Source organism: Lynx rufus, unplaced genomic scaffold (assembly GCF_022079265.1).
Source record: "Lynx rufus isolate CCGP_SWC_20201006 ecotype Redwood Valley unplaced genomic scaffold, mLynRuf1.p SCAF_1, whole genome shotgun sequence".
Taxonomy (NCBI): domain Eukaryota; kingdom Metazoa; phylum Chordata; class Mammalia; order Carnivora; family Felidae; genus Lynx; species Lynx rufus.
Window position 1 is genome coordinate 18,957,587 of NW_025814823.1, and position 144,179 is coordinate 19,101,765.

Below are 144,179 nucleotides of genomic sequence, written 5' to 3' on the forward strand. Positions count from 1 at the left end.
ATTTTTGAGACAAAGAGAGACAGAGCATGAATGGGGGAGGGTCAGAGAGAGGGAGACACAGAATCCGAAACAGGCTCCAGGCTCTGAGCTGTCAGCACAGAGCCCTACGCGGGGCTCGAACTCACGGACGGTGAGATTGTGACCTGAGCTGAAGCCGGTGCTCAACCGACTGAGCCACCCAGGCGTCCCCCTTTAGGTCATTTTTAAGAGATTCCCTTATCTCTTTAACCAGCAAGGCAGATTTTCCATCAAGCCTTTAAATTTCATATTTATTGATATGTCTTTGCATTTTTAATTAATTTTTTATTTATTTTTTGCATGCATGAGTACTTTATTCATTTTTTTATTTTAATTTACATCCAAATTAGCATATAGTGCAACAATGATTTCAGGAGTATATTCCTTAATGCCCCTGACCCATTTAGCCCATCCCCCCTCCCACAACCCCTCCAGTAACCCTCTGTTTCTTCTCCATATTTAAGAGTCTCTTCTGTTTTGTCCCCCTCCCTGTTTTTATATTATTTTTGCTTCCCTTCCTTATGTTCATCTGTTTTGTGTCTTCATATGAGTGAAGTCATGATGTTTGCTTTTCTCTGACTAATTTCACTTAACATAATATCCTTCAGTTCCATCCACGTAGTTGCAAATGGCAAGATTTTATTCTTTTTGATTGCTGAGTAATACTCCATTGTGTGTGTGTGTGTGTGTGTGTGTGTGTGTGTGTGTATAAAATCACATCTTCTTTATCCATTCATCCATTGATGGACATTTGGGCTCTTTCCATACTTTGGCTATTGTTGATAGTGCTCCTATAAACATTGGGGTACATGTGTCCCTTCGAAACAGCACACCTGTATCCCTTGGATAAATACCTGGTAGTGCAATTGCTGGGTCATAGGGTAGTTCTAGTTTTAGTTTTTTGAGGAACCTCCATACTGTTTTCCAGAGTGGCTGCACCAGCTTGCATTCCCAATTAATTTTTTAAATGTTTTATTTATTTTTGAGAGAAATAGTTTGTGGGTGGGAGGGGGCAGAGAGAGAGAGAGAGGGAGACAAAGAATCCGAAGCAGGCTTCAGGCTCTGAGCTGTCAGCACAGAGCCCAATGCGGGACTCAAACTCATGAACTTCGAGATTGTGACCTGAGCCAAAGTCAGATGCCTAACCAACAGAGCCACCAGGCGCTCCTTCATGTCTTTACATTTTAAATCTAATACCTAAACCATCTCCTGGTCATTTTCATCAACTGAATTCTTTCCCTATAGGTATATTTTCCTATTTCTTTGCAAATCTAGAAATTTATGGCGGTACACAAGACATCGTGGCTATGTTGTCAAAACTGGATAGTTTTATTTTCCTGAAGAGTAATTTTTGTTTTTGCAGTCTTGCTAGACCTTCCCAAACTCAGGAAATTAAAAAATATATATATCATCCAGGGAGGATCATTCACCTGGGAGGAAGTACTCTGCAGAGTAGGATTTGGTCTTCTGTACAGCTGTGTCTTAGTGCCTGGAGAAGGAATCCCACCTGAGGATGCACACATGGACCAAGGGCTTTGTAGTATATCTTGAAATCTGGGATCATGATGCCTCAAGCTTTGTTGTTCTTTTTCAAAACTGGTTTGGTTATTCAGGGATGTCTGTGGTTCCTTACAAATTTTAGGATTATTCTTGTTCTGTGAAAAATGTTGTTGGTATTTTGGTGGAGATTGCTTTGAATCTATTGATTTGCTTTGGGTAGTATTGACCTTTAGTCAATATAGTATTGATAATATTTGTTCTTCCAATCCACGGGCATGGTGTGTCTTTCCCTTTGTGTCATCTTCAATTTCTTTCTCAATGCTTTATAGTTTTTAGGAGTACAGGTCTTTCACCTCCTTGATTTATTTCTAGGTATTTTATTCTTTTTGGAGCGATTATAAATGGGATTGTTTTCTTAATTTTTCTTTTTTTTAATTTTAAAATTAAAAAAAATTCTCTAATACTTTGTTATTAGGGCACAGACACGCAACGGATTTCTGTATGTTAATATTGTATCCTAAAAACTTACTGAATTCATGTATCAGTTAAACTAGTTTTTTGGTGAAGTCTTTAAGGTTTTCTATGTGCAGTATCATGTCATCTGCAAATTAGTGACAGTGTAACTTTTTCCTTACCAGTTTGGATGCCTTTTATTTCTTGTATGATTGCTGTAGCTAGGACTTCTAGTACTATGTTGAGTCAGTAATAAGAGTGTACATCCTTGTCTTGATCATAAAGGAAAAGCTCACAATTTTTCACCATTGAGTATGATATTAGCTGTGGGTTTTTCGTACATGGCCTTTATTATGTTGAGGTGTATTCCCTCTAAACCTACTCTGTTGAGAGTTTTCTTCATGAATGGATGTTGTATTTTGTCATACTTTTTTCTGAATTTATTGAGATGATCATGTGGTTTTTATCCTCTTGTTAATGTGATGTATCCCACTGATTTGAGAATATTGAGCCATCCTTGCATCCCTGGAATAAATCCTACTTGATGGTGCTGAAGGATTTTTTTATTGTTTTGTTGAATGTAATTTGCTAATATTTTGCTGAGGGGGATTTTTGCATCTCTGTTGATCAGAGATATTGGCTTGTAGTTTTTCATAGTGTCTTTTTTTTAGTGTTTATTTTTGAGAGAGAGTATGAGTGGAGGTGGGGCAGAGACAGAGGGAGACACAGAATCTGAATTAGGCTCCAGGTTCTGAGCTGTGAGTACAGAGCCCAATGTGGGGCTTGATCTTGTGAACTGAGAAATCATGACCTGAGCTGAAGTTGGATACTTAATTGACTAAGCCACCCAGGCACCCCTACATGGTGTCTTTCTTTGTTGTTGATATCAGCATAGTGCTGGCCTCATGGAATGAATTTGGAAGTTTTCCTTCCTCTTCTATATTTTAGAATAGTTTGAGAAGAATAGGTATTTCTCTAAATGTTTGGTAGAATTCACCTGTGAATCCATCTGGTCCTAGAATTTTGTTTGTTGGGAATTTTTTGTTTCTGTTTTTTTTTTTAATTCAATGTCATTACCAGTAATTGGTCTGTTGGTCTGTTCAAATTTTTCTGTCTCTGATTCAGATTTATAAGATTACAGGTTTCTAGGAATTTATCCATTTCTTTTAAATTGTCTAATTTGTTGGCATATAATTTTTCATAATCTTATAATCCTTTGTATTTCTCTGGTGTCCATTTAAAAAATTTTTTTTTGGTTTTTAGCCTTTTTAAAAAAATTTTTAACTTTACATCCAAATTAGCATATAGTGCAACAATGATTTCTGGAGTAGATTCCTTAATTCCCCTTACCCATTTAGCCAATCCCCCCCTCACAACCCCTCCAGTAACCCTCTGTTTCTTCTCCATATTTAAGAGTCTCTTTTGTTTTGTCCCCCTCCCTGTTTTTATATTATTTTTGTTTCCCTTCCCTTATATTCATCTGTTCTGTCTCTTAAAGTCCTCATATGAGTGAAGTCATATGATATTTGTCTTTCTCGAATTTTGCTTAGCATAATATCCTCTAGTTCTATCCACGTAGTTGCAAATGGCAAGATTTCATTCTTTTTGAATGCTGAGTAATACTCCATTATGTATGGGTGGTGTGTGTATGTATAGACATGTATATACATACACACACACACACACACACTCACCACATCTTCTTTATCCATTCATCGATGGACATTTGGGCTCTTTCCATACTTTGGCTATTGTTGATAGTGCTGCTATAAACAGTGGGGTGCATGTACCCCTAAATTTTTTTAAAGTAGGCTCCATGTGCAATGTAGGGCTTGAACTCACAACCTTAAGATCAAGAGTCATATGCTTTACAGGCTGAGCCAGCCAGGCATCCTAGTGGTTTTAGTTCTTATTTATTCCTTCTCATTTTTGATTTTGAGTTCTTTTTTTTTCTTTAAAGTTTATTTATTTTGAGGGTGAGAGAGAGTGCAAGCAGGGGAGGGGGGCAGAGAGAGAGGGAGAGCTAGAATCCCAATGTGGGGCTTGAACTCACAAACCAAGAAATCATGACCTGAGCTGAAATCAAGTGTCAGATGCTCAATGGACTGAGCTACCCAGGTGTCCCAGAGGCCTCTTTTTTTGTTTTTGTTTTTAATGAATCTGGCAAAAGGCTTATAAATCTTGTTTATCTTTTCAAAGAATTAGCTCTTCATTTTATGTATCTTTTATTTTTTAGTCTTTCATATTTCTGCTCTGATCTTTCCTTTTACTGTCTTTGGGTTTCATTCTTTTTCTAGCTGTCTTAGGGTGTAAGCTTAGATTGTTTGAGATTTTTCTTGTTTCTTTAGGTAGGCCTGTATTGCTATAAATTTCCCTCTTAGAGTTACTTTTGCTGCATCCCAAAGATTTTGGATCATTTTGTTTTCATTTTCATTTGTCTCCATGCTTTTTTAAATTTCTCCTTTGATTTCTTGGTCAACCCAGTCATTGTTTAGTAGCTTATGTTTAGCTTCCCTGTATTCGTTTCTTCTTTGTCTTGTTTTTGTGATTGGTTTCAAGTTTCATACTGTTGTGGTCAAAAAGATGCTTGATATGATTTCAGTCTTTTTAAATTTTATTTTGAGAGAGCGTGTGCACACACATGAGCGAGTGGGGGAGGGGCAGAGAGAGAGGGAGAGAGAGAATGCCCAAGTAGGCTTCCTGCTCAGTGTGGAGTCAATGTGGGGCTCGATCTCACAACTGCAAGATCATGACCTGAGCTGCTATTTAGAGTTGGACGCTTAACCTACTGAGCCACCCAGGTGCCCTGATTTCAGTCTTCTTAAAATGTATTGAGATTTGTTTTGTGGCCTAACATAAGATCTATTCTGGAGAATGTTCTATGTGTACTTGAAAAGGATGTGTATTCTTCTGTTTTTGGATGGAATGTTCTGTGTGTATAGGTTATGTTCAACTGGTCTAATGTTTTATTCAGAATCACTGTTTCCTTGTTTTCTGCTGGGTGATCTGTTGATGTAATTGGGGTGTTAAAGCCCTCTACTATTATATTACTGTCAGTTTTTCCCTTTATGACAATTGCTTTATGTATTTAGGTGTTCCTGTGTTGGGTGCATAGCTCTTTATAAATGTTATATCCTTTTGTTGGATTGATCCCTTTATCGTGATCTAGTGCCCTTCTTTGTTTCTTGCTACAGTGTTTGTTTTACAGTATTTTGTGTAAGTATTGACACTCCAGCTTTTTTTTTTTGGCCTTATTTTGTATGTTAAATGTTTTTCCACCCCTTTATTTTCAGTGTATGTGTGTTTAGGTCTGAAGTGAGTCTCTTGTAGGCAGCATATAGATGGTGTGTGTGTGTGTGTGTGTGTGTGTGTGTTATTGATTCAGTCACCCAGTGTCTTTTTTTCTTTTTTTAATGTTTATTTATTTTTAAGACCGAGAGAGAGAGCACTAGCAGGGGAATGTCAGAGAAAGAGAGAAGCACAGAATCTGAAGCAGGATCCAGGCTCCGAGCTGTCAGTGCAGAGACTGATGCAGGGCTCAAACTCACGAACTGTGTGATCATGACCTGAGTCGAAGTCGGGACGCTTTACTGATTGAACCACCCAGGCGCCCCCTCTTTTTTTCTTTAAGTAAACTCTGCACCGGGCATGGGAGTTGAACTCACAACCTTGAGATCAAGCATTACATGCTCTACCAACTAAGCCAGCCAAGCCTCCTTACCCTCTGTCTTTTGATTGGAGGATTTAGTCCATCAAGAGCATTTTTCATTAGAATATTTTAAAAATGCTATGCTTCCAGTGCTGTTAAACAGAACATTTATTGAGTGCTTCCACTGAGTTTGAGATTCTCTGTTTTGCATAGGTGGACAGGGTGGTCAAGGGTCTGCTTTTCGGTCTTTACCTCTATCTTCCCTACGTTCACCACTGACACCATCCCTGCCCTGCCAGTCATTGCTGACTCAGTTGTGTAGAGCAGAGAAAACCCACAACACTGACCTTGGTGAAATGTAGAGTGTACCATGGTCTGAGTGCCCGTCTTGCAGAATAAAATGCAGGGCCTGTTGGGATACCTACAAAAAAATGTAGATGCTGTTTCCACTTGTCTCTCAGGGAGAATGAGACGATCAGAGGTCTCTGCTCTAAGTGAGTGGAGAAATATTCCTGTAAATTATTCATAGCTTCGTGGATACTTGATGGGTATCTAAGCACCTACTAGGTCTCAGTGACTGGTGCTGGTGTTCAGAGTAGTCCTCATCCACATGAGTGAGGCTCAGCAGTGCCTCGACAGTGTCATTTGTGGTAAATTACAGGAGAGTCAACTAACCTCCATAGATGAAAGGAGACAATTGTTATAAGCATTTGAAAATGTGCTAGCTTCCTACCTTCTCTCTGTTGGAAATTTAACTGTTACAGATATGCAACAAATGTGTCTATTAGCAACCTGTGATGTGGAACTGTTTGGGATGACTGGGTTAAAATGTGGAAACTTCCAGTTAAAATTGTGATGCTCTGAATTGAATGCTTTATTCAGTGTATCTGCATCTAGGTTACCTAGATTACCTAGATTATGTATCCTCTTTAAACATGCTGACATTCACCTCCTGTTTTCAAATGATTAAATTATTTTTTGATTTAGGGTCTTATTTTATTCTTCTCAATACCTGGCAAAGAATAACCCTAATGGTAGTAACCTCTTATTGAATTATATTCTACTAATTCAGAACTACTAACTCAGTGGGAATGTATCATTACTCTCCTAGAACAAATGAACAGTAGGGAGAGGGTCCCAGAGATCACACTTGTGATTGCTTAAGAGAAGAGTTCAGTTTTCAAACTCCTTGAAAATGTCTTTTTATCTGCCAGTAATTACTTGGGGGGGTTATTTGAGACAGGACCTCTCTTATCTTTGCTTTGCACAGTTTAGTTGGGGTAACTGTGTAATGTCAAATTATGAAGTTGCATTCCTTAAATATTTAATGTAAGACTTCAGTTTTGATGAAGCTTTAAAAACTTCATCCGATGGTTATGTTTCCTGACACAAGCAGGGAATGTCTGAGCTACGGTGGCCTCTTAGGCCCCAGGAAGATGGAAGTCTTGCGGCATTTCACAAATGCTGACCCAGTCCGGGGTCTGGGATATCACAGGGTGGTTATAGTTCGTTATTTCCCTTATGTTCAGAATTTTTATTGAAGTCATCTGATGCAGTTTTGATCTTGCTGTTTTCCAAAGTCTTACAGTATAAAAGTGCAAAAATATGTGATTTGTACTAAGCAGAGTCAAAGTTTAGCTCTTTAGCGATTGGCCAGACTCTTTGTCGTCTTTACCTATTGCTTCTTCCTCTGTTTTTCGGATAATCATCAGTACGGCTGGGCATTAGGCAAAGGGGAGTGATTAGCTCCTGCCAGACTTTCTTTCCCTTCCTTTTATATGGTTGCATGTACACAGAGACTAAGTGCTATTTATTAACCACTTGTGCAGCAGCCGTTACGTTAAGTCTTTTCATCCATTTTTATTTAATCCTCTTGCTGATTGAGGAACCAGGGCTCAGAATTGGTATTGCTTGTCTGGGATGTCACAGCAGAGCCAGGCCTCAAGCCCAGGTCCCTCTAACCCCACTGCTGACACCCGAGAACACACTCCACTCTTTTGCATCCTCTGGTTTTGACTGTTGAACACACATCAGTCTCCTACCGAGGGTGAGCTCTTTCAGGGCTGTAGCTGGGTGCCGGGCACATTGGGGACCCTGTGTTGTTTATTGGACTGGGCTCGAAGGTTTGGGGGAGGAAGAAGTCGAATGAACACAAGTGTAAGTAAGCCCTGGGGTAGGCTGCTCCCCTCTTGTTTCTGTGGGTATTTGAGGCTGCACTCTAACACACGTAGACTCGTGCTGGAGATTTCTGTCCTGGTTGTAGGGGGCACGGCATGTGTACTGACCGGGCAGCCCTTTGACACCGTGAAAGTGAAGATGCAGACGTTCCCCGACCTGTACAGGGGCCTCACCGACTGCTGCCTGAAAACCTACTCCCAAGTGGGCTTCCGCGGCTTCTACAAGGGGACCAGCCCAGCGCTGATTGCCAACATCGCCGAGAACTCTGTCCTCTTCATGTGCTACGGCTTCTGCCAACAGGTGGTGCGGAAAGTGGTTGGATTGGAAAAGCAGGCCAAGCTAAGGTGAGTCGTGGGCACTAATACCGGCTCAGTTTGTTTCAAAAGACAACATTGTTGGGGGCGCCCGTTGGCTCAGTCGGTTGAGTGTCCGACTTCGGCTCAGGTCATGATCTCACAGTTCGTGGGTTCAAGCCCCGCATCGGGCTCTGTGCTGACGGCTCGGAGCCCGGAGCCTGCTTCGGATTCTGTGTCTCCCTCTCTCCCTGCCCCTCCCCTGCTAATGCTCTGTCTCTTTCTCACTCTCTCAAAAATAAAATAAACATTAAAAAGAAATTTAAAAGACAACGTTGTTGTATAGTCAAGATTTTTGTGATACCTTATGGGAAGGATGTTTCCTTTTTTAAAATAACCCACTTTCTCTCTGGTTATGGAGTAATATGTTGTCATCCTATAAAACTTGCAAACCACGAATTCTGCAGGACGAGGATTGCCTGTAATGTACCATGGAGAAGGAGACACCCTTACGTATTGGTGTCCTTCACGAAGATGCTTTTCAGATGCTGCAGGTGGTACTACTTCTCTTGTGGGCACAGGTGCTGGACCAGAGCCACAGATGCAGCCTGGGAGCCACGTTTGGGATTCCACTTCATCGGCAAAATGCGGAGGATTGGAAGAAGCTGCCTGAGCCAGTCTGAGAGACCCTTGGAATTTTAGGAAGAGTCGGCAGCATCTCAGAAGATGGAGATGAACCTGTTTGGCCATGTCTGCCCCAAACGTCAGACTCTGCCATATGCTTGGCCGTCCCTTGGATATTTACGTACACAGCAACTAGGAAGAACTCGGGAAACACTGGGATGTGTAGCCATCCCTTTTCTGAACGTTGAATTTTTAAAAATCACTTAAATTGTATCAGCTGCATGGTTCTTACGGGTTGTATTGGTAGGAATTGGAAACCCTATTGCAACTCGGGTCCCACTTGACTAAAAGTAGGTCCCTTTTGTCCAGAAGTTCCCTGGAGGTGCCTAGTGGTCTTTAAGACGTGCCCTTTTGCAGGCGGGAATTTTGTCTTGATGGATGGAACTTGTTTTTTAAGGGGACTGGATGAAATCACCCAGGGAGATAGCTTCTGTAGGGGCTGCACACCGATTCTAGGACCTTCCAGCACAGGAGGGGTCAGGAAAAAGAGATGAAGTAAAGAAATACGCAAGAAACAAACGAGGAGAAGGTGGGATCTCATGATAGAGACTGATGGGAAGAACACTGTAGTGAGTGTCGCCCTCCCTGCTCAAGGGGGGAGACTTTCTACATGAGGAGACCTGGGGTTTAGGTCCCCTGCAGCATCCCCAGAGGAGAACACCTTGCAGAGAAGACAGCAGCCACATGAGGTCCTGGAGGAAGTCCTGCAACAAAGAAGCCGGCCTATTTCACTTGGCCTAACCCAGCACCCTCCTCTTTTTTTGGTCGTGGCGTGGGAAAGGGCTGCTTTTTCATCATTCAGAACAGTGTGTAGTTATTGCCTGTTGGGAAAACGCTACCTTAGATGCTACCTTAGAGTTGACAGAGCTATGACTCCCACGGCTATCGTGGTTTTTTGGTTCGTTTTTGTTTTTCTTGTGTTTTTTGTTTTTGTTTTTAGCCCTCACTGATGTCCTGCGAGTGCAGCAAAGCCGGTGGATGGTGTTAATTGTGTTACAGATGGGGGGAATTTCATGCAGATCCTGACAGGCTTAGGATCATATTATCTGAGCTCATAACAGAGAGCAGGACTCAAACCCATGCCTTCTGGGCCCCCATCTGGTGTTCTTTCCCTAAGACCAGAGTCGGGGCTCTGGACCGTGGGTCAGGTCTAGAGAAAAGATAAATCAGCAGAAGCAGTAAAAGGAAAGCACTGCTTGGAAGAAACTACTGTGAATTTCAGCAAATTCGTAAATATTTGTCCGCCCATGGTTTAAATTCCACCCTGAGTCATGTTCTCCTTTGACCTTTGGCCGCGTGGGGTCTAAACACAGCAGGCGTGTCCAGGTACTTGTTTGTTGAAGGGGTGACAAACAGCGGATTCTTACAAAACCCCATCCTAGGCCTACTGAAGCTTCAGTTCCAGTTCTGAACGCCTTTACGGCAGGTGCAGCCTTGGGCCGGCCTACCTTATTTAGTGCCCTGGAAGATGAGACTATTTATCGGAGAGCCAAAGTCTACTGCACACCTGATCTGCCTTGTTGTTGCGCTGGAACAGCATGCTCGGTATTCCTTCAGGTGGCTGAGCCATTATTGTGTCTTAGATTGATAGATATCCCCATTTATTGATGCCGCCCCTGTTCCGGCAAACTTGGCAACTCTGGTTAATGACCCTAATTGACTGTCGCCTGTCGCGAGTTGACAGTCCCTGAGGGAGACCAGGTATGGGTCTGCAGGCTGGCTGAAAGACCACAGAAACCCCCTGAAGCTTTGGCGTTGACAACCAGCTAAGCAGGAGTGAAAGGCAGGGAAGGAACAGCGTGAGTGGTGTTGGGCACTTTCCACACACTAGAAGCTGAGAGCAAGGATAGTCGTGTGTCTGGCTCTCACCAGGTGATGGGCTGATGTTTAATTCTCCGAAATGAAGAGCAAGTCTCTACTCAAAGCAGCGTCTTGCTCCTGGAAGAAGCCTCCCTCCAGGCCAGCTATTCTGAGACCTGGGTGTGCAGCCGACCGGCTGGACCCGGGGCACCCTCCTCCTGTCTGCCCGCAGCACCGAGGCCAGGTCACCTGGGGATAGGAGAGGGGGCTGAGATTGGAGGAAGCCCTTGATTTTATACTAGCGTCTGACGTCAGTTTATGTAACTGTTGGACATAACTTGAGGATGAGTGAACATGTTAGGTCTATTAGGCTCTTGCTCATGGTTTGGAGGAAAATTGTTGGGATCTCTACCCAGGGCAGTCACCTGGGGGGCTTACCCCCCAGGGGGGTGTCATCCCAGTTGTCCAGTGACAGTGGTATGCTGGCATTTAACGGGGGAGTGTCAGGGAGCCCACTGTCCTGCTGTGAGCCTCTTGCTGCTTCCTTGCCCAACCCCATGGGCCAGCTGAGCTCCTGTGGCAGAACACTGCCCGGGTTGGAAAGGGTCTTATTTTCTGGCCCCCATGAACACTCACAGATTTCTCAGGCTTTTCCCCATATTTTTGGACTCATCGGACCTCAGTTTCACAGCCCTGCTGGTGACTGTGGCACCAAACCCTTTTGAGGTGAGGTGAATACTTCCGGTTTCTGTGCGTTCCTCCATTTAGATTTCCGACTTAGCCTTTTTGCCTCCAACTGTCGAGTTTGCTGACTGGCACTGGCTTCACCCCCTCCTTCAGTACTATTGCAGCCTCCTGGTGCCCTCTGTTGCTGAGGTCAGGAGGTCAGCGGAACTGGGAAGACACTTTGCAATGAGCAGCTTTATGGTTAAAAATTCATCCCGGGCTTTCATCTGGGCAGTTACGTTACATATCTGGTTGCTCCAGGTTGGATTTTTGGGCATGTGGGGATAGCCTTGGAACCTCGTTTTATAAAGCTTAGTGGCAGATACTCGGAAGTATTAGTAACGGGTGCCTTTGGGGTGGTGGTGGGAGTATGGGTGATGTTTTTCCTCTCTCCTCCCCCCCCCCTTCCTCCCCTTTTGATTTTGTTTTATGTGGCATTGTGTCTTACTTCTGGATGCTGTAACAAAATACCATCAACTGGGTGGTTTATTTTTTTTATACATATATATAATTTATCATCAAATTGGTTTCCATACAACACCCAGTGCTCATCCCAACAGGTGCCCTCCTCAATGCCCATCATCCACTTTTCCCTCTCCCCCACCCCCCATCAACCCTCAGTTTGTTCTCAGTATTTAAGAGTCTCTTATGGTTTGCCTCCTTCCCTCTCTGTAACTTTCCCCGCCCCCCCCATATCCTCCCCCCTGGTCTTCTGTTAAGTTTCTCAGGATCCACATATGAGTGAAAACATGGTTATCTTTTTCTGCCTGACTTATTTCACTTAGCATTACACTCTCCAGTTCCATCCACGTTGCTGCAAATGGCCAGATTTCATTCTTTCTCGTTGTCAAGTAGTATTCCATTATGTATATAAACCACATCTTCTTTATCCATTCATCAGTTGATGGACATTTAGGCTCTTTCCATAATTTGGCTATTGTTGAAAGTGCTGCTATAAACATTGGGGTACAAGTGCCCCTGTGCATCAGCACTCCTGCATCCCTTGGGTAAATTCCTAGCAGTGCTACTGCTGGGTCATAGGGTAGATCTAATTTTAAGTTTTTGAGGAACCTCCACACTGTTTTCCAGAGTGGCTGCAAACTGGGTGGTTTAAACCTTTGTTTCTCACAGTTCTGGAGACTGGAAAGCCCAAGGTCATAGTGCTGGTTGATTCGGTATCTGGTAAGGGTCCACTTCCTGGTTTGTAGAGGGACACCTTCTTGCTGTGTCCTCAGTGGGTGGAGAGAGAGCTAGGTGGTCCCTTATAAGGACACTAATTCCATCCTGGGGGTTCTACCCTTGCGATTTCCTCTCCGTCTAATTACCTCCCAAAGTCCCTCCGGAAATACCAGCATATTTGGGATTAAGGCTTCAGCATAGAAATTTGGGGGTGGGGGATACATTCGGTGCATAGCACTATGACTGATGAAAGGAGCATGGGTTTTGCAGTCAGGCAGACCTGCGTTTGAATCCTAGTATTGCTAACTTGGTAGTAGCATGCGTTCTACGTATTCTGTGTGTTGTGTTGCCACATGACAGTTGGGGTGTTGCTGTCAGCCTCCCAGGGTTGTGAGACCCTTAGATGAAACACCACGTGCAGGTTCCCAAGTGTTCCTCTCTTTGATGGTGGCTGTCCCTCACTGCCCGAGAGCTCTGCATGGTGAATGCTGAATGAATGAATAACTGCTTGTCTCCTTCCAGTGATCTGCAGAACGCGGCCGCTGGTTCCTTCGCCTCTGCCTTTGCTGCTCTCGTGCTTTGCCCCACTGAACTCGTGAAGTGCCGACTACAGACCATGCATGAAATGGAGTCGTCAGGAAAGATAGCCAGAAGCCATAAGTAAGCACTGCTTGGGCACAAGTGTTGGGTCTCTGTTGCCTTGCTGCAGGATTTGTATATTTTATATTGTACTCAAACTAAGTGAGAGAAATGGATTTATCTACTCCAAAATACTGTTTTCAGAACTCTTTCCCCTGCCAGAGGGTAACTTTCTGGACGGACTGCCTGTGATGGCTGCACCCACCCCCGCCCCCACATCAGAGCAGTCAGCAGATATTTAATAGCTGGGAAGTAAGCCAGGAGCTAATACTGCTCTTGGCGTGTTGAGTGCATGAGGCATGATCCTCAGCTGTGTAGGAGGCACATAGCAGACAGCTTTGGAACGTGTCTGAGAGCTGAGCCTTCATAAGTATCAGTTTGGGCTCTGAGATGAATATTTGATGGCCATTCCCAGGTCTCACATGGGTGATCACCCCACATGCCAGGGTAACTTCCTTACTTCCCTCTCTGATCCTTCCCATGTACCCACAGAGGGCCCATGTTCTAAAAAAAAAAAAACTCCTCAGAGCCCTTGTGAGCTACTCTGTGACCATCAACCCACTCTCCTCATCAGTCTTTTTTTTTTTTTTTTAATAAATATTGCCTTATTTATTTATTTATTTATTTGAGAGAGAGAGAGAGAGAATATATCCCAAGCAGGATCCACACTCAGCACTGAGCCTGACACGGGGCTCAATCCCATGACCTGAGCCAAAATCAAGAGTCTGACACTCAACCAAGTGAGCTACCCAGGTGCCCTTCCCCCTCAGTCTTTTAATGAGACCATATATTCATTTATTGAACATAGTATTCTATACATCTATTAGGCCACATTAGTTAATCATGTTTAAGTCTTCTTTATCTTTTTTCTATAAGCAAATTCTTCCAAAAATTTAAAAAATTTTAATTTTAGTTAACATACAGTGCAGTATTGGTTTCAGGAGTGGAATTAGGTGATTCATCACTGACCTATGATGCCCAGTGCTCATCCCAAGTGCCCTCCTTAATGCCCATCACCCATTTAGCCCATCCCCCCACCCATCTCCCTCTGTCAACCCGTAGGTTGTTCTCTGTCATTGTCTCTTGTTTGTTTCCCTCCCTTCTCTTCCCCTGCCTTTCCCACATGTTCATCTGTGTTGTTTCTTAAATTCCACATATGAGTGAAATAATATAGTATTTGTCTTTCTCTGGCTTATTTTGCTTAGCATAATACCTTCTAGCTCCATCCACATCATTGCAAATGGCAATGTGTATATATTTACACACATGCTACATCTTTATCCATCAGTCAGTGGACACTTGGGCTCTCTCCATAGTTTGGCTATTGTTCATTATGCTGTTATAAACATTGGGGTACATGTACCCTTTGAATCTTTTTTTTATCCTTTTCCCCTTCAGTCTTTAAAATAGATTCTAGTTACCTCATGAGAGTGTGTCATATACAGTATGATTTATTTGGATTCTAAAGCAATTTATTGTCTTTGTTAATCTCAACACTTGTTTATTTATCTTAACATCTGGCTGACCAAAGTTCTCGTCAGTGTGGTTTACTCAAAGTCTGTAAATCTGCTGGGAAAAAAACAGATAAATCAGCCATTTACAGAGTTAGTCTCCTCCTAGTGAGGATGGTGTTTGTATAACAGAGCTCTATATCCTGTACCCTTGAGATTCATTACAGCCAGTTTGAATCTAGTCCTAGCTTAGGGGTCCAAAAATGTAAGTCTTTAAAACTCTTTATTGAACTATAATACATATGCAGAAATCATAAGTGTGGGGTTCTATAGTCCTAAAACAAACATAGTTGAAACCAGGGCCCAGATCAAGAGGTAGAACATTAACAACACCCAGAAAGTTGCTCTCATGCCCCTTAGTAAAGGTACTTTTAATAAAGTAAATTTTGGGGCCAAAGACTTAGGAAAATGGATACCTTGCACAAAAGTAAATATTGGTTGACTGTATTTTAGGTGTGGCAGTGCCCACGCAGGGGTATAGTAGCTTAGGGTTAAAACTTGGATTCAAAGGCACTGAGTTGAATTACTTTGTTACATTCCCATTGTAGAATGGGAGCTGAGTTGCAGGAAGGACCTGGCCAATAGGTGATGCCTGAGGAAGCCTTCTGAAGGGCCTTTTATTACCTTCGGTTTGATCCTCCACTGGTCCAAGCCAGGGTCACCTGCTGAGCTAAGTGAGAAGCGAGGGGTTCTCTACACTGCACTGAGCAGGTGTTTCTGGTACTGTTTTTCTGACGGGTAAAGCCTGCCATGGTGCCCACCGTCAGGAAGAGGGGTCTAGCAGAAAGTGTCCTGCATCCCGGCTGCTACAAGGCTCTGAGCAGCTTGAAATAAAAATTATTACATACCTACTTCTTGAAAAACTAAATTCTTGGTGCTTCTTGCCCTACAGGAATTTTTTTGAGAGAGAGGGCACAAGCAGGGAGGGGCAGAGGGAGGAGACAGAGGATCCAAAGCGGGCTCTCTGAGGACAGCAGAGAGCTTGATGTGGGGCTCAAACTCACCAACCGTGAGATCATGACCTGAGGCAAAGTCAGACTGAGCCACCCAGGTGCCCCACCCTCCAGGTATTTCTAAGAATTTCCTTTGTCTTGCCTTCAAGTAACATTTACTCCGTTGTTCATTTCCCTGTACTAGCACAGAGGAAAACAAACCTGAAGCACCTGAACCAAATGCCTCAGTACACATCAGTTCAAAACAAAGGTTGGGGAGGGTAGGACTGGTGGGAGGTAGGGGCCTGGGCAAATACAACACCATTTTATTTTTGCTGAGTTTGTACAGCTCCTTATTGTAATTTCACTCATTTGCTGTTGGAAAAAGATGGGTATTGGCTCTCTTACATCTTTGATAACGACCTCTAGAATGTATGAATGCACTTTTTATTTTCAAATGAAGAACTAAGGAATTTGTTGAGGGCCAGAGGATGCAAGCCATAAAAAAAAAAAAAAAAAAGCTTATCTGGCTTTCACAAACCTCTCTTTCTCTGCTTGCCAAACGGGGTTGGATTTTATTTGCACATCTTCGGAGGGTCCTTTACACGGGGCGGGGGTGGGGGGAGCTGTGGGGCAGATTCCTGAAGAGCCCCTCCAGAGAGGGGTCCTTGGGTGGGAGGGGTGGGAGTGATGCCCGGTGCTGTCTGCGTCTTTCCCTTCTGCTTCGTGTGTGCTACAAAAGTCATTGCATGTGATGTGAGCCCAGCAGTTAGCCAAAAGGAACTCTGTGAGCTCCCTTTGCCATGTCCGTTCTGGTCCGGGTCCATCGCTTGTTTTGTCCACGGCCAGAGCACCTGATTTTCCAAAACTCCAGGGAGCTCCTTTTCCATGAGTACTCTCAGGCCCTCCTTTGCTGAGTAGGCTCGATCCCCAGCCCACTTGGGATGTGTGAACACCATGCTTCCATGTGAGACGGGGTTCTGGCAGTCTGTTGAAATCTTGGCGGGGGGGGGTGCGGCAGGCACACCCAGCTTTGTACAAATGCACTTTAATGAAATGTCTTTGTCATCGGATAGTTTATGAGAACACTGGTCCTAAAAATAACTGCGCTTCTCTGAGATTTCCTCTCAGTAGAAGCCTTCTGTTCTCAGAATCCGGGTCCCTTGGTTTCTAGAATCAGCCGCTGCCTGCCCTAAGTGCGGCTCACTGTCTCCTCACAGCACAGTCTGGTCCGTGGTGAAGAGCGTCCTCAGGAAGGACGGCCCCTTGGGCTTCTACCACGGCCTCTCCAGCACTTTACTCCGAGAGGTGCCAGGCTATTTCTTCTTCTTCGGCGGCTACGAACTGAGCAGGTCGTTTTTTGCATCAGGAAGATCGAAGGATGAACTAGGTAGGTGTGCCCATGTTGACCCAGTCGGCTGGGATGGGCTGCGCCCCAGAGTGGCGTGGTGGCCAGGTGTGCTGTGGGAGTCTGACGGCGTTTCTGGAGGCCGGCAGGGAACTTGGCACCTTCCTGTCAGTGTGGTAATGTCCCCGGGATGGGGATGAAGCCGTGCATCCCAAACTTCTTTACTGGAATAACATGTGTTAGGGGAGAATATCAAAATTACCTTCCCTGTGGGAAATCTCCAATAAATGGGTGAATGGCCCATAAAGGATTTTGCAGTAAGCTTAAAACTTGGTAATAAATCTCAAGAGTGTTTCCAGAGCGCTGAAAAGTGTAGTCCTTTCTAGATAATCCTACTGAGCTGCTTGACTCATGACAAACCATGGCCACGTTTGGCTCCCATGAATGATTCCTTTTTTTTTTTCCTCAAACACCTCCCTTCAGTGTTTTGGACTCACTCTGGGGTTCGGCAGCTCCCAGGCTTAACCGTTGTGCTTAATAAGACAATTTGGGTTTTCATGGTAAAGGAAGAATCAGGGCCGTGAGGCATTAAAATATCGAAACACTTGAGAGTGAGAGAGGTGAAGAGATCGTGGCCTGTGTCTCAGTGGCCACCGTTCTCATTCCTCCCGGCGGGGCGTGCTGCTTCTGTGTGGGCCGGCCCCCTGGAAGACAGGCCATAGGGATCAGCACGGACCTGGCACGATGAGGGGCCGACCCCGAGTGCCACAAGGGACCTTGTGCCCGCAGAGCTTTGGCCGCTCCTTCTGAGGACTGTGCTCTGCGCATTAGCAATTTTATTTGCACCTGCCTGCAGCCGCTGCTACGCTGACCTGTGGAAATGCTGTTCTTGAGGCAAAACGCTGTTTGCTGATTTCCTCGCCTAGGCCCTGTCCCTCTGATGTTAAGCGGTGGAGTTGGTGGAATCTGCCTCTGGCTGGCCGTGTACCCAGTGGATTGCGTCAAATCCAGAATCCAAGTCCTTTCCATGTCTGGAAAACAGGCAGGATTTGTCGGAACCTTGATAAGCATCGTGAAAAATGAAGGTGAGTCCGCTCGTTGCAGAAACAGAGTAGGTGTGTCCAGTGTGGTCGTTTCTCCGCCAACCTTCCCGAGGTCGATCAGGGAGTGTGGTTGCGCTCTCCCCCTGGTGCTGTTTTCACACCCTTTCTTTAGACCCCTTTCATCCTCAGCCATGTTTGAAGTTGTTCTTCTTCACTTCGGGGCCAGGAGTCTTTGTTCTAAGTCACCCGGAGGGAATTTTTAAAATACATCTGTGTCCAAGGGGATGAACGTTTTGAAGCCGCACCATTTGTTTTACATAATACAGATGGGATCAGAAACGACCTCTGACAGAGACACTGAGGGATTTAAAGGAACGCGCAACAAATTCTTAATGCTAAGTCCTCCTGAAGGCAACTTGCTATTCATTTTGAGAGTTATACAGGAATATAAAGACTCTCCAGGTGCTGTTTGTATGAAGCCAGTTTGATGCCACTAGTGAGTCAAGACCTGTTCTTCTTGCATCCACTACACAACTTGGGATGTGAACTTCTCTGTCTTGATTAAAAAAAAATTTTTTTTAAAATGTTTGTTTATTTTTGACAGAGCACATGCAGGGGAGGGGCAGAGAGAGTGGGAGACACAGAATCTGAAGCGGGCTCTGAGCTGTCAGCACAGAGCCCGACGCGGGGCTCGAACTCACGAACCATGAGGTCATGACCCGAGCTGAAGTCAGACGATTAACAGACTGAGCCACCCAGGCGGCCCTTCATTTCTTTTCTTTAATGTTTATTTTGGGGGGTGGGGGGACAGGGGAGGAAGGAGAGAATGAGAACATGAGTGGGGGAGGGGCAGAGAGAGAGAATCCCAAGCAGGCTCTAAACTGTCAGCTCAGAGCCAGACGCAGGGCTCAGTTCCACAAATGATGGGATCATGACCTCAGCCAAAACTGAGTTGGACGCTTAACCGACTGAGCCACCCAGGTGCCCTTCTGTCTTGATTTTGAGCGAAAGCACAGTTACGGTGTGTGGCAACAGTTTGGTTCATGTCCCAAAGCTGCAGAACACTTGATAGTTTCACAGAGTCCTCCCACCTCCCTTACCCACCTGGATCTGCATAGCCACCTTGGGCAGTGCCAGCAGTCGACACGGGACTCGGACTTAAGCGCCCGTGCTCTTTGCCCGATGCCTCATGGTCCTTGCCCTTCCAGGGTCGCCGCAAAGCCGCTGCCCCCCCCGGGGGCCCTGGGCTGCCAGGTGAGGCCTCCGCTCCGCCTGATCCATTTCCTGGGGATGAACCAGGCATGAGATTAGTGTGTGTTACCTGAGCATCCGCCAGCTTTGCTGGGAGGCCTGACGCTTGTCCTTGTTTCCATGAGTCCGTTTCGTTCCTGTTAGTCCAGGGAAACCTGGAAGGAAGTTCTTCCATCACCTGCCGCTTTGTAGCGCGTTGTCTGGATTTGTAGGTACACAGCCCTGTGCTCTGCAGTTTCACGTGATGTCTCAGACTTGGGTCACTTTTTGTCTTCTAGGAATAACGGCCGTATATTCTGGACTGAAACCTACTATGATTCGAGCATTCCCTGCCAATGGGGCGCTATTTTTGGCCTACGAGTACAGCAGGAAGTTGATGATGAGCCAGTTTGAAGCATACTGAAGTGTCCTGGTGAACCTAGATCCAAGTATCGGCGTTTGAGGACGACAGTTCATCTCAGGGTTTCGTGGAGTACAAGACCAATGTAGAATTACTTTGGTTTCATAAGAATTTTATTTTTTGGTCTTCCCTTATCCTACCCTAAATCTTAAACTTTATGGAAGAGCCTCTATTTTATATCCTATAATTTTTGCCTGTAATCAAATAGAAAAGTTGCTGCTCTTGTCCTCGGTGGGGCATTGAGGGTGAGCCGCTGGCCCCTATGTCCAATCTGAAAGGCTAAATATAGTTCTGTCAGGGCTTTTGCATAAACCTGTATGTGTCCATGCAGTTTGGATGGTTGCATGTTGTTAAAAAAGCAAGGCTGGTTCCATGTTTAGTCTCAGATCTCACCAGAAAAACCCAGAGGTAACCATGTTCATGAAATGGCTATAAACGCATACTTGACTCATTGTAGATGTAGGGTCTCTTTTAAAATCTGCTTAGCACATGCACTACACTAAGCGGCTAAAATTTTAAAAAGTTTTCCTGTGGTGCTTGAAAACTAAAATATCAATCTAGAACTGGTAGAGGAGAGCACACTTGCATACTGGAGTGGCTTCCGTGTTACTGATACAAATTTAGAGTAAGCATCTTGGAATTTCCCAAGATGTTCTGTTAAAATAGTGCCATTCATTTTCTAGATGGGGCCACATTCTAGGTGGGATCTAGGCCAAGAGCAGCGTAGCCTTACCTGTGCCGACTTCCCTTCTCCCCTCCCAAAGAACTTCCCCTCCGCTGGGCTTTAGGTTGAGGAAGGGGCTGAGGGGAGGGGCTGTGCTGCTTTGCTTTGTGAAGACCAGTGACTGACAGCAGCCCTTAGCTTCTGTCTCTGGGTCCTGGACTGGGTAGGATTCCAGAGTATTCCTTTGGACCACCTATGGGCTGTTGATCCACTTTTGAACACTCACTTATTGCCTCCACCGATCAGAAACCCTTCCAGGGAGCAGAGTGCCAAAGCCAAGAGAAGCCCTTTTCCCTGGCTGGTGACTGAGTGATGGTGCTCGTGGGCAAAGCCCTCTCTCCGATGGAACTGGACACAACATAGTGCGTGTCCTCCACAGTGAGTGATGTCGGGGCTGGCCCTTTCTGAAGTATATCTTGGGATCCGTAACTGCTTGCCATGTTTCTTACGGAGTTGGAGCCTTTTACATTTGGTACCAGCGGTCAGTGGATCCTCATGATGATTATATATAGGGGGTGACTTTATAAAGCAAGGAAACAAGCCGAGTAATTAAGTTCTGCCATATGTATGCACTAACAACAACCACAGAAGCTCAGGTCACCTGGTCTAAGAGGATCCTTCTTGTCACCACTTAGGCAAGCCCCATCATTCCGTGCTGCTCCAAGACCAGCAAGGACTCTCTCGGTAACAAGTGTTTTTAAGCAGGCTGACCTGTGTCTGTCCCGTGTGCTTCTGTCATTGTTGGCACAATGAAAGCCTTGTGTGAAACCTCCGGTTCCTTAAGCTTTGTGTTCTGCAAAGCTTCTGACATGCCCAAAGCAGGAGGGTCAGGGAAGTGACATGCTGACCCATGGGGGCTGCTGTGGACATTTGGGGAGGGGTGCTCAGTGTTGTGCCTGATGGACTCTGGAGCAATGGCTGGTCAGCCACCTGCGTTTTCTTTGAAAGAGTCATTTTTCTACCTTTTCTCTCCATACCTTAAGTGGTCAGTAGCTACTGAGTGGTGCTTCATCTGAACAGGCCTGGACCGAAGCAAAATAGAAAATGGGGCTGGCTTCCAGCAGGAAGTGAGCTACCTGAGAATCCGTGAGCCCATCTGAGTTAGGCCTGTTGGCAGGGGACCTTCTCATACGTTGTCCTTTTAAGATTCAACTAAACATCTGCAATAGTAGCAGTCCGAGGCAAGGAAAAGAGTAAGGAATGAAACCTAAATCAGGGGAATTTTTTTTCCATTCTATTTGCTTAATTCATGGTTCAGTATTTGAATACAATTTGTACCATTTCAGATCTGTACTCCAAAAATAGTAAGTTGTGTGTTTAAAGCAATTCTGGTGTTCTATCATTAAATTATTTACCTAAAATTTGAGTACATGAGTTGTTTTAAGTATTTTACATGCTAAGAACCAACTGTCAGGACTGCTTAAAAGTATAGTAAGGTTTCAAGGTGGTGGCTTCATTGCAATGAGCATTTTTTTTTTTTTTTTTTTTTGGTCAGCATCATTCCTGATGTAAAATAATTTCACTGTAAGTAAATTGACAAAAATGTGTTCTTTATTACACTGCAGTTGTGAAACTTGGTCCGCTAGCATTAATCTCCCTCTGCCAGGTGGTACCTGTGATGTTTCTGATGGGGCAGGATGCTGTTCTATTTCTAAATAGTGAAACTTGCTATTCAGTTTTGGATAATTCTATTCTGGGTAGTAAATTCTATTTAAGAAAACTGGTATCGTTCTGATGTATTATGATGTAAGTTTTTCAAGTTGTTCAAAGGAAGTATTTACATTGGGTTCTAAGGTGGAAACCTCCCATAAAATCTCTTTATAGGAGCAAAAGCACGACAGTGTGGCACCTCATAAGGGCCAGGAATCTTGATGCACCTTGGAGGGTTAGAGAAGAGAAACCCCGGCTATGATATTTCAAAAAACAAGAGACTTAATGGAGGTTTCCTTCCTCCCTTCTTGCCAGTATTGAGAAGGGCTAGACCTTACTGCTCCTCACTGAGCCAGCTCGGTATTTTCCCACTGACCTAAGCCTGCCACCTGATCTGCCCGCTGTAGCTCACTGCTGCATGGGTTTTAAAGGATACAGTACAGGGGCATCTGAGTGGCTCAGCTGGTTAAGCATCTGACTTCAGCTCAGGTCATAACCTGGCCATTTGTGAGTTTGAGCCCTGTGCTGACATCTCAGAGCCTGGAGCCTGCTTCAGATTCTGTGTCTCCTTTCGCTGCCCCTCCCCCCTTGCACTGTCTGTCTCTCTCTCTCTCTCAAAATTAAACATTAAAAAAATTTAAAGGAAACAGTACCAGCTGTTCTGCTGCAACACATTCCTATCACAAATTACAGGAAGTAATGTAGTCCTAACACGCTGAGAACTTGAAAGACTTTTCCTCCAAAAGGAGCCTTCAGGTAGGTTGCACTGGCAGCTGGGACCCCTTGTGGGCTGACTGGAGGGAAAAAGTGAACCTTTCATGCCATGTTCATAAATAAGGACAGTCAAGGTACAATGACGGGGAAGGTACTTGGAATAAAATAGTAAGAGAAAACGATTCCCTGGGGACACAGGACTAACCGATATTTGCAATGCAAAGATGACCTTCCTTCACAGAGTTCCCTAAACTTAAGTGAACTTGGCTGTGAGCAGGGTTGGTGAAGAAGGAGGTGGACTTTAAAAGAATCTAGATTTCTCTAGGCAAACATTTCCTTTGACTTCACTCGTGAAGGTGCAAAAATAAATAGAATATTCAGTAACCGCTGCTTGTGTTTACCGAGATTCCTGTGCCCTCCCCGAAGTCTGCGTGTGTAATTAGCCCATGCACTGGTGGGTCTGCTTGTGTGCACAGTTTTCTGGGTTGAAAACAAGCAAGTCTTTGTGCCAATCTGATGTTTGTTAAGTAGTTTATAAATCAAGCAGAGGAAGAAAACAGAAGTGACCTTTCTGATCTGAAATTAAAATGTAAAACAAAGCAGGGAATACTTGTATTTTCAGATAAGTAAACTCAGATTATTGGGAGGAATCATAATTCTTAAATATTTTAAGGTTTGTTATTTAAAGGTTCTTCAAAGTGATAATTTGGAACATAGTACATAAGAATGTTAGTTCTCGCAAACATGACCTAACTCCTTCAGAAAGTAAGAAGCACCCTTGAGATTTTACTTTGTATGTATTTAATAGGTTTGGCAAAAACATATGTACATGAATGTAAATATAAGTATACCAGCAAGGAAGGAGGTTTAGAAGCTACAAATATGTGGCAGGGATTGTGAAGAACATGATTCTGTCCGAGAAAGGGAACTAGGCTTAATTAGGTACCAGCTACGACCTCATCAAAAAATACCTCGACTGCAAACTCTGGACGGTAAATTTTCCATGTTTTTGGTTTATGGGGATTATCCAATTCATTTCTTGAAAGATAAAGCCTAGAAAAGCAGAAACATCGTTGCAAGCACAGAAGGGTAAAAAAGGAGACCCACCTGCCATGGTTAGTCTCAGCCTCTGTCCGATCCCCTCTAGCCAGCTCCCCGCACCTCTCCACAGCCAACCAAATCTTAATCATCAGTAATTACACATCACCGATTCTTTTCACATTGCCTTTTATAGGATTAAGGACATTTGACATTAATAAATTGCCATGTGAAATCCTCCAGAGAGACTAGGTGTGTATTAAAACCAAGTAATAAAATACCGAGTCTTTTAAATGAGGACAGAGGCATTTTTGACCAGTTAACCACCTTGCAGCTAATAAAACAGCTATACCAAGCACTAGGGAAAATTAGATCACTTCTCTCCTCACTTTTATAGGTTTCTAACTCATTGCCTCTCTAGTATGATCAATGTGTTTTAAAGGAAAAAATTGTGCCCCATGGCAAGAACCACTTTGGAAGAGTAACACCCAATGAAGTTTCACCCAGATGTCGACTGAGGGGCTTGGCTCATGTTGGGAGTCAAAGTTTATTGTTTGTATACACCCAGGGAAAAATTGGTAAAAATTCCCCATCAAATCCAAAGTTCACTCTATCCATTAAATAGGTGCATCAGAAGGATGTAGACCAGATATTCAACTTACTGTTGCCTTTACTGGACTCGAGGTGTGAGAGGAAGTGGTCAGATTTGAAGAAAAGGGTGGGATTATATGTAATGGGAACTGTCGATTCATGCCACATACAGTCACAGCTACCTCAAAACTCCAGTTCTGGAATATTTTTCCCTTTTTGTATTGGATGATGATTACGGTATGGTGATAACAATCCACCTCAAATTTTCAGCACTGAAGAACAAATACTCCTTAAAGTACTAGAGGAATAGAATTCTAGAGAATGTCTAGACTCAGGAATGAGTTTCCAGACAAGTAGAAGTTTTCTTGGAATAATAATCCTCAGTTAATACTTTTTTAAAAAAACTTTCCTAGGTGCCTGGGTGGCTCAGCAGGTTAAGCCTCTGACTCTTGGTTTCGGCTCAGGTCATGATCTCCTGGGTCCTGGGTCAAGCCCCACTTTGGGGTCCGAGCTGACAGTGCGGATCCTGCTTGGGACTCTGTCTCCCTCTCTCTGTGCCCCTCCCCCACTCAATATACTTTTTAAAAAATAAGCTTAAAAATGATTTTCTAATAACTAAACTGGGAAAGGTTTTTTTTTTTCTTTTCTTTTCTTTTTGAGAGAGAGCATGAACAGGGGAGGGGCAGAGAGAGAATCCCAAGCAGACTCTGTGCTGTCAGCACAGAGCCCAATGCAGGGTTTGAACTCACAAATGTGAGATCATGACCTGAGCCAAAGTCGAGACTTGGAGCCACCCAGTCACGCCAAGAAAGTCATTTTTAAATGGGAGACTATTAAAGTGGTCTTCATTAATGCTTACTGTGTCTTCTAACTTCTGTCCTAGATCTAAGTGTGTCAATCACCTTTAAACTAGCTGCAGCTTCCCTAGAAGATGCCTTCCTTTGGGGCATAGAATTTAGTGGGTGGTCGGTCTAGGTAAATTAACACATTGGGAGGACCTCCCACAGGGTACTGAGCAGACTCCTACTAAACTTGCATGGGAGGGCTTTATTACCATACTCCAGATCTGATCAGAACATGTTTTAACTTCTGTGAAACAGTCCTAGGGCATGGACCTTGAGGATAATGCAACGGTAGTTTCCAAGAATAGCCATATATTTTACATAACCAGATTAAGAGGAGAAAGGCAGTGAAGAATTGGGGCATTTGAGGATTCTTGGTTTCTGGAAATTGAGCATATGGCAATCAGCAAAAGGTTTGCCATCGCACTTTACACAGACCTTGAAGATTAAGCTGTTTCTACTGGATTGTATCCGAGCCATACCTGTTATTTTGTATAAAAGATGTATGGAACCAGAAGAAAAATGGGCAGTTGTCATAGTATTTAGGAAGAACCTAAAATTAAAAAAAAAAGTTATTTTTCATAGTAAAATTGATACCAAAAGCTAATTCCAAAGGGATTAAAATTCCATTCATTTCTATATTTGTCAGTTGTAGCCATTAAGTACATAGCACTCACAGTGTATAACTTTATACTCATGACACAAAGGAGGAGGCTTTAAGAAATGGCTATTTCTATCAAAATGTAAGGAAATGTAATTTTTTCTGTACTTTTAAGCAATAGTCTTCTAATATAGTTTAGTTCTAAACAGAAACCTATACCAGTTTATGCCTGAAGAGATCATCCATTTCTACAAGGAGCAGCTACATTGATAATTGTCATTATTGGTGATAAAAATACCTAAACATTTTGAAAGTGTTTTCATCTCCTGGCCCTTGAAAATCACAAAATGACCAACATTGCTTGGGCCGGTGCCTGTAGCAGTGCTTCTGCTCAGGGACCACCGACTGAGAGAGAGTTCAGACTGGCTTCGTTATTCAAAGCCAGTATGGGTCGCTTGCTTCAACACAGATACTTTTTTCAGTACTGAATAGATTCTCCAACAGAGAGCAAGCAGGGCATGAAGGAGGGCACAGGATATACATTTTAAATTGATCGACATAGTTACTTGTTGGCAGTTCTGCTTGATAATTTTAATAGGAAAATGAAACTACTGACCTTTAGAAATTTGTTACATATAGAATAACACTCGTGCACTTTATGACTGCTCAATATAAATTATACACTCATGATATTCAGAGTAATGACTATGGCAAACATTCTCATTTTATGTAAGGCAAATATCGGATTAAAAACACTTTTTTTTTTAACGTTTATTTTTGAGACACAGAGAGACAGAGCATGAATGGGGGAGGGGCAGAGAGAGAGGGAGACACAGAATCTGAAACAGGCTCCAGGCTCTGAGTTGTCAGCACAGAGCCCGACGTGTGGCTCGAACTCACGGACCGTGAGATCATGACCTGAGCCGAAGTCGGACGCTTAACCGACTGAGCCACCCAGGCGCCCCAAAAACACTTAAAAAAAAAAACTTTCCTAGGTGCCTGGGTGGCTCAGCTGGTTAAGCATCTGACTCTTGGTTTCAGCTCAGGTCATGATCTCATGGTTTCATGGGTTCAAGCCCCCAGGTTCTGTCCGTGCAGAGCCTGCTTGGATTCTCTCTCTCTCTCTTTCTGCCCCTCCCTCACTCATGCTGAATTTGTCAATCTCAAAATAAACTTAAAAAAATACTATTTAAAATGAATTATATGTCAATCCAAAGGAAAGTAAAATCTCCCTTTTACCCCCAAGTTTTTATTTAAATTCCAGTTAGTTAACATATATGGTAAGATAGGTTTCAGCAGAATTTAGTGATTCATCACTTAAATAACACTCAGCGCTCATCCCAACAAGTGCCCTCCTTAATGTTCATCACCCATTTAGCCCATCCCCCCACCCAACTCCCCTCCAGCAACCCTCTGTTCGTTCTCTATTGCAAACACTTCTAATTAATGAAAGAAGATGTTAGTTCAAGGATGCTTTCTACACAGTATAGATTCATAGAGTTAAACATACACATAAATTTACAAACAATGCTACCTTAAGGAAAGAAGGTGTTTGTTGAGAAGGTGTTAGTTTATGGTGTATGCTTTCAACACCATAAACTAAAAATTATGGGGAACGATGTGTTTTAGAGATATAAAAGAAAAATGTGATCACTGCTCTGCAATAAACATACCTTGGTTTTTTTCTTATTTGAAAATATATGCAAACTGTATAGAATTTAGAAAAAATGAGCAAAAACCAGTTTAGGTTCTTTTTAAAATTTTTGTTATGGATCTGACTTGTTTTTCTCCCTCTCCCTGGCCAGGGCTTGACATCTCCTATTTCTTGCTGGGAATTGTAGGCAAGGAAATCCTAAAGCAGAATAATTCAAAAGACCAGACGAGAATAACACTGTTTCTTGATTACTCACTGAGGAAGAGAGAAACCGTACTTTCACATCATCATACAGAGGTGGACAGCTGGATAAATGAATTATTACGTTGTCTGTTTCAATATCGTGAAGTATCTGTGAATGAACACATGGAATTCACAACCTTAAAACCAGCTGGTAAGAGAACAGTGAAGTTCATGGTCACAGATAAAGGCTTCCTGTATTTATCAAGTACGCTTGGTCTCATAGTCCAGTCACTACATGTAAACGTGAATCATTATTTCTATAAAGTTGCAATACTGTTACGTTTTTAAAAGGCCAACATGTTTGGAGGTCATGGTAGGGCAGTGGTAAAGAACAAATCGTTCCCATTTCCATTAGAGTTTAACCAAGTAAACATTACTGTTGAATGTGTGCCACTTGATTTTCATATGCTGGGATATGCTAACATGCTCGGTTTTAAAGCTAGCCTTCACATTCAAAAAGCAATACATAGATCCCATTCACAATTGCACCAAGAAGCATAAAATACCTAGGAATAAATCTAACCAAAGATGTAAAGGATCTATATGCTGAAAACTATAGAAAGCTTATGAAGGTAATTGAAGAAGATTTAAAGAAATGGAAAGACATTCCCTGCTCATGGATTGGAAAAATAAATATTGTCAAAATGTCAATACTACCCAAAGCTATCTACACATTCAATGCAATCCCAATCAAAATTGCACCAGCATTCTTCTCAAAACTAGAACAAGCAATCCTAAAATTCATATGGAATCACAAAAGGCCCCGAATAGCCAAAGGAATTTTGAAGAAGAAGACCAAAGCAGGAGGCATCACAATCCCAGACGTTAGCCTCTACTACAAAGCTGTCATCATCAAGACAGCATGGTATTGGCACAAAAACAGACACACAGACCAATGGAATAGAATAGAAACCCCAGAACTAGACCCACAAACGTATGGCCAACTCATCTTTGACAAAGCAGGAAAGAACATCCAATGGAAAAAAGACAGCCTCTTTAACAAATGGTGCTGGGAGAACTGGACAGCAACATGCAGAAGGTTGAAACTAGACCACTTTCTCACACCATTTACAAAAATAAACTCAAAATGGATAAAGGACCTAAATGTGAGACAGGAAACCATCAAAACCTTAGAGGAGAAAGCAGGAAAAGACCTCTCTGACCTTAGCCGTAGCAATCTCTTACTCGACACATCCCCAAAGGCAAGGGAATTAAAAGCAAAAGTGAGTTACTGGGACCTTATGAAGATAAAAAGCTTCTGCACAGCAAAGGAAACAACCAACAAAACTAAAAGGCAACCAACGGAATGGGAAAAGATATTTGCAAATGACATATCGGACAAAGGGCTAGTATCCAAAATCTATAAAGAGCTCACCAAACTCCACACCCGAAAAACAAATAACCCAGTGAAGAAATGGGCAGAAAACATGAATAGACACTTCTCTAAAGAAGACATCCAGATGGCCAACAGGCACATGAAAAGATGTTCAGCGTTGCTCCTTATCAGGGAAATACAAATCAAAACCACACTCAGATATCACCTCACGCCAGTCAGAGTGGCCAAAATGAACAAATCAGGAGACTATAGATGCTGGAGAGGATGTGGAGAAACGGGAACCCTCTTGCACTGTTGGTGGGAATGCAAATTGGTGCAGCCGCTCTGGAAAGCAGTGTGGAGGTTCCTCAGAAAATTAAAAATAGACCTACCCTATGACCCAGCAATAGCACTGCTAGGAATTTACCCAAGGGATACAGGAGTACTGATGCATAGGGGCACTTGTACCCCAATGTTCATAGCAGCACTCTCAACAATAGCCAAATTATGGAAAGAGCCTAAATGTCCATCAACTGATGAATGGATAAAGAAATTGTGGTTTATATACACAATGGAATACTACGTAGCAATGAGAAAAAAAATGAAATATGGCCTTTTGTAGCAACGTGGATGGAACTGGAGAGTGTAATGTTAAGTGAAATAAGCCATACAGAGAAAGACAGATACCATATGGTTTCACTCTTATGTGGATCCTGAGAAACTCAACAGGAACCCATGGAGGAGGGGAAGGAAAAAAAAAAAAAAAGACGTTAGAGTGGGAGAGAGCCAAAGCATAAGAGACTGTTAAAAACTGAGAACAAACTGAGGGTTGATGGGGGGTGGGAGGGAGGGGAGGGTGGGTGATGGGTATTGAGGAGGGCACCTTTTGGGATGAGCACTGGGTGTTGTATGGAAACCAATTTGTCAATAAATTTCATATATATAAAAAAAACAAAAACAAAAACAAAAAGCAATACATAATTGGTCATGTTTTATCAAAAAGGGGTCAGCTGATGGGATCATGGACCTTGTCCATGGCTGACTGCTGGATGGAGTGACCAAGAATTGGCCAAGCTTCTGGAATGAAGGACTTTCTTGAAGCTATACTAAGTATTTCTTTGTTATTGATTACCCTTGTGTAATAGTGGCCCCCACAATAAGAAAAGCCTGTGTACCTGTGCAAAATAGAAAAGAAGGTGCAGACTCAAGGCATGCTTCAGGGAGCTACACGCACAAAAAGTAACAGAATGGCATAAATTACATGTCAAGCTAGATGATGAAGACTTTGGAGAGGTTAACAAGAAGCATAGAATGAGAAAGGTTCACAGAGAAGGTAGAAACAGAGTTGGGCATGGAAGCATTTGTATAAATGAGGAGCACTGAAAAGAGAATCCAGTGGAGGCAGGGTGGTGTGGGAGAGGGGGAGGAAAGACCAGCAAAAACATGAAGCAGAAGTTAAAGAGTGTTGTGTTCCAAGGGCCAGAGGACACCCACTCTACTTGGAATGGAGTCTGCAGGTCAAGTACCTGATGGAAGTAAGCTCAGGTCTCAGGTATGTTATGGCTAAGGTTCAAGAGCCAGGGAAATAAGAATGAAGTTGAAGAATATGGAGAGGGGGGCATTTCCTATGTGACAAAGTGGCCTGATGATGATCACATATAACACTTAGCAATTTATCGGTCACAAAGAAACTTCACATATATTATCTAATCCTCAAAACACTTGATATGTGATCTTTACAGATAATGCTGAGCCAAAGATATTAACTGGCTTTGACTACAGGCATGCCGTGTGTCTTCTCTACTTACAGCTTTTCACTGTTGGAGCAATGAAATACCTGCATATTGCAGGACTCTATATACTGTATTGTATGAGGGGAAGGAAGAGGTAGGGAGACCGTTGTGGAAATCTGGGCATGAACAAACGAGGTGTTGGCAACAGGAACAGAAAGGAACGGAGAGAGTGAAGAGAGATTCCAAGGGTACAATCAACAGGAATTAGTGACTGACTGGATGTGCAGGCACAGCAAAGAGAGAATCAAAGATACTGCTAAATTTTAAGGCCTGAGTGAGAGAACTCTGATGTCAGTTGCACAAGCAGAGGAAAAGCTCATTTGACAAACGTGGACTGACAACATGGTTGGATTGTTGGGGCAGAGACCGTCCATGTTGTGGGTCCCGGTAGGTGCTCATAAACATGTGCGGAGTGGAAGAAAGAAAAAAATATATAAGGCAGGGGAATGGACGAGCAGAACCAAGAGTAGGGTATGTACAGAGGTAAGAACAGAAAGCCAAGGATCAGGACTGGGTGAGGGCCTTCTGTGGAGGAGAGGCGAAGAAGTGGTGCTGGAGAAGTGATAGAATAGAGGCAAGCCTGCGAGAGAATTCTAAGAGTTTATATTTCTTAGATCTAGGAAGGTTTCTTATTGCTTCAGAAAAGGTTGATGATCTTAGGCATACCAGGTCCCATTGCTTTTGGGCAGAGAGCTACATCCAGCCAGCCACTTGGGTTACTCTTGAAGGTACAGACCCACAGGACATGTGAGATAGAATCACTTGGGACATTGCTAACTCAAGAGATTCCTGAGCCCCATTCCAGATTCCCTGAATCATATTTTTGAGGTACAGTCTTGATGTCTCCATCTTTTTAGTGTGCATGCCAATCACCTATAAGCTTATAATTTCAGAATCAGTACCATGTTATAAAATGACAAGAAGAAGACTATTTAGCTAAAAATGACCAGATACATGAATCGAAAACTCTGATAAATTCCTGGGAACATGCTGGGCATTTGTGTAAAAGGGAAAGGAAAAGGAACACACTGAACTGAAAAGATAGTTTGGAAAATGCCCTGAAAAGACTATTTTGAATAAGGAGTTTGTGCTCTGACTTGTATCTGAACACAGGGATGCCAAGTTGGATGGTAACCAGAAAACAGCATGGTCTTTCTTTGTGGTGAGTGACGGTCTGGGAGGTCAACATGCTGATTGACATGGAGAACTAAAACAAATGCCAGCATTTTCAGTTTACGTGCTCTTACCCAACAATTTTTGGAAGCAGAACTTAAAAAGACGATTTTGCGGTGCAATATTATTTGTACTTTTAGATCATTTCCATTGCCCTTTCCAACACCTGCATGAAATAAAATTAGGCCAGTTAGAGCAAAGATCAAAATGTCTTACCAATTAACAATATGGTTTAGAAAGAAAATTATTCCAGCTCACAATGTGTCAATACTGAATCATTTGGGTCTTGCGTGAATTCTGTCTTTAAAAGACAAAGCTTCAAGCCCAACTTTGTCTCCCAAAGCCCAATTTATAAGGCTGGAGGGGGGGGGGAGGGGAAAGAAATATAGTTCAGCTTCTCAGAATTTATCTCTTTCATTTCACCTTTCTAGAAAAAAAAAATCAGGGAATGGGACTTGTACCCTTTCCTGCTGATGGGTTGCATTTTTCAGATACCCAATACTGTTTCTTAATAATAAATAACCTAAATTCCTCTTGCCGTCCTTTAACCCCAGTTCCCAGGGCAGTCTCCATGAAAATACTGGATGGCTATACCTAAACATTCCTGTGATGTTCAGTATACATATACAGACAAATGGTTTCTCTCCCTGTATTCAATTCAAAGGACCTTCTTTTAGTAGTTCCTAAAAGGACTGGTTTCTCAAGCCTTCAATTTTTAGTGCTTTCCTTTTATCCATGCAGGTCACAAATATGCACAGAGGCAAAGGTACAGAACTCAAAAAAATATTCTAACAAAGTCATATACATATATAGATATATAGATAGATCATTCTTGATGGTCATATTATGATTGCTTTGTTTCCACCAAACCCACATTATTAATTTGTAGTAGACCATCATCATTTCTTTGCCTGTCTTCCCCTGGCCCCATTCCAGCTGGAGAATCTCTTCCCACTGATGCCAACTGGAGATCAGTGAAATTAACAACTAAACGAATTGAAATACTTGCTTTCTAAGCTTACATTACCACACATTTAAAACTTTTAAAATGAAGCATATTTACACAATATAACTTTTAAAGTTTATTTTGAAGGAGAGAGAGCAAGCATGAGTTGGGAAGGGGCAGAGACAGAGGGAGAGAGGTAATCTCAAGTAGGCTTTATGCTGTCAGTGCAGAGCATGATGGGCTCAATCCCATGCACCGTGAGATCATGACCTGAGTCGAAATCAAGAGTCAGATGCTTGACCTACTGAGCCACCCAGGCACCCCTATTTACACAATATAAAAGGTAGAAAAAGACATGAAGTGAAGAGTCTGTCTCATCCATCCCCCCCATTTATTTCTCCAACTCCAAATAGATGTTTTTTATGCATATATAATCAAATATGAATATATACTCTCCCAGAAGTTTTTATGTATGTATATATATGCAAACATGAATACATGTTATTCCCCACTTTTGTTTTACAGAAATCGTTGCATATCGTAACACTGTCCTGTACGCATACCATAGCACTGTCTTCTACCTTGCATTTTTTTTAATTCTTTTTTTAAATGTTTATTTATTATTGAGAGACAGACACAGAGCATGAGCAGGGGAGGGGCAGAGAGAGAGGGAGACACAGAATCCGAAGCAGGCTCCAGGCTCCGAGCTGTCAGCACAGAGCCTGACGTGGGGCTCCAACTCACGAACCGTGAGATCATGACCTGAGCTGAAGTCGGACACTTAACTGACTGAGCCACCCAGGCACCCCATCTACCTTGCATTTTTTTAACACGTCAAAAATTTTATTTTACTCAATAAGAAACCAGTAAAATGTTACAGCTCATTCAAAGTACTGCACAAGCCACTGGGAAAAACGGAATGGAATTTCCTCACAAAATGAAATATCAAATTACCATATGGTCCAGTAATTTCACTCTAGGTATTTACCCAAAGAATATAAAAATGCTAATTTAAAAAGATATGTACATTCCTATGTTTATTGCAGCATTATTTACAATAGCCAATAGATGGAGGCAACCCAAGTGTCTATTGACAGATGCATGGATAACGAAGATGTGTACGTATACCATGGAATGTTGCTCAGCCATAAAAAGGAATGAAATCTTGCCATTTGCAGCAATGTGGATGTACCTAGAGAGTAGAATGCGAAGTGAAATAGGTCAGAAAGACAAATACCATATGAATCCCCTCATATGTGAAATTTAAGAAAATAAATGAAAGAAAAAAAGAGACAAAAGACCAGACTCTTGAATACAAATTGGTGGTTAGCAGAAGGGAGGTGAAATAAAGGGGATTAAGAGTACGCTTACCTTGATGAGCCCTGAGTAATGTATAAAATTGTTAAATCATTATATTGTACACCAGAAACAAATATAAGCTAATGTACGTTATACTTAAATTTAAAAAAGTACCGCATTGGGGCACCTGGTAGCTCAGTCAGTTGAAGGTCCAACTTCGGCTCAGGTCATGATCTCAGGGTTCATGAGTTTGAGCCCCACATCGGGTTCTGTGTCTCCCTCTCTCTCTCTGCCCCTACCCCACGCGCACTTGGTCTCTCTCTCAAAAATGAATAAACATTAAAAAAATAAATAAAAAATAGGGGTGCCTGGGTGGCTCAGCCGGTTAGGCGTCCGACTTCGGCTCAGGTGATGATCTCACAGTTTGTGGGTTCGGCCCCGCGTCGGGCTCTGTGCTGACAGCTCGGAGCCTGGAGCCTGCTTCGGATTCTGGGTCTCCCTCTCTTTCTGCTCCTCCCCCACTCATGCTGTCTCTGTCTCTCAAAAATAAAAATAAAAAGCATTAAAAATGTTTAAAAAATAATAAAGTACTGTACATTTATAGGCGGATAAGGGCTGATGACATGAATTTACAAATAAAACAAAATGGCTCAATAATCCATTGCATTCCACCGGACACAACTAATTTGCATTTTTAAGTACAAAAATTATTTGCAGCATTACCAGTTTTCTACAACTTACAGTTATAAAATAGCTTAAAGACCATGAGAGGTGGAGATAATCCCAGAAGGGTCCACTAGACAATTTACTCTCATTTCAAATTCTTTCACCCTTTCTTCTGACAGTCTCCCCATCCCCCTTCTGGTTTGATAACAATCTCAAAGGAAGGTTATTCTTATTCCAAAAGAAAGCTGGTGTTTCCAACACTGAGTCAGGAAAAAATAGGAAATCTGAACAGACCAATTACTAGTAATGAAGCTGAATCAGTAATCAAACAACTCTTAACAAACTAAAGCCCGGGACCAGATTCACAGGTAAATTCTAAACATTTAAAGAAGAGTTAATACCTATTCTCTGCAAACTCTCCCCAAAAATAGAAGAGGAAGGAAAACCTCCAAATATATTCTACGAGGCCAGCATTACTTACACCAAAACCAGACAAAAGTCACTATGAAAAAAAAACTACAGGCCAACCTTCCTGATGAACATACATCTAAAACTCAACAAAATATGAGCAAACCACATTCAACAATACATGAAAAGGATTATCTACCACAGTCAGTGGGATTTATTCTGGGGACGCAAGGTTGGTTGCATGTTTTCAACTCAGTCAACATGGTACACCGCTTTAGCAAAAGGAGGATAAAAATCATATGATGATTGTTTTTTGTTGCCGGAAAAATGGCAGAGTAGGAGGATCCTGAGTTAAGCTCGTCCGCAAACACACTGAGATAACAGCCACATCAGTGCAACTATGAAAATGACCCCAACACTGGCAGGACAGACTTGCCACAGTAGAGAAGAGGCCACGTCGAAAAGGTTACAAGGGGAGACAGTTGAGAACTGTCCCGGCAAGGCTAACCATAAACAGGAGGGAACCACGAGCTTAGGCAAGAAAATCAGACCCCACGGCAGGCACAGAGGGCCCGCACAATGGGAAGATGAGTCCCTGTGACGTTTGGCTTTGAAAACCAGCTGGCTTAACAAGTTTTTATGACCAGAGGGCTTAACTCTGGGCACTTTAGTCAAGTATAATTAATATACAGTATTATATGTGTTTTGGGTGTACAATATAATGATTAAGGGTTCTATACGTTACTTAGTGCTCATCAAGGTCGGGGTTCTATTAATATTCTTTACCCCACCCCTTTTCCCCTCTGGCAACCACCAGTTTATTCTTTGTATTTAAGAGTCTGGTTCTTTTTGTTGTTGTTCTGTTTCTTAAATTGCATTTATGAATGAGATCATATGGTATTTGTCTTTCTCCGATTGGATTACTGCACTTAACAATATACCCTCTAGGTCCATTCATGCTCAAATGGCAAGATTTCATTTTTTTATGGCTTAATATTCCATATATATATATATATATATATATATATATATACTACCTTTATCCATTCATCAGTTGATGGACACTTTAGTTGCTTCCGTATAATGGCCATAGTAAATAATGCTGCAATAAATATAAGGATGTGTGTGTGTGTATACATATGTGTGTATGTATATACATAAAAGATGTATATACACACATATATACACATGTGTGTGTGTATATACATATACATAAAAGATGTGTGTATATATACATAAAAGATATGTGTATGTATATACATAAAAAAGTATATGTACATGTATATAAATATGTATATGTGTATATATGTATATAAGATATGTATATATATAAATAAGTTTACTTATTTATAAATGTAAGTATACATATGTATACATATATACATAAAAGACTTGTATATATACATAAGATACATATATACGTAAAAGATGTGTATATACACACATAAGTGTATATATATATACACACATAAGTGTATATATATACACACATAAGTGTATATATAAGTGTGTGTATATATATGTGTGTGTGTGTATATATATACATATATGTAAACATAAGTTTACTTATTTGAGAGGGAGAGAGAGGGAGAGAATCCCAAGCAGGCTCCATGCTGTCAGCATGAAGACTGACATGGGGCTCGATCCCGTGAACTGTGAGATCATGACCTGAGTTGAAATCAAGAGTTGGATGCTTAACTGACTAAGCCACCCAGGTGCCGCCTATATCTTTTCAAATTAGGGTTTTAATATTCTTTGGGTAAATACCCAGTAGTAGAATTACTGGATCATATGATAATTCTATTTTTAATTAATAGTTTCCACAGTGCACCAATTTGCGTTCCCACCAATAATGTACGAAGGCTCTTCCTTCTCCAATTCCTCAACAGTACTTGTTATTTCTTGTGTTCTTGATTCTAGCCATTTTGATATGTGTGAAGGTATAGGTCATTGTGGTTCTAATTCATATTTCCTTGATGACTAGTGATGTTGAACATCTTTTCATGTGTCTGTTGGCCATGTGTAGTAGGTCTTTTTTGGAAAAATGTCTATTCAGGTCCTCTGCCCATTTTTTAGTCTGATACTTTATTTTTTGGTGTTGAGTTGTAGATGTTCTTTTTAAAAAATGTTTTCATGTTTATTTATTTTGAAAGAGAGAGAGAGAGGGAGAGAGCGCACACACACAAGTGAGCAGGGGAGAGGCGGAGAGGGAGAGAGAGAATCCCAAGCAGGCTCCATACTGTCAGTGCAGAGCTGGATGTCAGGCTCAGTCTCATGAATCATGAGATCATGACCTGAGCTAAGATCAAGAGTCAGATGCTTAACCAACTGAGTCACCCAGGTGCCCCTAGTTGTGTATGTTCTTTATATATTCTGGGTATTAGCCCCTTATCAGATCTTTTACAAATATCCTCTCCTATTCAGTAGGTTGTCTTTTCATTTGGTTAATGGATTTCTTCATTGTGCAAAAAAGCTTTTCCTTTTCGTGTAGTACCATAGTTTAATTTTGCTTTTATTTCCCTTACCTTAGGAGACGTATCTAGAAAAATGTTGCTATGGCTATGTTAAAGAAATTACTGCCTATACTCTCTTCTATGAATTTTATGGTTTCAGGTCTCACATTTAGGTCTTTAATCATCTGTGAGTTTGTGTGTATGGTGTAAGAAAGTGGTAGAGTTTCCCTCCTTTGTATGTAGCTGTCCAGTTTTCCCAATATCATTTGTTAAAGAGACTGTCTTTTTCCTATTGTATATTCTTCCCTCGTTTGTCCTAGATTAATTGACCATAAAAGGGTGGGTTTATTTTGGGGCTAATTATTCTGTTCCATTGATGTTTCTATTTTGGTGACAGCACCATACTGTTAAGATTACTACAACTTAGTATATCTTGAAATCTGGGATTGTGATACTCCCAGCTTCATTGTTCTTTGTCAAGATTGCTTTGGCTATTTGGGGTCTTTTGTGGTCCCATGTGAATTTTAAGATTATTCGTTCTATTTCTGTGAAAAATGTTGTTGGTATTTTGATAGGGTTTGCGTTAAATCTGTGGATTGCTTTAGGTAGTATGGACATTTTAACAATTTAAAATTTTAACAATGGGGTTGTTTTTCTTAATTTCTTTTTCTGCTACTTCATTATTAGTGTATAGAAATGCAACACATTTCTCTATGTTAATTTGGTATCCTGTGACTTTATTGAATTATCAGTTCTGGAAGTTTTTGCTGAAGGACTTTATATAGTATCATGACATCTGCCAATAGGGACAGCTTTACTTCTTTCTTACCAATTTGAATGCCTTTTATTTATTTTTCTTGTCCGACTGCTGTGGCCAGGACTTCCAATAGTATGATGAATAAAAGTAGTGATAGTAGTAGACATCTTTGTCTTGTTACTGATCTTTGAGGAAAAGCTTTGGTTTTTAACATTGAGGATGATGTTAGCTGTGCGTTTTTTATGTATGACCTTTATTATGTTGAGGTATGTTCCCTCTAACCCTTGAGAATTTTTATCACAAAAGGATGTTGTATTTTGTCAAGTGGTTTTCTGCATCTATTGAAATGATCATATGGTTTTTATACTTTCTCTTGTTAATGTGATGTGTCACTGTTGATTCATTTGAAAATACTGAACCACCCTTGTATCCCTGGAATGGATGATGATGAATGTTTTTTTTTAATGTATTGTTGGATTCAGTCTGCTAATATTTTTTGAGGATTTTTACATCTATGTTCATCAGAGATATTGGCCTGCAGTTTTCTTTCTTTCTTTCTTTCTTTCTTTCTTTCTTTCTTTCTTTCTTTCTTTCTTTCTTTCTTTCTCCCTCCTCTTCTTCTTCTTCTTTGGTAATATCTTTATCTCATTTTGGTATCAGGATAATACTGGACTCTTAGAATGATTTTGGAAACTTTCCCTCTTCTACTTTTTGGAATACTTTGAGGAGAATAGGTAGTAGCTCTTCTTTAAATGTTTGGTAGAATTCACCTGTGATGTCATCTGGTCCTGGACTTTTGTTTGTTGGAAGTTTTTTGATTACTGATTCAATTTCATTGCTAGTAACTGGTCTGTTCAAATCTTCAGTTTGTTCCTGATTCAATTTTAGAAGAATGTATGTTTCTATGAATGTATCCATTTCTTCTAGGTTGTCCAATTTGTCAGCATTTTTCATAATATTCTCTTATAATCTTTTGTATTTCTGTGGTGTCTGTTATTTCTCTTTCATTTATGATTTTGAGTCCTCTCTCCTTTGTTTGAAATGTGTGGCTAAAAATTTGTAATTTTTTTTGTCTTTTCAAAGAGCCAGCTCCTGGTTTCAATGATCTGTTCTATTGTGTTTTTAGTTTATGTATCATTTATTTTTGTTGTAATCTTTATTATATCTTTCCTTCTACTAGCTTTGGGCTTTATTCCTCTTCTTCCAACTCATTTAGTTATAAGGTTAGGTTTCTTGAGATTTTTTTAAATTAATTTTTTAATTTACATACATGTAAATTTACATCCATGTTGCATGTAGCGCAACAATCATTTCTGGAGTAGATTCCTTAATGCTCCTTACCCATTTAGCCTATCCCCCCCTCCCATAACCCCTCCAGCAACCTTCTGTTTGTTCTCTGTATTTAAGAGTCTCTTATGTTTTGTCCCCCTCCCTGTTTTGGTATTATTTTTGCTTCCTTTCCCCTATGTACATCTGTATCTTAAAGTCCTCATATGAGTGAAGTCATTGGGTATTTGTCTTTCTCTGACTAATTTCGCTTAGCATAATACCCTCTAGTTCCATCCACTTAGTTGCAAATGGCAAGATTTCATTCTTTTTGAATGCCAAGTAATACTCCATTGTATATATATATACCACATCTTCTTTATCCATTCATCCATCGATGGACATTTGGGCTCTTTCCATACTTTGGCTGTGCATATGCATTGGCTGTACATTGGGGTGCATGTGCCCCTTCGAAACAGCATACCTGTATCCCTTGGATAAATACCTAATAGTGCAATTGCTGGGTCGTAGTGTAGTTCTATTTTTATCTCGAGATTTTTCTTGCTCTTGAGGTGACTTGTATTGCCACAATCTTCCCTCTTAGAACAGCTTTTGCTGTAAGAGTTTGGACTGTTGTGTTTTCATTTTCATTTGTCTCCATTTTTTGATTTCCTCTTTCATTTCTTGGTTGACCCATTTATTGATAGTAGCATATTATTTAGCCTCCATGTATTTGTGTTAAGTTTTTTCTTGTGATTGATTTCTAGTTTCATACCATTGTGGTCATAAAAGATGTATGATAGGATTCCAGTCTTTTTGAATTTATTGAGCTTTGTTTTATAGCCTAACATGTGATCTATTCTGGAGAATGTTCCATGTACACTCGAAAATAATGTGTATTCTGCTGTTTGGGGATGGAATGTCCTGTTATATATTAGGTCCATCTGGTCCTATTTCCTTGTTGATTTTCTGCCTGGATGATCTATCCATTGATGTAAATGGGCTGTAAAATCCCCTACTATTTTTGTGTTACTGTCAGTTTCTTTCTTTAGATCTGTTAGTAGCTGCTTTTTGTATTTAGATGCTTCCATGTTGGGTGCATATTTACAGTTATATCCTCTTGTTGGATTGTTCCTTTATCATTTAATGTCCTTGTCTCTAGTTACCATCTTTGTTTTAAAATTTATTTTGTCTAAGTATTGTGACCCCAGATTTCTTTCTTCTATTTGCATGGTAAGTGTTTTTCCATCTATTTACTTTCTTTTTTTTAAATTTATATCCAAGTTAGCATATAGTGCGATAATGATTTCAGGAGTAGATTTGCATCTATTTACTTTCAGTCTGCATGTGTCTTAGGTCTGAAGTGAGTCTCTTGTAGGCAGCATATAGATGGGTCTTGCTTTCTTAACCATTCAATCGCCCCATGTCTTTTGATTGGAGCATTTAGTCCATTTAAAGTAATTATCATTAGGTATGTACTTATTGCCATTGTGTTACTTGTTTTATGGTTGTGTTTTTATAGTTTTTCCCTGTTCTTATCTTCTCTTGCTCTCTTCCCTTGTGGTTTTATGGTTTTCTTTAGTGTTATGCTTGGATTTGTTTCTATTTTTTGCATTTCTATTGCAAGTTTTTGATTTATGAGTACCATTAAGCTCATATATACACATGTTATACACAGAGCAGTCTATATTAAGTTTATGGTTGCTTAAGTTTGAACACATTCTAAAAGCAATAAATTTTTACTTTGTACCAACCATGTTTTATGCACATGATGTCATACTTTATATCCTTTTATTTCACAAATCCCTTGGCTGATTTTTGTAGACATAATTGATTTTAGTGTGTTTATGCTTTAACCTCTATACTGGTTTTATGATTTATCTACTGCTTTTATTATATGTTTGCATTTACCTGTGAATTTTTTTCCTGTCATAATTTTCTTACTTCTGATTATGGTCTTTTCTTTCCAAAGAATTCCTTTTAACATGTCTTGTAAGCCTGGTTTAGTGGTAATGAACTCCTTTAACTTTTGTTTGGGAAATTTTTTATCTCTCCTTATGAATGATGGACTTGCTGAGTAGAGTATTCTTGATTGCAGGTTTTTTCCTTTCAGGTTGATATCAGCCTTAGCACCATTTTTCTAGATTTGTCTCCTCCAGTATGGGAAACAAAAGGAATGATAAGCTATTGGGACTTCTCTAAAGTAAGCTTTTTCACAGTCAAGGAAACCACCAACAAATTGAAAAGGCAACCTCCTGAGTGGGAGGAAATATTTTCAAATGGTATATCTTATAAGGAGTTAATATCCAAATATAAAGAACTTATAAAACTCAACACCAAAAAATAAATCCAATTTAAAGGTGGGCAGAGGACCTGAATAGACATTTTCCAAAGAGGACACACACACGAAAAGATACCCAACGTCACTAACCATGACAGAAATGTAAATCAAAACCATAATGAGATATCACTTAACACCTGTCAGGATGGCTACAATAAAAAAGATAAGAAATAACAAGTGTTGGCAACGATGTGGTGAATGAGGAACACTTGTGCACTGCTAGTTGGAACGTAAATTGGTGCAGCCACTGCAGAAAACCGTACTGACTGTCCTCAAGAAATGAAAAATGCAAATACCATATGATCCGGTAATTGCACTACCAGGAATCTATCCAAAGAAAACAAAAACAGTAATTTGAAAAGATATCTGTACCTCTATGTTTATTGCAGCATTATTTATAATAGCCAAGATATGGTAGCTACTCAAGTGTCCACTGATGAATGAATAAAGAAGTGGTATATAAATACAATGGAATATTACCCATAAAAAGAAGGAGATTTTGCCATTTGTGAGAACATGGATGGACTTAGAGGGTATTATGCTAAATGAAAGAAGTCAGACAAAAAAGGACAAATACCATTTGGTTTTACTTATACGTGGAATCTAAAAAGTGAAACAAACAAATGCACAAACAAAAAAAAGCAGAACCAGACCCGTAAAAATAGAGAACTGATGGTTGCCAAAGGGGAAGCAAGTGGCGAGGTGAAGGAGAGTGGGAGAGAAAGGCTTCCAGCTATGTAATGAATAGGTCACGGGGATAAAAGGTACAGCATTAGGAAATACAGTGAGTGATATTGTATGTGTATGATGTTGGACAGTTGCTACACTTGTGAACATAACATACAGACTCGTCAAATCACTAGGTCATATGTCTAAAACTAACATTTTGTGTCAAATATACTTCAATAAAAAAAGTTTGTTTTAAAAAAAGATTTTATTTTTGGGGCGCCTGGGTGGCTCGGTCCGTTGGGCGACTGACTTCACTCAGGTCATGATCTCACTGATTGTGAGTTCGAGCCCCATGTCAGGCTCTGTGCTGATAGCTCAGAGCCTGGAGCCTGCTTCGGATTCTGTGTCTTCCTCTCTCTCTGCCCCTCTCTCTCCTTCAAAAATAAACATTAAAAAATTTTTTAAATATTTTATTTTTAAGTAATCTCCATACCCAATGTGGGGCTTGAATTTACAACCCCAAGATCAAACGTCACATGCTCTACTGACTGAACCAACCAGGAGCCCCAAGAAAAAGTTTATAAAAATAAGGAGAGACAACATGTAGAAGTCCAAGAATTGTTACTATAAAAGAATGGCAACAACAACAAAAAAATGAAAGCCAATGTTGCTGGAGCTAATTTATGGAGGGACAGAGAGGAAGGGATAAAATCAGAGAAGTGGATGGTGAGGGATAGAGATGGTGTAGTGAGACATGCCAGAGACATCCTAGTTCAAGACAACAGAGATTTACCAAGCTTCACCTATGTGTCACAGCCTGGGCGATTCAAAGATGAATGGATAATGGTCTCTGTCCTTACGCAGTTTGCAATATAGGCTATATCCCCCGACTTAGACTATAGTGTTATAAATACACCTTAATAAGAAGCAAATGGCCACCCATAGTTTGAGTTCTCCTAGAAGCAGACCCTGAGCCAACCATTAAGGTGCTGGTGATTTACAAAGGAAGTGTTCCTAGGAGGAACTCATAAGAGCCAAGGAAGGGTGGGATTTCAAGCAACAGATTCAGCTTGATCCATTAATTCTTTAGTGTAAACTGTACTGCCGAATTTGTCACACTTTGAAGCAATAGAGTTAGGTTTTTGTACACCTGCTAAATGGCTATGGGCTGCCCAACAGCGTGGTGTCACTCTCAGGCATTTTGGGTTCCATATAGGTGAATTGGCTCCAGTGGTAATTCTCTGAAGATTATAGCAAAGGGAGTGGAAGCTGGGGGTGGGAGCACAGAGATGTTAGAGGGGATCCAAGGGGATGCTGATAGGGCACCAAGAGTCTCCACCCCCAAGGGCTAACAGAACTTCTTAGCCTAGAAGATAGGGCTTGAAGGACAGGTGGAGGATAATAAGTGAAATAAAACAGAAAAACAACAAAAGAAGGCTGGTGTCTTTAGCTGTGGCCTGATTATTTACATGGGTGCAGAAAGAATGTTAACTTACCATGTGGGCCTTCTTAAGTCAGCTCTGCAAGCCTGGGCCCACGTTGTACTAAACAACTGCTAAGGTTGCAACTTTGTCTGGAAGTCTACATGAGGAATCTCAAACTGGACATTTATAATCCATTTCATGTTAGCCCAAGACGAGCAAACCAAACCCATGAAATTCTCTACCACTTTTCCCCTGCAGAGCTCCTACATTTGGGTCAGTTCCTTTGTTCTCCACATCTGTGCCTTACAGTTTTAACTACACAACGTTTCCACAGATCTTATCTAAAATTTAAAATATGAACAGAGAAATCACAGTCTTAGGATATCATATCAGACTGAGAAACATGAAATTGTAGAACTTCTTTAAAACCTTTATAATTTTTAAAAATATTTACTTAGAGAGAGGGAGTGCACATGGGGGAGGGACAGAGAGAGAGAGGAAGAGACAGAATCCCAGGCAGGCTCTCAGTTGTCAGTGCAGACAGAGCCCGAGGTGGGGCTTGAACTCACAAACCATGAGATCATGACCTGAGCCAAAATCAAGAGTCAGACACTTTGAGCCACCCAGGAGCCCCTAAAACATTTTTAAGCTTAGAATTTTGAGGAACTATTCCCACTCTCACTATTCATATTAGAAAAATATATTAAAACTCCACTGGACTGAATGCCCATTTGCCTGTTTAATACGGAGGTTTGTATAGATACTATTGGTCTCCTTAACAAAGAAGAAACTGAAGCAGAATATACACGCAGATACAATCCTGGCTCTCATGCCACTGAGTCGGTTTTATCATTGGGTTTATATTTCTCAGTGGAAGAAACTGCTCCTATGGCCGGCTGTGTTGCTTCTCCGGCTGTAGAATAAAGCAGTTTACTCTTTCTCCAGGACCCCACGGAATGTGGAAAGGGAACGGAGCAAAGCGCTGCTGTCCCCCACCTTCTAACACCTGTTGCATAAGCCTGGTTCTACCCTGGGGAGGTCTCACAGCCGTGGAGTTCTGAGATCAGCCATTAGGATCCGCCGTAACCCCGTCCCTCCTAATTCACACACAGCCCCTGAAACAGTCCTGATGGACTCCGCAGGGGACTTTGCAGTCTGCAAAACCTTTTCACAAACAGTTGCTCATTTATATACATAGGCAGCCTTCTGCTAGAACAGGCTGCGTTTCAAGGGTCCGCCTGCACAATGCTTGTTTGGAAACCTAGACTCAAATTTCCCACAGAAACAAATGCTACTGGGTTGACACTTGTTTTCGCAAGCCAGAAACCTGTGCGATCTGTTTGGGGTGATCCGTTAAAATTCCTCACCACCACCTCTATGTGTGTGGTGCGGAGGAAGGGACACATAAATAATTGGAAAAGAGCATTTTGTACTTTAATGAACTGTAATTTTTTGACTCTGCAGTTTTTAAAATATATTTTAAAGGATTCTTTTATTTCTGAATAATTGGATGAAATGTTAAAAAAAAAAAGTCTAGACCTTATTTTGTGTGACTCCCCAGAGGCTAAAAATACTAGGCTGTCTGGATGGTTACCAACGCCCTGACACTGTACCAACCGTGAGAGACCCAGCGCCTCCACATGGCCCACAATCTGACTTTGGGGAGCCAGAGCATTGCCCCCTGCTGCACCAATGGCAGCGAGAATGAGGCCCCATCCCCGTCCCCACCGAGGGGGCCCTGCTCTGTCCCCTCCCCTGTGAGCAGTGCAGGAAGTGAGGTGGGTCATGTAGAAAGAGAGCCATGAGGACAATTCCTCCCTGCTCCTCTTCTCCCTTTCTCAAGCCCCAGAGATGGACAGTCTGACCAATTCTCCTTCCTCCCTGGGGTGATGGTGGATCCCAGTCTCTCCTGACATTCTTGAAGAAGGCGAAGAGTCAGTTTTTAAAAAATTTATAAGGATTTTTACTTCCAGTAATAACTGATAAGACACCCCCATAGCGCCCAGGGTTCTCCCAACTCTTTCTGTGTTCATGTAGATTCAGGTAGACCTGGGTGCTGCTCCCTAGGAACCTTTCTTGACAGCCAGGGCCCAGTCTCTGTGTGCCCGCAACACTGTGGCCAGCTTTTTATCTACATGTACTCATTCCTCTCCTTCTTAAGGGCAAGGAAACACTAGCATGGGACCTGGCCCAAAGCAGGCACTCGGTAGTTATTCATAAAAAAGAATTTGTGGCAACAAAATTCATTTGTTGTTTGGGCATTTCAGATGTCTTTGGGTATTTAAGACACATGAAGACATCTTGAGTTGCTGGGGGGAGAGGGCTATGGATGGAGGAAGGAGGGGAGAGGGAGAAACCACTGTGATGAGACGAGGGTTTCTGAAAGGAACATGTGAGAAAATGATACAAGGGTGCCTCTGCCAAGGTGCACCCTGAGCTAAAGGTGGGTATGAGGACGAGGTGGTCTCCAGGGCTCATGGGCCCTTCCTGTCTTCTCCATCAGAGATCCTATTCTGAAAAGTCTGCCCCCAGCTGAGGCCAAAGGAGCAATGAGAACAGGAGAAAAGGGAAGGGGAGGGGGCCCCCTAGTTGGTGGTGGGAAAGGAAAAGAGAGGACATGAAAGGGCTCTTGGGCTCTTCCTGGGGGAGGGGTGCCTATGTAAGGATGCATGAGAGGACAGCCATGAGTTAGGATTTTCGGTACAGATAGCTAGGAGCAACCCTCCTGCACTTGAAAACGAAGAACATTGCCCCCTCCTGCCCAATTCTCCAATTGTATGTAAAGCACTTACCGTGAATTGAATAAATAACGATTTTTTTAATCTTGAGTGTTTTTCTGGCAGGGAGATTCAAGTTGTAGATATTTTTCACATCCGCAAAATATCCAACATATCTGCTCTGCAAAACAACAGAAGCCTCAATTTAAGTGGAGATGAAAAACTCCGCATTCCCGATTTTTCTTTTTCTTTTTTTTTTTTTTTTAACACAGACTTAAGGCCAATCATTCACTAAAGAAACATTTGTTGGGTGTCATTATAGAACTAAGCATTTTCATGGTCGCTGCCTTACGACTCAATATCTACCCTAAAAAAAAAATACCGAACTCAGTGCTGTGGGGAAGTAACAAGAAAGGAGCCAGGTGTTGCTTTTAGGCTGCTCATATCTGAGAGGGCATCTAACCAGAACCAACCGAGAGCTATGACATGACACCAAGATGTACCTGATGCAACTGTGAAAAAGGTCAATCTGAGGGTGGAGCCTTCGCGGTGACTGAGTTAAAGGAAGCTCTGTGGTTTGGTGAGGAGTAGCCTCCCAGTCATGAAAGAACTCAAGAAGACCTCCACAGGCCAATAACAGCCCCATATGCTCTTATCCCTGTGGCCAGCTTGAGTTTACTCACTTTCCATTTCCCCAATTCTATTTTTGTAAGGAAGCCTTGGATTCTCTTTGCCGAGTCCTTCTGTGGCAAGCTGCTCACGGGGCCTCTCCTTGACTCCTTTTTTAAGATTTATTTTATTTTATTTTTTAGTTTTTAAGTAATCTCTATACCCAACACAGGGCTCGAACTTACAACCCTGAGGTCAAGAGTTGCAGGCTCCGCTGACCGAGCCAGCCAGGCGCCCCTCTCCCCGACTCCTTCTTCAAGAAGTGAAAGAGTTCTGACATTGAATCAAACGGACTTCAAAGCTCACAGATTCTTTCCCACCCAATGGGAAGGGTTCATAAGATTAACGGCCACACTTTCCATTGGAAAGTGCCAGTCAAGAGAAACGCTCGAGCAAGTTCGTAGCCTAGGGATGGATGAAGTGTAGTCCACAGAACGGGCCACATGCACAGCCAAGATGTGATGGTATCTGAAATTTGCCACCCCCTAGGGAGGGAACGCTGTCTTGGGGCCCTGAGGACACAGCGCTCAAACCTGAGGCCGAGTGCTTGTTATGCCAGTGAATCAGAAGACAGTCCGTGGCAGCCTCTGGTGTGCCGGTTCGGGAGTGAGAGGGACCGCACGGCACAGAAGCGGTGGGGAAGGGAAAATGTACAGGGAGAGTCCTTGAAGGAGTCGCATCTAACATCCCCTTGCTCCTGCCACCAGATTCTCTACTCTCCGCGGAAGGCTTGTCACGCAGCAGGGCCCTCAGGCTGCTTTTGTCCCCCATCCTTCCTTCTCCTGGAGCTTAAAACAACAGGAGTTAATACAACGAACAGTGTGTTTAGTAAGCGTTCCCTACAAACAGCACTTTGGGATGCAAAAGGTGCTAAGATGGGTAAGGCAGGGGCCTTGCCTGCCCAAGAGGTAGAGAAGTCAAACAGCTAGAGAACAATGTGAAATAACTTCGTCCCCCACCGAACACAAAAATAAGAGCCTACTTTGGCTCTTATAATTGGCTTTGGAGTCTGACAGAGCTGGATTTGAGCTCTTGATTCAAAAAGTTAGTTTCCCTGAACCTCCATTTCCCAATCTGTAAAATGGGCACCATTTTACGTTCAGAGTTTTTGAGAATATTACAGGAGGTAATGAACATGCATGCTTTTTACAACAAAGTCTAGAATGTCGTAAGCTCTATAGGATAAATATCCTGGCTTCTGCAATAAACACATTTTAAGCTATAAAAGAGACAGGTGGGAAACCTATAAACTACAAGAGACTGAAGAGATATAGCAACCAAATGAAATGTGTGACCCTTGTTTGGATCCTGATTGAAGCAAACTACATTTTAGAAACATTTTGAGATGATTATGACAATTTAAACATGCACTCGCCACTTGTTATTATCAAGGCATTATTAAGGTCTAACATTTTTAGATTTGATAAATGGTTTTAAGGTGCTTTTTCCCCTCAAGAATCTATGTTGGATGTCATATTAAAATACTCGTGGGATAGTATGATCCGATGGCTGGGATTTCCTTCACAGTAATCCAGATTCAGAGAAAAAGTGGAGAAGAGGAGTGTGTGTGGGGAGATTGGGGAGGGAATGAATGATGGGTGACAAAATGATTGTTGAAGTGCTGTGAGGGCTATAAGGGGACTTATCATAAGACTGTCTTGACTTTTTAAAAATTAATTAATTTATTTTGTAAGAGAGTGAGTGTGAGTGAGCACAGGGAGGGGCAGAGACAGAGGGAGAGAATCCCAAGCAGGGTCCATGGTGACAGCATGGAGCCTGACACGGGGTTCGAACCCCAGGCACCCCTGTTTTGATGTTTTATGTTTGAAATTGTCCATCATAAAACATTTTTAAAAGGACGAAATAGGGCAACTGCATATATTTCACATGGGTTTTCTGAGTATTAAATGAGATAATGTATGTCAAAGTGCAATTGTGTCTAGTATATAATACGTTTCTGAAAGATATTCATTTCCCCTCTTCTTTCGCTTTCAAAATACAGCAGCCTCTCCTCTGTCTCTTTCTCTCTCACACACACACAGACGTGATGTTCTGCAAGAGTTGAATTGCCCCAGTAGGGGTTTGTGAAAGACGGAGTTCCTCTTTAAAGGAAAATCAATTTGGGTCATCTCCCTTTTCTTTTTGAGAAGCCTGGCTAGAGGTTTATCAATTTTGTTTTTTTTCAAAAAACCAACTCTTGGTTTCATTGATCTGCTCTACAGTTTTTTTTAGATTCTATATTGTTTATTTCTGCTCTGATCTTTATTATTTCTCTTCTTCTGCTGGATTTAGGCTGTCTTTGCTGTTCTGCTTCTATTTCCTTTAGGTGTGCTGTTAAATTTTGTATTTGGGATTTTTCTCGTTTCTTGAAATAAGCCTGGATTGCAATGTATTTTCCTCTCAGGACTGCCTTTGCTTCATCCCAAAGCATTTGGATTGTTGTATTTTCATTTTCATTTGTTTCCATATATTTTTTAATTTCTTCTCTAATTGCCTGGTTGACCCACTCATTCGTTAGTAGGGTGTTCTTTAACCTCCATGCTTTTGGAGGTTTTCCAGACTTTTTCCTGTGGTCGATTTCAAGCTTCATAGCATTGTGGTCTGAAAGTGTGCATGGTATGGTCTCAATTATTTTATACTTATGAAGGGCTGTTTTGTGAGCCAGTATGTGATCTATCTTGGAGAATGTTCCATGTGCACTCAGAAGAAAGTATATTGTGGAGTATTAAAGTATGTAAAGTAAGTGGAGTATTAAAGTCCCCTGCAATTACCATTCTTATCAATAAGGTTGCTTAGATAAAATCATATATGAAAATGGAATTATTACAACCAATCCCTCAGAAATACAAGCGATTATCAGGGAATACTATGAAAAATTATATGCCAACAAACTGGACAACCTGGAAGAAATGGACAAATTCCTAAGCACCCACACACTTCCAAAACTCAAACCAGGAGAAATAGAAAACTTGAACAGACCCATAACCAGCAAAGAAATGGAATCAGTTATCAAATATCTCCCAACAAATAAGAGTCCAGGACCAGATGGCTTCCCAGGGGAATTCTACCACACATTTAAAGCAGAGATAATATGTATCCTTCTCAAGCTGTTCCAAAAAACAAAAACGGAAGGAAAACTTCCAGACTCATTCTATGAAGGCAGCATTACTTTGATTCCTAAACCAGAGACCCAGCAAAAAAGAGAACTACAGGCCAATATCCCTGATGAATATGAATGCAAAAATTCTCAATAAGATTCTAGCAAATCAAATTCAATAGCATATAAAAAGAATTATTCACCATGATCAAGTGGGATTCATTCCTGGGCTGCAGGGCTGGCTCAACATTCACAAATCAATCAACGTGATACATCACATTAATAAAAGAAGAGATAAGAACCATATGATCCTGTCAATCAATGCAGAAAAAAGCATTTGACAAAATTCAGCATCCTTTCTTAATAAAAACCCTCCAGAAAGTCGGGATAGAAGGAACATACTTAAACATCATAAAAGCCATTTATGAAAAGCCCACAGCTAATATCATCCTCAATGGGGAAAAACTGAGAGCTTTCCCCCTGAGGTCAGGAACATGACAGGGATGTCCACTCTCACTGCTGTTGTTTAACATAGTGTTGGAAGTTCTAGCATCAGCAATCAGACAACAAAAGGAAATCACAGGTATCAAAATTGGCAAAGATGAAGTCAAGCTTTCACTTTTTGCAGATAACATGATATTATACATGGAAAACCCGATAGACTCCACCAAAAGTCTGCTAGAACTGATACATGAATTTAGCAAAGTGGCAGGATACAAAATCAATGTACAGAAATCAGTTGCAATCTTATACACTAATAATGAAGCAACACAAAGACAAATAAAGAAACTGATCCCATTCACAATGGCACCAAGAAGTATAAAATACCTAGAAATAAACCTAACCAAAGACGTAAAAGATCTGTATGCTGAAAGCTATAGAAAGCTTATGAAGGAAATTAAAGAAGATATAAAGAAATGGAAAAACATTCCATGTTCATGGATTGGAAGAATAAATATTGTTAAAAAGTCAATACTACACAAAGCAATCTATTCATTCATCGCAATCCCAATCAAAATTGCACCAGCATTCTTCTCGAAGCTAGAACAAACAATCCTAAAATTTGTATGGAACCACAAAAGACCCCAAATAGCCAAAGTAATTTTGAAGAAGATGACCAAAGCGGGAGGCATCATAATCCCAGACTTTAGCCTCTACTACAAAGCTGTAATCATCAAGACAGCATGGTACTGGCACAAAAACAGACACATAGACCAATGGAATAGAATAGAAACCCCAGAACTAGACCCACAAAAGTATGGCCAACTCATCTTTGACAAAGCAGGAAAGAATATCCAGTGGAAAAAAGACAGTCTCTTTAACAAATGGTGCTGGGAGAACTGGACAGCAACATGCAGAAGAATGAAACTAGACCACTTTCTTACACCATTCACAAAAACAAACTCAAAATGGATAAAGGACCTGAATGTGAGACAGGAAACCATCAAAACCCTAGAGGAGAAAGCAGGAAAAAACCTCACGGACCTCAGCCACAGCAATTTCTTACTTCACATCCCCAAAGGCAAGAGAATTAAAAGCAAAAATGAACTATTGGGACCTCATGAAGATAAAAAGCTTCTGCACAGCTAAGGAAACAATCAACAAAACTAAAAGGCAAATGACGGAATGGGAAAAGATATTTGCAAATGATATATCAAAGGGCTAGTATCCAAAATCTATAAAGAGCTCACCAAACTCCACACCCGAAAAACAAATAACCCAGTGAAGAAATGGGCAGAAAACATGAATAGACACTTCTCTAAAGAAGACATCCAGATGGCCAACAGGCACATGAAAAGATGCTCAACGTCGCTCCTCATCAGGGAAATACAGATCAAAACCACACTCAGATATCACCTCACACCAGTCAGAGTGGCTAAAATGAACAAAACAGGAGACTATAGATGCTGGAGAGGATGTGGAGAAACGGGAGCCCTCTTGCACTGTTGGTGGGAATGCAAACTGGTGCAGCCACTCTGGAAAACAGTGTGGAGGTTCCTCAAAAAATTAAAAATAGACCTACCCTATGACCCAGCAATAGCACTGCTAGGAAGTTACCCAAGGGATACAGGAGTGCTGATGCATAGGGGCACTTGTACCCCAATGTTTATAGCAGCACTTTCAACAATAGCCAAATTATGGAAAGAGCCTAAATGTCCATCAACTGACGAATGGATAAAGAAATTGTGGTTTATATACACAATGGAATACTACGTGGCAATGAGAAAGAAGGAAATCTGGCCTTTTGTAGCAACATGGATGGAACTGGAGAGTATTATGCTAAGTTAAATAAGTCATACAGAGAAAGACAGATACCATATGTTTTCACTCTTAGCGGAGCTGAGAAACTTAACAGAAGACCATGGGGGAGGGGAAGGAGAAAAAAAAAAAGGTTAGAGAGGCAGGGAGCCAAAGCATAAGAGACTCTTAAAAACTGAGAACAAACTGAGGGTTGGATGGGGGGTGGGAGGGCGGGGAGGGTGGGTGATGGGCATTGAGGAGGGCACCTGTTGGAATGAGCACTGGGTGTTGTATGGAAACCAATTTGACAATAAATTTCATATTCAAAAAAAATAAGGAAAATCAAAGGCTAGTGACTTACAATAATCTTCAAGGGTCTGGAATCTTAGAAATCAGACCTTCCTACTTTGGGAAGGGAATCAACTCTTGAACTCTGTGAGCAATGACCAATATAAAATGGACCACGGATGCCCTGGGAGAACTTTGTGTTTGCAGAGCACCAGGAGGGCCCCAGCTGTGGCTCTCGGGCCCTGGGAGGGATCAAGGCCTATCACAGGCACCAGAGTCAGGCTGCCTGATCACCAGAGGAAAAGAATCTAAAACGAAACCAAATAATAGCTGCCAATCTTAACCAACTTCCCGAAGAATCCCCTTGTAAAAAACACAACTTACCTGAGAAGGAGTCTCAACTCCCTGATATTTAGTGCTGGTGCTTTTATCTGTTCGCCGTTCTCCAAAATAATAAAGGCTGTCCTACAGAAAAGGGGGCCACACAATCAAGGTTCGTCTGCATGTTCTTTTCCTTGTAAGGCATCCTTAAAAGTTCTGAGGGCACATTATTTCCTTAAGTCAGCAGCCTCTGAGCAGAGGCTGCCCCAAATAAAGTTAACAACAACAAAAAGCCACATGCAGGCTTGTTACACACACACACACACACACACACACACACACACACTCACACACGACTGAAACCAAAGTTTCACAAAACAATACTTACCTGTTGCTATTTTCCATCCTAATCGATTCCATTTTGTTATTAAAAATGCCAGTCACAACCCAATGCAGTTGAGTTTACAGCTCACGGATCGATTGGATCCAGTTTGAAAAACACTGTCCAATACCCATTTTCCTAACCTGTGTGTCTCAAATTAGGAACAAAGCAGAAGGTGGCGCTAGAGGGCGGGCCACATGGACAATGTGAAGGCCCCTTCTCATACTGTGGGCCAAGTGGGGAGCAGAACTGCTGGGCGCCCCTGTTCAGTGGGAGCTTCTCAGCAGGATCATGGTGGAACTAAGACTGAGAACCCCACTTTAAGAAATAGAAATTTCTTCGCAGAAATTTCCAGAGGGCACAGACCCCACAGACAGTGATTATGAGAAGTTAATAACTCACAGGAGAGACTTTGTTCTGCATGGCAAAATGTACCTTTTATCTACCTAGAACCTCTTTATTTTTCTTAAGTTTATTTATTTTTTGAGAGAGAGAGAGAGAGAGAATGTGTGTGTGAGCAGGGGAGGAGCAGAGAGAGAGGGAGAGGGAGAATCCTAAGCAGGCTCCACACCGTCAGCATGGAGTCTGATACGGGACTCGAACTCACAAACGGTGAGATCATGACCTGAGCTGACACCAAGAGTCGGGCACTTAACCAACTGAGCCACCCAGGCACTCCTACCTACTACTTCTAAGGATGTCTGAAGTCCTTTAGAGGACTTATCAAACCAGTCTTGATATTATTCTTGTGAGGAAGGAGGAAGTCCCCTAACTGGGGGCATAAGAGCGGGGCAGGGATGAGGTGAAGTGAAGGAAGCATTACGATTGTAGAGTTTTTTTTTTTTTTTTTTTTTGCACTTGGACTGCTTGACCCTACCTCATCTTAGTTCTGTCCCTATTTGTCCCTGTCTTTATTTACATATTTTATTAGTTTTAAAAAATTTATTTATTTATTTTCAGAGAGACAGCAAGTGCAAGCAGGAAGGGGTGGAGAGAGGGGGGAGAGAGAATCCCAAGCAGGGTTCGTGCTGTCAGCACAGAGCCCGACTTGGGGCTCAACCCCACAAACCGTGAGATCATGCACGACCTGAGCCGAAATCAAGAGTCGAACACTTAACCAAAGGAGCCACCCAGGTGCGCCTGAGCCGTCTTTGTTTAAAATGTTAGAATTATTGGCGTGCCTGGGTGGCTCGTAGGTTGAGTGTCTGACTCTTGGCTTCAGCTCAAGTCATGATCTCAAGGTCACAGCATTGAGCCTCACGTGGAGCCTGCTTGAGATTCTTTCCCTCTGCCCCCCTCCCCTGCTCTCTCACTCACTCTCTAAAATAAAAAATATTTAAATAAAATAAAATGTTGGGTATTACCATGGATTTTTTTTGCATTAGTTTTGATCGTTAAAAATAATGCATTAGATTATTTATCTTAATAACTGAAAATTTTGGCATTCCCTTCAATTTTGTGCCTGAAGTGAGTGTTTCACTGACCTCACTCTAGTCCTGGCTCAGAGTTAAGAAGCACCTAGGTCAGTTACTAACCAGTGCGAGTTAAACAAGGAAGTATCAAAACCAGGATTTCTAATAACTGCTTCCCCAATTACAACTTTGTTAAGCGCCACAACTCAAAGAATCATCTTAACGTCCTAGCAGTGAGGTTTCAGAACTATCGAACTCAATCAGCATAAGACAGAGACTGCGGTCACATCTTTCGTACCTCTGCAGTTGTAAATATTTCACTGGCAATAAGGCAGGCACAAGCCATCGTTCCAGTTCTTCCTGGAAAAGAAAAGAAGTCCATGAACCATTGTTCGTGGCAGTACTTGGTATAAAAATGCTGTCATGAATATTCAGAGAGCTCAGTTTGGATTGATTTTCTTTCGCTCTGAAAGTGCTTGTTGAAAATGTTTCAATTCAGGAATAGGCAAAGCTGTTTCGTGGGTCTGGAGCTGTCCCTGGAATTCTGTCCTGTGCGCAGGGACACACATGTGCACGCATGTACGGTTCTTGAGTCGCTACGGCTGGGGATCACAGCTGCAGGCAGAGGCAGTGAGGTCTATTCTGGGACTCGGAAGCTAAAGAGCTACTTACCAATTAAGAGCTAATTATACACTCTGTTTTTCTAACTAACCTAAGTGAAAGTACCTATAAAAGATAAAACGTGGGGCGCCTGGGTGGCGCAGTCGGTTAAGCGTCCGACTTCAGCCAGGTCACGATCTCGCGGTCCGTGAGTTCGAGCCCCGCGTCAGGCTCTGGGCTGATGGCTCGGAGCCTGGAGCCTGTTTCCGATTCTGTGTCTCCCTCTCTCTCTGCCCCTCCCCCGTTCATGCTCTGTCTCTCTCTGTCCCAAAAATAAATAAAAACGTTGAAAAAAAAATTTTTTTTAAAAAAAGATAAAACGTGATCAGAACCCAAAACATGACGAAGCATTTACAACATCCATTTTTCCTTCTATTATTTGAGTTGTTTTTTTTTTAATGTTTATTTATTTTGAGAGAGAGAGAGAGAGAGAGAGCGAGCGAGCATGAGCAGGGAAGGGGGAGGGGCAGAGAGAGAGGGAGACACAGAATCCAAAGCAGACTCTGGGCTCTGAGCTGTCAGCACAGCTCATGAACCACAAGATCATGAACTGAACTGAAGTCAGACGCTCAACCAACTGAGCCACCCAGGCACCCCTATTTTTAAGTGTGTTACCAAACATGTAAGAAAGTAAAGAGAATAGTATAATGAACCCCCATATATCTGTTCCCCAGAGTATATCATATTGTGTACTTTTCTCTCTCCTCTTCCCTCCCTTCTTCCATCTCCCCGTTTTTCTTCCTTTTTTCTATAGCATTTAATTTTTAATTTTTTTTTTAACGTTCATTCACTTTTGAGACAGAGAGAGACAGAGCATGAACGGGGTAGGGGCAGAGAGAGAGGGAGACACAGAATTGGAAGCAGGCTCCAGGCTCTGAGCCATCAGCCCAGAGCCTGACGCGGGGCTCGAACTCACAGACCGCGAGATCGTGACCTGAGCCGAAGTCGGATGCTCAACCGACTGAGCCACCCAGGTGCCCCTATAGCATTTTATTTTTTAAAAAACTTTTAAATGTTTATTCATTTTTGACAGAGAGAGAGCGAGAGAGGCAGACACAGAATCGGAAGCAGGCTCCAGGCTCTGAGCTGTCAGCACAGAGCCCGATGTGGGGCTTGAACTCACCACGAGATCATGACCTGAGCGGAAGTCAGATGTTTAGTGGACTGAGTCACCCAGGCGCCCCTCTTCTATAGCATTTTAAAGCAAACCCTTGACTTCAGTCATTTCATCCTCAAAGTTTCTTATGTTTTATTCTAATTTATATTTTTGTCCTGCTATACAAAATTTGTTTTAAAAAATATGTTGCTTCTTTTATTTCCACAGTTACTTCTAGCTTTTGTCTTAGCCAGTGCGTGCTGAACTTACTTTATGTAATTTCAAACTTACCTTTTTAACTTGAGATACATTCTATTTTCTATTCGATTCCTTTTTTTTAATGACCCAAACTCATTTTGCAACTCATAGTTTGAAAAACATTCTAAGCCAAGTACTTCTAAAAAAAAGACTATAATTTTTTTTTAAAGTTTAGAGACAGAGTGCAAGTTGGGGAGGGGGCAGAGGGAGGGAAAGAGAGAGAGAGAGAGAGAGAGAGAGAATCTTAAGTAGGCTGCATGCTACAACCCTGGGATCTACCATGCTACAACACTTGGTACCACCCAATGCTATGATACATAAAGGCTTCTTGCTAAAGGAAATCCTGACTATTAACACCCCAGCTCTCACTGGTATAGACTGTTAACATTTCAATTCTGGAAGACATCTCTGGATGTCTATACTGGTATCTTCCCATCTGAAAAACATTTTTGCAGATTTCATGCCCTTGTGGTTGTGTACAACCAAAGACACAGTAGATCCCCTCTCATCCAGTCAAGTCAGGTAGAGCAGGGAATCATGAAAATGATTGTCTGAAAAGTATTACCTTTAATACTTAATTTTAACTTCAAACATAAATATACACTTATTCACTAACCTTCCGATACCGGACAGAGGTTTCAACTTTTTAAATATGTGTCTCCCCAGTTGGAATTCTTTCTTGGAAAGGCCAGGCCTGTGGTAGAAACCACTGCATCATCTATAATTTCTAGTTTCAGATTCTTTAAAGCAATCTAGGTAGAGAAGCCTCTTAGATTCTGGGGTTTTTCTCCCCATGTTTTATATGAGTCTCACTTGCACTTTTTTAAGCCTATTTATTTATTTTGAGAGAGAGGGAGGGGCAGGGGAGGAGCAGAGAGGGAGAGAGCGAATCCCAAGCAGGTTCCACACTGTCAGCACAGAGCCTGATGCAGGGCTCGATCCCACAACCATGAGACCATGGCCTGGGCTGAAACCAAGGATCGGATGCTTAACAGACTGAGCCACCCAGGTGCCCCTAGTCTTACTTGCATTTAATTCAGCTGCAATTTTTATTGTAGCCGCTCAACTTCATTGAACCTTCTTGAAACTTTCAACCAAGGGCTCATAAAATTATAGCTTTCTGTTCACTCTGCCATTTTACAGATCTATATAATATTTAATTCTTTGGCAGAAGCATAGTAACAAGTAGAAGTGACAGACACTGGTGGAAGAAGAAACACACAGGCACGCTAAATTGAAGCTTACTAGTTGCAAGTTTTCAAGATGCCAGGGAACACCACAGGTGTGTTTATAAAGGGAATGGAGAATATTCACCAAGTTGGTTAGAGGGAGTCTGCGAGAGAGCCTTCGTTATCCTGAAGTCGGCAGAAGCATCTTGCATCTCTAAATGCAATACAGTAATGGCTTCCATAATGATGACTAACACTTGGGTAATACTTTACAGATCTCATATAATCTTTACAATTTTGTGGGTAAATACCCTGCATAAGGAGGGAGAAACTGAGGTTCTACACATTGAAGCAACTTTCACATGGTCAAAGACTTCTTAATACCAGTTTATATGATCTCTTACAACAGTCCTTGAACTTTATTCTTTCTCAGCTGCATCCATTACCCTCCCTACAATGTACAATTTATACTCTATATTCTGGAATTTGTAAGCAGAGACTGAGGCAATGTTCCTGACCCCAGCTGTGTGTGTGTATGTGTGTGTGTGTGCGCGCGTGCGCGTGTCCCTTAGAGCTGCTTAAAGCACCTAACATGTAGCTAAAAGAGGAGAGTTCCAGTCCAAGATGGTGTCATAGGAAGATCCTGAACTCACCTCGTATTTGGACACAACAAATCTGCACCTGTTTAAGCACAGTTCCACCTGCAGAAGAACCAAGGGCTGAATGAACAGCTTCCGCTGCTCACAAGATAGAGAGACCACACAGAGAACAGCAAGAGAGAGGGAGACGTGGTAATGAAGGGACTCCCCACGCCCAACACTGCAAACTGTGGTGGGGAGGGATGGTACTGAGGGACCGAGCAGATTCATCTGCCCCAGGGCAGAGAAAAAGTCTAGAAGAGAAACCAGTAGGGCATCTGGGTGGCCGTTGACAGTCTGACTCTCGTTTTTAGCTCAGATCATGCATCCCAGCGTCATAGGATCCAGCCCTGCATTGGGCTCTATGCTGAGCATGGAGCCTACTTGAGATTCTCTGTCTGTCTGTCTGTCTGTCTCTCTCTCCTTCCCTCCCTCCCTCTGCCCTACTCTCTCTCTTCCCCTGCCCTACTCTCTCTCTTTCTCCCTCTGCCCTACTCACTCACTTTCTCTCTCTCTCTCTCCCTCTGCCCTACTCTCTCTCTCTTCCTCTGCCCTACTCTCTCTTTCTCCCTCTGCCCTACTCACTCACTTTCTCTCTCTCTCCCTCCCTCTCTCCCTCTGCCCTACTCTCTCTCTCTCCCTCCCTCTCCCCTACTCTCTCTCTCTCCCTCTGCCCTACTCTTTCTCCCTCTGCCCTACTCACTCACTTTCTCTCTCTCTCTCCCTCTGCCCTACTCTCTCCCTCTGCCCTACTCTCTCTCTCTCCCTCTGCCCTACTTTCTCCCTCTGCCCTACTTTCTCCCTCTGCCCTACTCACTCACTTTCTCTCTCTCTCTCTCTCTCTCCCTCTGCCCTACTCTCTCTCTCCCTCTGCCCTACTCTTTCTCCCTCTGCCCTACTCACTCACTTTCTCTCTCTCTCTCTCTCTCTCTCTCTCTCTTTCCCTCTGCCCTACTCTCTCTCTCTCCCTCTGCCCTACTCTTTCTCCCTCTGCCCTACTCACTCTCTCTCTTTCCTCTCTCTCAAAACAATTAAAAAAAAGAGAGAAAAACTAGTATACAAAAGATCCAGTCCCACAACTTCTCCCAAACAATGGGAGGCCTGCTGGAACTCTCTCCGGGTCAGAGAAGCTGGTAAGCGACACAGTTTCTGCTTCCCCTCCACCTTGATACTGGGAATAGTAGCAGTGTACGGGTGCCCTAGATGTCCTGCCACCTCAATGAGCCCCAGGCCACTAATCCACTCCAGCCCCAGCTGTCCCACCAAGGCAGCCCCAGTGTTATATGCACCGGGACACCCCTGGTTGGCGCTCACTACAAGTCTGGCTGTTGTGCCAAGGTGATACAGATGCAAAGCACCGCAGAACACAGGCTTGCCCCATTGCAGCTTCAGGCAGCTTGTTAAAGCTCTGTTAATGCAGAGCACTCGGGGATCTCCCAATTCATACCTGCTCAGCTCCAGCCACCCTGCCAGAGCACCCCTCCATGGGGGCACCCTGGATACTGACTTGCACCCACTTCAGTTTCAACTGTCCTCCCAGGACACCCTCTGCATGGAGAGCCCCAGGACTGCCCTGGCGTGCACACTCAGTTCAGCTACAGCTGTCCTGTTAGGGCATCTCCTGGGAAGAGTACCACTGGCCTGCATGCCACCTTGACTCAGCCACTCCAGTCCCCTACATGGAGTGTCCTGGGACCCCCAGCTTGTGCCTCAGCTCCAGGACCTAGAGTGAAGGGCACCTTCTACACAGACAGCCCCAGGATCCCTCCGGTTGTACCTATGGCTGCACCAATGGCTCCAGCCATTCTGCCAAGGGCCCTGTGCGTGGAGAGCCCAGCGACTCCCTGGATCACACTCACTTCAGCCTCGCCATTCTGTCAGGATGCCCTCTGCGCAGGGAGCCCAGGGTCTGCCCTGGCCAAGGCCTATTATAGCTCTGGCCATGCTGCCAGGACAGTCCAGCATGGAGTGTTCTGGGACCCACAGCCCAGGCCCTTCACAGCTCCAGTCAGCCAAAGTCACCAGGCACACACAGTCTACGCAGGAACGACCATGCACAAGACCATCCCTTCAAAATTTAGAAGTAGCTGTGCTGCCTAATTCATGGGAACAAATGCAGAAAGTCAAGTAAAATGAGGAGACAGAGGAGCATCCTGTAAACAAAAGGGTAAGACAAAGCCTTGGGAAAAGAACTAAATGAGACAGATATAAGCAATAGGCCTGATAAAGAGTTTAAAGTCATAATCATAAAGATGCTTATTGTACTGGAGAGAAGGGCGAAAGAACTCCTTGATAACTTCAACAAAGAGAAAGAAAACAAAAAAGCCCAAACTAGGGTTGAAAACACAATAATTGAAATGAAAAATTCACTAATGGGAATCACCAGATCAGCAGACGCAGAAGAACAAATCAGTGACCTGGGAGACATGGTAATGGAAAACGCACAGGCTGAACGCAATTAGGAAAGTTTTTAAAAAATGAGTAGGTTAAGGGATCCCCCGGATGACATCAAGAAAACAAACATTCACATTTTGGGGTCCCAGAAAGAGAAAACAAAGGGGCAGAAAACTTATTTGAAGAAATAATAGCTGAAAACCTCCTTAATCTGAGGAAGGAACCAGACATCTAGGTCCAGGAAGCAGATAGTTCCAAACAAGATGCACCCAAGGAGGTCCACATAATTACAATGCTGAATGTTAAAGATACAGAGAATTTTAGGGGCGCCTGGATGGCTTCAGTTGGCTGAGCTCCTGATTTCGGCTCAGGTCATGATCTCGTGGTTTGTGAGTTTGAACCCTGAGTCAGGCTCTCTGCTGTCAGCATGGAGCCCACTTTGGATCCTCTGTCCCTTTCTCTCTGCCCCTCCCCTGCTCATGCTCTCTCTCTCTCTCTCTCTCTCTCAAAAATAAACTTAAAAAAGATAATTTTAAAAGTAGCAAGTAAGAAGCAAAAAATTATGTACAAGGGAAACCCCATAAGACTATCAGCTGATTTTTTGGCAGAAATTTTGCAGCCCAGAAGGGAATGACATGATATTTTCAAAGAGCTGAGAGGGAAAAAAACCTACAACGAAGAATATTCTACCCAGAAAGGTTATCATTCAGAATTGAATGAGAAATAGAGAGTTTCTCAGGTAAGCCAAAGTTAAAGGAGTTCATCACCACTAAACTGGCCTTATAAGAAATATTAAAGGGACTTAAGTGGAAGAGAAAAAGGCAATAATTAGAAGTAAGAATATTATGAATAAAAAGTTGTAAATATGATAACATATACATAAAACATGGAGTGAGGAGTAAAAAAGTTATTTTAGAATGTGTTTGAACTTAAGTGGCCATCAGTTCAATACAGACTGTTACACCCTTGGGATGTTATATGTGAACCTCGTGGTAAATACAACCCCAAACCTATAATAGACACACAAAAAATAAAGAGAAAGAAAGCTAGGGGCACCTGGGTGGCTCAGTCAGTTAAGTGTCTGACCTGGGCTCAGGTCATGATCTCATAGCTCATGGCTTCGAGTCCTGTGTCAGGCTCTGTGCTGACAGCTCCGGGCCTGAAGCTTGCTTCGGATTCTGTGTCTCCCTCTCTCTCTGCCCCTCCCTCCCACAAGTACTCTGTCTCTCTCTCTCTCTCTCTCAAAAAAGTAAACATTAAAAAAATTTTTTTAAAAAGAGAAAGTTAAGCATAACACTAAAAAGTTATAATCACAGGAAAGAGAAAAAGGGAAGAATAAAGGAACAGAGAAATACTATAAAAACAATTTAAAAAATTTAAAAATAGTAATAAGTACATGCCTATCAATAATTACTGTAAATATAAATGACCTAAATGCTCCAATCAAAAGTCATAGGGTGACAGAATGGAAAAACCAGACGCATCTATATGCTTCCTACAAGGGACTCGGTTCAGACCTAAAGTCACATACAGACTGGCAGTCAAAAGATGGAAAAAGATATTCGGTGCAAATGGAAACAAACAAAAAGCTGGGGTAGCAGTACTCATACCAGACAAAACAGACATTAAAATAAACACTGTAATAAGACACAGAAAAAGGGCATTACATAATGATAAATGGGTCAATCCAACAAGAGGATATAACGATTGTAAATATCCACACACCCAACATTGGAGCACTTAAATAGATAAATATTAACAGACATAAAGGGATAAACTGATAATTATACATTAATAGGAGACTGTAACACCTACATTGATGGAGTGATTAACCAAGCAGAAAATGCATACAAAAACAGTATCTTCAAATGACATCGTTAGACCAAATGGACTTAACAGATATATAAACCATTCCGTCCAAGATCAACAGAATACACATTCTTTTCAAATACACATGAAAAATTCTCCAGAAAAGATCCCATATTAGACCACACACACACACACACACACACACTCACACGCACACACACACACACACACGTGCACACACACTTACTAAATTTAAGAAGACTGAAATTACATCATGCATCCTTTGGAATACATCAGTATGAAACTAGAAGCCAGTCACAAGAAATAAAGTGGAAAAACACAAACATATGGAGGCAAAATAACACGGTACTAAACATCCAATGGGTCAATGAAGAAATCAGAGAAGAAATAAAATGCATGGAAACAAATAACAATGAAAACACAACAGTCCCAAGTCTTTGGGATGTAGCAAAAGCAGTTCTAAGAGACAAGTCCTATAGCAATACAAACAAACCTCCAGAAATAAGGAAAGTCTAAAACAACCCAACCTTGTGCCTAAAAGAGTTAGAAAAAGAACAATAAGGAAAATCTAAAACAAACAACCCAACCTTGTGCCTAAAAGGGTTAGAAAAAGAACAAGCCCAAAGCTAGTAGAAGGAAGAACATAATAAAGATTTGAGCAAAAATAAACAAAATAGACACTAAAAAAGAAATAGAAAAGATCAATGAAATGGAGAGCTGGTTCCCTAAAAAGATAAAAAAAAAATTGACAAAACTTTAGCTAGACTTTTCAAGAAAGAAAGAGATAGGACCCAAATGAATAAAGTCAGAAACAAAAGAGTAGTTAAGAACTGATACCACAGAGATATAAAGGATTGTAAGAGTATTACAAAAAAATTATATGTCAACAAATAATCTAGAAGAAGTGAAAAAAATTCATAGAATCATACAATCTTCTAAAACTGAATGAGGAAGAAAAAGAAAATCTAAACAGACCAATTATAAGTAACTAAATTGAATTGGTAATAAAAAAAAAAAAACTACCAACAAACTAAAGTCTAGAACCAGAGGGATTCACAGGTAAATTCCACTAATCATTTACAGAAGCATTAATATCTATTTTCCTCATCCTATTCCAAAAAATAGTAGAGGAAGGAAACTTTCCAAATATATACTACAAGGTTGGCATTACCCTGATACCAAAACCAAACAAAAAAAAGAAGAAGAAAAGGAAAAGAAAACAAAACTACAGGCCAATATCCCTGATGAATATAGTTGCAGAGACCCTCAACAAAATATTAGCAAACTATATTCAACAACACATTAAAAGGATCATTCACCACAATCAAGTGGGATTTATTCTGGGGATGCGAAGATGGTTCAATATCTGCAAATTAGTCAACATGATACACCACATCAACAAAACGAAGAATAAAAATCGAGATCATCTCAATAGATGGAGAAAAAGCATTTGACAAAATTTAATATTCATTCATAATAAAAACTCTCAACAAAGTGGGTTGAGAGGAAACATGCACAAACATAATAAAGGCCACATATGAACAACCCACAGCTAACCTTCTACTCAATGGTAAAAAACTGAGAGTTTTTCCTCTATCAGGAACAAGACAAGGATGTCCACTTTTGCCACTTTTATTCAACACAGTACTGGAAGCCCTAGGTACAGCAATCAGGCAGAATAGAAATAAAAGGCATCCAAATTGGTAAGGAAGAAGTAAAACTGTCATTATTTGCAAATGACACGATACTATATACAGAAAATCCTAAAGATCCCATCAAAAACTATTAGAATCGATAAATGAATTCAGTAAGGTTGCAGGATACACAATTAATACACAGAAATTGGTTGTTCTTATATACCCTAATAACAAAGTAGCAAAAAGAGTCATTAAGAAAAAAACTTTATTTATAATTGCATCAAAAATCATTTAAAAAGCCCTGGGAATAGACTTAACCCTTAAGGAAGCGAAAGATCTGCACTCTGAAAACTATAAAATGTTGATGAAAGAAATTGAAGACACCACAAACAAATGGAAAGATATTCTATACTCATAGATTGGAAGAATTAATATTGTTAAAATGCCCGTAGTACCCAAAGCAGTCTACAGATTTAATGCAATCCCTATCAAAATACCAACAACGTTTTTCACAGAACTGGAACAAATAATCCTAAAATTTGTATGGAACCACAGAAGACCTTGAATAGCTAAAGCAATCTTGAGAAAGAACAAAGCTGGAGGTATCACAATCCCAGATTTCAGGATATACTATAAAGCTGTACTAATTAAGACAGTGTGGTACTGGCACGAAAATAGACGCATAAACCAATAGAACAGAAAAAAAGAACCCAGAAATAAACCCATGCTCACAGGGTCAGTTAATTAATGACAAATGAGGCAAAAATATACGATGGGGAAAAGAGAGTCTAGTCTCTTCAACAAATGCTGTTGGGAAAACTGCACGGCTACATGAAAAATAATGAAACTGGACCACTTTCTTACACCATACACAAAACTAAACTCAAAATGGATTAAAGACCGAAATGTGAGGCCTGAAACCATAAAACTCCTGGAAGAAAATGTAGGCAGTAAACCCTCTGACATTGGCCTTAGCAACATTTTTCTACATATGTCTCCTAGGCAAGGGAAACAAAAGCAATCACTAAATACTACTCCTGAAACCAATACTACATTATATGTTAACTAACTTGAATTTAAATAAAATCTTAGAAGTCAAAAAAAACAAAAAAACAACCCTAAAACCAAAAAACAAACACAACTATTGGAGTTAAACCAAAATGAAAAGAATTTCCATAGTGAAGGAAATCATCAACAAATTGAAAAGCCAACCTACTGAATGGGAGAAGATATTTGCAAATGATATATCTGATAAGGGGTTAATACCCAAAATATATAAAGAACCTATACAACTCAACAACAACAACAACCACAATCTGATTAAACAATGGGTAGAGAACCTGAATAGATATTTTTCCAAAAAGACCTACAGATGGCCAATAGACACATGAAAAGATGTTCAACATCATTCATCATCAGGGAGATGCAAATCAAAATCACAGTGACATACCACCTTATACCTGTCAGGGTGGCTAGAATCAAAAAGAGAAAAAATAAAAAGTGTTGGTAAGAATGTGGAAAAAAAGGAATCCTTAGGCACTGTTGGTGAGAATGTAAGTTGGTGCAGCCACTGTGAAAAACAGGATGGAGATTCCTCAAAAAATTAAAAATAGAATTACCATATGACCCAATAATTCTACTTCTGGGTATTTCCTCAAAGAACACAAAAACACTAATTTGAAAATATATCTGCACCCCTATATTTATTTATTTTTCACTTATTTATTTAAATTCAAGTCAGTTAACATACCATGCAGTATTGGTTTCAGGAGTAGAACCCAGTGATTCATCACTTGCATGTAACACCCAGGGCTAATTCCAACAAGTGCCCTCCTTAATGCCCATCATCCATTTAGCCCATCCCTCCACCCATTTCCCCCCCCCCCCGCAGCAACCCTCAGTTTGTTCTCTGTACTTGAGAGTCTCTTATGGTTTGCCTCCTTCTCTGTTTTTATCTTATTTTTCCTTCCCTTCCCCTATGTTTATCTGTTTTGTTGATCAAATTCCACATATGAGTGAAATCATAGGAGATTTGTCTTTCCCTGACTTATTTCACTTAGCATAATACAGTCTAGTTCCAACCATGTTATTGCAAATAACAAGATTTCATTCTTTTTGATCACTGAGGAATATTCACACATCTTCTTAATCCATTTATCAGTCTATGGATATTTGGGCTCTTTCCATAATTTGGTTATTGTTGATAGCACTATTATAAACATTGATGCACCCCTATGTATATTGCAGCATTATTTACGATAGCCAAGATATGGAAGCAGCTCAAGTATCCATCCATAATAAATGGATTCAGAGGTGGTATAAACATACAATGGAATATTATCTGGTCATAAAAGGAAGATCTGGCCATTTGCAACAATATGGTTGGACTTAGAGTGTATCATGCTTAGTGAAATAAGTCATGCAGAGAAAGACAAATTCCACATAATTTCATTTATGAGTGGAATCTAAAAAACAAAACATAAATGGATGAATGTAAAGCAGAAACAGACTCATAAATACAGAGAACAAAATGATGGTTCCCAGAAAAGAGGGGGTAAAGGGATAGCAAAGGTATCCTGTAGGAGGTACAGGTTGCCACTTATGAAATGAACAAGTCACAGGATAAAGGGTACAGCATAGGGAAAATAGCCAACAGTATTGTAATAGCATTGTATTTTGACAGATGGTAGCTAGCTCCACTTGTGATAAACACAGCATAATGTATACACTTGCCAAAATCAGTATGTTGCATACTTGAAGCTAATGTAACATTGTGTGTCAACTATACTTCAATAAAAGAAAAAAAATGTAACTAAAAGAATGTCCTCTTCAAGATATTCAAGTCAAAATAGACTTTTGCCAGTTTGATACGGTGCCTCACTTGATATAATTAATATCTCGAAGAAAGATGTACCTTGTAGCATCCATTCAACCACTTTGAAAGAGCTAGAGAAGCTTAGACATTCACCTCGATAAATAAAAACCTGCTGATTGCATATTTACTAGAAAAAGACTAAAGAAAGATAAGTCTGCTGTTAAAAGTTGACAAGTGTAGGTCTGAGGGATAATAATAATGGCCAATATTATTGAGCTGTTGCCACCTCCTGTCTGGTACTTTCCACATTTCATTTAATCTCCACAATAGGACTAGGAGGTCTGTATTTCAGCATCACATTTTAGAAATATTAGAAAACAAAGGCAGGGAGATTTTAAGTAATTCATGCAATGCCACACAATTATTTAATGGCATAGTTGAGATGTGAACCCAGATATTTTATTTCAAAGCCTGTGCTTTTACATATATATATATATATATATATATATATATATATATATATATTATTTATTTATTGAGTGTTTATTTATTTTTGAGAGGGGGGGAGGGAGAATACAAGTGGGGGACAGGCAGAGGGAGAGAGAGACACACAGAATCTGAAGCAGGCTCCAGGCTCTGAGCTGTCTGTCAGCACAGAGCCCGACTTAGGCTCAGACTCATGAATCGCGAGATCCTAACCTGAGCCCAAGTCAGACGCTTAACCAATTGAGCCACCCAGGCACCCCTACTTATTTATTTTTAATGTACATGGCAGTTAGTTAGCATGTAGTGCAATCTTTTCAGGAGTAGAATCCAGTGATTTATCCCCCACATATAACACCCAGTGCTCATCCCAACAAGAGAATCATTATGTTTTGATAATTGGAACTTTTCAACCTTTTTTTTTCCCTCAGTCTTTCAAACAGGAAAAAAAAAATCTAATTGAAAAGACTAAACATCGGTGAAACACGTCTGTAAAAGACAGCTAAGGAATCTGTGAAAATTCTCGGTTAAATTCCCATGCACTTACATTCTAGAAAACTTAAAATTCCTGAATGAATAAATTTACACAAGAGATTGCTCACCATCACTGGATATTCTTCACGGTGAAGAACATGAGAAGTGCTGTCACTTAGAGCTGACTTCATTTCCTACTTTGAAAATCAGGAGGTGGTACATTTCCCAAACCGTAAGCCATTAGCTTTGGTGTTAATTCAGGCAAAAATACTAAGGCAGATATACTTAAAAGGATTGGTTGTATACACATAGATGAAGAAAAGCCATGGTTACTCAGGCCAAATATGACTTTTCTAAGTTCTGGTAGATTTCATTTATTTCTTTGATAGTCTCATGATACACTTCAAACTTTCTTGTATTCTCAGGGTACTCCTTGTATGGAATCTGCTCAAATGTCATTTTATTGGTGAGACTTCTTGATCATCTATTTATATGTCAAATTAGCAACCTCTTCCCCACTTCATATTCTTCTTATCCTCTTATTTGTTTCTATTACACAAATCGCCATTTAATACATATTTTCTTTGTAAACATGTGGTCTCCATGGGAGCAGTGCACGTGTGTGCTTCATACACTTTCACATACCCTGCACTTCATAGTATCTGGTGTTAAATGCATAAATGAATGACTATCTGGTCTTTCAATTTATCATGACATCCAGTCCCATGACCACTCCCTCATCCACCTAGATGCATGGTAGACAATTTCACTATTGGTTTTGTCAACACTGAAAAATCACTGCCTTTCTTGTTTCTGGGTTCTGTACCCACACTCTGTAAAAGTCTAACCCTGGGTCGGTTCGGGCACCTACTTCCCCTGTTCCTACACCAGAAATGTAGAGACACCAGAGTACAGAGAACCGCTGGAGAAAAATCATACAACTTTTCACACTGGTAATATAAAGGAACAGTTTAACACTCAAGCTGGACCCTCAATGCAGCCAAGACATTTCTATTTGTTGCCAGTCAGTTCCTTTTCCCGGTTCCCTCAGAATCTGGTTGAAAATTTCAATACAACATTGGGCTCGATCCCACCGCCCTGGAATCATGACCCAGGCTGATCACGAGTCAGACATTCAACTGACTGAGCCACCCAGGTGCTCTAACACTAGGGAATTTAAAATAAGTAATTTTTAAATAATCCAGATGTTTAAAAATCACTTCTAGATAATCTCTGTGTTTAAAAATCAGATGGGGGCACCTGGGTGGCACAGTCGGTTAAGCGTCCGACTTCAGCCAGGTCACGATCTCGCGGTCCGTGGGTTCGAGCCCCGCGTCAGGCTCTGGGCTGATGGCTCAGAGCCTGGAGCCTGTTTCCGATTCTGTGTCTCCCTCTCTCTCTGCCCCTCCCCCGTTCATGCTCTGTCTCTCTCTGTCCCAAAAATAAATAAACGTTGAAAAAAAAATTAAAAATCAGATGATTTTCAGGAGAATGATTTTTAGGAGAATTAGTAGAATCATGAATTTAAAAAAACTAAAAAACAACAAAAGTAGTCACTATAAAACAACTGAAAGTCAGCTAAAGCAGTATTAACAAAAAAACAAAAAACCCATAAACTTTAAATAAGTCATACAGCTAAAAAATTAAAATTTAATTAGCTAAGTTTTCAATTCAAGAGAGTAGTAAAAGAAAATGAATCTACTAAAGTCAAAAAATGAAATAAGCATTAAAGAATAACTTAATGAAACAGAAAACAAAATAGTTTTTTTCCTCAAAAAATGAGTACACAAGTCTCTTATAAAACTGATTTTTAGAAAAGGAGAGGAGGCATAAATATTAGAAATAAAAGGGCAAAGTACTGTACAGTAGAAATTCAAAAACATTGTAAGAATAACTTTAAGTCAATCATTTTCAAGACAGTATCAGTTTAAAAAACTGACTCATGGGGTGCCTGGGTGGCTCAGTTGGTTAAGCGTCTGACTTTGGCTCAGGTCATGATCTCATGGTCCGTGAGTTCAAGCCCCGCGTCGGGCTCTGTGCTGATGGCTCAGAGCCTGGAGCCTGCTTCGGATTCTGTGTCTCCCTCTCTCTCTGACCCTCCCCCATTCATGCTTTATCTCTCTCTGTCTCAAAAACAAATAAACATTAAAAAAATTTTTTAAGGTGACTCAAAAAGGGAAAATCTGAATAAAACAATAACACTGTGTTGAAAATATTTATAGTTTTTCTTACTACCTCCCTCCAAGAGGACAAGATGAGATTGCTACCAAATCTATAAGGAAGAAATAATTCCTGTCTTTTATAAAATCTTTTAGATCATAGTAGAGAAGAGAAAAAATTTTAGCTTATTTACTAACACCAGTATAACAAATGCCAATACTACAAAAATACAACAGAAGATAATTTTATACCAATGTCACTGAGGAACATAGATGTTAAAACTTAAAGTATTTGTCAAGTGAATCCAGCAATAGAAAAAATATATAACAATACCAAGTGCCATTTATCTCAGAAATGCAAGAATCCTCAGTTTTTAAAAATTTTGTAGGGTTTATTTATTTTTGAGAGAGAGAGAGCGAGCATGAGTGGGAGAAGGGCAGAGGAGCGTGGGAGGGAGACACAGAATCTGAGACAGATCATGACCTGACGCTCAACTGACTGAGCCACCCAGACACCCCAAGAATCCTCTTATATCAGACACCTATATTAATGTAATTTATCATACTTACAGAGTAAGGGAGACATACCTTGCAATCATCTCAATGAACATAGAGAAGACCATTTACTAAAATTCAGCATATATTCATAATTTTAAGAGCTAAGAAAAACTAGGAAACTTCTTTAGCTTGATGAAGGGAATCTACCAAGATACCTTCCCAGGTATAGGGAACCCCCATTTTACACAAGTTTGCATGATGCCACATAGCTTTTATGAAAAATCTACATTAGTACCTATTTTGCTACCCAAAAAAAATCCAAAAAGGATTTTCACTTTTATTAAAAAAAAAAAAGGGAAAAAGCAAAAATACTGTTCCACTTTTGTTTTGCAGGGACTGTTTACAGAGGCAGCACACACTCTGAGCAGTGAGAGTGACATCACCCAGGTCCTTCCCTGGGAACTACACTTGGCATCAAGCCACCAGAGCTTTGAACTGTGTCTGTGAGCATCTGTGCTTTATCGTGATTTATTTTGTGCCTCCATTATCAAGATGTGCCCTAAGGTACCAGAAAAGTCTAAGACAGGTTATTTTTTCAGGTCTTGGAATGCTGCAAAAATTTTCCATATAAATTAATGGCAATTGCTTCTTCGTTTTACACCATTTTGGCTTACAAAAGTTTTCATGGAAATGTTCTACTATCGGATAGCAGGAAATCTGTACATCATATTAATGATGAAATGTTGCTAGCGCTCCCTTTAAATCCAAGAACTAAATAAATGTCCATTATTCACTGCTCCTACTTAACATTATAGTACAGGGCTTAGTGCACTAAGAAAAAGAAACAAAACATATAGGGATAAAAATAGAAGAAACAAACTTTCATTACTTGCAGATTAGAAAAAAAAAAAGTAAACCTACAAGCTAACTCCTAAAATTAATGAGAGTTCAGGTAGATTGCTACAAGGTCAACATAAAAAAAAATCAATAGCTAAATGGAGGATATAGGTTGAAATCTTTAATACAATTACTATAGGAATATCAAAAAGGAATATCAAAATAATATATGACTTCCAAGCTAATGGTGGGGTCAGGGGAGAAAGGTATTATATTGTAAAATTTCAATCAAACCAAAATAAAATGTCAGTAAGATTTGAATAAAGAATAAACAGAAGATTTGAATAAAACAATTAACAAATGACCTATTGGATACAGAAAACTGTTCATACCAAAGCATAATACACTTTCAAGTGCACAGAAAACATTTGATAAAATTGACCAAATTGTGGCAAGTATAAACAAATTTCAAAGAACTAAAAAAAATATGTAATATGCTCTCTGACCACAATGCAATACAACCAGAAATCAGTTGCTAAAAGAGAATTACAAATACATCTGTGTTTAAAAATAAGAAAGTGTACTTCTATGTAATACATGGGTCAAAGAAAGAAGTACAATGGAAATTAGAAAATATTTTGAATACTGATCAAAAATACTACATATAAACGTTTGTGGGATGAAACTAAAGAAATTTTTAGAGGAAATTTATAGCGTGAAATACTAAACAGAAAACAAAAAGCCGAAAATCTGTGAGTTCATCATCCCTCTAAAGAAGTTAAAAAACAAGAACAAATTAAACCAAAGAAAATGGAAGAAAGGAAACACTAAACAATTGTAATTAATGAAGTAGAAGACAAACAAGAGAATCAATAAAGTAAAAAAACTTGGTACTTTGAAAGGACTAATAAAATCAATATATCGCTGATGAGACTAATCAAAGGAAAAAAAGAGAAGGCACCAAGAAAGTAATATAAGGAATGAAAAAGGGAGCACTATAGTAGACATTAGAATACACTGATATTTTGAACCAACTGATGCCGGGACATTTGAAAATTTAGATAAAATAGACATGTGCTTGGAAAAATATACCCTACCAAAATGTGCAGAATAAATACAATTATAAATAATTCTGTATCTAATAAAGAAATTAAACCACAATTTTACAACTTCCTCACAAAGAAAATGAGGCCAAACCCCCACACGGAGGCCAATGTGGCTTCACTAGAGAATGCCACATTAAAGAAAAAAAATGTCAATTTATACAAACTCACCCAGGGAATTAAAAAAAAAAAGAGGAAACACAACCCAATTCTGGTTTATGAAGCCAAAATTTGAAAAGAATATTATGAGAAAAGAAAAGCATAGCCAATCATACTTATGGCCTGGATACAAAAATTCTTAAGATTAAATTTTAATTAAAATTAAATATCCACCAATTTATGCAAAATAATAGAGCACAACAAAATTGTGTCTCTTCTAGGAATACAAAGATGGTCAACCAATGCGATCAATCAGATTAGTAGAATAAGGTAAAACTTATATCATCTTCAGGACTCAGAAAAACTGTCTGATAAAAATCTACTCATGATAAAAACTTAGCAAATTAAAGGAATTTCTTAATCTGATAAAGAGTATCTAAAACACACACACACACACACACACACACACACACACACACACACACACACACATATACCCTAAATTCATTGGTGAGAGACCTGGCAACTTTTCTGCTGAGAGCAGGAACAGAACAAGGATGAGTGCTATCACCACTTCTAATTCAACAGAGGATCAAAGATTCTAGCCAGTGCTAGAAAAAAAAAAAATTGAAGAGGAAAAATTACAATTCATTATTTTCACACAATATTATCATGTACCATAAAATCCAAAAGCATTTATGGATAAATTAGAATAAGAAAGTTTGGTGAAGGAAAGAGCCTAACTGTCCACCAACTGATGAATGGATAAAGAAGATGTGGTTCATATACACGATGGGATACTACCTGGCAATGAGAAAGAATGAAATCCTGCCATTTGCAGCAACATGGGTGGAACTGGAGGGTATTATGCTGAAAGAAATAAGTCAGCCAGAGAAGGACATCATATGTTTTCACTCATATGTGGATCTTGAGAAACTAAACAGAAGACCATGGGAGAAGGGAAGGGGGAAAAATAGTTACAAATCGAGAGAGAGGAAGACAAACCATAAGAGACTCTTAAAAACAGAGAACTGAGAGTTGATGGGGGGATGGGGGAGCGGGGAAAATGGGTGGTGCGCACTGAGGAAGGCACCTGTTGGGATCAGCACTGGGTGTTGTATGTAAGCCAATTTGACAATAAATTATATTCAAAGAAAAAAAGAAAGTTTGGCGAGGTTGTTAATTGAAGGTTAATAAGATCAATTGCATTCCAGAGCAACAATAAACATTTAGAAAATAAAAATTTTTAAGGGATATCATTTATAATAGTATCAAAGATATCTAGAAATAAATCTAACCAAAAATATACAAGCTTTCTTTAAAAAAAAAAGTTTATTTAGTTTTTAGTAATCTCTGCACCCAACGTGAGGCTCAAACTCACAACCCTAAGATGGAGAATTCCTTGCTCTTTCGACTGAGCCCGCCAGGTCCCCTCCCCCAAATATACAAGGTATTTGTACAGAAAATGAAAAAGCATTATGAAGACAGATTGAAGAAGTCCTAATTAAATGAGGAGAAATTCCATTCATGGGTTGGAAGATTCGGTATTGTAAAGATTTCAATTCCTTTTTATCTACAGATTCAACATAATTTCAAACAAAATAACATCAGGGGTGTGTATGTAACTCAACTAGATGATTTAAAAATTTATATGGAAATACAGATGGCCTAAAAAACCCCAAACAGTTGTGAGAAAGGACAAGATGGGTGGACTCCTTTGACTGGAAATCAGGACTTAGTAGAAAACTATGATAAGTAGGATGGTTGTGTGACAGGTACACGGATAGATGAAAAACAATGAACAGAACAGAAACTACAGAAACTGAACCATGACCCTCAGAGCAGTAAAGAAATAAGTCTTTCCAATCAGTGTGCCAAAACAGCCATAGGGAAATAATGAAACTTGACCCGTCTTATACCGCACATAAAAATCAATTCCAAATAGAACAAACTGTCTATAAGATATCATAGGAGAATGTCTTTTTAAACTGAGGGAAAGATTTCTTAATCAGGACACAAAACCACTAACCTTATAAAGAGAAAGAATGATATAGACTATGTTAGAACAAAGAACGTCTGTTAACCGAAGGATACTCCTAAGATACAGAAAAGTCAAAATACAGAGTGGAAAATGATTCTTGCAGTACATAAAACAAATAACAGGGTTGAAATCCGGAATACATAAAGAACTCCTAAAGTCAATTGGAAAAAAAACAGAAATTCAGGAGAAAAGTGGGTCAGGAGAAAAAAAAGGGCAAGGATATTAGAGTTACTTCATAACAAAGGATATTCAAGTGCCTATGAGCCTGTGAAAACTTTCTTAATTTGGTTAGTAATAAAAGAAATGCAAATTAAACCCATAATGAGATTCAACTACACACCCAGTCAGTGGCTAAAAATAATAAGACTAAGATTCCAATTGTTGGGTAAAGAGATGGAACATGGAACCTTCATACACTGCCAGTGGAGTAGAAATTGGTACAACTGTTTTTGGACATCGGCTATTTAAGTCTGTGATTCGTTACCCTAAATACAAAACTTACAGTCCAAGTTACATAACCAACAGAAATGGGGGTACATGTGCAACAAGGAACATACATTTATAATGGCAACATCATCCATAATAGTAAAAAGTGGAAATGATCCAAATGTAACATGAAAAACCAGCTTCCATTTGCAGGAGCAGTATGTCTAGGAATGAATTTAACAAAGATATACAAGGCCATAATGTAACATTGTGTGTCTACTAAAAAAATATTCAAGACCACCATGAAGTAGAAATTATTATTGAAAAACAACCAAACACTTCCGAGAAAGATGGCTGAGTAGAAAGATCCTAGGCTCAATTTGTCCCATAGATACACCTAGATAACACCCACAACAGTGTAAGTAAACCAGAAAATGACCTGAAGACCGGCAGAACGGGCTCTCCACAGCCAAATGTAGAGAAGAGGCCACATCGAAGAGGGTAGGAAGGGCAGAGAAGTGACTGGGAGCCCAAACCCTCAGGACTGTCTGTAGGAGGGAAGGACACCAGTGGCGTGGAGAGGGGAGAAGGGCAGATCCCCCACCAGGCACCCCAGGCACGGGAGGCCTGCACTGGGAAAACGAATCTCCCTAACATTTGGCTTTGAAAACCAGAGGAGCCTAACTTCACTAGCTCTTACAATCAGTGTGGCTTAACAGCTAGAACTTTAAAAGCCAACTGGATAGGCTCAGGGAAATCTTGAGGGCTGTAGGAAACGGAGTCCCCTTCCTTAAAGGGACAGCACAACAAACAGCTCAGCTGAGATACAGCGTAGAAACAGTAGTTTGAAAAACGGATGTGTGGGAGGGAGATTTGTTTACTCATCTCAGAGCCTATGCTGGAGGGGGGAGGGATCTTCAGTAGACTTTTCCAAGAACAAAAGAGCTTGACAGGTACTGCTTCCCTCCCCAGCCCCCCAGCCTAGATACACATCTGGGGAATCAGTGTAGCAGGAACACTTTCCACGCTGCTTTTGCTAACGGTGCACCTCATCCCAGGCTCTTCTGCAGACCCACCAGAAGGAGGTTTCAGTGGGCTGCAGGTCCCCTCCAGCAGAGAGCTAGCATGGGCCTTGCTGGCACCACACGATCCACCCTGCTTCTTCCGTGGGCCCACCTCATCCAACACGCCCTTGTTGGATGTCCATCCAACGTGGTGCCAGTGTACAAGCAGCCCTGACAGGGCCAGCACCACTCCAGATGGACTCCTGCCCAGGGAGAGGGAGAGAAAACCACACACAAACAGTTCGACTGTGGCCCCCAGCAGTGGGCTGGGGGCAGATATCGGGTCTGACTTTTAGTACCGCCCACCAATAAAAGCTTCTCCAGGGACAATACAGAGAAAGTGCCCTGCAGTTTGGTGCTACTGCATCTCTGGCAAATGCCTGGTCTGACTGAACTCAAGCCCAAGAAGGCTCCAGACTGGCCCACTAACACCACAGGAAATGCTGCCCACAATAGGCAAAGAGAGCCATTGTAGATAACTGGACTGAAGGCAAATTGGCCAAGACACGACAGTAGGGCACACGCGACACATATAGGAGATACCCCTGAGGTACCAGGTTCTGGTGAATAGGGGACATTGCACTCAGGGCACTACAGGATCTCTTCTTCATAGGGCCACTACTTTCAAAAGTAGGGGACATAACTGACTTTCCTAGCACAGGAACAGACTAGACAGACAAAAAGAGGAGACAAAATAATATGTTGCAAATGAAAAAATGGGACAAAATCACAGCAAGCGAGCTAGATGAAACAGAGGGAATATGCATAATAGAAAAATTAAATGGTCATAAAGATACTCACTAGATTTGAGAAAAAAGTGGAGGACCTCAGTGAGACCCTCAGTAAGGAGACAGAAAACATAAAAAAGAACCGGGCAGAGATGAAGAACTCAATAACTGACATCAAAAGTACACTACAGGGAATAAGCAGCACACTGAAGGAAGCAGAAGAATGGATCAGTGACCTGGAGGACAGAGTAATGGAAACCAACCAAGCTGAACAGGATAAAGAAAAAAGACTAATAAAAAATGAGAATATATTAAGGGAAATCAATGATACCATCAAGCATAATAATATTCACATTGTAGGGATCCTAGAAGGAGAAGAGAGAGACAAGGGGGCAGAAAATGTATTTGAAGAAGTAATAGCTGAAACTTCCCAAATCTTGGAAAGGACACAGATATCCAGATCCAGAAGGCACAGAGTGTCCCCAACAAAATCAACCCAAGGAGGTCCACACCAAGACACATAGTAATTAAAGTGGCAAAAAGTAGTGAGTAAGAGAATTTTAAAAGCAGCAAGTCGGGCGCCTGGGTGGCTCAGTTTTAAGCATCCGACTTCAGCTCAGATCATGATCTCCTGGTCAGTGAGTTCAAGCCTCACATTGGGCTCTGGGCTGACAGCTTAGAGCCTGGAGCCCGCCTCAGATTCTGTGTTCTCCCTCTCTCTCTGCCCCTCGCCCACTCATGCTCTGTCTCTTTCTGTCTCTGAAAAATGAATAAATATTCAAAAAAAAAATAAAGCAAAAGAGGGGCACTTGGGTAGCTCAGTCAGTTAAGCATCTGACTCTTGATCTCAGCTCAGGTCATGATCTCACTGTTCATGAGTTTGAGCCCCGTATCGAGCTTTCTGCTGACAGCATGGAGCCTGCTTGAGATTCTCTCCCTCTCCTTCTCTCTCTATTCCTCCCCAACGTGTCCTCTCTCTCTCAAAATAAATAAACTTTAAAAAATAAAAAATAAATAAAAGCTTGCTGCTTTTATTCAGCTGATTTTTCAGCAGAAACTTTGCAGGCCAGAAGGGAGTGGCTCAATATATTCAGTGCTGGAAAAGAAAAACCCACAGCTAAGAATACTCTATCCAGCAAGGCTATCATTCAGAATACAAGGAGAGAGAGTTTCCCAGACAAGTAGAAGATAAAGGAGTTTATAACCAGCAAACCATCCCTACAAGAAATGCTGAAGGGTACTTTTTGAGTGGAAAGGAAAGACCATAAGCAGGAGTAAGAAAAGTCGGATGCACAAAAGCAGTGAAATTAAGTGTGTCTATACAAATCACTCAAAGGATTCACAACATAAAAGAATGTAGAGTATGGCACAGTGTACCTAAAACATGGGAGGGGGAGAGGAGCACAAATTTAGTGCTGTTAGAATGACAAACTTAAGTGACCATAAACTTAACATAGATGGCTCTATACATAAAATGTTATGTATAAACCTAATGGTAGCCACAAATAAAAAACCAGTAACAGGTATGCAAAAAATAAAGAGAAAGGAATCCAAGTATGTCACTAAAGAAAGCAAACTAACTGTGTGAGAAGAGAGCAAGAGAAGAAAGGAACAGAGAAGAACTACCAAAACAACAACAACAAACAAGTAACAAAATAGCAGTAAGTACATACTTGTCAATAATTACGTTGAATTTAAATGGACTAAATGCTTCAATAAAAAGACATGGGGTGACAAAATGGATAAAAAGCAAGACCCAGCTGTATTCTGCTTATAAGAGATTTACATCAGAACTAAAAATATGTGGAAATAAGGTTGATGGAAAAGAACGTTTCTAAGAAATTAAATAAATAAAAAAGAACGAAAAACACATGCAGATTGAAAGTGAAGGGATGGAGGCAAATGGAAGTGAAAAGAAAGCCGGGGTAGCAATACTCACATTGGACAAAATAGATTTTAAAAACAAACACTATAACAAGAGACAAATAAGGGCACTATATCATCATAAAGGGAACAATCCAACAAGATATAATAATTGTAAATATTTATACACCCAGCATGGAAGCACCCAAATACATAAAGCAGTTAATAACAAAGAAAGTAATCTATAGTAATACAATAACAGTAGGGGACTTTACCATGCCACTTACACTGATGGACATATGATCCAAACAGAAGATCAGGAAGGGATGGATGGCTTTGGACACATTGGACCTAACATATATTCAGAATGTTCCACCCTCAAACAGTGGAATACACATTCTTTTCAGGTGCACATGGAACATTTTCCAGGATAGATCATATATTAGGCTACAAAACAATCTCAATAAATTCGAAAAGACTGATGTTGTAGCATCCATCTTTTCTGACCAACACACTATGAAACTAGAATCAACCACAAGAAGGAATCTGTAAAGAGCACAAATACATGGAGGTTAAATAACACACTATTAAACCATAAATGGGTCAACCAAAAATCAAAGAGGAAATCAAGAAATGCATGGAGACAAATAAAAATAAAAACGCAATGGTCCAAAATCTTTGGGTTGCAGCAAAAGCTGTCCTAAGAGGGAAGTGTATAGCAATAGAGGTCTACCTGAAGAAGCAAGAAAAATCTCAAATGAATAACCTAAACTTCCACCGAAAGGACCTAGAAAAAGAAGAGCAAGCAAAACCCCAAACCAGTAGAAGGAAGGAAATAATAAATATTAGAGCAGAAATAAACAAAATAGGAACTAAAAAAACAATAGAACAGATCAATGAAACCAGGACCTGTTTATTTGAAAAACATCAACAAAATTGATAAACCTTTAGCCAGACTCATCAAAGAGAGACAGACAGACAGAAAAAGAGAGACAGAGAACTCAAATAAATAAAATCACAAATGAAAGAGGAGAAATAATCACCAATACTCTAGAAATACAAAGGGTTATAAGAGATTATGAAAAATTGTATGTGAATAAATTGGACAACTTAGATGAAATGCATAAATTCTTAGAAATATATACTTCCCAAATCTGAATCAGGAAGAAACACAATATGTTTACCTGATTACCAGTAATGAAGTTGAATCAGTATCCAAAAACTTCCAACAAAGTCCAGGACCAGATGGCACCACAGGTGAATTCTACTAAACATTTAAAGAAGAGCATGCCTATTCTTCTCAAACTATTCCAAAAATAAGAAGAGGAAGGAAATTAGGAAATTTATTTATTCTATGAGGCCAATATTACCCTGATACCAAAACCAGACAAAGGTGCTACAAAAAAAAAAAAAAAAAAAAGATAACTATGGGCTAATATCTCTGATGAACACAGATGCAAAAATCCTCAACAACATGTCAGCAAACTGAATCCAATACATCAAAAAAAGTCATTCACTATGATCAAGTGGAATTTATACTTGGGATGCAAGTGTGGATCGATATTCACAAATCAATTGACATGATACATCACATCAATAAAGAAAAGATAAAAACCATATGATCATTTCAACAGATGTAGAAAAAGCATTTGACCAAGTACAATATCCACGCATGATAAAAACCCTCAACAAAGTAGGCTTAGAGGGAACATACCTCAACATATTAAAGGCCATATATGAAAAACACATAGCTAACATACACAATGGTAAAAAACTGAGAGCTTTTCCCCTAAGGTCAGGAACAAGACAAGCATGTCTACTCATCACTCTTATTCAACATAGTACTGGAAGTCCTAGCTACAGCAGACAAGAAATAAAAGGCATCCAAACTGGTAAGGAAGAAGTAAAACTCTTTGCAGGTGACATGATACTATATATAGAAAACCCTAAAGACTTCACCAAAAAACTACTAGAACTGATAAATTCAGTAAGATTGCAGGATACAAAATCAACATACAGAAATTCATTGCATTTCTATACATTACTAATGAAGTAGCAGAAAGAGAAATTAAGAAGAGAGTGCCATTTATAATTGTACTAGAAATAATAATATACCTTGAAATAAACTTAATCAAGGAGGGGAAAGACCTGTACTCAGAAAACTATAAAACACTGATGAAAGAAATTGGAGACGACACAAACAAATGTAAAGGCAGACCATGCTCATGAAGACTAAATATTGTTAAAATGTCCGTATTACCCAAAAGCAATTTATAGATTAAATGTAATCCCTGTCAACATATATACCATTTTTCACACAACTAGGAAAAAACAGTTCTAAAATTTGTATGAAACCACAAAAAAACCCTAAATAGCCTAAGCAATCTTGAAAAAGAATGTGTCACAATCCTAGATTTCAAGATATACTACAAAGGTGTAGTAATCAAACAGTATGGTACTGGCACAAAAGGACAAACTAGACCAATAGAACAGAATAGAGGGCCCAGAAATAAACTCACAGTTATAGGGCCAATTAATCTAGGATGAAGGAAACAAGACTGTGCAATGGGAAAAAGTGTTTTCAATAGATGGTTTTGGGAAAACTGGACAGATACATGTGAAAGAATGAAACTGGACCACTTTCTTATACCATACACAAAAATAAACTAAAAATGAATTAAAGATCCAAATATGAGACCTGAAACCATGAAACTGCTTGAAGAAAACATTGGCAGAAAGCTCTTTGACATCAGCCATAGCAACATCTTCCTAGATATGTGTTCTCAAGCAAGGGAAACAAAAACAAAAATAAACCTTTGGGACTACACCAAAATAAACTTTTGCACAACGAAGGAAACCATCAACAAAATGAAAAGCCAACCCACTGAATGGGAGAAGATATTTGCAAATGTCACATCTGATAAGGTGTTAATATCCAAAATATGTAAATAACTTACACAACTCAATACCAACCACCACCCCCCCAAATAATTTGATTTAAAAAGAGGCAGAGAATCTGAATAAACACTTTTCCAAAGACATACAGATAAATTTCACTACATGCAAAATTATAAATATTTATTTTTTTAATTGTATTTAAATCCAAGCTAATTAACATAGTGTAGAATGGTTTCTGTGACAAAATAAATCATAATCAAGTTAAAAGACACAGTGGGAGGAGATATTTATAATATAAACTACTAATAAAAAACAGCATCCATTTTTTACGGCTGAGTAATATTCCATTGCATGTGTATGTATACACACACATACACCCCCCCCCCCCCACACACACATCTCCTTTGTCCATTCACCAATAGATGAATATCTATTGATGGACATTTGGCTTGCTTCTAGATCTTGGCTATTGTACATAATGCTGCAATGTATATAGGGGTGCATAGGTCTTTTCAAACTAGTGTTTTTATTTTAACATTGTGTGTCAACTATACTAAAAAATTAGCATCCGCTTTATTTAAAGTAGTCTCATAAATCAATAGTAAAATATTCTGACTATCATGATACTACTGGTAATGTATAGGCACCAACCACCAAGAAGAGAGCAAAATCAATATGAATGAAAACTTGAAAAAAAGAGGCTACTCTGGTGCCTACCACCTGAATGCCAGCCCCCAAGCAATCCTAAAGGAAAGTCAATGAAAGACATGTGAACACAGAACAGTTTTAAGTCCCCTCTCAGAAAAAATTTAAAAATGAAATTTGAAATGAATGTTTATCCTTCAAGCAGGGAATTAGCTTTAATTAAAAGAAAACAGAAGTCAGTTGTATGCATGAGAGATAATATTTTAGGTTGAGCTACGTGAAATGACCATTTTTGTAAATAAAAGATGGTCAAAAACTGGCAATTCCGTATGGTTCCACCTATGGTCTTCATTTCTCTGTGGTATTAAATTACATATCCAGAACATTTCAACCTATGGAACTAAAGACAGAATCTACCTACTAATTAATGGGCTTGAAATAAGTTTTCAGGTAAGACTAAAACTTGATTCTACTCAATTACATAAGGCAGTTTTATTTTACTTTATTTTATTATTTTTTACCTTTTAAGGCAGTTTTAAAGTATTGTGTTTTCCTGGAATACAATAAAAAACTGTTTTGTAGCCTACTAAAAATGTACTTCTTTGTCAAAAATTATAAAATATGCTTAGATGATTATTAAAGCCTAAAGCTGAATGAGAGAAAAATCTAACTCAACTTAAATTGATTAAATTTACAAAACTTTTTTTCCATTTTACCTCACCAAAATCAACTTCTTTGTATCTCTATGCTATAAAAATTCCACTGATTTTTGGTTTCTGAAATAGCATCACTGTTGGCTCCTTAACTTTAAAAGGTTCTCACAAAATTTAAGAACAATCTTCAATAAAAGTGTTCTGAGTTTCTAAAATTAAACATGTTTTTATTTTCATAGATATTTTGGCAAATCAAAAATGAAGAAACACAAGCAGTCAGAAACAAGAAAAAAATATGCTCAATCTTCCTTACTTCTGTTATTCCTATTTTCTTCCCTTCCTTAGTCTTTACCGTCCATCCTCCCTCCTTCCTCTTTCCTTTGCTTCCTTCAGTCTTGAAGCTAACATCAACAAATGTTAATAACTGGGATGCCTATGGGGCGCCTGGGTGGCTCAGTAGGTTAATCCTCCGACTTCGGCTCAGGTCATGACCTCCTGGTTTACGGGTTCGAACCCCACGTCAGGCTCTCTGCTGACAGCTCAGAGCCTGGAGCCTGCTTCGGATTCTGTGTCTCCCTCTCTCTCTGCCCCTCCCCCTTCATGCTCTGTCTCTCTCTCTCCTTCAAAAATAAATAAACATCAAAAAAATAAAGTTAAAAAAAATAACTGGGGTGCCTGGGTGGCTCAGTCAATTAAGCATCTGACTTCAGCTCAGGTCATGATCCCACAGTTCATGAGTTTGAGCCCCGCATTGGCCTCTGTGCTGACAGCTCAGAGCTTGGAGCCTGCTTCGGATTCTGTGTCTCCCTCTCCCTCTCTCTCTGCCTCTCCCCCACTCACACTCTGTCTCTCTTTCTCTCTCAAAAAATAAATAATAAATATTTTTAAAAATTATTAAATATGTTAATAACTATTAATACTAATTAACAGCAGTATATATCTTGTTCTTGTACTTTAATGTATTAACATTTAGAAAAAGAGAAATTTTAGAAATTTAGAAAAAAGAGAGTTTTTACCTTTGCCTCCCTTACAGTGAATCGCTATGATGTTTTCGTCATCTTGAGCCATCCACTCATCTACTTCTTTGGTGAATGCCAACATCTCACTGATTTCAAATGCAAAATTTTTAGTTGAATTAAAATACACCCACAAATCAAGGCCAGGGTATTTAGCTTTCTTTTGACAGCCAACTTGGCATAAAACTTACCTTAGTGTGGGGACATTGTGATCATCAATCATGATTCGCCGGACCCTGTAATGGAAGTACTTAGGATCATAGGCTCTTTCACCTACAAGAAATGATTCATGGGTCATGTTTCTATGCCTAATAACACAGTAAAGGGTCAAGTTATGAATAAGTCATACTTTTGTATTATAAATTCCTTATCCACCTTTAAAAGGTTTCTGACCGGCTCTTGCTGCTGTAAGAATATTAAGAGTCTGAAAAACAGAGATAGTAGAGGTTTGTCCACCTTGAGTAACCTAAGCACAACTTATTTGGGTCTAACAGACCTTACTTTTAATTTTCTATCAGGCTATTCATCATGTTATCATAGGGTAGAGAGACACCACAGAGCAGAAGCAAAAGTGGCCAACCCGAGAGCTTGCCTCCTGGAAATGTCTATTTAATATACAGGAAAAGTCAAGAGAGGCAGAGTAGTAAACTGGGATATAATCTGCTTTCTACAGGGTTTTGCTCTTTGAGCATATTTCCCCTTGTTTATTAGTCAATAAAAAATAAACTTGCATTTTTTTAAAATTTGGGCTTTGCTGTCCTCGTACCCCACTCCTAGTGAATTAGAAATGTATTCGTTGAATTGCCTGTCTTCAAAACACGAGCTGGCAGGAAAAATAGAAGTATTTTCCTAAACCTAATACCATTAGGGCAGATTCTACCTCCCATGGCCCTGCCTCCACTTAAGCCTCCTGCCTCCCTCACCAGGGCATGTATGCCGTTGATCGGTCTTTTCCTACCAAATAGAGCCAGTGCAACACAGAGATTTTCAAACTCACTTTCCACCGCCACCAAATACTTATGATTAAATGACATGTAAAAGCAGAATCATCTTCTTTTATGCAGTGATCTGCTTTCCGTTGATGGTAGCAAACTATCTGACTATGTACATACTGCATAGATTATAGACTTGATAGTGGTCTTGATGTTTGGTATCCAGGAACCGCACAACTTCCTAGAAAAAATAGGCACACATGTTACATAAATGCACATGGCACCAACATAAACCACTCCTTAGGAGGAAGCTGAAATGGTCATAACCTTTTTTTTCTTTTGAAGTTTATTTATTTATTTTGAGAGAGAGAGAGAGCACAAGAGGGGGGTAGGAGCAGAGAAGAGAGAGAGAGAGAGAGAGAGAGAGAGAGAGAGAGAGAGAGAGAGAATCCCAAGCAGGCTCTGCACTAAGAGTGCACAAGGGGCTAAAACTCATGAACTGTGAGATCATGACCTGAGCCAAAAAAAGCAGTTGGATGCTTAACCGACTGAGGCACCCAGATGCCCTTGGTCATTACCTTTTATTCACTTGTCCCTCACTTGGCAGCTTTTAGGGGAGATTTAGGGAATATAAGAGTATGTAAATTCCAAGTCCCATCTCATCCACTGATGGTTTTCAAATAGCCTACAAAGTTGTGCTTGACTACTCTGATTAACCTCTACTATAAATACACACTGTTTAAAGCTACCAGAGAAAGTAAACTGGCTTTAAGTAAATTTGTTCTGAATTATAAATTCACAGTAATATATGGTTCTTATTTTCTGAATAGGTTTTTTTTAGATTATGAGTTGGATATTATAATCTATGTATGCACTGTTTAAATGAATAAATAAATGCAAAAATGTACAGTATGATTGTGTGTGATATGCATGACACTGGACATGTGTGATATACATGATGTGATATTGTATGATTATGGTATTATATGCATGATAGAAAAATAAATATTTTTATTATATTAAATTATTAATTATATTAAATTTTAGTTAAGTGGTGGCAATATGGAGATTTTTGGGGGGTCAACTGTGTTTTCATATTTTCTAAAATGAATACACATGTGTGCATATGTGCATATATGTATATAGACACAAATTTGTGCATATATGTGTAACTTTTCAAATAGACATTATTTAAAATGGGTCCTATCACCATACTAATACAATATTTCCAGCAAATTTATCCATCTGAAATACACACATGTGCATGTCTCTGTACAACAAAAGGACTATAAAAAAGCTCAAAAATTGAGGACTATAGTACCCTGAGCAATGTTTACTGGCTTCGTATTGGGGAAAAGACAAATTAAGATATCAAACTGATCAATTGGTTAAATTGTCAGGAGGAAATAGTAAGTCAAAAAGATAAACGCTTCAAGTCTGCATAATACTGGGACGGGGGGGCTAAATAGACTCATACACATCAAAAATTCATGAGCTCCTTTACACCAAAATAAAATCCAGATTGACTGAGGGATATAAAGAAAATTTAAGCGAATATTAACCAGTTCTTTGGATAAGAAAAAGCACTGTTAAATCAGTGGAAGATCAACAGACAACAGATTTAGGTTTGACTTTATAAAAATTTGAAATTTCTATTTTAAAAAAATGTTACAGTACAACAAACATTAATAGGGGAGAATATTTTTCAGATAAAAAATTGAGTGAAGGGGGACTATGCCTAGTATTATCTATACATTAGTTATACTAGTATAAACTAGTAACTTATAATAACAATTTAAATAGTATTCTGTCAACCTATAGACAAGTGGATCTAGGGCATAAATAAAATCATAAAAGAGAAAATCTAGGGGCGCCTGGGTGGCACAGTCGGTTAAGCGTCCGACTTCAGCCAGGTCACGATCTCACGGTCCGTGAGTTCGAGCCCCGCGTCGGGCTCTGGGCTGATGGCTCAGAGCCTGGAGCCTGTTTCCGATTCTGTGTCTCCCTCTCTCTCTGCCCCTCTCCCGTTCATGCTCTGTCTCTCTCTGTCCCAAAAATAAATAAACGTTGAAAAAAAAAATTAAAAAAAAAAAAAAAGAGAAAATCTAACTGTGTAACAACCTACCTAGATAAATATTCAGCCTCACCAATAAAGAAGTCTAAAACAACAATAAAATCCCATTTTCACCCATGAAATTAGCCTTTTCCTTTTTAATGACAAAATCCAATGCTGGCAAAGATGGTATGAAAATAAAACATTTGATTCATTGTTAACACAATCCCTTGGATTTGGGAATATATTTTGAGAACCCTAAAAGTACTCAATACTCCATAACCAGGTCACTTTACTCCTAGGAATCTATCCAGAAAAGGTTTTATGTCTTTGTGTCTTTATGCCTCTGTTGTGGCATTAGTAATATTGGTGACACCTAAATACCCAACATTCGAGGTTGATTACAGCACTAATGAAATATAATGCAACCATTAGAATACCGTCTTGCCCTTCATTCCTTCAACAAGTAAATATGTCACAGTGGTTACTTTATGTGCAACCTTCTTTAGTATACCCACACTTAACGATAGTATTTGATTTTTTATAAAAAAGTTAATATGCCTGGATGGCTAAGCCTTGGGATTTAAAAAAATCACCTTCATAGTTCTCTATATGTCTAAAAAAACTCAAGAATTTGAGTTTTTTCCAAGAGTCCATTCTTGACTCAATACATAGACAATTTACTACTGTGTTTTCTGACTTAAATAGTTTATCTGAAGACTCCAAATACCTCTTAAACTAATTAGCTGAATAGAGACAAAAAGCATATAAAAGAAAGTTCAACTCTGCCAAGAAGCACATTTTTTTAAAATTTCAAGTTTTTAAATTCTAGTTAACATATATGGTAAAATTGGTTGCAGATGTAGAATTTAGTGATTTACCACTGACATATAACACTCAGTGTTCATCACAAGTACACTCCTTAATACTCATCAACTATTTAGCCCATCCCCCCCCATCCCTCCATCAACCCTCGGTTTGTTCTCTGTGTTAAGTCTCTCTTATGGTTGGTTTGCTTCTCTTTTTTCCCCTTCCCTCTGCTCATCTCTTTTGTTTCTTAAATTCCACCTATGAGTGAAATCACATGGTATTTGTCTTTCTCTAAATTATTTTTGCTTAGAATACACTCTAGTGTCATTCGTGTCATTGCAAATATCAAGATTTCATTCTTTTTGATGGTTGAGTAATATCACAGTGTGTGTGTGTGTGTGTGTGTGTGTGTGTGTACACATGTATATCTTCTTTATCCATTCACTGGCCAGTGGATTTTTTGGTTCTTTCCACAATTTGGCTATTGTTGACAATGATGCTATAAACATCGGGGTGCCTGTGACCTTTCCAACCAGTATTTTTGTATCCTTTGGGTAAATATGTGGTAGCACAACTGCTGTGTCATAGGGTAGCTCTGGTTTTAACTTTTTGAGGAAGAAACTACATTTTTGAGGATAGATGGATAGTTTCCATCCTCAAACAGAATAAAGAATATCCAACTGAACCCCCGTCAAAAACTAAAAGATAACTAAGATTTTTAGGACTGTAGGTAAGGTAGATCTCCTTTTTCTCAATAGCTCAGCCTTTGCATGGGTTTACTAAATTTACAATTCCTGAAACTCTTCCTTGGGGATGTGAAAGCGAAAAACACTGTCTACTCTTTGAAAGCCTTTTTGTAACAAAAAGGCTTTGGGTATCCTGAATATGCCAAACCCTTCTCTCTGGTGTGTTCACACAATATTAACTTAAATATTACCTAAACAGAACACCTTAGACCAGAAGCCTATTGTCTACCTTAGCATTTTCCTTGATTTGGAGATGAAGGTACACCCTCATTGCTAGAATGTGGTGGCAACAGTGGCCAGGCTATTGACACTCCCACGAGAATGCTTGCTTCTTCATTCCCACATATGTACAATCCTTGCTACTTCTAGGCAACACTTGACATTTCTGTTAGCAAATTTACCACTTATGAATTTCCACTGTTTGCTCTGCATATTACTATTCACTGTTGTTAACAATATAATTCTGCAAATGTATTCTCTCTTAACAGTGAAGGGGAACCACATGATTGCTTAGCATTCTGTCGGGAGTTAATTATGCCAAGATCTGAATCTTGCACTCTTTAGTCAGACTTGGGTTAGATTAGTTTGCAGATGGCTTTTATCTTAAAAATGACAAAGGCATCCTCTGTGCAGGATTTGTGTTGTTATCATTGAACACGCAAGCACTGAAGCTGTTCCATTGCTGAATTCTCAGTCTGCCGAGGTAGCTGAACTAATAGCTCAGACATGAGCCTGCATTCTGGCAAAAGAGGGGGCCAAATATTCATATGCAGTCAAATGCTCTACCCCTGAGCCATATCCCATAAATATTCATATGGGTAGTAGATATGCTTTTGGGGTGGTTCATGATTTATGGATTTTATGAAAACTGATTATTTATTACCTCTTCTTCACATATGTTGATTGAAAATGATAAAAAGATCATGACTTATTAGAATGTCATCAATATCCTATGGAGATAACACTGTAATAATGGGAAAAAAAATCAATAGTCTAGAGACCACCCTAGAAACCAAGAGTAATGTCTTTGCTTTGACTTACAAGCTAATGAAGTTTGTGGCTTTTTAACACCCTAGCGAATATTAAGTGTTGCTAAATTTATATTTATCACCATCAAATCGACAAAAGAAAAGTGAACCAATTTAGATGAGTTATAATTAATTCACAGTCATTAGCTCAACTTACTGAAAAGCAATATTGGCAAAGAATGCTTTATTCCTAGACATAGATTCTGGAAATTTGAGGATGACTGTCTTGAAGTGACATGATCCATCCAATGGGTACTGGTCAAATAACTCCAAAACTATTCCCATATGGGAAGAATAAAGTAGTTTATCCTTTCATTCAACAGAGGTTTAGAAAATTTTTCAAAATTGGCAAAGTAGTAGAATCATGTCTTATTCATAAACAGCATAACATAGATAAGATACAGTTCACACTCTCAAGACCTTTTTGAACATTTACAAATGGATTTTATTCGACTGCCCCAATCTCAAGACTATAAATATGTACTAGTTATTGTTTGAAAAATTTTTGCATGTATAGAAGAGTTTCCATGCCTTAGGATAAGTAGAATGATTTCATTTATTGTCCAAATACTTTGTCCTTCCCTGCATCTACCTTGTACTGCCCTTGCTCTCCAACATTGTGCTCTATCACATGAGTTGGTTTAGTCAGTGGAATGCCACAATGCAGGAACTTGCAAAAGCCTTTTGCAAGATTCCACTCCACCTCTTACCTTTTGTCATCACATAAGAACACACCCAGGCTAGCCTAATGGAGGATGAAAATATGTGGAGCAGATATGAGGTACCCCAGGTAAGGTCATTGTAGACCAGCTGATAAGGAAAATTGAGATTCCATTCCAAGGTGGTGATATAAGAAGACTCTGAACTCATCTTCTCCATGAACCATATTTATACATACTAATAAAATAATTCCTCTTGCAGAACTGAGGGCTGACTGAACAGCTTCCGCACAACAAAAGGTAGACAAATCACACAGAGAACAGCAAGAAAGAGGGAGACACAGTAATGATGCTGTAAACTGTGGGTCCAAGAAGAGATTCATCTGCCCTGGGGCACAGAAAAAAGCCATAGTTTAAAAGGGCAACTAGAATATAAAACATCTAGCCCTAGAATTCTGCCAAATGATGGGGGAATTCCTAGAAATCTCTCTGGATTGGACAGGCTGTTCCATGTCATGGTTTATGTCCCCCCTTCACCTTGGTAGTGTGGATAGGAGCGGGGTCTGGATACACAAGCCGGTATATAACCCCAGTGAGCCCTGGGCCCCTAGCCCACATGAGCCCTAGTCATCCCACCGAGGTGGCCCCAGTAAGGCACACACCAGGACACTCCTGGTAGGCACCCACTACACTTCTAGCCATTGCATCAAAGTTACATGGGTGCAAAGCATTCGGGAATACTGCAGGCCCACACTACATTGACCTCAGATGGCTTGCTAAGGCACCTGTAGCACAGTGTGCTCTGGGACCTCCTGGCTCATAACTGTTTTGGCTCCAGCCAACTTGTCAGAGCACCCTCTGCACTGCAGTGAGCACCCTGGGACACCCTGACCTACACCCACCTCAGCTTCAGCAGTCCTGCCAGGGCACCCTCTGTGTGGAGACCCTAGGACACCCTGGCTGGCACCCACTTCAGTAACAGCTGCCCTGCCAGGGTGCCACTTGTGTGGAGTGTCCCAAGACCTCCCAGTTTGTGCCCCACCTCAACCTAGCCACCCTGCCAGGGCACTTTCTGCATGGAGAGCCATGGGCACACTGGCTGGCACTGACTTCAGCTATCCTGTCAGGGTGCTCTGTGCACGTAGCACCCTGGGACCCTCTGTTTGCACCCATTTCAACTTCAGCTGTCCTGCCAGGGCACCGTGTGTGGACATCCCCAGGAATGACCTAGCTCAGATTCACTTCACCTGTGGCCACCCCCTAGGGCAGCCCCAACATGGAGTGCCCTACCCACTGAACATACAAACCACAACTCTAGCCAGCCCCTCAAAGTCACTAGACACACACAGTGTGCACAGGGGTTGACCATACACAAGACCATTCCTTCAAGTTTAGAAGTAGCTGTTCTGCCTAACTCATAGTAACAAATCCAGAAAATCAAGCAAGATGGGGAGACAATATGCTTCAAAATACTGAACAAGACAAAACCTTGAAAAAGAATTCAATGAAACAGAGGTAAGAAATATGCCAGATAAAGAGTTTAAAGATATGATCATAAAGATGCTCATTGGACTGTGGATAAAAGTAGAAGACCTTGAAGAGAACTTCAAAAGAGAGAAAACAAGAAGGAACCAATCAGAGTTTAAGAATACAATCTTAAAAAATCAACAGTTGGCTAGCTAAAGCTGAACAGATCAGTGATCTAGAAGATAGAGAAATGGAAAGCACACAAGTCAAACAGCATAAAGAAAAAAGAATTTTTTAAAATGAGGATACATTAAGGGATCTCGTGGTCAACATCAAGCAAGCAAACATTTGCTCTACAGGGGTCCCAGAAGAAGAAGAGAGAGAAAGTAGAAGACATATTTGAAGAAATAATAGCTGAAAACTTCCCTAACCTGGGAAAGAAAGTAACATCCACATTCAGGAAGCACAGAGAATTCCAAACAAGATGAACGCAAGGAGGTCCACACCATAACACAGAATAATTAAAATGTCAAATGTTATAGATAAAGAGAATTTTAAAGGCAGCAAGAGAGAAGCAAAAAGTTAAATACAAAGAAAACTCCAGTAAGGCTATCAGCTGATTTTTCAGCAGGAAGTTTGCAGCCCAGAAGGGAGTGGCATGATATATTCAAAGTGCTGAAAGGAAAAAACCTGCAACTAAGAATACTCCACCAGCAAGGCTTTCATTCAGAACTGAAGAAGAGATAGAATTTCTCAGTCAAAGCAAAAGGAGTTCATCAACACTAAACCAGCTCTATAAGAAATGTTAAAGGGACTTTTAAAAAAATTTTTTTTAACTTTTTTTAAAATTTATTTTTGAGACAGGGAGAGACAGAGCATGAACAGGGGAGGGTCAGAGAGAGGGAGATACAGAATCTGAAACAGGCTCCAGGCTCTGAGCTGTCAGCACAGAGCCCGACGCGGGGCTCGAACTCACGGACCGCGAGATCATGACCTGAGCCGAAGTTGGCCGCTTAACCGACTGAGCCACCCAGGTGCCCCATAAAGGGACTTTTTAAAGTGGAAACAAAAAGGCCATAATTAAAAGAAAATTATAAATAAAAAGATATAAAATATGACAACATATACATAAAACATGGAGAAAGGAGTAAAAAAATTCCTTTAGAATATGTTAGAACTTAAATAATCATCAACTTAATATAGACGGTTATATACTTAGAATGTTATATACAAACTTCATGGTAAACACAAACCTAAAACCTATAATAGATACACAAGAAAAGAGAGCCAAGCATAACACTACAGAAAGTCATAAACTGAAGGAAAGAGAGGAAGATGAAATAACAGAGAAGAACTATAAAAACAACCAGAAAACAATAAAAATGCCAATAAGTTCACACTGAAAATAATTACTTTCACTGTAAATGGTCTAGGGGTGTCTGGGTGGCATAGTTAGTTAAGTGTCCAACTCTTGATCTCCACTGAGATCATGATCTCACAGTTTGTGAGTTCAAGCCTGGCATCTGGCTGTGCGCTGACGGCATGGAGCCTGCATGGGATTCTGTCTCTCCTCTCTGCCCCTGCCTCACTTGTGCTTTCTCTCTCTCTCTAAATAAATAAATAAACTTAAAAACAATTTTTTTAAAATGTAAATTGTCTAAATGCTCCAATCAAGAGGCATAGGGTGGCAGAATGGATGAAAAACAAGACTCATATATATTTTGCCTACAAGATACTCAATTCAGATATAAGGATACACTCAAACTGAAAGTGAATGGATGGAAACGATATTTCATGCAAAAGGAAGTGGGAGAAAAATCCACAGTAGCAACATTTATATCACAAAGTAGACCTTAAAGACTAACAAGAGACAAAGAAGGGCATTGCATAATGATAAAGGAGTCAGTTGAACAAGATGACGTAACAATTATAAATATCTATGTACCCAATAATGGAGAACCTAAATATGTAAAGCAATTTTTAACACATAGAGTAAGAAAGAGTAATAAAATTATAGTAGGAGACTTTAACACAGCACTTACATCACTCTGGTAGATTATATAGGCAGAAAATCAATAAGAAAGAAGTATTTTTGAACAACACATTAGGTCACATGGACTTAAAAGATAAATACAGAACAAGCCATACAAATACAACACAACACACATTCTTTTTATATGCACACAGAACATTCTCCAGGATAGATCACATAGTAGGCTACAAAACAAGTCTCAATAAATTTAAAAAGATTGAACCAGGGGCGCCTGGGTGGCGCAGTCGGTTAAGCGTCCGACTTCAGCCAGGTCACGATCTCGCGGTCGTGAGTTCGAGCCCCGCGTCCGGCTCTGGGCTGATGGCTCGGAGCCTGGAGCCTGTTTCCGATTCTGTGTCTCCCTCTCTCTCTGCCCCTCCCCCGTTCATGCTCTGTCTCTCTCTGTCCCAAAAATAAATAAACGTTGAAAAAAAAAAATTTAAAAAGATTGAACCATATCATATATCTTTTCCAATCACAATGGGATGAAATAGATATCAATCATAAGAAAAAAATTGGAAAACCAAATAGGTGGAAGCTAAGCAACATGCCACTAAACAACAAATGAGTCGACAAGAAAAACAAAGACCAAAGTTAAACATACATGGAAACAAATGAAAATGAAAATACAATGGTCTAAAATCTTTGAAGGGCACCTGGGTGGCTCATTCAGTTAAGCATCTGACTTCAGCTCAGGTCATGATCTCACAGTTCATGGGTACAAGCCCACACATCGGGCTCAGTGATGACAGCTCAGAGTTTGGAGCCTGCTTCTGATTCTGTGTCTCCCTCTCTCTCTGCCCCTCCCTTTCTTGCACTCTCTCTGTCTCTCTCTCAAAAAAAAAAAAAAACAAACATTAAAAAATGTTTTTAATAAAAAAATAAAAGTTTTGAGACCTAGAGAAAATAGTCCTAATGGGGAATATTTATAGAGATACCAGCTGACCTGAAGAAATAAGAAAAACTTCAGTTTAAACTTACCTAAACTTACCTACTAGAAAAAGAAAAATAAAGCCCAATACTAGTAGATGGAAGGATTTAATAAAAATCAGAACAGAGGGGCACCTGGGTAGATGAGTCAGTTAAGTGTCTAACTCTTCATTTCAGCTCAGGTCATGACCTCACATTTGTGAGATCAAGCCCCATCTCTGCTTCCACACTGGATGTGGAATGTACTTGAGATCTTGAGATTCTCTCTTCCTCTCCCTGTGCCCCTTCCCTACTAGTGCCTTTTTTGTTTTTTTGTTTTTTTTGTTTGTTTTTTTTTTTTAGAGAAAATCATAGCAGAAATAAATGAAATGGTCTTAAAGAATAGAAAAGGTCAATGAAATGAAGAGCTGATTCTTTCAAAATGTAAAAAAAAAAATCAATAAATCTGTAGTCAGACTGATCAAGAAAAAAAAGGAACCAAATGAAACTAGAAACAAAAGAGGTAACAAAAAACTCTACAGAGATACAAAGGATTATAAGCAAGTACTACAAAAAAATTATATGCTAACAAATTGGATAACCTAGAAAAAATAAATGAATTCCTAGAAACATACAATTTTCCTAAACTGAATCAGGAAGAAATGTGAATTTGAAAACCAAATTACTACTAACAAAATTGAACTGTTAATCAAAAAACTACCAACAAACAAAATTCCAGGACCGGATAGATTCACAGGTGAATTTACCAAATATTTAAAGAAAAGTTAATACCAATTCTCTTTAATCTATTACAAAAAATATCAAAGGAAGGAGAGCTTTGAACTACATTCTATGAGGCCGGCATTACCCTGATACCAAAACCAGACACATTACAAGAAAGAAAGGAAGGAAGGAAAGAAAACTACAGAACAGTATCACATAGAACATAGAAGCAAAAATTCTCAACAAAATATTATCAAACCACGTTCAATAATACGGTAAAAGGATCATCTACCATGATCAAGTGGGATATATTCTGGAGTTGCAAGGATGGCTCAATATTTGCAGATCAATCACTGTGATATACCAAGTCAACAAAATGAAGTATAAAAATTATATGATCATCTTGGTAGGTACAGAAAAATCATGTGACAAAATTCAACTTTCATTCATGATAAAACTAAAAAAAAATGGGGTTGGAGAGCACATAACTCAACATAATAAAGGTCATATATGACAAACATACATAGTGGTGAAAAACTGGGAATTTTTCTTCTAAGATCAGAAACATGACAGGGATGTCTACTCTCACCACTTTTATTCAACATACTAGTTACTGAAAGCTCTAGCCACAGCAATAAGACAAAGAAAAAAAAAGCATCCAAATTGGTAAGGAAGAAGTTACTGTCACTGTTTGCAGATGATATGATACTACACATAGAAAATCCTAAATACCCTACCAAAAAGCTATTAGTATGTATGAATTCAGTGAAGTTGCAAGATGCAAAATTAATACATAGAAAGCCATTATGTTTTTGTACACTAATAATGAAATAGCAGAAAAAGAAAACAATTCTATTTATAATTGCACCAAAAAGAATACCTAAAAATATCCTTAACAAAGGAGGTGAAGGATCTGTTTTCTGAAAACTATAAAACGCTGATGAGGGCGCCTGGGTGGCTCAGTCAGTTAAGCAGCTGACTTCGGCTCAGATCATGATCTCACGGTTTGTGGGTTCAAGCCCCATGTTGGGCTGTCTGCTGTCAGCACAGAACCTGTTTCAGATCCTCTGTCTCCCTCTCTCTCTGTCCCTCCCCTGCTAGAGCTCTCAATCTCTATCAAAAATAAGTAAACATTTTTTAAAAAACACTGATGAAAGAAATTGAAGAAAAAAGGAGTAAATGAAAAGATATTCCAGGAATAATTAATCTTGTTAAAATGTCCATACTCCCCAAAGCAGTCTAAGATTCAATGCAATACCTATCAAAACACCACCAGCATCATTCACAGAACTAGAACAAATAATCCTAAAATCTGTATGGAACCATGAAGATCTCAAAAAGCCAAAGCAATCTTGAGAAAAAAGAACAAATCTGGAGGTATCACAATCCTGTATTTCAAGATACACTACAAAGCTGTTGTAATCAAAATAGTATTGTACTAGCACAAAAATAGACACATAGACAAACAGAACAGAATAGAGAGCCCAGAAATAAATCCACACTTATAGGGATAATTAATCAAGGAAAAAGGAGGCAAGAATATACACTGAGGAAAAGACAGTCTCTTCAATAGGTGGTACTGACAAAATTGGACAGCTACAAGCAAAAGAATGCAATGACCACTTTCTTACACCATACACAAAAATCAACACACTGGATTAAAGACCTAAATGTGAGACCTGAAACCATAAAACCCCTTGTAGAAAACATAGGCAATATGCTCTTTGACATCAACTATAACAATATCTTTCTAGATATGTGTCCTCAGGCAAGGGAAACACAAGCAAATATAAACCATTGGGATTACTCCCAAATAAGAAGTGTTTGCATGGTGAAGGAAATCAGCAACAAAACAAAAAAGCAAGCTACTGAATAGAAGAAGACACTTGCAAATGAAATATCTGATAAGGGGTTAATATAAAAAATACATTAAGAACTTACACAACTCAACACCAAAAAATAAATGATTCAATTGAAAATGGGAAGAAAACATGAATAGACATTTTTCTTTTTTTTTTTTTTTTTTTTACATTTTAATGTTTGTGGTTTTATTTTTTTTTTATTTTTTTTTATATGAAGTTTATTGACAAATTGGTTTCCATACAACACCCAGTGCTCATCCCAAAAGGTGCCCTCCTCAATACCCATCACCCACCCGCCCCTCCCTCCCACCCCCCATCAACCCTCAGTTTGTTCTCAGTTTTTAACAGTCTCTTATGCTTTGGCTCTCTCCCACTCTAACGTCCTTTTTTTTTTTTTTTACCTTCCCCTCCCCCATGGGTTCCTGTTAAGTTTCTCAGGATCCACATAAGAGTGAAACCATATGGTATCTGTCTTTCTCTGTATGGCTTATTTCACTTAGCATCACACTCTCCAGTTCCATCCACGTTGCTACAAAAGGCCATATTTCATTTTTTCTCATTGCCACGTAGTATTCCATTGCTATGACCCAGCAATAGCACTGCTAGGAATCTACCCAAGGGATACAGGAGTACTGATGCATAGGGGCACTTGTACCCCAATGTTCATAGCAGCACTCTCAACAATAGCCAAATTATGGAAAGAGCCTAAATGTCCATCAACTGAATAGACATTTTTCAAAGACCAACAGATGACCATTCAGATGGCCAACAGACACATGAAAGATGCTGAACATCACTTATCATCAGGGAAATCAAAACCACAATGAGATATTTACACCTGTCAGAATAGCTAAAATCAAAATGACAAGAAATAACAAGTATTGATGAGGATGTAGAGAAAAAGGAACCCTTGTGCACTGGCGATAGGAATGCAAATTGGTACAGCCACTGTGGAAAAAAGTATGGAGGTTCCTCAAAAAATTAAAAACAAAATTACTGTATGATCCAGTAATTTCACTACTGGGTTACCTAAAGAAAACAAAAACACTAATTCAAAAAGATTATCTGTACCTCTATGTTTATTTCAGCATTATTTATAATAGCTAAGATGTGGAAGAAACCCAAGTGTCCATCAACAGATGAATGAATAAACAAGAGGTGGTACACACACACACACACACACACACACACACACACACACACACACAATACTACTGAGCCATAAAAAAGAATGAGATCTTACCATTTGCAACAACATGGATGAACCTAGAGGGTATTTTGCTTAGTGAAAGTCAGACTGAGAAAAACAAACACCATATGATTTTACTTGTGTTTTGAATCTAAAAACAAAACAAACAAACAAAAAGCAGAGCCAGACCCATAAATACAGAGAACAAATTGATGTTTCCCAGAGGAGAGAGGAGTGCGGGGATGGACAAAATACATGAAGGCAAGTGGGAGATACAGGCCTCTAGTTATGGAATGAGTAAGACATATGGATAAAAGGTACAGCATAGGGAATATAGTCAATGGTATAATAGTGTTTTATGGTGACAGATGGTAACTACACTTGTGGTGAGCACAGCATAACATACAGACTTTTCAAATCACTATGCTGTATACCTGAAACTAATGTGACATCGTATGTCAACTACACATCAGTAAAAAAAGAAAGAGGTGCCTGGGTAGGTCAGTCAGTTGAGCACCCAACTCTTATTTTCAGCTCAGTCATGATCTCATGGTTGTGATATTGAGACCCGCAATGCGCTCTGCGCAGGATATGGAGCCTGCTTAAGATTCTCTCTCTCCCTCTCCCTCTGTTCCCAGCTGACCCCACTTGCTTGCTTGCTCTCTCTCTCAAAACAAAACAAAACAAAACAAAACAAAACAAAACAAAAGAATGGGAAATTGAAGGTCAATATCTCTCATTAACATATACAAAAAGTTGTACATAAAATATTAGCCAATAGAAAGTAGTGATAAGTAAATAATATATTAAGACTAAAGGAGAGCTTATTCTAGGAATAAAAAAGTTTGGCTTTACATTTGAAAATAACAGAATAACAGAGAAAAACCTTTCATTATCTCCATACACATAGAAAAAGTATCTGACACGTTCACCAATTCATGATTCAACTCCTAGCAGAGTAGAAATAAATAAAACTTTCTTAATCTGGTAAAGAACATGTACAAAAAACTTCTGTAAAACATCATTTTAATAGCAGAATTTCTAATTCTTTCCATTTAAGTTTGGGAACAAGGAATGGTATCTGCTCTTAGTACTAGTCAACATTACAAGTGGAGGTCCTAGACAATTCAACAAAGAAAAAAACTAAAAGTATACTAAGTAATTTGATATGATTATATGCATAAAAAGTTCAAGGAATATACAAATTACTAAAATGAATCCATGAATTAACATTTTGTGATCTTTTGTTTATTTCTATTTTTAAATTTTAATTCCATTGTAATTAACAAAGTGTTATATTGGTTGCAGGTGTATAAATAGTAATTCAACAGTTCCATAATTCTCAGTGTTCATCAGGATAAGAATACTCTTAATCTTCCTTACCTATTTTACCCATCTCCCCACTTGCCTCCCCTCTGGTAACAACCTGTATTCTCTGTACTAGCTCCATCCATGTTGTTGCAAATGGTGAGATTTCATTCTTTTTTATGGCTGTATAACATTCCATTACATACCCATATATATCCATATCTATCCATTCATCTACTGATGGTCATGAGTTGCTTCCATAGTTTGGCTATTGTAAATAATGCTGCAATAAACATACGGGTGCACATATGATTTCAAATTAGTATTTTTGTATTCTTTGAGTAAATACCCAGTAGTGTGATTCCTGGATCATAGAATATGTTTACTTTTCATTTTTTGAGGAATCTCCATACTGTTTTTCAGAGTGGCTGTCCCAGTTTGCATTCCCACCAACAATGCAAAAGGGTTCCCCTTTCTCTGCATCCTTGCCAACATCTGTAGTTGTTACTTTTAGCCATTCTGACAGGTGTGAGGTATTATCTCATTATGGTTTGGATTTGTATTTCTCTGATGAGTGATGTTGAGCATTTTTTCACGTGTCTGTAAGCCATCTGGATGTCTTCTTTGAAAAAATGTCTATTCATGTCTTCTTCCCATTTCATCACTGGATTATTTGTTTTTTGGGTGTTGAGTTTGGTAAGTTCTTTATACATTTTGGATACTAGCCCTTTATCAGATGTGTCATCTCCAAATATCTTCTCCCATTCCCATAGGCTGCCTTTTAGTTTTGTTGATTGTTTTGTTCATTGTGCAGAAGACTTTATCTTGATGAAGTCTTAGTTTGTTTTTGCTTTTGTTTCCCTTGCCTCCAGAGACATGTCTAGTAAGAAGATGCTGCAGCTGAGGTCAAAGAGGTTGCTGCCTGTTATCTCCTCTTGGATTTTGATGGTTTCCTGTCTTAAATTTAGGTCTTTCATCCATTTTGAATTTATTTTGTGTATGGTGTAAAAAAGTGGTCCATTTTCATTCTTCTTTGTGTTGCTGTCCAGTTTTCTCAACACCATTTATTGAAGAGATTTTCTTCCCATTGGATATTCTTTCCTACTTTGTTGAAGATTAATTGATCATATAGTTGTGGGCCCATTTCTGGGTATTCTGTCCTGTTCCATTGATCATTTTGTGCCAGTATACTGTTTTGATGACCACAGCTTTGCAATATAGCTTAAAATCCAGAATCATGATACCTCCAGCTTTGCTTTTCTTCTTCAGGTCTGTTTTGGCTATCTGGGGTCTTTTGTGGTGCCATACAAATTTTAGGATTGTTTGTTCTAGATCGACGAAAAATACTGGTAGTATTTTGATAGGTATTGCATTAAATGTGTAGATTGTTTGGGGTAGTATAAACATTTTCACAATGTTTGTTCTTCTAATCCATGAGCATGAAATGTTTTTCCATTTCTTTGTGTCCTCTTTCAATTTCTTTCATAAGAGTTCTATAGTTCTCAGAGTACAGCTCTTTTACCTCTTTGGTTAGGTTTATTTGTAAGTGTCTTATTGTTTTTGGTGCACTTGTAAATGGGATTGATTCCTTGATTTCTTCTTCTGTTGCTTCATTATTGGTGTATAGAAATGCAACAGATTTCTGTACATTGATTTTATATCCTGTGACTTTGCTGAATTCATGTATTAGTTCTAGCAATTTTTTGGCGGAGTCTTTCAGATTTTCCATGTAGAGTATCATGTCATCTGCGAAGAGTGAAAGTCTGTCTTCCTTGCCAACTTGAATGCCTTTTATTTCTTTTTGTTGTCTGATTGCTGAGGCTAAGACTTCCAGTACTATGTTAAATTGTAATGGTGAGAATGGATATCCCTGTCTTGTTTCTGACCTTAGAGGAAAAGCTCTCACAGTTTTTCCCCACTGAGGATATTAGCTGTGGGTCTTTTGTATATGGCCTTTATGATGAGGTATGGTCCATCTATACCTATTTTGTTGTGGTGTTTTTTTTTTTTTTATCAAGAATGGATATTGTATTTGTCAAATGTTTTTTCTGCATCTATTGAGAGGATCATATGGTACTTATCATTTCTTTTATTAATGTGGTATATCATGTTGATTGATTTGCAAATGTTGAACTACTCTGCAGCCTAGGAATATATCCCACTCGATCATGGTGAATAATTCTTTTAATGTACTGTTTGTTTTTTTTTTTGTTTTTTTTTTTTTAAATTTTTTTTTTCAACGTTTATTTATTTTTGGGACAGAGAGAGACAGAGCATGAACGGGGGAGGGGCAGAGAGAGAGGGAGACACAGAATCGGAAACAGGCTCCAGGCTCTGAGCCATCAGCCCAGAGCCTGACGCGGGGCTCGAACTCCCGGACCGCGAGATCGTGACCTGGCTGAAGTCGGACGCTTAACTGACTGCGCCACCCAGGCGCCCCACTAGTATTTATTTCTGTTCTAATCTTTATTATTTCCCCTGATGGCTTTGGGCTTTATTTGCTGTTCCTTTCCTAGCTGCTTAGGTGTAAGGTTAGATTGTGTATTTCAGAGTTTTCTTGCTTCTCGAGGTAGACCTGTATGGTAATAGACTTCCCTCTTAGGACCACCTTTGCTGCATCCCAAAGGTTTTGGATTGCTATGTTTTCATTTTCATTTTCTTGCATGTATTTTTTTTTCTTCTTTAATTTCCTGGTTAACACATTAATTCTTTAGTAGGTCATTCTTTAACTTCCAAGTATTTGTGATCTTCCCAAATTTTTTCTTGTGGTTGACTTCAAGTGTCATACAGCATTGTACTCTGGAAATATGCATGGTATGATCTCAATCTTTTTGTACAAAAAGGGTTGATTTGTGACCCAGTATGTGATCTATTCTGGAGAATGTTCCACGTTCACTCAAAAAGAATGTGTATTCCGCTGCTTTAAGATGAAATATTCCAATTACATCTGTTAAATCCACCTGGTCATTGTGTCACTCAAAGCCATGGTTTCCTTATTGATTTTCTGCTTAGATGAGCTGTCCATGCTGTATTAATGGGGTATTAATGTTCCCTACTTGTATTATTATCAAGGGGTTTATGTTATTAATTGATTTATATATTTGGGTGTTGCAAGTTGGGGGCACCAATATTTACAACTGTCAGATCTTCTTGATAGACCTCTTAATTGTGATATAATACCCTTCTTTATCTCTAATTACAGTCTTTGGTTTAAAATCTAATTTGATATAAGTATAACTACTCCAGCTTTCTTTTGATGTCTATTAGTATAACACATGGTTCTCCATTCCCTCACTTTCAATCTCCAAATGTTTTTAGGTCTAAAATGAGTCTCTTGTAGGCAGCATATAGATGGGTCTTGTTTTTTTAGTCATTCTGATACTCTATGTCTTTTGATTGGGGAATTTAGTCAATTTATATTTAGAGTGACTATTGAAAGATATGAATTTAGGGCCACTGTGTTGCCTATAGAGTTGGTGTTTCTGATGGTATTCTCTGTTTTTTTCTGGTCTTTGTTGTTTTTGGTCTTTTTTTTCTCTAAAGAGTCCCTTTAATATTTCTTGCAGGGCTGGTTTAGTGCTTACAAACTGCTTTAGTTTTTGTCTGGGAAACTCTACCTTTCCTTCTATTCTAAATGACAGCCTTGCTGGATGAAGTATTCTTGGCTGCAGAGTTTTCCCATTCAGCATACTGAATATATCATGCCACTCCATTCTGGCCTGTCAAGTTTCTATGAACATATCTGCTGTGAACCTGATCTGTTTTCCCTTATAGGTTAAGGACTTTTTTCCCCTCGCTGCTTTCAGGATTCTTTCCTTTTCTGTGTATTTTGTGAACTTGACTATGATATATCTTGGTGATGGCTGGCTTTTGTTGAATTTAATGGGAGTTCCCTGTGCTTCTTGGATTTCAATGTTTGTTTCCTTCCCTAGATAAGGGAAGTTTTCAGCTATAAATTGCTCAAATAAACCTTCAAGAAAACCTTCCTTTTTCTTTCTCTTCTTCTGGGACTCCTATGACAAAATTTTATTACACTTTAAGGAGTTGCTGAGTTCCCTAAGTCTACATTCATGATCCAATACCTTTCTTTCACTCTTTTTTTCAGCTTCATTATTTTCCATAATTTTATCTTCTATATCAGTGATTCATTTCTCTGCTTCGCCCATCGTCAATGTCATTGCACCATTCAGTTTTGCATCTCAGTTATAGCATTGTTTTATTCCAACTTGACTCATTTTTTAGTTCTTTTATCTCTGCAGTAAGGGAGTCTCTAGTGTCTTCTATGCTTTTCTCAGGCCTAGCTAGTACCCTTATAATTATTCTTTTAAATTCTGGTTCAGACATCTTACTTGTATCTGTACTGATTAAACCCCTGCTGTGACTTCTTCCTGTTCTTTCCTTTGGGGTGAATTTTCTGTCTTGTCATTTGTCTGGCTCACTGTGTGTGTGTGTCTGTGAGAGAGAGAGAGAGAGAGAGAGAGAGAGAGAGAGAGAGAGACTGCTAGGAAAGCCTGTTGTATTCCTGCTCCTGACAGTAATGGCTATATTAATAAGTGCCCCCCCCAAAAAAAAACCAAAAAAACAAAAACATGGAAGCTAGATACTAGTTGTGCTTTGGTCTGCTTGCTAAAAGAAGCTAGATCTCAAAAAAAAAAAAAAAAAAGCTAGATTCTATTTCCCCTAGAGTTGAAGTTTGCAGCAGCACTCTGTGATTAGTAGACTTGGTGCATGCAAGGGGTTTATGCGGGTCTTCTGGGGGTGGGGCCTGCTGCACCCATTCTCAGGCCGACTTGCCCTAGTGGAGATGCACCTACAGGGTGCAGGGTGGTTGGGTTTGGTGTAAACAGCTTCAGCGTCCATTGAGAGGCGCTGTTTTGCTCACTGATTTGGTCAGTGCTGATGGGGGGAGGAGAAAAATTACATGACCCCACTCTCTCCTCCCTGGAGCATGGAGTTTATGCCTGCTACTCTTCTGAGAGCCACACAGAAGAGCCAATCACTCTCTTGTGTCCCTGACTTCTGCCAGATCCCTGCACCCAAGTTGTCTGTCTGCCAGGTAGCAGAAGTCTGTGTTTTATCTCAGGCATGTAGCCGGGTTCCAAAACTCCAGATTTTAGATGCCTATGTGGGGTAGACCCATACTGATTCTCTGAGGGAGGGTCTCGCTGAGTTGTGGCCAGTGCTGGTTTGTTCAGAAATCAGTTGTGTGACCGTGCAGCAGTTTGGAGTTTATGGTAAAGTGCAACGGAAAGCCAGCACCAAGGTTTGCTGCCCTCAGCTGATATTCTTTGTTCCTACACTAGGGAATAGGGCAGCACTTTGGTGGTGCCAGCTCTTTTTTCCCTGGAAAGGCCATGCCACCTCTCCCAAATGCACTCTAATCAGGGCAACTGTTTATCCCTGTGTGATGCAGGGGATCCTCGGACCACACTATCCACTCACAGGTCTCTGCCCTCCTTCCTCACCAGAGCAACTCCAAGCCCACCAGGCATGATGACCCTGGTGCTGGCACGGACTCCAAAACTTCAGACTTTGCACTCCATTGCTTATAAAAACTTGCAGTAGTCAGTCCCTCTTCCTTTTCCAGTCAATGGTTTTGGGGAAGAGTTTTTCTTGAGCATTCCTCTGCGTGCACTTTCATTCTTTCTCTCACTCTGTTTCTCACTCACTCTTCTCTCCATGATCAGGGCTCCTTCACCTTCATGGCCCCTGTAGTTCTTTTCTCCCCCAAATCAACTCTCCGCAGGCTCCTACCTTCCACGATGTGGCTATTTTTCCATCTCTAATTGTGCAGTTTTGCTCTCTAAGTCCTTAGATCAATTTCTTGGGTGATCAAAATGATTAGATATTTATCTGGCTGTGCTCAAGGGTCAAGGCAAGCGTAGGGTCCCCCTAGGGTCCTCTGCCATCTTAACTCCTCCCCCTAAATGCAGTATTTTCAATTCACACGTTTAAAGTCATGCAAGCTGTACGACGTCCCTGTCAAAATTACTGGTTGCCAAATTTATGCTGGTTTCTTTAGCTGTATCTTTTTTGAGTTTTATATTTTCTGTTATGTAGATGTTATAGAATATAACACCATTGCTGTCTTTGTGACGTGGTGTATGATTGTATGATTTCTGTATGTAAACTGAATGCTTAAGCTTTTGATACAGGATTCTAGAAAGCAGTAAATTTTAGTGTTATAGTGAATAAGTATAATATATAAATGTTGTAAGAGCTGTACAAAAATATCGAATGTATCTCAGATTTGGGGCATAAAAAGCCAGTCAAAAAAGAAGTATTTTATGATTCCACTTATGTGAAATTCAGCAATAAGTAAATCTAATCTGTGGTAACAGAAGTTAGAATAGCAATTACCTCCAGTGTGTTGGGATATTGACTGAAAAAGAGCAAGAAATGTTCTATATATTGTTAGGGGTGTTGGTTACATGCATATAGACCTATATATAATCTCATCAAAATCCGCTTAAGGTAAGTGCAATTGACAGTATTTGTTATGCCTTGACAAAAGTATAATTATACATGCATGTATATATGCAGACTTATGTGTAGATGTATACATATATGTACGTAATTACACCATATTAATATATAACAAAAATATAAATTACGCTAATGAATACACAGCCACACACATATGCAAACTCCTTAAACAATAGCTTTTAACTGGAGTTTCATATTACATATCATTTTATGTTTGAAATTATTTAATACACAGACTCTAAAGCAGTATGCCTCCACTATAATTTAGGATCTCAACCTAAGAACACACATAAAGAATTCCCATCCTTTTCCCCATGATAGACTATGAAAAATGGCCATAATTTGTTGCAATTCCTGCCAGCAAGAGATGCGGTCTATTCTACGCCTTGAATCTGGACTGAGTTGTAATTTGCTTCGTACCATAGAGTGAGGTAGAAGCCATATAATACTAGTTTTGAACCTGGGCCGTTAGGGGCTCTGCATTCTTCTGCTTGCTACTTGTGGGATCTTTGCCACTGCCACCATGTGAACAAGCCTCCAACTAGTCTGCTGGAGAGTGAGACATCACGTGGAGCCATCCAACCAGGTCATTTTAGACCAGCCAATCCTCCGATTCCAAGTAGCTGCCCACAGATGGATACATTAGCCCAGCTGTGATTAGTTACACCTGGCCCTGATCAGCAGACCCACTCAGTTAAGCCCAACCCAAATTCAAATTCGGAAACCCCATTATTATGAACTAAGTAAATGGTTAATGCCAGAAGCCATTAAGTTTTTGCACGCTTCATTACATAGAAAAAGCTAATTGCTATCGATCCTTTATAATTTTTTACCTGGGAGAGCAAATTGTTACAACACTGCCATCTCTGAGCCAGTGGTACCCTTACGACTCTGTAGTCTATGTTTAGTGAGAAATATGAACATTTGTTGTGTAAATATCCTCACCTTAATGGGATTCCTATAGAAAGACTGCTGTCCAGAAGATGGGAATGACATGGCAATAATACGCTCTGGAAGTCAAAAGAGTCATTATTATGAATGTCATTATAGATGTGAAACAATGTATGAGAGCTTATTATATATGTAATCAGACTTCTTTTTCATAGAAAGGAACTTTCAGGATTGAGAATGACAGAACTACCTTTCAGATAACCAAGACAACGTATTAAATTATCCAATATAATGACCATTAAACTCACATTGTGTTCCTAGGACTCAACTGGTTCCAGCCATATGTGACAAATTTGTGTTGACCTATAGTGGGAATTTATTTCTTATTTAAACACCAAAGAAAAATGAGAGATCTGGGCTCCAGGAATGGTGGCATTGGTGCTTTCCAGTGCTTCTGACTCAGAAACCTTGAGACCCCCTATTCTCTAGGGTTTGAGGAAGAGAAGAGGACTCTCTGAAATCCTTGCAACACAGGAAAACAACTAGGACTCAAATTCCAAACCAAACAAAGGGAGCCAGCTGGAAATCCATTCAATTTCCTGTAACTAAGCAGCCCGGATTTGAGAGATCAAAGCAGATTTTCCATTGTCAGGAGGAGTAAACTACAAATATGTTGCACTACCACAGTGGCTCATATCTTCATGGGTAAAGAATGCTTTGAAATAACATGGCTCCTCAAAATAAATAAATAAACTTTAAAAAGGTCGGGAGGACACCTGGGTGGCTCAGTCAGTTAAGCGCCTGACTCTTGATTTTGGCTTAGGTAATGATCTCACGGTGAGATTGAGCCCCACATCAGGCTCTGTGCAGACAGCATGGTGTCTGCTTGGGATTCTCTCCCTCCTTCTCTCTCCGTCCCTCCCCCACTCACACATGAACACGCTCTCTCAAAATGAATAAATAAACTTTGAAAGAACATGGCTCAGACAAAACAAGAACAAAATGAACATAATTACACACAAGAAAGATTCGAAGTTAATATAAATGAACAGTTGAACTTTACAAACCAGTAACATAAGTGAGGTCTAAGTCAAATCCATCCTTCTTGTATCGCCGTTTGTTTTCTGAAACCTAAGAGTTTAAAACAATCATTAACTTGCAAAACAAAAATCAATGTAAAATAAAGAATGTTATATAGATATCTACAACCCTTGCCAGTATTTCCTGAAACAAACATTTTCTGAATCATAAGTATGTTTTGGCCACTTACCAGCCTTCTGGTCAGCATTTCAAGATGTTTCTTTTGATGAGCCAGATGGAAAACTCTTATCAGAATAATAAGTCGTAGGGATTGAAATAAAATTGCCAATCTAACAGTAAAAAGATCGATTTTTGCTTTAGAAACAGGATTTTGTCAATATGGACCAAGTCCAGAGGACTTGTTCTTAATCAGGGTGATTTTGCACATACACAACCCCCCACCAAGTCTCCTACCCACCCACCTAGGGAATACTTGGCAATGTCTGGGGATATTTTTCATTATCATACTGTGTGTGAAGGTATGCTACTTGTGTCTAGTGGGCAGAAGCCAGGAATGTTGCTAAACACCAATCAATGCACAGGACAGCCCCTATAACAAAGAACTATCTGGTCTAAACTCTCAATAGTGCTGAGGTTGAGAAACTCTGGTAGAGAGAGAAATAGTTATAAGATAGACTTAGAATTTGTGTACTGAACTTTTGTGGCTTAAGACAAGCATTTGTCAGTCATTTTCCCATCAAAAGAAACTGAGCGTTCTTGTTCACCTTTGTTATTCCCATCCGTAACAGAGGCTCACTACAGCTGCTAACATACATCGGGCAGGCAGCAGACTGAGATACTTCCCAAGTGTACTAGTTCATGTCTCTCCTACCATCAGAAAAAAACATGGCAGAGCGCTGATGATTTGAACATGTGCTTCTCTAGCTTGAGTGTGCACATAATTCAGTAGGCCTGGCATGGGGCTGGAGATGTTTTTCCTGTTGCATTTCTGGCAAGTTCTTAGGTGATACTGAAGTTGCCAGAGGACCATACTGGATCCACTTATTTCAAAACAATTCCAAAAGCCTGTCATGTGATATGAAGTTTTGTTGGGACCTGAATTAAAGTCCTGGGTTACTGGAGTGCAGAAAGAAGGTGCTGGACTAATGAGCGAGTCATCCAACATCTATATCCCAATACACATCTCCTTCCTTTTCCTCATTGCCACAGTAGCGAGAGGAAGAAAGGAGGGAAAGCCATCAGTCACGTATACACATTTTAGTTTCCTGATAGCTAAGCAGTTCTAACTTTGCTTCAGTTTTCTTCATTTCAACTATACTGTAAGATTCCACCTCCATGGTGCTACCTATATGACCTTGTTTTCTGTTCTACTTGCTCCTTTTTAGGAGAATCATGATGGGAGTCTCTCAAATTTTGCATATGATCAAACCAATACTCTGGATTACAGGAAAAACCCAGGAATTTCAGGTAAGGAACTTGTGATTGAAACTCAATGGGAATTTCAAAACGTAGAAAAGTTAAATTAGGTACAAGAGGCCAAGTTCCCAGTTTGTTCTTTCAGTGTTCCATGTTCTTTATTCAGCTAAAGGTGCTTAATGTGTACACCCTTCACACTTCCCAGTAAACAACCATGCTTTAGTGTCCAAGTAGGTGGAAATTTTTCTAAATATTTCAGTTTTGGCAACTTAATTGGCTCATATTCAACACATTCAGACTTAGAAGGATTATACAAATGGAAAGCCACAGAAAGGCACCCCCCCCCAGAAAAAAACAAAAGGGAAAAAATGAAAACTTTAAGAGAAATGATTATATGTTTCTTACCTGGGGATATCTTTAAGAACCTTAAGGTCATAAAACATATAAATTATATCAACCAGTAGAGTCACTACAATGATGACAGCATCTAAGCTGTTAAGTATATCAGAAAAATACAGTCGTATCCTGTAGTACAAAACAAAAAACATTAGTTTATGCTCCTTCAAAGAGGAGATAGGGATATTTTAAGAGCACAAATTATTTGACTCATCCCATTAAGAATTTTACTTAATGGATTCTTTAAAATGCATTTACTAGACTGGACTAAGAGGGAAGACATCCAAATTCTATCCTACTTTATACATACAAATGACAAAAGCATCAATGTAGCAATTCAAGTATAGTAAGAGATATGACCAAACCACTGAACAAGAGGCAAGCATTGCTTTCACGTATTGGACAAGAAAAGTGGGATATTTGGCAGTCCTGCTGAGCAATAGAAGCCAAATTTGTCACGGCCTTAGAGCCACTTGGCTGTGATGAGTGTAAAAGAGGAGTTTGTGAGAGATGGGCCCCCTAATTTGGCCTGTAAACTCATCATCTGGCTTTACATCCACAGTAGAATCCCAATGGGCTAGTGGCCTCCACTGTACAAAGCTGAATTTCCATCCACTTTGCCTTCCTCCCCAATACTGGCTCCCTTCAGGCAAGGACACGATGTCCCAGGGAAACCTCCTTCCAATTCTGAGGTAACCCCTCTCAGGCTCTGAGTAATCTGGAGGTAAAAAGTCCTCCCCTAAAGTGTGAGTATAGCAGTTCAGCAGGAGAGGAGACAAGCAGGCTTCTAAAATGCTCTGGATGAAATGAGGCTGGGGAATTAGTCCCTGCCTCCCACAGCTGACATGATCCAGGGCTTGGCTCACTTGATCCACCTTTTCATAAAGCCAGCAAGTAGAGAAAAACAGCTGCTGCCTCGCCACCAAGCCTTGTTGATGGGATGAACATGCTTCAGAGCTCTTGTGTAACTTTTTGGGTGGGGGGAAACTTTATAACTTATCTTTTTCTTTATTTTGATTCAAGTTAGTTAGCATATAGTGTGGTATTGGTTTCTAGAGTAGAATCCAGGGATTCATCACTTACACATAACATCCGGTGCTCATCCCAACAAGTGCCCTCCTTAATGCTCATCGCCCATTTAGCCCATCCCCCCACCCACCTCCCCTCCAACAAACCCTCAGTTTGTTCTCTCTAGTTAAGAGTCTCTCGTGGTTCGCCTCCCTCTGTTTTTATCTTATTTTATTTTTCCTTCCTTTCCCCCATGTTCATCCGGCTTGTTTCTTAAATTTTACATATGAGTGAAATCATGTATTTGTCTTTCTGATTGACTTCTTTCACTTAGCATAATACAGTGTAGTTCCATTCACGATTTTGCAAATGGCAAGATTTCGTTCTTTGTCATGGCTGAGTAATATGCCATCGTGTATATATCTATACCACATCTTTGTCCATTTGTCAGTCAATGGACATTTGGGCTCTTTCCATACTTTGGTTATTGTTGATAGCACTGCTATAAACACTGAGGTGCATGTGTTTTGAATCAGCATCTTTGTGTCTTTGGGATAAATACCTGGTAGTGCAATTGCTGAGTCATAGGGTGGTTCTATTTTTAACTTTTTGAGGAAACTCCATACATACTGTTTTCTGGAATGGCTGCACCAGTTTGCCTTTCCAGCAACAGTGCAAAAGTGTTCCTTCTTCTGCATTCTTGCCAACATCTGTTGTTTCCTGAGTTGTCACTTTTAGCCATTCTGACAGGTGTGAGGTGGTATCTCATTGGAGTTTTGATTTGCATTTCCCTGATGATGAGTGATGTGGAGCATCTTTTCATGTGTCTGTTAGCCACCTGGATGTCTTTTTTGGAAAATTGCCTATTCATGTCCTCTGCCCATTTCGTCACTGGATTATTTGGTTTTCGGGTGTTGAGTTTGATTCTCACATACCTTAACATAAATTTTTATTTTAACTGAGGTAGGGTTGTTCAGACCTATTATTTAGTATTTAATACACTGTCAGCTTTTATTTAGATTCAACTCTCAGGGAGAGTTTACATTTGTACTTCACACACATATTCCTTTTAATAATGTGCATGTAGGGGCGCCTGGGTGGCTCAGTTGGTTGAGTGACCGACTTCAACTCAGGTCATGATCTCACGGTTTGTAAGTTCGAGCCCCACATTGGACTCTGTGCTGACAGCTCAGAGCCTGGAACCTGCTTCGGATTCTGTGTCTCCCTCTCTCTCTCTGCCCCTCCCCCATTCATGCTCTGTCTCTGTCTCAGAAATAAATAAACATTAAAAAAAATAATTAAAAAAATAATGTACATGTAGACACATCAGCTGCCTGGCTCTACTTTGCAAACCCTTTAAGCTTTACCAGTTGAAGGAACTATCCATAATAAGTTGCTGGAAACTAGAGTATCAGTTGCAACAATAAAATTAAAGCCCACTCTAGTAGAAATTGGGATTTGATTGTTTTCTCGTGGACCATGTGGACCATGCCTCCTCTTTAACAAAGAGGAACACATTCACATTTGGTTGGGTTGACTTGGTAATTATTTTGGGATGCTTCTCAGAGCAGTACAAAACAGCTTTATAATAGGTAAAAAAAATCAGTGAAACTTACCCTTCTACATATACTCGAAGAAGAACATCCAAGACAAAAAATAAAGAAATAGCTAAAGAAATTAAATGAATTTCCACAGGAATATATATTGCGTTTTTAGTGACAAGCAGGTCTGTAATGACGAGGGACATATCCACAAAGATAAGCAAAATTCCAAATATTCTACAACAGATAAACAGAATAAAGATAAAATGGTTTTCACTCCTCAAGTTAGACCATATTTAGGTCAATGATCTGATAACAAAATGTAATTTAGGATTAAATTATCCACTGGTAGGGAATACTGTGTTGCCTTAAAATATCAAAAAAAATTACTAACTTTTCACCCAATGGAAGCAGTTATTAGAGAATTAAAATCTCCCCCACCATTTCATGTTATCATGTCCTTTTATAAAAGACATATCAGACTAACCCTCCAAGATAGCACAGGCAACCTGAATTAAAATTACACGTCCCCACTTGTCAACTCTTCTTAAAATCTGAGAATTTTTTAAGGGGTTTCTACCAATTTCTCATAAAAAATAAAACCACATTCATACTGATTAACTTTTACAAATTTAGCAATAAAAACCAAGTGAAAGCATGACTAACATAACCTTAAAAAACCTCTTTGACCACTACGATGTTTTATCAGTGAGATTTTCAATAAGTATATGATTATATATTAATAGATGCTTCTAGCACAGTGCTAGGCACATGAGAAGGAATCATACTATATACATGATTAAACTCTAAAGTACCTCCTAAGCCTTCCTCTCATATATTCTAAACACATTCTTCATAAACTGAGTACACTACTTGTATAATCTATGAAGATACATTCATTAGCCTTCAAAATACTTTTTAAAAATTACAATGCAAATTAAAATATTATAAATTTAAAAGGAAGCAAGTATATTGTGTGACTCTGTATCATAGCATGAAATAAATCTTACTATCATGTAGAGACGAAGCCTGAGTAAAATGGTCCCAGAATTAAGGAGTATTTCTAGACAAATAAAGTGTCTAATAAAAACACTTAAAGAATTTTTAAAAGCATGCTTCATTATTTTTACTTTTACAGGTAGAAAAAACATACTAATATGTTACTATTAGGCTTAGGTAAATATCATTTCTTTGAATTTCTCAATGTTCAGCTGAAACTAAAATTTCAATACAAATTATGTTACATAAAATGGGGCACAAGAGCTATTTAGCAACATACTGACAGTGAAAATGTGTTTCCCCCTCCCAGGTCCTTTATCATTAAAAATATTAAATATTATGCATATTTAATTTCCTCCCTTTCTAGGGTCTCACATACCTGAATGTGAGTGATGATACAAGTGAGTACACAATTCTCTTAATCATGCTGCAACAAAAAGAAGTAAAAATTAAATTCCAGAGTCTTCAAATTTATCACAGATTTCTTCTAATATGGAATATGAATTTAGCCAATAAAAAAGGATTCTAGAAGCATAGTTTTAAAAGAAAGTTCTTCAGAAGTTGCATAACAAAATGCTGTTTACTAGGATTTTCATTGTTCTGCTTCATGATTTTTAAGTTTTCATATGTGGAATAAATTCAAATAAAACTCTAAACAAGTATTTCCCTTGCCTGCAAAGCCCCAATCCCAATTTTATGGTAATATTAAGTTGGGGTCACCAACTAAAGCAAGATAATGTAGAGACAGAAAGGCATGGTAGAGAGATAGGCATTCCAGCTCTCCCATAGATGAGCTGAGGGATCCTGTGCAAGTTATCAAACCTTGGCCAGGTCTGTTTCCACAGCAGCCAAATAAAGGACTTCAGGGATAGGTAGGGAATAAATGATACTCTTGTCCTATAATGTTCATCTCTTGAAAAAAGATATCCCATAACACAACAGTTAATCATTAATGAGAATCACATTGGGGGTGCAAGTGCACTTTGGAGATAAAGAATTTTAGTAAGATATATTCCAAAGGAGAAACTCCCTAGAGATTGGGCTCCTTCCATTAATAGGAGGAGGAGAAGCCTGTTTGATGGGGCCTTCAAGTTATGCTTCATTTTACTCTATGGCTGGAGACAAGGTAGCCACTGGGGAGCAATTTATTGCCCTGCAGATGCCTACAATGTGGGACCCAAACTCCACTCCGGTGGCATCAATGTCAAAGCAGTGTTCATAGCCTGTACCAAGACTGAACTAAACAATGGAGTGAACATATGCTGAATAGAACTGGGCACTCCCAAAATTGGCCACAGATGAATGGCAAAGCAGAGATATAAGAGCTTCCTCCTTTCTGCAAATTCTCCCTCCTCCACCTGCATCCACCACCTCTGCCCAGGCTTAGGAAGCTCAGGATAATGTGGATGTGTGCCTGATTGGCCAAAAGAGGTGAATTGCATAGAGGTTGCCATTTTCTTAAAACATGCCCTTCTGATCCCACACAGACCGGATCTCTGGGTAGTGAAGAAATATTATGATAAACTGGAACTTGCTTGACAAAGTGACTACAGAAAACCATGCAGAGAATCATGAGGCACAAAGGGGGTGCTTTAATTCCCCTACCTCTTTCAGGGCTTCCCCAAACTACTTCAAGTAAATATACAATTGAGATTTTTAAAAAAGAGCATGTTAAGTGTATAGCTTTAAACAACGGTGTGGAGTTTGCAGGGAAAGAACTGTAACTCAGGAATTCTATAGGAGAACTGTTCACATTTGAAGGAGAAGCACTGTTCATATTTGAAAGGAACAGAAAAACACCCCCCAACATGCCACAGTTCAAAACATAGCAGGCATGCGTCTCTCCTAAAAACAATTACTCAAAGAAGTGCTCAACTGAGCGATGAATCAAAATGAAGAACTCAGAGGAAGAATGAAGAATAAGGAAGATACCTCACAGGGAAAACGTGTTAAGAAATCATAAAAATTCAGAACTAAGTCTAAATAATCATTGTTAGTGTTGCATGTGGCAATGTAAAGAAATGATTCTAAAACCAAGGATAAATAACATGAAATTCTCCATAATAGCATGGCTTTAATATTGTAGGTTATCTAGAGACTTCTAGGAAGATGTTGGAGTAGGAGGATACTCAGCTCACCTTGGGCACACCAGGATAGCAGCCACATCAGTGTCACTAACCCAGAAAATGACCCAAAGACTGGCAGGACAGACTTTCCACAGTTCATTATAGAGAGGAGGCCACATTGAAAAAGGGGATGTGGAGTGGAGATGCAGACGGGAACAAAAGTCCTGCTGAGACTAACCACCAACAGGAAGGATCCTGCCTGGAAAAGGGAGAGGAGCAGACTCCACAGCAGGTACCCCAGTCATGGGGGGCCTGCACTGGTAAGATGAGTCTCCAAAACATTTGGCTTTGAAAATCAGTGGGGCTTAACTTTGTGAGTTTGTACAACCAGCAGGGCTTAACTCAGAGTACTTTAAAAATCAGTGGGCTTAGTTCTGGGAGAGCCAGAGGGTGATAGGAAACTGAGTCCTTGCCCTTAAAGAGCCAGAACAACAAACAATCCCACCGAGATAAGCATAGAAGCATCAGGTTGAAAAATACCTGGGGTACAGTGAATGAGATTTATTTACTAATCTCAGAGTGTGTGCTAGAGAGTAGGGCTCCTTAGTGAGATCCCTGGGAGATCCAGGGAGAGTGGGACCATTTGCCCCCTCCCCAGCCTAGATAGCCTGGCACTTGTGGGAACCAGTGGGAACACTCTTCACCTGCCTTGCTAACACTATGCACCTGGCCCTCATGTTCTCCTGTGAATCTGCCACATTCAACATGCCCCACTCAGAGGGGCTCCCTTCAAAGCGGCATTTGCCCTGAGGAGAGGGGAAGAGAACTACACACACCAATTCCACTGCAGTCCCAGCAGTTGAAACTTATAACTGGCAGTACAGAGTGCCCTGTCAACCAATGTACATGCCACCTGAGCAGATGGACTGGGGGCAGGCATCTGATGTGATTGCCATCCACCAATAAAAACTTCCCAGGGAGCAGCACAGGAAGAGAGACCAACAGTTTGGGCCACCGCAGTTCTGGAAGATAAACTGGGGGGAGGCATTTAGATAGTCTGCAGGCCCCACCCACCAACCAAGGTTTCTCACAGTACAACACAAGGCAAGTGCCCTGAGTTCAGTGTGACTACAGTCCCAGCAAATGGGTTGAAGCCAGGCATCTTTTCTGACTGCTGACACCACTCAACTGCAAGTCCACAGTGGCCCCAGACTGGCCCCTTAACAGCAGAGGAACCACACCCTGCTTACTACAGGCAACATAGGCCATTGTAGCTAACTGGACTGAAAGGAAATGAGACTTAACCACAAGAGTAGAATGCATGCAATCCACGTAGGAGATACCTATTTTTGGTAAACAGGCACTACGGAACCTCTTATTCATAACGCCACTACTTTCAAGGTCAAGAGACATAACTGACTTTCCTGATACATAGAAACAAACACAGTGAGTTAGATAAAGTAAGGGAACAGAGGACTATGTCATAAATGAAAGGACAGGACAAAACTACAGCAAAAGAGCTAAAACGAAACATAGATAAGCAATATGCCTGATAAAAAAGTCAAAGTAAGGTCACAAAGATACTTACTGGAAAAAAAAAAGACTGGAGGACCTCAGGGAGAACTGTAAAAAAGATATAAAATATAACAAAGAACCAATCAGAAGTGAAGAACTCAATAACTGAAATAAAAAAAAAAACACTAGAGGGAATAAAGAATAGAGGCAGAAGAATGGATTAGCAAGCTGGAAGATAGAATAACAGAAAGCAACCAAGCTTAACAACAACAACACAAAAGAATAAAAATGTGAATAGGTTAAGGGAATCAAGCAAAATCATCAAGCATAGTAACATTCACGTTATAGGAATCCCAAAAGGAGAAGAGAGGGACAAGGGGGCAGAAAATTTATTTGAGGATATCATAGTTGAAAACTGCTCATATCTGGGGACAGAAACAGGCACCCAGATCCAGGAGGCACAGAGAGCTCCCAACAAAATTAATACAAAGAATTCCACACCATGACACATAACATTTAAAAGGCCAAAGGTAGTGATAAAAAGATTTTTTAAAGCAGCAAAGGAAAATAAAGCAGTTACATAAAAAGGAAATCCCATAAGACTATCAGCTGGTTTTTCAGCAGAGACTTTGCAGGGAAGAAGAGAGTGGCATAATATATTCAAAGTGCTGAAAGGAAAAAAACCTACAGTCAAAAATATTCTACCCAGCATGGCTGTCATTCAGAATAGGAGAGAGCAAGAGTTTCCCAGACAAAAGTGAAAGGAGTTCATTACTACTAAGCAAGTCTTACAAGAAATGTTAAAGGAAATTCTTTCAGTGGAGAGAAAAGGCCATTATCAAAAGTAAGAAAATTATGAAAGGAAAAAATTCCACAGGTAAATACAAACATAGTAAGTAGACTAGTTACTTATAAAGCCAGTATGGAGGTTAAAGCAAAAAGCAGCAAAATCAAATATATCTATAAAAATCATTCAAGGGATTCACAAAATAAAAGGATGCAAAGTATGACATCATATACATAAAACATGGGGTGTGTAAAAATTTAGTGCTTTTAGAAAGGGTTCAAACTTAAGCAACCACCAATTTAATATAGACTGCTATGTGCATAAAATGTTATACATGAAACTAATAATCACAAATCAAACAGTTGTAATAGATTATGCAAAAAATAAAGAGAAAGGAATCCAAGGATATCACTAAATGAGACATCAAACCACAAGGGAGAGAGCAAGAGAAGGAACAGAGAAGATCTACAAAAACAACTATAAAACAAATAAGTACATATACCTATTAATAATTACTTAAAATGTAAATGAACTAAATTTTCCAATAAAAGGACATAGAGTGACTGAATGGATAAAAATATCTATCTATATGCTGCCTACAAGAGACTCATTTCAGATCTAAAGACATACAGATTGAAAGTGAGGGGATGGAAAAACATTTACCATACAAATGGAAGCAAATGGCTGGGATAGCAATACTTACATAAAAAAAGTCTTTAAACAAAGAGACAAAGAGACATAATGATAAAGGGAACAAACTAACAAGAAAACATAACTGTATGCACCCAAATATAAATTATGCACTCAACTTGGGAAAACATAAATCCATAAAGCAACTATTAACATATATAAAGCAAGAAATTGAGAGTAATAGCATGATAGAAGGGGACTTTAATACCCCCATTTACATCAATGGACAGATTATCCAGGCAGAAAATTAACAAGGAAACTGTGGTTTTTGAATGACTCATTGGATCAGATGGACCTAACACATATATTCAGAACACTCTATCCTGAAACAGCAGAATATACATTCTTTTTGAGTGCACATGGAACATTCTCCAGAATAGATAACATGTTAGGCCACAAATCAAATCTCAACAAATTCAAAAGGATTGAAATCATATCATACATCTTTTCCAACCACAATGGTGTGAAACCAGAAATAAATTTTGGATGCAACAAAAGTTGTTCTAAGAGGAAAGATTATAACAATACAGGCCTACCTCAACTACCACAAAATATCTCAAATGAACAACCTAACCTTACACCTAAAGGAACTGGAAAAAGGACAAAGCCCAAAGCCAGTAGAAGGAAAGAAATAATAAAGATTAGAGCAGAAATAAGTGAAATGGAGACTAAAACAAAAACAAAAACAGTAGAACAGATAAATGAAAGCAGAAGCTGGTTCTTTGAAAAGATCAACAAAATTGGTAAACCTTTAGTCAGGCTGAGAGAGAGAGAGAGAGAGAGAGAGAGAGAGGGAGGGAGGGAGAGGGAGAGAGGGAAAGCAAGAGCAAGAGAGCACACACAAGGGCGAGTGCATGCAAATCAATTCACAAATTAAGGAGGGAAGAGAATGACCAACACACAAAAATACAATTATAAGAGAATATCATAAAAAATTATATGCAAACAAACTGGACAACCTACAAGAACTGGATAATTACTAGAAACATAACATCCCAAAACTGAATCAGGAAGACATCAAAACTTTGAACAGACCAATTACTAGCATGAAATTGATTCAGTAATCGAAACTACTCCTGATAAACAAAAGCCCAGGACCAGATGGATTTACAGGGGAATTCTATTAAACACTTTTTAAAACATTTTTTAAATGTTTATTTATTTTTGAGACAGACAGAGACAGAATGTGAGCTGGTTAGGGGCAGAGAGAGAGGGAGACAGAATCTGAAGCAGGCTCCAGGCTCCAAGCTGTCAGCACAGAGCCCGACGTGGGACTCGAACTCACGAGCTGTGAGATCAAGACCTGAGCTGAAGTCGGTTGCTCAACCAACTGAGCCACTCAGACGTCCCTCTGTTAAACATTTAAAGAAGAGTTAATACCTATTCTTCTCAAATTATTCTAAAAATAGAAGAGGAAGGAAGGCTTCCAAATTCATTCTATAAGGTCAGCATTATCCTGATACCAAAACCTGATAAATACACTACAAAAAAAAGAATTAGAGGCCAATATCTTGATGAACACAGATGCAAAATTCCTCAACAAAATGGTAACAAATCAAATCCAACAATGCATTAAAATTTTTTTCACCACAATCAAGTGGGATTTATTCCAGGGATGCAAGAGTGGGCCAATATTCACAAATCAATGTGATACAACATATCAACCAGAGAAAGGATCAAACATATATGGGTATTTCAATTGATGCAGAAAAGGCACCTGATAAAATACAACATACATTTATGATAAAAGTAGCTTTAGAAGGAACATACCTCAATAAAATAGAGGCCATATATGACAAACCCACAATAACATCATAATCAATGGTGAAAACTGAGAGCTTTTCCTCTAAGATATAGAACAAGACAAGGATGTCCACTCTCGCCATTTTCATTCAACATGGTACTGAAAGTCCTAGCCACAGCAATCAGACAAGAAAAAAGAAACAAAAGGAATTTAAATTGCTAAAGAGAATATTAGAGTCTCTGCTTACAGATGACCTAAAACTATATATAGAAAACCCTAAAGACTCCACCAAAACTACTATAACTGATAAAGTCAGTAAAGTCCCACAATACCAAATTAATATACAGAAATCTGTTGCACTTCTATACACTAATAAAGAAATAGCAGAAAGACAAATTAAGAAAACAATCCCATTTGTAACTGCACCAAAAAGAGTAAACTACCTAGGAATAAACTTACCCAAGGAGATGGAAGACCTGTACTCTGAATACTATCAAACATCGATGAAAAAAGGAAAGCAAACAAATGGAAGCCATTCCATGGTCATGGACTGGGAAAACAAATATTGTTAAAATAGCCATACTACCCAAAGCAATCTACATATTTAATGTAATCCCTATCAGAGCACCAAAAGCACTTTTCACAGAACTAGAACAAACAATCCTAAAAATTTGTTTGGGACCACAAGAGACATCAAATAGCCTAATCAGTCTTGACAAACAACAACAAAGTTGGAAGTGTCATAATCCCAGATATCCAGATACACTACAAAGCTGTAACAATCACAACAGTATAGTGTTGGCACAAAAACAGACAGGCAAATGGAACAGAACAGAGAGCCCAGAAATAAACCCATGCTTTTATGGCAAATTAATCTACAACAAAGGAGGCAAGCATATACCATGGGGAAAAGATTGTCTCTTTAACAAATGGTGTCAGGAAAACTGGACAGCTACATATAAAGGAGTGAAACTGGACCACTTTCTTACACCACACACATGAACAAACTCACAACAGATTAAGGGCCTAAATATGAGACCTCAAATTATAAAGTTCAATGAAGAAAACATAGGCAGTAATTTCTTTGAGATCAGCCATAGCAACATTTTTCTATATATGTCACCTAACGTGAGGAAAACCAAAGCAAAATTAAACAACTTGGACGGCATCAAAATTAAGAGCTCTTGTAGAGTCAAGGAAACAATCAACCAAATGAAAAGACAACTGTCTGAATGTGAAAGGATATCTGCAAATTACATACCTGAAAAACAGGGTTAGTATCCAAAATATATAAAGAACTTATACAACTCAACACCAAAAAACCCCAAACAATCCAATTAAAAAATGGGCAGAAGACATTTCTCCAACAAGACATACAGATAGCCAACAGATACATGAAAAGATGCTCAACATCACTTATTATTAGGGAAATGCAAATCAAAACCACAATGACCTATCTCCTCACACCTGTCAGAATTGCTAAAATCAAGCACACAAGAAACAGGTGTTGGTGAGGCTGTGGAGAAAAAGGAACCCTCAAGCACTGTAGGTGGCAATACCATCTGGTGCAGCCACTGTGGAAAACAGATGGATGTTCCTCAAAAAGCTAAAAATAGAATTACCATATGACCCATTAATTCTACAACTGAGTATTTACCCAAAAAATATGAATTTGAATGTTTACTGCAACATTATTCACAATAGCCAAATTGTGAAAGCAAGCCAAGTGTCCATTGATAGATGAATGCCCAAAGAAGAGGTGGAATATATACAAAATGGAATATCATTCAGCCATAAAAAATGAAATTTTGCCATTTGCAACAACCTGGACAGATCTAGAGAGTATAATGCTAAGTAAAATAAGCCAGAGAAAGACAAATACCAAATGTGGAATTTAAGAAGCAAAACAAACAAACAAACAGAGACAAGGGGTCCCTGGGTAGCTCAATCGGTTAAGCGTCTGACTTTTGGTTTTGGGTCAGGTCATGATCTCACAGTTTGTGGGTTCAAGCCCTGTACTGGGCTCTGCACTGCCAGTGCAGAGCCTGCTTGGGATTCTTTCTCTCTTTCCCTCTTCCTCTGCCCCTCCCTTGCTCGCTCTCTCTCTCTCTCTCAAAATAAATAAATAAACCTAAAAAAATTTTTTTAAAGAAATAAAGAGACAAAAAAATCAGACACTTAAATATAGAGAACAAACTGATGGTTATAGATGAGAGGTAGGTGGAGGATGGGTCAAATAGGTGAAGGGGATTAAAAAGTACATTTATCATAACGAGAGCTGAGGAATGTATAGAATTGTTGAATCACTATATTGTACACCTGAAGCTAATATGACACTGTATGTTAATTATACTGGAATTAAAAAAAAACTTGTTCCTGCAGCAGTTATTAGTAAAATATCCATGTCCCACCACTCAAAGCAGTTGCAAACTTCCCTAGGTTTCTTAGGGTATTCGTGTCCATTTATCCCTCACTTGGCTCAAGTGCTTCAGCCCCTTCACAGATTGGTAAAAACGGAATCCCAGTGGGACTGGTCCTCAAAGGAAAGAGAAGCATTCAAGCCAAGGTGGCTGTTAAACAGGTCCAAGCCTTAGGTGTTTGTGTATAGGGACAACCATTTGAATGGATGCAGCCGGTCACCCAGAAGGGGTTTAGATGGAACTTGTAGCAATGGCAAGGGCACAAATGCATACTGTTAGGTTTCCGGTCACAGTTACGGAAAGAAGCTGCAATGTGGTATTGCATTTTAGAACACCTGTGTGCTACTTACCAGGCCTTACAGCAAGTAGAAGACATGACTAAAAGAATCCCAGTGACCATTCGCATTCAGTACCCTAGAGCAGGATGGCTAAAGGATACATTTCAAGAGTCCAAGTCAGGCATTGCCCAAAAATCCAGACTGTAGCCGAACGGAAGGGGGGGCAGGTGGTTCCTGCAACAACATAGTACATCCCTCTTATTGTAGATCTGTACTCCATTCTTGGCCTCGTGACTCATGTCACCTCTGAAGGACAGCCATTAGCTAGCTGAGGCAGCAAAGCCACCTCAGCTGCCACGCTTTATGCAGAAAGGAGGTGGACCGATCCCTGAGCATGCCTGTACACTGAAGAGTCAACAAGAGGTGACCCCTGCACCTCGACAGCTATTGCCATCCAACCCTCAACTGAAAGTATCTGGAAAGATTCTGGCACTGGACACAGTAGCCCACTGCAGTGGGCTGAATTGCAAACAGCATAGATGGTATTGTTCCATGAGCCTGATTCCACTGTTCTATGAATAGATAGCTGGGAAATCTACAGGGGACCAGCCATTGGCTTCTCCAATGGGAGGCACAGGACTAGATGGTGGCAGGGTGACCACTTTGGGAAACAACATGTAGAACTCCAATGCACATGAGGTAAACATTACTGTTTACCATGTAGATGCACACACCCCACCTGGTAACCGACAGGCTGATGAATTGGGCTGCATCCACCTCCTAGAAGACATTCCAATGGAAGACACTGCCACCTGGCTACACAACATGAGAAATCGAGGACAACAGATGTTGTGGGCCATTGCTAAGAACTGGGGCTTGCCGCTGCATGACAAAGACATTGCAACCATCTGCCAAGAAGGCCCAACCTATGCCCAGGATTGACTATGAACTTTACTGAGAGACACCAGACAGATAGTGGGGAGGGGGGCACCCCATTCAGAGATGGAAGATTGACTATATTGGTCCCCTGCCTCTCTCTGATGGCTGCTGTTTTGACATGTGTGACACTTATTCAGGACACCTGCAAGCCAACCCCAGTAAATGTACCACACAGAGGGCCACCATCTGTGGCCTGGAACAGCTGTGTGCTGCATACAGGGTGCCCACTGACTCTGACAGCAAACAAGGCTCCCACTTCAGAGGACATGAAGTGCAAGTGCAGGAAAAGCTCAAGACGTCCATTGGCATTTCCATCTACCATACAATCCCACCCCAGCTGGGTTGATAGAATGCAGGAGTGGCCTGTTGAAACAACTAACTAGAAACCCATTCACTGGCCTTTTGGACACATCACCTGTCAACAGCTATATGGACATTAAACAAACATGTACATTCCAGTTGACCCAGTGCCTATACTCACGCAAGGGCCTGATGTCACCCTTAGAAATATAAGTAGACAGCATGCAGGAAAGATGTTCTTTGCTGCAGGTAGGAACACAAGGGAACCTTTACTGCCCTTGCCACAAGATCTATTTATAGGGGAACATGTAATTGCCTGTCCCTGGAAATGGCAAACAAGTCCACAGTGTTTTGGGTTTTTGGCCCCATAGGGATAGGGATAGAACAGGTCCTAACCATCACCCCATTTCTTCACCCCACTCCACTGAAAACAATGAAAACATCCCTAGGCCTCTCATAAAAACAGGACACTATCATAATTGCCTTATGGAACGTTGTTTTACCCCCATAACCTTTTCAGATTTGACCCACCTTGTAGCAGAAGGGGAACAAACAATTTGGTACTGCAAACCTGGAGCTAAACTGCAGCCAAGGGTGGGGTTATCTCAGAACACCACCACTTCCTGCATTCTATTAGACAACTGAGACTTTCCTTTTCTGGTGCCTACTCAACAGCTTACTTTTTGCCCTTAGATTCTGCATAAGAAACCTGTTTACTGAGTGGGCCCTGACTATAGCTTCTCTACAGAATAAGACCAACTGTTGGGTGTATAGTGAACTCCCCCTATCAGCGACCGTGGGCCTCCTCTGGGGAATCCAAGCCGCCAACCTCAGCATTTGGGAAGGCTTCTACCCTTGGTGTAACACTTTTAGGGCCCCTACCCGGACTGACCCATATTCGCTAAGTGTTCAGGCTTCCCACCCAGGAAGACACAAAGGACAAAATTTTCCAATCGATATGGGAATAAATAAGACTCTGCCAATGGAATATGCCATTGGGATGGCTTGGGATGATTAACTGCAACCCAGGTGCAAATTATGGGAGTGGCCCCATGGTGCATAGTGAGGCGCAACAGGACCACAAATGCTATAGGTCATAACGTAGGATGGACATGCACACAACAGTGCAATAACACTGTACTCATCACTGCTGATACTTGGCTGTGGAAACAACATGCATCCGTTCCTGTGGGTGCCTTCCTCTCTCTGTGGGGATGGCTCTGGGCATGTGGTACTCATGGCTGTCCCTACTTAACCTATAACTAGACTAGGTGCTGCACCTAGGGGTGGCCCTACCTGCCAGGCTGTATACCCACCCAGTTACAGGAGAAGCCTACCAACTAGGAGGTGGTCAGGGCCCGATATAGAACCAACAGATCATCTTGATGGTTCCATCCCCTGTCCACTCTCTCCCCTCTGTGGCCACAACTGACATAAAATGGTGGGTACAGACCTTAGCCAAATGCATGGTTGCCACCTTTAATTCCACGCATAAGGTAATCGTCCTCCTTACTGGGGAGGGTTTCCAAATGAGAAAAGTAGTTCTGCAAAGTAGGATGGTTTCTGACATATGTCATCATCAAGGCAGATTGCAGCACGTATATACCTGACTATTCCACATTTCTCAAGCCATGGCTAGTTTAAACACACATATTAAAGCTATTGATTCTCTGGACACTGATCTTGCTAGTGCTTGTTTAAATAAAGCACTTGCCTTCTTCCTGCAAAAATGTTTTTTGTGGTTTCTTAGCTATTTGTGTTCTATTATTTGGATGTTGTGGCTTATACTGTTGCTGTGGGATTTGATTGCAGTGCACCTCAGCATACCTGGCCCAGGAACATCATGGAAGAGGAGCACGTAAAGAATGTACAGGCCATTCAGGGTGTGCTGGGATGAGTATATGGTACATGCTGGATAGCTAGTTCATGCAAGCATAACCCAAATGCCTGTTAATCACTATCTTGAGAATGTAGAGATCCCATCCTCCCTCCATATTCCTATCAAGCAGAATATGCAGAAAAAATGCTGTTCAGTGTTCAAAGTCAGGGGCTCTGGGGCACCTCCCTTATAATGAAGGGTGTCCTGGCGGCAGGCCTCGATCTCCTTAAAAACACTGGCCATGCAAGGAAGGGAAGGGCCACTGGTGGCTGCGGATACTTAACTGACTGATCCACCCAGGTGGTGATGCCCGAAGATTCAGCAATTCTATTCCTCAGTATTAACCAAAGATAAATGAAACTTATGTCTACACAAAGCTTTGCTCACAAATGTTCATACCACATTATTCGTAACAGGCCCAAACTGGAAATAATACAAATGACCATTAATGACTGAATGGATAAGAAAATATGGTTATGTTCAAATAATGGAATACAAGTCAGGAACAAAAAGAGACTACTGACACATGTATTAATATGGTTAAATCTCCAATACATTGGGGCGCCTGGGTGGCGCAGTCGGTTGAGCGTCCGACTTCAGCCAGGTCACGATCTCGCGGTCCGTGAGTTCGAGCCCCGCATCGGGCTCTGGGCTGATGGCTCAGAGCCTGGAGCCTATTTCCGATTCTGTGTCTCCCTCTCTCTCTGCCCCTCCCCCGTTCATGCTCTGTCTCTCTCTGTCCCAAAAATAAATAAACGTTGAAAAAAAAAAAATTTAAAAAAATAAAAAATAAAAAAAAAATAAATCTCCAATACATTATGCTACATGTAAGAGGCCAATTTTAGTTGGCTACAATTCTGCTCAAATCCATTAAATAACATTCTGGAAAAGGTAACACTATAAGGACAGAAAACAGCAGTGATTGCCACAGGGTGGGTTGTAGGAGGAGCTGAACACAAAGGGACTTGAGAAATTTTAAGGTCATGTTAGAATCATTCTATCATGATTATGGTGGTGGTTACATGAATGTATTAGTCAAAACTCACAGAATTGCCGCAAAATGCATGAAATTCATCACATATAAGTATCTTAAGTTGAAAAAATGTCTTAGTGTGCTGTAAGTTATACTTTAATGTGTGAAAAGTGTACTGTTTTCAACAGGCTAGTAAAATCATGGAATAAAATAGATTCTGGAAGCAATAAGTACGTAAAGATTCATAATATAATAGAAAGGGATTTAAAAATCATTGAAAAAGATAAATTTTTTCAATAAAGGGTTAATTGATTCAACCAAACTCATTGAATGCCTACTATGTGCCATGGAACTGCTTTAGATACTATATAGATAGCAATTAAAATAGAAAAAATTTTATTCCTTTATTGTGCTTGCATTCTTGTTGTGAAGATAGACCATAAATACAGTAAATAAGCAAGTATCATCGTAAGTTATAGGGTGATAAGCACAGTAAAGATAATTAAAATGGGGCAAAGAAAATGGAGGGTGATGCAATTTTAACGTGGGAAAACTAGTAGTCACGTGGGAGAAAAATAGATTCCTACACTTTATACCTTAATGCAAAATAAATTCTGGGAAGATGTTTCATTTAAATGTAGAAAATAATTTCAAAATATAGTAGAAATTTTGGTGTATATATGAAAATCTTGAGTAGATACTTTCTAAGTATGACCCTAAAGGCATGAATCATAAAGTATAGATATATTCTATTGCATGAAAATTGTAAGTTTCTGTATAGTGAAAAGCGAGAGAAACTGGGAAAAATTACTTGCCCTATATAGGATATAATAAAGATCGATATATTTACGTTTTCAATCCAACAACAGAGATACAAAACACAATTTTAAATGGGCAAAGGTATTTTGCCAATAAAGAAATTCAACTCTATGAAAAAAGTATGTCAAAGAGATGTACATTAGAACAAACATATTTACTAATATTGATAAGATCAAAGATGACTAGTGTGGGTAGGGAGGAAATGCATACCTCTGTATCTTGGTGTAGGAGAGCTTATCAATATCAATAGCCTCATAAGCATTTCTTTTGACACAGAATTCCACTTCTAAGAACTTATCATAAGGAAATGATAACACACAGAGATTTGGTCTCAAATATTTGTCACTTTTTGCAACAGTAAAAGTTGTAAACCATGTCCAGCAATATCTATCTAAATAAATTATGGCACATCTATGCCATGACAAATTTATTACACAGCTGTTAAAAATGTTAAAGTAAATCAACTCAGCTATTGGCAGAACCTCAGTAAAAATTTTGAAATGTTAAAAATATGTAATCAAATGTATATGTGTATTTTATTAACCTGGAAACATATTCATAATACATCACTAAGGAACAAATGTATTTTTAAACACATATAAGCGTGGCAAAAATAAACTATTGGGACTACATGAAAATAAAAAGCCCTGCATAGCAAAGGAAACAATCAACAAAACTAAAAGGCAACCTATGGAATGGGAGAAGATGTTTGCAAGTGACATAGCTGATAAAGGGTTAGTATCCAAAATATGCAAAGAACTTCTACAACTCAACACTAAAAAAAGCAAATAATCCAATTTAAAATGGGCAGGAGATATGAACAGACATTTCTCAAAAGACGACATACAGATGGCCAACAGACACTTGAAAACATGCTCAACATCCCAAGGCATCAGGGAGATGCAAATCAATGAGATAATACCTCCCACTGTCAGAATGGCTGGAATCAATAACACAAACAACAAGTGTTGGTGAGGATGTGGAGAAAAAGGAATGCTTATGCACTATTGATGGGAATGCAAACTGTACAACCACTCTGGAAAACAGTATGGAGTTTCCTCAAAATATTAAAAAAAAGAACTACACTGTGATCCGGTAATCGCACTATGGGGTATTAGCCCAAAGAATATGGAACACCAATTTGAAAAGATATGCGCACCCCTATGTTTACTGCAGCATTATTTACAATAGCCAAGATATGGAAGCAGCCCAAGGGTCCACTGATAGATGAATGGATAAAGAAGATGTGTATATACATACAACGGAATATTATTCAGCCATAAAAAGAAATGAAATCTTCCCTTTTGCAATGACATGGATGGAGCTAGAGTATAATGCTAAGTGAAGTAAGTCACAGAAAGACAAATACCATATGATTTCACTCCTTTGTGGAATTTAAGAAACAAACAAAGGGGAACAAAGAGACAAACCAAAAAACAGACTCTTAACTGGATTACCAGAGGACAGGTTGGTGGGAAAATGAATGACCTAGATGAAGGGGATTAAGAGTACACTTACAATGAGCACTGAGTAATATATAGAACTGTTCAATCACTATATTGTACACCTGAAATATAACACTGTATGTTAAGTACATTGAAATTAAAACTTAATAAAAAACGAATGTAAGCATGATACCTTATTCATAAACAAAACATGTATAAAGAACCTAAAATAACAGGTCTCAGAAATTAAGAATTACTATTTACGGGTAGATTTATTGCTTGTCTGTATTTTCTGATTTGCCTAATAGAACTTTTGTTGTGTTATTTTTGGCTTTTAGCATACAACTTATTTATGGTGCTTTAGTTTTAAAAACACTTTTACACTTATTATTTACTTTTATTATTAGTTTTTAATTATGTAACACCCAGTAGATAGGTACTGTAGATAGAAATGTACCAGTTTACAGATGCCCCTCTCTTTTTTTCCTCTTTGCATGTTTTGTTTCTTAAATTCCACAAAGGAGTGAAATTGTATGGTATTTGTCTTTCTCTAACTGACTTACATTGCTTAGCATTATATTCTAGCTCCATCCATGTCATTCAAATGGGAAGATTTCATTCTTTTTTATGGCTGAATAATATTCTAGTGTGTATGTATGTAGGGGTGTGTGTGTGTGTGTGTGTGTGTGTGTGTGTGTGTGTGTGTGTGTATCTTCCACATCTTCCTTATCTGTTCATCAATCAATAGACACTTTGGTTACTTCCATAATTTGGCTATTGTAAATAACACTGCTATAAACACAAGGGTGTATGTATCCATTTGAATTAGTGTTTTTGTATTCTTTGGGTAAATACCCAGTAGTGCAATTGCTGGATCATAGGGTAATTCTATTTTTAACTTTTTGAGAAACTTCCATACTGTTTTCTACAGTGGCTGCAAACAGACTTTTTTTTTTTTTTTTTTTTTTTTTGCAAACAGACTTTTAACTGAGGGGAGGTGGGTTACCAGAGGGGAGGTGGGTAGGAGGATGAATTAAATAGGTGATGGGGATTAGGGGTGCATTTGTCATAATGAGCATAGAGAAATGTATGGAATTGATGGATCATTGTATTGTACACCTGAAACTAATATAACACCATATGTTAACTACAGTGGAATTAAAAACTTAAAAAACTTTGCCTCAGTCCTGGGCAGTCTTATTGCAGAAAATGTATAGCTAATATCAAGACCTAAAATTTAATTAAATAGCAGAGTTTACTCTTCAGTAATGGCCCATGATAAAAAGTCATAGAAAATGGAAATGAATTCATGGGTAGTCTGGAGTACTATTTGGATTCATTAGTTTCCCCCTTATTTTCCATGTAATCTTTGTCTAGATAGCAAACAAATTCCAGCAGTGACCAGTTAATTTCCTCTTCAGCACTACTCACTCTCCAACATATTGGCACAAGCTGCTAAATGGTCAAATAAGTGGCCAAGAGGAAAGCAGAAGAAAAATCTCATGAATATTTCTGCAGTTCCAACACATGTGATTCTAAGAACGTATTGTTACCTTGCCATGGGTACATAGTAAAAATGCCTTCAGGTCAAGGGCAATAGGAAGTACTTACTCTCAGGGAGATTACTCAGAAACAAGTCAAAATTAACAAAATTCCAGGGGCGCCTGGGTGGCGCAGTCGGTTAAACGTCCGACTTCAGCCAGGTCACGATCTCGCGGTCCGTGAGTTCGAGCCCCGCGTCAGGCTCTGGGCTGATGGCTGGGAGCCTGGAGCCTGTTTCTGATTCTGTGTCTCCCTCTCTCTCTGCCCCTCCCCCGTTCATGCTCTGTCTCTCTCTGTCCCAAAAATAAATAAAAAAAACGTTGAAAAAAAAATTAAAAAAAAAAATTAACAAAATTCCAGTGAGCATGAAGAGGCCTTTAATCAGAAAAATGTGTTCACTTGTGTTCTGGGTCCCATTTGCTCATAGACAAAATTAACAAAACTGGGAACCAGAATATATCCAGAAAAAAAAAATGAGAAAGGAACACAACTAAGGAATAAGTAGAATTCTGCAATCCTCTGTTAAGAAGAAACTTTATAATAAAATTAGTGTCTATTCAGAATATTTTCACATTTTTTAACTAGATGAACATTTATTTGTGAATGTGTGAAAATAATTCTTTCAAGCATGGTACTTATCTGCAAATTGAAGTTGAGTCATTGTTGTGTACTCTCCCTCTCAAACGTTTTGATACCTTTCCATAGTTCTCCTCTTTTGCCTCAACACAAGCTCTACCTTTGCAAACATAAGAGATACACTGATGACCCCCCTCCTCCAAACTTCAAACTGACTTACTCATATGAATTGAGAAAGCCAATGTCTTCATCATCATCATCATGGAACCTGGAGAGTCGTTCCATTATACTTTAACCACCAACAAATGCAAAAACATGTCATTAGAAATTTGTTACATGGACGAGCGATGTGAAAATGTATTTGAACAAGAATTCCTTGAATCTAAAGGATATAGCAAACATGACTTAGCTCACTGGATGGCCTAAATTTTTAGGAAGAATTTTAGACTTATTGTCCAGAAAACTGTATTCTCATGGATACTTCCAAATCTCTCTAGTTTTCTCTTCCCCTCCCCCATCCCATCTCTCCCTCATCCCTACCCTCTACCCCTCTCCTTCCCCTTCCCTCCCCCACCCCCCACTTTGTCTCCTTTCTGTCTTCTGCCTCTTTCACCCTCTTTGTCTTTCTTGGGTGTGCTCGCTCTCTCTCTCTCTCTCTCTCTCTCTATATATATATATATATATATATATATCACTGATCCAAATAAATGACATCAGTAGTCTTTAATGCACCATTGTTGAGAGGTAAAATATATCAAAGTAGTCAGATACTTCCAATGCCACTTTATTCAAGTCAGTGTGAAGGATTAAAAATGTACATAGAGCTAAGTGAGTTCATAGACTTACTTTTTTTGGTTGAAATTGATACATTTGCTATAGAATATATAAACTAATTGAACTCTTAAGAATATGTCAATTATTTATTTGGAATCTGAGTCCCTCCCACCACCTTCTACTCTTCACATATCATGGATAACTTGGATAGGATGTACATAATTGTTAGAAACAAGGACTTCATAACTAATTTGACCTCATAGACTTTAGTATCCCCCTTCCTCTCTCTGTATATATTTATATCTCACCTTTCCTTGGGCGCTTTAACACAGGTTACTCTTTTCAACTCACTTGAGTCATAGCTAAGGGATTTAAAATGCACATTGTAAGACTCCATGTCTTTCTAGACTTATTTTTAAATGCAAATTAGTGTCAATTACTCTAGATTTATAATCTGGCTGACCTAAGAATATAACATCCTAATCAGTTCATTGAAACCAGGTATATAATATTTCCCTAGAAACTAACTTTACATGTTTGTAATGAAAATCTTAGTCCGGTAGAAAAAATTAATAAAATCAAGTTTATGTATACTTCTTTTAATCCCCAAATATAATACCATTTTGTGGTTAAATTTGCTTCAAATTCAACCTCAGTCTGTAGATACTAATCTTGCTTGCCCTTGTAATTTTCTGTCTTAACTCCCTACACCACCTATTAACCCTTCAAGAATCATAGAGGTCTTTCCTGCACCTCAGAAAGGATCAAATACCTCCTGACCTGAGTTAGGGGCTGCCCCCAGTGTGATAGTGGGTTTGGGGTACCACCCTCACATGGTGGCAGCACTCTGGAGGGTAAGAGGCATATCCAGGGTCTACGAGCTCCATTTTTTTGTGCTGAGGGTTCCTCTGCTCCCTGTCCACTGCTGATTCCTCCTTGCTCCAAATTCAATTCTGTCCTCTCTTGGCCCCATACACTCAGGGGGTATGTCATCTCATACCTGGGCAATTTCATAGTTTCCTAAGTGTTTTGGCTGCTACAAAAAGTAACAGACTATTTCCTTTTATGACCTGGTCTCCTTGCCCCAAATAGATCCAGAAAAGAAAGTTACATTCTGAAGCTTGCAAAGACTTGAGATAAAGTGTCAGAGAAACTCTGTATTGCCATGAGCACTTTCCTGAATGAACTTCACAAATCTCAGTATCTCCCTTCCTCTATCTCCATGTATTTATATCTCACCTTTCATCAAAGGGTCAACACCAGTTACTTTTTTCCCCTGACTTGGGTCATTGCTAAAGGATTAAAAATGCACATTTTAAGACTTCACGTGTCTCTCTAGATTTGTTTAATTTTTATATGAAAATTAGGTACAATTTGGCTACAATTTGTACTCAAGTGGACTTAAAAATAATTTAATCAGCCTTTGATACCTGGCATTCAATGTTTCCCTACAAATGAGGCTTTATATGCTTAAAATGAGACTCTTACTCCTGTGGACAAAAACTTAATAAATCAAGTTTGTGTACATTTTCTTGACTCCTGAATCTTCTCCTTGCTCCAAAATGGGTTTATCTCCTCTCTTGTTCTACTTTATTTTTTTAAGCTTATTTATTTATTTTGATAAAGAGAGCACGAGAGAGCATGAACAGGGGAGGAGAAGAGAGAAAGAGAGAAAGACAGAGAATCCCAAGCAGACTCCATGCTGTCAGTGCAGAGCCCAACACGGGGCTTAATCCCAGGAACCATGAGATCATGACCTGAGCAGAAATCAAGAGTCAGATGCTTAACTGACTGAGCCACCCAGGTGCCCCTTTGTTCCGCTTCCGTTAGAGTCTCATACATGGGGCATTTTGACAATTTCCTAGGGGTTTGGGTGGCCACTAGCTAAGGCTGACAAACAGGAGAGGAATAAGATGCATCCCCTCATGACCTGTTTCTCTTTTATCCAACTGTCTAAACTGGAGACAAAGTCACTTTCGTATGCCACAGTAATTTGGAAATGGTGTCAAAGACTCTCAGTGTCTTCTGGAAAATAGTATGGAGGTTCCTCAAGAAAATAAAAATAGAACTACCCTACAACCCAGTAGTTGTACTGCTAGGTATTTATCCAAAGGATACAAACATGCTGATTCGTAGGGGCACATGTACCCTAATGTTTATAGCAGCACTATCAACAATAGCTAAAGCATGGAAAGAGCCCAAATGTCCACTGTTTGATGAATGGATAAAGAAGATGTGGTATGTATATATATATGTATATATATATATATATATATATATGTATATATATATATATATATATTTGAATATTACTCAGTGACCAAAAAGAATGAAATCTTGCCATTTGCAACAACGTGGATGGAACTAGGGTGTATTGTGCTCATTGAAATAAGTCAGAGAAAGACACATATTATATGATTTCACTCATGTGGAATTTAAGAAACAAAACGGATAAACATAAGGGAAGGGAAGCAAAAATGAGATAAAAACAGAGAGAGAGACACAAACCACAAAAGACTTAAATGCAGAGAACAAACTGAGGGTTGCTGGTGGGGTGTTGGGTGGGGGATGGGCTAAATGGATGATGAGCATTAAGGAGGGCACTTGTTGGAATGAGCACCAGATGTTATGTGTAAGTGATGAATCACTAAATTCTACTCTTGAAATCATTATTATACTATATGTTAACTAGGATTTAAATTTAAAAAAAAAAAACAAGGAAGACACAGAAGGAAAAAAAAAAAAGACACTGTAATGTCTTGAATGCTCCTGAAAATCTCAGTCTCTCTCCCTCCCACCGTCTCCATATGTGTCTTTATACATGTATAGTTCTGTTTACATCTCTATTTATATCTCACATATCCTTGATGATTTCACCAGAAGTTACTGTTGTCAGTTCACTCAAGGCAATGCTAGGGGATAAAAATGGGACAGAGTCAGACACTACATGATATTCTACATTAAATATTTAAGGTCAGTTAGTTAAAATTACTCTCCAAATTACAAGATAGTTAACTCTTTTAAAATTTACATATAAATCAGTTATTTGAAACCTGGTATGTCATTTCCCCCTAGAAATGAGGCTTTTTGTCTTTGTAATGAATACCTTGCACCTGTCAAAAAAATTAATGACTCAAGATTTAGGTACAGTTCTTTACTACTGAATCTGACTCAATGTGTAACATTCTTTTTGGGTGGGATTTATTTATTTACCTCAGCGTAGGAATATACCTCTCTTGACCAATCTAATTTCCTCATTTGCAAGTCTTTCCAACCCATCTGTGCTTTTTAGGAATCATGGATGTCTTTCCTGCCCCTCAGCTAATATCAGATCACTACAGGTCTGGGTCAATGGCTCTATCCAATATGATGGTAGGTCTGGGCTTGGGGCACCCCCCAGCTGCAAATGGTGGCAAACATACACAGATCCAAGTCTATAGGCTCAATTATTTTCTGCTGAGGCACCCTCTGCATCCTGTCCCCCCATGTGTTTGCTGTTTATAATTTACTAGTATTCTCTTTCCTACCCTAGTACAGACTCAGACACAGGCAATCTGAAAATTTCCTATCAGTTTGGCTGCTCATAACCAAGGGTGAAGACTGGGGGTGAGAGAACTCCTTCTATAACCCGTTCATCTTTCTTCTACCTTGATTCAAAAACCCTTGATTCTATATTACATATAGAAGCTTGCCATGAGAAGACTTTACAAACAGTATCAAGAGAACTGTGTATCCCCACAGGGAGTGAGCATCCCAAATCCCATCCCAAATCCCAATATGTGTGCGTACAGACACATATTTATGTATGTATTCATCATAGCTCACTTTGCATTGGAGAGTCCTTTGGAGGATACTGCTGTCCATTCACTCATGGCAGTTCTAAAGGATTAAAAGTAGACATAGTTAGACACCACATAACTTCTAGACTTACTGATTTAGTTCAAATTGGTTACAATTACTCTTGAACTTATAAACTGGTTGATACTTAGAAAATTTGCCTGCAAATTAGTTATTTGAAACCCAATATCTCATTTTTCCTAGAAATGAAGCTTTATATGTTTGCAATATGTATTTTAGACCTAGCAAAAACACGAGTGATTCAAGAGTTAAGTACAGATCTTTTCTACTGATGCTGGCTCAGTGTGTACCAGCCTTTCATGGTGGAAATTATTTCAATTCAACCTCAATTTGCAGGTATACATCCTTCTTCCCTCCCAAATGTTCTGCTTCTCAAGTCCCTCCTTCATCTCCTTTTACCACTCTTGCCTTCTCTGCCCTCAGATAGTGTCAAGTAACTGCAGGCCTGAGGCAGGGGCTCCCTCCATGTGACTGTAGGTTTGGATCTGGGACAGCAGCCTCATATGGTGGCAGAACTCTTGGAGGGTGAACGATCCAGGTTCAATTAGCACCTTTCTTTCTGCTGAGGGCTCCTCTGTCCCCTGGCTACTGGCACCTCCTCTTTTGTCTTAGTAGGATTCTGTTCCCTCTTTACCCAGTCTAGTAAGACTCATACATAGGCACGCTGGAAATTTTCAAAGGTTTTGGCTTCTAGACACTAAGAGGAGGAAGGATTCCTCTTAGGACCTGCTCCTCTTTGATCCAAACAGATCCAAAAAGATAGGAGGTTACCTACAGGTGCTACAGTGAGAAGATTCAGAAACAAAGACACTGTATTGTCATGGATGATCCTGAGAATGCATTTGGAAACCTTATCCCTTTCGCTCATAGTATTTGTTTTTGAACGTGTCTTTGTGTGTCTGTGTGCATATAAATGTATACATACATATGTGCATATAAATATATATTTATCTTTATTCATTTATATCTCACATTTCACTGGTGAATTCCTCATAGCCATCTGATTTCGATTCAGTCAGGGCCGTGCTAAAGGATTAAAGAGGTACATAATCAGACATCATGTATAATACCAGACTGACTTTCCTTCATTTAAATAACTATAATTGCTCTATACTTATGAACTGGTCAGTCTTTAAAAATTCATGTATTTACCACCTAATTGAACCTGGTAGGTCATTTTTTTTAGTAGAAATGAGGCTTGGGGTGCCCCTGGGTGACTCAGCTGGTTGAGCGTCTGACTTTGGCTCAGATCATGATCCCATGATTCCGTGAGTTCAAGCCCAGCAATGGGCTCTGTGCTGACAGCTCAGAGCGTGAAGCCTGCTTTGGATTCTGTGTCTCCCCCTCTCTCTCTGCCCCTCCCCTGCTCATCTCTATCTGTCTCTCAAAAATAAACATTAAAAAGATTTTAAAAAAGAAAGAAAGAAATGAGGCTTTATATGAGATGTTAATGACTACCTTAGGCCTATAAATAATGCATCAATCTGTAAGTTCTTTACTGTCACTCTAAACTGATCATGTAACAGCCTTTTGTAGTAGAATTTATTTCAAATTCAACTTCAGTTTGGAGGCAGCCATCCCTCTTATCCATTTAAATTCCTGGTTCTGAGGCCCTTCCCTCTTCTCCTGACTTTCATCTAAGGGTTTGGCTGCTAGAAAGGGAAACAAATCCACTCAGGGTAAGAAGTACCCCTCTTATGTCTTCCCCTTTTATTCAACTAAATCTAAAAAAAAAAAAAAAAAGATAGAAAATTACCTACATATACTACAGTGAGAAAACTTAGAAGCCGTATTGAAGACACTCCAGGGAGGAGTTAAGATGGGGAATGATTAGGGAGACCCCAAGCTTGTCTAGTCCCTTGAACACAGCTAGATATTTATCAAATCATTCTGAAACCAAAGAAATCAAACAGAGGTTTGAGAGAACAAAAATCGCGAGACTACAAGTGGAAAAGTGACCACCCTTTAGGAGGTAGGAGTCGTGGAGAATTTAATGGGGGAGCTGTTGTTCTGGGTACAGCTTGGGGAGGGATCCTGCTTGGAGAGGCTACTGCAAAGCAGTATAAGTAGCGGAACACAAAATCTCAACTTTTAGCAGTCTGCTACCATGGAGGAAGTGCCCGGATTAAAGGTGCTCAAGTGGTGAAGTGGAGCAGAATCCCAGGAGTGACAGTGCGGTCTGAGAATCCCTTGGGGCACAAGAAAGACACGCCATGCCAACATACTGTGCTGTTTCCAGGCATAAGAGAGGGGACTCGCTCTGGCAGAGGGCAGCAAACAGGAGTGCTAGCTGTCTGCTCTGACATAAGCTCTGAAGAGTGGTATATTCATGCCACTGCTTTTTTGGCACAGGCTGGCAAAAACCTGGCGAGACCCTCCCCCGGAGGAACACTGTGGGTCTGCCCCCACAGGGATCCCTAAAATTTGGGAGTTTTAAACTCAGTTGTAAGCCTGAATAAAAAAGCTTGGACATAGGCAGGGTGAATGCAGGGTTCTGATGAAAACCGGGGACACAAGAAGGGTGATTAATTGCTCTTCTGTGAGGTTTCCCTGAAGAGTAAGTGGCGCAAGCATTTAGCTCCAGGGCTATAGAGCAGGGAGCTGCCATTTTCAATCCACTCTTCAGAGCCAAAAGGCTTCAGGGAGCAAAACAGCACCACCTAGTGGAGGTCAGAGCCACTTACACCAAGCCCCTCCCCCTTGCACCCTAGAGGCGAATTTCCGCTCAAACAAGTCAGCCTGAGAATTAGTGCAGCAGGCTCCTCCTCCAGAAGACCAGCACCAACAACTCACTTGCACCCAAGTCTACTGGGCAAACAGATCTAGGAAACATAGGATCTAAATTCCATTTTACTTTAATTCTTTATGTTTTTATTATTACTTTTTTCATTCATTTTCTTATTTTTTTTCAATTCATCTTAAAATTTTTACTTTTTTTGGGTTGCCTGGGTGGCTCAGTAGGTTGAGCCTCCGACCTCAGCTCAGGTCTTGATCTCTCAGCTTGTGAGTTCTAGCCCCACGTCAGGCTCTGTGCTGACAGCTCAGAGCCTGGAGCCTGCTTCGGATTCTGTGTCTCCCTCTCTCTCTGTCCCTAACCCACTCACACACCGTCTCTGTCTCTCTCAAAAATAAATAAACATTAAAAAAAGAAAATTAAAAAAAAATTTACTGTTTTTTTTACATTTTTATGTATACATTTTTATATATACATATCCTCTTTTTATTTTATCGTTTGTTTTCATTTCATTTCATTTCATTATATTATGTTTTAATTTGGGTCTAGACTCCTAACAAGCCACCCAAAGCACACCCAGGATCTAGGGTGGTTGTTGTTTTTAATTTTTTTTCTTTGTTTGTTTGTTTTCTTTATTTTTTCTTTTCTTTTATGGACAAAATGACAAGATGGAGAAACTCATCCCAAAAGAAGGAACAGGCAGTAGAACTCATGGTCAGAGATTTAATCAAAGCAGATATTAAGTAGTCTCAACTAGAATTTAAAACCACAATTAAAAGGATGCCAGCTGGGGTTGAAGAAAGCATAGAAGACAGCAGAGAATTCCTAAACTAAAATCTTGTCAGCCCCAAATTAAAAATGCTGTAACCAAGGTGCAATTTCAAATGGATGCCATGATAACGAGGCTGGATAGAGCAGAGCAGCGAATCAGTGATATAGGAGATAAAATTATGGAAAATAATGAAGCTGAAAAGAAGAGGGAAACAAAGACAAAAGATCATAATACAAGACTTAGAGAACTCAGTGACTTATTAAAGAGGAATAACATTTGTATCATAGGAATCTCAGAGATGAAGAAAGAGAAAAGGGGGCAGAAGGTTTATGTGAGCAAATTATAGCTGAAAACTTCCCTAATATGGAGGACATACATCTAAATCCAAGAAGCACAGAGAATCCCCATTAAATTCAGCAAAAGCCAACCATCGCCAAGGAATACTATAGTCAAATTCACAAAATACACAGACAAGGAAGGAATTATGAAAGCAGCAAAGGAAGAGAAGTCCTTAACCTACAAGGGAAGACAAATCAGGTTTGCAGCATATCTGCCCACAGAAACTTGGCAGGTCAGAAAAGAGTGGCAGGATACACTAAACATGCTAAAGGGGAAAAATATGCAGCCAAGAATATTTTATCCAGCAAGGCTGTCATTCAGAATAAAAGGAGAGATAAAGAGTTTCCCAAACAAACAAAATCTAAAGGAGTTCATGACCCCCAATCCAGCCCTACAAGAAATTTGAATGGGAACTCTTTGATTGGAGAAAAACAAAACAAAACACCAAAAGCAACAAAGACTAAAAATGACCAGAAACACTAACTCCACAGGCAACACCATGGCACTAAATTCATATCTTTCAATAATCACTCTGAATGTAAATGGACTAAATGCTCCAATCAAAAGACATAGAGTATCAGAATGGATTAAAAAAAAAAAAAAACAGATACATCTCTATGCTGCCTACAAGACACCCATTTTAGATCTAAAGGCACCTTTAGGTCTAAAAGTGCCTTTTAAAAGTGAAAGTGAGGGGATGGAGAACCATAGATCAGGCTAATTGAGGTCAAAAGAAAGCTGGAGTAGCCCTATTTATATCAGACAAACTATATTTGAAACCAAAGGCTAACATGAAATGAAGAATAGGTCTACCCTAATCATAATTAAGGGGTCTATCCATCAAGAAGATCTAACAATTATAAATATTTATGTCCCTAACTTGAAAGAACCCAAATATATAAATCAATTAATAACAAACATAAAGAAACTCATTGATAATAATACAATATTATTAGGGGACTTTAACACCCCACTTACAACAATGGACAGGTCATCTAAGCAGAAAATCAACAAGGAAACCACATCTTTGAATGACACACTGGAACAGATGGACTTAACAGATATATTCAGAATATTTCAACTTAAAGCAGGAGAATACACATTCTTTTCAAGAAAACATGGAACATTCTCCGGAATATATCATGTATTGGGTCACAAATCAGCTCTCAAAAGTACAAAAAGATCAAGCCCATACCACACATTTTCAGACCACAGTGGTACAGCATTTGAAATCAACCACAAGAAAAAATATGGAAACAACATGAGTACTTGGAGATTAAAGAACATCCTATTAAAAAATGAATGGGCTAACTAAGAAATTAAAGAGGAAATTAAAAAGTACATGGAAGCCAATGAAAATGAAAATACAACAGTCCAAAATCTTTGTGGTGCAGGAAAGGCAGTCAGAAGAGGGAAGTATATAGCAATCTAGGCCTTCCTAAAGAAGAAATGAATGTCTCAAATACACAACCTAACATTACACCTAAAAGGGCTGGAAAAAGAAAAGCAAATAAAGCCCTAAATCAGCACAAGAAAGGAAATAATGAAGATTAGAGCAGAACTCAATGATATCGGAAAAAAACAAAAAATGTAGACCATAACAGTGAAACTAGGAGCTGGTTCTTTTAAAGAATTAACAAAATTGGTAAACCCCTAGCCAGATGTCTCAAGAAGAAAAAAGAAAAAAACAAAATAGATAAAAAATAAGAATTAAAGAGGAGAGATCACAACTAACACCACAAAAATACAAACAACTATAAGAGAATATTATGAGCAAGATATGCCAACAAATTGGGCAATGAGCAAGAAATGGATAAATTCCTAGAAACATATAAACTATCAAAACTGAAATAGGAAGAAATAGAAAACTTGAATAGATCCGTAAGTAGTGAAGAAATTGAATCAGTAATCAAAAATCTCCCAACAAACAGGGTCAGATAGCTTCCCAGGAGAATTTTACCAAACATTTAAAGAAGAATTAATACCTAATCTTCTCAAACTATTTTTAAAAATAGAAATAGAAGGAAAACTTCCAAGCTTATTCTACGAGGCCAGCATTACCTTGATTCCAAACTAGACAAAGACCCCACTAAAAAGGAGAATTACAGACCAATATCCCTGATGAACACTGATGCAAAAATTCTCAACAAGATACTAACGAGATACTCGCACAAAAACAATCAATGGAATAGAATAGAGAACCCAGAAATGGACCCTCAAATGTCTGGTCAACTAATCTCAAAGCAGGAAAGAATATCCAATGGAAAAAAAAGATGGTCTCTTCAACAAATAGTTGAAGAATGGGAAAACTGGACAGCAACAGGCAGAAGAATGAAAACGGACCACTTTCTTACACCACACAAAAATAAACTCAAGATGGATGAAATACCTAAAGGTAAGACCATAAAAAATCCTAGAAGAGATAGCAGGCAGCAACCTCTTTGACCTCAGTGGCAGCAATTTCTTAGACATGTCTCCCGAGGCAATGGAAACAAAAGCAAAATGAACTATTAGAACCTCATCCAGATGAAAAGCTTCTGCATAATGGAAGGAAACAATTAACAAAACTATAAGGCAATTTATGGAATAGGAGAAGATTTTTGTAAATCTTCTGATAAACTGTTAGTATCCACAATCTATAAAGAATATATCAAACTCAACATGAAAAAAACAACCCAGTTCAGACGTAGGCATAAGACATGAGCAGACACTTTTCCAAAGAAGATATCCAGATGGCTAACAGACACATGATGCTCAACATCACTCATCATCAGGGAAATACAAATCAAAACCACAATGAGGTACCACCTTGCACCTGTCAGAATGCCTAAAATTAACGACTCAGGAAACAACAAACGTGGGCAAGGATGCAGAGAAAGGGGAAGACTTTTGGACTCCCGGTGGGAATGTAAACTGGTGCGGCCACTCCGGAAAACAGTATGGATGTTCCCCAAAAAATTAAAAATAGACTACCCTACAACCCAATAATTGTACTACTCAATATTTATTCAAGGATACAAAAATGCTGATTTGAAGGGGCACATGCACCCCAATGTTTATAGCAGCACTATCAACAATGGCCAAAGTATGGAAAGAGCCCAAATGTCCATCAACTGATGAATGGCTAAAGAAGATGCGGTACACACACACACACACACACACACACACACACACACACACACACTGGAATATTACTTAGTCACCAAAAAGAACGAAAGCTTCCATTTGCAATGACGTGGATGGAACTAGAGTGCACTATGCTAAGCGAAAGAAGTCAGTCAGCAAAAGACAAAAATCATATGATTTTACTCATATGTGGAATTTAAGAAACAAAACGGATGAACATAGGGGAAGGAGAGGCAAAATAAAATAAGATAAAAACAGAGAGGCAAACCTTAAGGGACAACTAAATATAGAGAAAAAAACAGGGTTGCTGGAGTGGAGCTGGTGG

At 39.7% G+C, this 144,179-nt stretch overlaps 2 protein-coding genes across 2 annotated transcripts; one reads left to right on the forward strand and one right to left on the reverse strand.

Moving 5' to 3' along the window:
* Positions 1 to 7,765: 7,765 nt before the first annotated feature.
* Positions 7,766 to 21,739, forward strand: SLC25A15 (solute carrier family 25 member 15). Its single transcript, XM_047074731.1, has 5 exons — positions 7,766 to 8,142; positions 13,003 to 13,140; positions 16,783 to 16,952; positions 17,837 to 17,995; positions 19,483 to 21,739. The coding sequence occupies exons 1-5, from the start codon at positions 7,766 to 7,768 to the stop codon at positions 19,605 to 19,607; spliced, it is 969 nt and encodes a 322-aa protein (XP_046930687.1). The 3' UTR covers positions 19,608 to 21,739.
* A 1,891-nt stretch (positions 21,740 to 23,630) lies between these two features.
* LOC124508377 (phosphatidylinositol 3,4,5-trisphosphate 3-phosphatase TPTE2-like) lies at positions 23,631 to 114,704 on the reverse strand. Its single transcript, XM_047074741.1, has 16 exons — positions 114,658 to 114,704; positions 113,355 to 113,516; positions 110,740 to 110,859; positions 109,148 to 109,247; positions 108,945 to 109,008; positions 107,932 to 107,996; positions 85,895 to 85,955; positions 84,974 to 85,055; positions 84,783 to 84,871; positions 55,597 to 55,658; positions 53,568 to 53,648; positions 46,964 to 47,069; positions 32,017 to 32,108; positions 27,675 to 27,770; positions 25,646 to 25,716; positions 23,631 to 23,745 (listed from the first exon to the last, which is right to left on the reverse strand). Exons 1-16 carry the CDS (start codon positions 114,702 to 114,704, stop codon positions 23,631 to 23,633), a joined length of 1,413 nt encoding a protein of 470 aa, XP_046930697.1.
* Between the last annotated feature and the right edge of the window lie 29,475 nt (positions 114,705 to 144,179).

What these genes read in the sequence shown, in the direction of transcription:
- LOC124508377 (XM_047074741.1), bottom strand. Translation starts at nt 114,704, where the DNA reads ATGATTAAGAGAATTGTGTACTCACTTGTATCATCACTCACATTCAG. An exon ending in CTTCGAGTATATGTAGAAGG is followed by an intron (nt 110,860 to 113,354) that starts GTAAGTTTCACT and finishes TTTGTACTACAG; the next exon opens with GATACGACTGTATTTTTCTG. An exon ending in TCAAGTCTATAATCTATGCA is followed by an intron (nt 85,056 to 85,894) that starts GTATGTACATAG and finishes CATTTCTTGTAG; the next exon opens with GTGAAAGAGCCTATGATCCT.
- SLC25A15 (XM_047074731.1), top strand. Translation starts at nt 7,766, where the DNA reads ATGAACACAAGTGTAAGTAAGCCCTGGGGTAGGCTGCTCCCCTCTTGT. An exon ending in AAGATCGAAGGATGAACTAG is followed by an intron (nt 16,953 to 17,836) that starts GTAGGTGTGCCC and finishes TTCCTCGCCTAG; the next exon opens with GCCCTGTCCCTCTGATGTTA. An exon ending in AAGCATCGTGAAAAATGAAG is followed by an intron (nt 17,996 to 19,482) that starts GTGAGTCCGCTC and finishes TTTGTCTTCTAG; the next exon opens with GAATAACGGCCGTATATTCT.